The 144,179-nt window shown below is 36.8% G+C and overlaps 5 protein-coding genes and 1 pseudogene across 6 annotated transcripts; 3 read left to right on the top strand and 3 right to left on the bottom strand.

Moving 5' to 3' along the window:
• Positions 1-4,870: 4,870 nt before the first annotated feature.
• On the bottom strand, positions 4,871-12,666 carry LOC105058879 (calcium-dependent protein kinase 26). 2 transcript variants are annotated; one of them, XM_010941938.4, is made up of 7 exons: positions 11,584-12,663; positions 10,514-10,657; positions 10,282-10,434; positions 9,331-9,446; positions 8,485-8,652; positions 6,288-6,512; positions 4,871-5,266 (listed from the first exon to the last, which is right to left on the bottom strand). In XM_010941938.4, the coding sequence occupies exons 1-7, from the start codon at positions 12,293-12,295 to the stop codon at positions 5,129-5,131; spliced, it is 1,656 nt and encodes a 551-aa protein (XP_010940240.3). In that variant the 5' UTR covers positions 12,296-12,663; the 3' UTR covers positions 4,871-5,128. The 2 variants fall into 2 exon arrangements, with proteins under 2 accessions (XP_010940240.3, XP_073105962.1); XM_073249861.1 differs by lacking the exons at positions 4,871-5,266; positions 6,288-6,512 and adding an exon at positions 6,520-8,066 and having other exon boundaries at positions 11,584-12,666.
• A 3,025-nt stretch (positions 12,667-15,691) lies between these two features.
• Positions 15,692-21,385, bottom strand: LOC105058878 (uncharacterized). The gene is made up of 3 exons (XM_010941937.3): positions 21,205-21,385; positions 16,147-16,254; positions 15,692-16,051 (listed from the first exon to the last, which is right to left on the bottom strand). Exons 1-3 carry the CDS (start codon positions 21,265-21,267, stop codon positions 15,830-15,832), a joined length of 393 nt encoding a protein of 130 aa, XP_010940239.1. The 5' UTR covers positions 21,268-21,385; the 3' UTR covers positions 15,692-15,829.
• An 18,363-nt stretch (positions 21,386-39,748) lies between these two features.
• Positions 39,749-45,223, top strand: LOC105059201 (callose synthase 3-like; annotated as a pseudogene).
• Positions 45,224-46,425: 1,202 nt separating this feature from the next.
• On the bottom strand, positions 46,426-52,330 carry LOC105058877 (uncharacterized). The gene is made up of 3 exons (XM_010941936.4): positions 52,119-52,330; positions 47,003-47,110; positions 46,426-46,906 (listed from the first exon to the last, which is right to left on the bottom strand). Exons 1-3 carry the CDS (start codon positions 52,179-52,181, stop codon positions 46,685-46,687), a joined length of 393 nt encoding a protein of 130 aa, XP_010940238.1. The 5' UTR covers positions 52,182-52,330; the 3' UTR covers positions 46,426-46,684.
• A 1,058-nt stretch (positions 52,331-53,388) lies between these two features.
• LOC105058876 (callose synthase 3) lies at positions 53,389-64,243 on the top strand. The gene is made up of 6 exons (XM_010941935.4): positions 53,389-53,574; positions 53,695-53,876; positions 54,666-54,766; positions 63,538-63,662; positions 63,777-63,870; positions 64,011-64,243. Exons 2-6 carry the CDS (start codon positions 53,720-53,722, stop codon positions 64,050-64,052), a joined length of 519 nt encoding a protein of 172 aa, XP_010940237.1. The 5' UTR covers positions 53,389-53,574; positions 53,695-53,719; the 3' UTR covers positions 64,053-64,243.
• Positions 64,244-78,901: 14,658 nt separating this feature from the next.
• On the top strand, positions 78,902-139,615 carry LOC105058875 (callose synthase 3). Its single transcript, XM_010941934.4, has 43 exons — positions 78,902-79,099; positions 79,219-79,430; positions 80,240-80,340; positions 88,970-89,094; positions 89,196-89,289; positions 89,430-89,540; positions 89,622-89,738; positions 89,895-89,987; positions 90,090-90,181; positions 90,373-90,499; positions 107,546-107,683; positions 107,757-107,833; positions 107,924-108,017; positions 113,705-113,827; positions 113,946-114,060; positions 114,191-114,525; positions 114,627-114,679; positions 114,784-114,844; positions 115,525-115,606; positions 115,677-115,726; positions 115,818-115,904; positions 127,930-128,067; positions 128,197-128,294; positions 128,377-128,461; positions 128,540-128,700; positions 128,850-128,973; positions 129,064-129,161; positions 129,996-130,134; positions 130,416-130,567; positions 131,402-131,511; positions 131,630-131,755; positions 131,906-131,974; positions 132,095-132,284; positions 132,441-132,594; positions 133,251-133,370; positions 133,446-133,564; positions 133,670-133,753; positions 136,377-136,489; positions 136,566-136,795; positions 136,889-137,686; positions 137,785-137,835; positions 138,764-138,949; positions 139,061-139,615. The coding sequence occupies exons 2-43, from the start codon at positions 79,244-79,246 to the stop codon at positions 139,307-139,309; spliced, it is 5,856 nt and encodes a 1,951-aa protein (XP_010940236.1). The 5' UTR covers positions 78,902-79,099; positions 79,219-79,243; the 3' UTR covers positions 139,310-139,615.
• Positions 139,616-144,179: the final 4,564 nt, after the last annotated feature.

Below are 144,179 nucleotides of genomic sequence, written 5' to 3'. Positions count from 1 at the left end.
AAGCTCTCCATTCACCACATGGATATCCACATTAATAATATTATAAATAGAATTCTTTATTTTGAGTAATGAGTAAGATTTTTATTTAATATGATTCATAATAATATAATATTATTAATAAAAAAATTATTAGCTTATTAAACTATACTAAGTAAAGCACTTTCCATTATTACCTCTAAATTAATGCAAAAAATTAGTGATGATATTAATTATCATATCTGTATAATGTATGTTGATATTAATAAAATTATTTTTCATTAGTATATATATATATATATATATATGCTAAAAGTCTAAAATAGATGTTTTGCTTATACAGAGCTCTCCATTCACCACATGGATGTCCATATTAATAATATTATAGATAGAATTTTTTATTTTGAATAATGAGTAAAATTTTTATGTACTATGATTACGATAATATAATATTATTAATAAGAAGTTTATTAGCTTATTAAACTATACTAAGTAAAGAACTTTTCATTAGTACCACTAAATTAATGTAAAAAATTAGTGATGTTATTAATCACCATATCTATTTAATGTATTCTGATACTAATAAAATTATTTTTCATTAGTATTGTACCCTACTCATATCTCATGTGGCTCATTAGGTTACACTAATATTTCATTAAATTCTAATATATTTTTATGATCGTGATCTTACTTAAAAATGAAAGTACAATCAACAGATATACATGTACTATTAGAATTTTGAATAATGATAGTATATCAAAATATTAATATCAAAAAAATATTTTATAAAATAATTAGACTCTTTCATTTGTTTTATTTTACCCTATTTCAGTTATCTATTCTATATTAAATTCTAAGAACTTTTAGAAAATGGTTAAAAATTATTTCCTGCACATGGTATGGGTTGTATGCAAGTTACTTATCTAAAAAGCTCTACAAGTTCCACCTCATGCAAACAACTAATCTTTTTAAATCCTTTCTTATACTTCCCAACCTAATTTCTTTGTGTGTTCGCTCCTTTCTAGATCCTTCATACACAAATGAACTCCTCTCCTCCTAGCAAGTTGTGTATTTATAGGTCATTGTGAAAAGATATATAGTTTATATAACTGAATATATTGAACAGAGTTTCTTGAAAACCTTTCTGCAAAATTGCAAATACCTCAAGATAAGCGGTTTTAAGGATTAGCTATTTGAGAAGTAGTCATGTAGAGAATACATGTTTCTTTGTAAATCTCTAGTGCTTATTCTTAATCTTCATCAATAGAAGAACCTTCCGAATTGATAAGCATAAAAAGAAAGCTAAAGAAACATTGAATATGAAAAATTTGATAATAATTACATAACATTATTATCAAATAATCTCATCATATACAAGTGGCCCACAAGAGGGGCCTATCTGTGTCGTATCACTAACCCAAAATCACAGTGAGACAACCATAACCCAAGCACCCACCAGAGACCTAAACCTTTTGTTATTTTTTAATTGTGTCAATCCATAGTTCCATATCCTTTCATGAAGACTACTGTAGGTAAGTCACATTCTGTTTTTTTTTTTTTTTTTCTGAGGAGCTCTATCCAACATTATACTCTGATGACTTTGCAACAAGACAAAACAAGTTTTATTCGGGTCTGTGGAAGGAAACAAGGTTTTCACAACAGCATCGTTTTGTTGTGACGGACCCCATCAAAACTGCTATTGACTGTTAGCCATTAATTGCCCCTAAATGTCCTATTTAAAATCCTTTACTATTTCCTTATCAAAAAAATAATAATAATCCTTTAAAGTAATCAGTGCTCAAAGTTATGAAAGTTGCTACGATAGTAAAAGTATTTGCTTGATTAAGAATACTAACTTTAGACCATACAAATTATTTGATAGATTACGTAAAAGTTGAATATTAAAATACTATTTTATTAAAAGTTATTATTTTAAATATTAGAAGGAAAGAACTTGTTGGAGAGATCCCCTAATCCGAGGTAGTTCTCCCCATAAATTTGAGAAGAAGATGGTGATAGCTTTCATCCGGTCTTCTTGTGGTATGGCAGAGTCGAAGGGGTTCTTGCTGTCTACTTTGCCAATGAGAGGTGAGACATCACAAGAGGTACTTCATGGGCTATTCGTGCCTGGATTTTGAGAGCTTTCCCTGTCATTCCCTCAAGCTTTTGCCATGAGAACTGGCTCATTTCTGATCTCCATAGACATCCTCTCTTTTTTTCTGCCTACGATATAGCTTACTCTTCGTTCCTCCCACTAGTCCGTTCTTTTATAGATAAAAAAATTTTATTTAAAAATCTAAATTTATCTAGATAAATATTTTTCAAATAATATTTAGATAAAAAAATAATTTATTCATATTCTTTTATACATGAAAAAATGACTTCGAAATTTATTATCCATATTCTTTTGTATTACTATTTTCTTAAATAATTACTAAAATTTATCCATATTTTCATAATATTCTTTATACTTTTTAGATTTGAAAAAAATGAACAACCGGGTTATTGGGCATTGAATGATAAAGATTTTGAAAATAAGGGTGGGGCATATTCAGAATAAAATTAAATATTTACTTTATTGACAGATAAAAAAATGATTTAACTATCCTCTAGGTGGATAAGATTATTCTTCATTTCATAAATAAATGCTATCCATAGGAAAATAAATTATCCATCTTGAAAAGAGTAAAAATATGAGTAAGTTGATGAATAGAAAAGTTGTCAAATTTTTTCATAATATTTATCCATGAAAGAACGACGATCTTGCTTATCAGTTCATCCATAGGTGTGAGCAAGTGTAGCTTGAACTTAATTATTCTGAGCCTAGCGCAGCCAGTCCCAGAAACACCTCCGGAACGCTAGCCAGTTTCTGATCCCCAAGAATGAAAACTTTTGAGCTTTTGTATTGCGAGTTTTGGAGTCTCTTTTCTTTGTACTGCTACGTCGAAGCGATTCATGACAGGTATCCTCCATGAACTACGGAGCCCAACCCCTTCACAAGATCCGAGAAAAAAATACTCATTTCACCATCTCTACCTTCTTCTGGCACCGATCCAGCATGTTGAATCTTTGAAGAAGGTTAGTAACACCGAATGAAGATTTCGATTGCCCCTCAGCTTGGTTAAAGATCCCAACACCTCCACACTATATGATCTGAAAATTACATGTTTCCATAATCTTTTCCCAAGTTAAATGATGTCTACTGTGTGACCAGATTCCAGGAAACAGAACAGGAGGAGCTGATGTAGCAAATAGTAATGCTTCTTTTTCTTTTTAAAGTTGCTGCCAAATAAATCAACTTCTTTTTGAGAAGAATGAGGAAGATTAATTCTATCAGGAACTCACCAAAAATAATACAGAAAGCAAGAGTGTATAAAAGATGAGAGAGATGAGAGGTAAGATACAGATCAAAACTTTCACCATTGCATGATCATTTAGTTTTCGTAAATGATGAGTGGGTTTTTTTTCAAGCATCATTATCTAACGAATCTGCACAAATACATATATTCTGTAATTCTTAAACCAACGATTTAGTGCCTTCTCTTATTGGATAAATATTAGAGCACAATCATGAACCAAGAGAAAAGAAGACTGGATGAAATATAGGAATGGTATGATATTGCGACCTTACCTAGGAGAATACTCAGATCTGATTATCAGATATATATCTCGAGAGGCGAATACTATAACAGATAAGATGGCTGTCTATATAGTAGAGCATATGAAGTTTTTTGGACCGAAGTCAGAGCTACTGATGAGCCACTTTGGGATTTTTTGCTTTGTGATTTTTTTGATTAAACCACCTTTTATATATACATAGAGAGAGAGAGAGAGAGGGGAATAGGATAAGTGGAGATTTCTACGTGACACAAAATTAGACAGGTTTTTACGTGCATGGGTAAAGGTAAGCCAACCCTGAGCGCATAAGTATTAACCGCACCGCACCCCATCTTAGAGGCAGAGATAAGCTATTAAAATTGTGACTACTGCAGTAGCTCCCGCAGCACCAGCACTGGCATCAACGATAACTCCGCAATACATTCAGAATCCACAAAAGAGAGATTTCAGATGAGGAGGTTAGCCCGAACTGTGGTTTGAAATGTTTGATCTAAAAGAACCTCCAACTCTTTCACGATGTCATTTAACACCATACTTTTGTTACATCAGAGCTTTCTCATTCTCATAAGCTTTGAGAAATCATCATAAATATCTTTGAAAGCTTTGCTGCCATTTCTCTACATTCAATGCACAAGCCTAGTACAAAAAGATGGTAGAAAAGGGAATAAGAGAAAAGTTTGTGACAGAATCTGTACATGGTTAAATATCAGGAGCTCCAGGTGCATCCCTCGGGGTAAAATTAAAAGTATTCCGCATGGTTCTTCCTCCAATTGGGCCAATTCCCATATTACCCTTTTGCATCATAGCAACAAACTCATCATAGTCAATACAACCATCCTCAGACACGAAAAAGATATTAACCAAACATACAGATCTTTTTCTTTTCTTCTTCTTCTTCTTCTTCTTCTTCTTTTGAGTAGATCATTCTTATGTTTTGAGACAGAGAGATGGATGGATGGATAGATAGGTCCCCTGTCCAATGAAAATCAATGATGGACCTCTCATAAAGAAAATCGATACCATAAATCATGATCTATGGTGCATAAAATGCTTAGAAACAAAAAATCATGTATTTTTTAAGATCTTTTATCCATGCATTAAATAAATGAAAAATGCACAATTTTACTGGTAAGATGTCGAGTTTTCATTTGATCTATGTCTATATGCATTCAAATCAGCTGAAATTCAGCACATGAAGCAACAAAGAGAATGTACTGCGAGTTCCTAAGATTATAAACATAATAAGCATAGATATTCCATATCATAGACAATCCAATAAATCTAATAGAAACATCAACATGAAATAATCAGTGGTAACTCCTCAGTTAGGTTGTACAGGGGAACCAAATAATGTGAAAATATATTTCAGTTAGTGCTAACATCAGAGCTTTCTCATTTTCCAAACTTCGATAAACCATCATAAATATCTTTTAAAGCTTTGCTGCCATTTTGCTACATTCAATTCACAAGCCTAGTACAAAAAATAGTAGAAAAAGGAAATAAGAGAAAAGTTTGTGACAGAATCCGCACATGGTTAAATATCAGGACCTCCAGGGGTATCCCTCATGGTAAAATTAAAAGTATTCCGCATGGTTCTTCTTCCAATTGGGCCAATTCCCATATTGCCCTTTTGCATCATAGCGACAAACTCATCATAGTCAATACAACCATCCTGAGACATGAAAATGAAAAAAGTTTAGTACTAACCAAACATACAGTCCCTTTTTTTTTTTTTTGAGATCATTCTTATGCAGAGAGAGAGAGAGAACACTCAAGTGCATTTGGTCCCTAATGCTTTCCAATGAAAATCAATGATGGACCTCTCATAAAGAAAATCGGTACCATTAATCAATATCTATGGTGCATAAAATGGCTAGAAACAAAAAATTATGTATTTTTAAGATCTTTTATCCATGCCTTAAATAAATGAAAAATGAACAAGTTTTCATTTGATCTGTAGTCTATATGCATTCAAATCAGCTGAAAATTTAATCTGAAATTCAGCAAATGATGTAACAAAGAGAATGTACTGTGAGTTCCTAAGATTATAAATGTAATAAGCATAGATATTCCATATCATAGACAATCCAATAAATCTAATAGAAACAACAACATGAAATAATCAGTAGTAACTCCTCAGTTAGGTTATACAGGTGAACTAAATATTGTGAAAAAAATATTCCAGTTAGTGCTATCAGATTGAGCTATTTTAGAATGGTAAGCTGGTTAACTTTCCGAAGCGGCTATATAAATCATAGTTAACATATTTCTTCATATATTGACAGCATTCTCCAAAAACTTTGAGGGTGTTTACATAGTACATATATGACAACAGTAACCAAGATCCAAAAATGAACAAAGGACAGTCAATATGGTGCAAACAAAGTGAAAAGAAAAAAAATATATATATAGAAAAGTGCTACAGCATCACGTGGCATTAAGGTTAACAGTGCAAATGCAAGTTTATGAAACTTGATTTTGTGTTGTATCCTATATGTTAATGACATGAATTAGATAAAAATTATTTACCTTTTCTATTGGGTAGGCATGTTGACAGAAAGCATATATTCTGCCAACATTAATCACTGATGTGCAAAATTAATTGATTCTTGACCATGATTAGTATGAGTCTTACAATATAACATGGAAGATTTGATTCATGCAAGAGAAACTTGCAGATAATGGTTACTTACATTATCTTGATCAACTTCTTTGATAATGTCTTCAATGAGAACATCTGTCATGTTATGCTCTTTGCAAGCTTGCTGAAGCTCATCAACTGTTATATAACCACTTCCATCCTTGTCAAAATAAGAAAATGCTGCCACCAAATGTTCTTCACGTTCCAGTTTGTTAAGATGTACCGTTGCAGCAATAAATTCCCCGTAGTCAATGGTACCACTGTTGTCCACATCAGCCTGATATGCATGTGAATTGGTCAGTCAAATTAAATGGATTAATCACATTCTTCTGTTATGATTATTATCTCTCAATGTACCAAGAGAATGTTTCAGAAGAATGAAAAAAAAGATATATGTATCATTAAGAAAACGAGAAGGTTGAGGTCTTGGGATTATCCCAAGGCATTAGCAACAATCTGACAGTACCACATAGTTTAAGAAGAGTCAAGAAGTAGGTCTCATCTACTTGCCCAGTTTCTTTGACAGAGTCAGTGCCCGAGAATGCAGAAGAAATATTCAAGCTATCACAAATAAAATGACACCAATAATCTGAGGTGCAGTGCAAAAAAATATAATTTGCTTCTAGAAACATTCATTCTTATGCTTCTTCTGTTTCATAGAGTGAAAAACCACAATGAGCACTACTTCCCATTCTTCCAACTGCGCATCCAATTTAAGCCCCTCTACTTTGATGTGCTATTCTTGCCATTCTACTATAAGAACATGAGATAAAATTCACAATTAGCAGAACTTGGGGAAAGAAGAGAATACTGACATATGATAGTTATTATAGTCATGTTGACCACCAAGCACTCAAGAAACTCCAGGACCAGTTAACATGGAATAGGTAAGTGGGTCAACTTGTCTAGAGCAACAAACGAGGGGTCACTAGGAACAGATAGGAACATTAGATGCTGATGATGTCAGATCACCAATTTTTTTTTCCAGAAGTACAATTTGCACATCGGAACCACACTTATTCCTAGGTAAACCACATTCTTGGAAAAGATACATAAAAACCATGTACATGGGGACTGGAGTTAAAATAATGCCATCAATGGAAAATGATTTACAGAACAATAAAAGAAGTGAATGCATGACCATCAGTTAATGCTAATTAAGCTGCATTTATCGTGACTGGAGTTAAAATAACGCCATTAATGGAGAATGATTTACATAATAATAAATGAATATATTAATGCTGACTAAGTTGAACTTATCCTGACTAGAGTTAAAATAATGCCATCAATGGAGAATGATTTACAGAATAGTAAAAAGCAATGAATGCATGACCATCAGTTAATGCTAATCAAGTCGAATTTATAGTGACTGGAGTTAAAATAATGCCATTAATGGATCGTGATTTACATAACAATAAAAAGAAATGAATGCATGACCATCAGTTAACGCTAATTAAGTTGCATTTATTGTGACCAGAGTTGAAAACGATGACATGGTTGGTGAAGATTTACAGAAAAATTATAAAAAAAAGAACTCCAACCGGATAGCTAAAAGCAATGCATTTCGCAGCAATAAAAATACAGGTGTCTTTTACCAGAAATAAAAAGAACAAAAGTCAGTTAAATGCATGCATGTTTAGACATCCATGATTAAAAAACTACCTAATTCTGATGATCATAATCTTATTTGCTTATTTTTGTCAGGTTATACCCAATTTATCTACCCCCAGTTGTTATGACTATTTTAGACTTACAGTTCTATATCCCTGTAGTAGTGCTGCCTGCTGTCCCATGAGATCAAAATGAGATAAACCAGTCATATAAGGGTATCCTGATACATTTAATAACTGCAATTACTTGTACAATACAGCAAACTGCAAAAATGATACTTATTTTTCACTATTCTTATAAATAAGAGATCTGCACTTTAAAAAGAAGACAAAAGCTAAGAGCATATCCCCTTATTCCCTATGGTTGGCAAGATTCTAAAACCTTTCATTGCATTAGCAGCAGTATATGTCTGTTAGCAAGAGGCACTACAGAAACAGCTATCAGCATAACATGCAACTGTCGCGCTCTCCACTTAATATTACATTTTTAAAATTTTTAGTTATTCTCACATCCAAAATATATATATATATCTCCTTGTCCTTTCTCTCTTTTTTTTTCCATTCGCTTCACCTTTTGTTTAAGAAGTCTTATGATTAACTGTCTTGAAAGAAATTTTGCAGCTTCTTAAGTGTCCTTACCGCATCCATGAGAGCACGAATTTCTGATTCTTTCAAATTAGAACCATATCTTTTCAGGCCTTCTTTAAGCTCATCAAATGTGATTGCACCACTGTTGTCTGTGTCCATTGCTGTAAACATTTCCCTTAGTCCAGCAATCTCCTCCTCTGAAAGGCTTTCAGCTATAACCTGATAGGATGTAGTACAATTATCAGAAAACCATGACATTTTCACAGAAATGAAAAATAATATTTAGAAAGAAAATTTATGACAGAAGCCTAAACCAAAAATAGTATTTGCTACTGTGTGGCTGCCTGAAGCAATATAAGCATGATTTTCTTAAGAATAGAACCGGTTCCTGGTTGGTTATGGTTATGGAACTGCCTCCTATCAATATCCATCAATAAAACACGTTGAAAAGAAAAAAAAAGAATATGCACTGTGACTAATAAGAGTACACCTATAGCTATATCAGCCAAAGAGTTTAGATCGATATATCAGGTAACTGCATCTCTGTCTAATCTAACAGAGCATTTTATCAGGGTAAGTAGGAGACCAGAAATCACATTTAAGATACAAGATCATATGAAAACAGTCATATTGTGAGGTCAGTTGTTTGTTCACATACATAAGATTAAAGAGCTCAGGACCAAGATCGTTTTTGTTAGGCAAGGCAGCATGTACATTATTTACAAGGTACTTCAAAAGAGAGTTGCAATGATTTCATGTTGGAGAATAGATGTTTCTAGTTGGAGAATATTGAACAACTTACCATGAAAAGCTTCAACTGAACAAACTAGAATTGATAATTTTATAATAGCATTAAAAGTTGATCTATTTTTTTTGAAGATAAATAAATCAACTTACTCTTAAAGCCATCTTCTTCAACTTATTCATTGCAGAAAATTGTTTAAGGCGAGAGAGAACTGCTGGATCCAGTGCTCGATCAGGAGCGACTCCATTCTCACATATCCAAGGATGACCTGACCATAGGAAAACACGATTGTACTGTTATGAAAGCATATACCGTTATTTCATAAGCAGGCCAGCTGATGAGGCTTCTAATTAATGATATTGGATAATTTGGCATCCGGTCCTCTTGCCTATATTTAGAACAGGAAAAGTAGTTCATAAAAATTAATAAGGTAGGCTATTCCTGACTTACAACAAGCTCAGAAAGAGATAAAGAGGAGTCAGACCCATACTATAAAGCTTGGCTACAGAACTGTAGTACCTTTATGTAAAGTTCACTGACTCTACTGACTTATACAAGCTTCACAGACCAACAGTATATCGGATAGAAAAGGTGGATAGCTTGTCAGAATGAGATACCCTGCTCCCTGTAATTTTCTTTCTCAGAAGTCCAAATTTATAATCTCTGTCTTGGAGCTAATACTACCATTATTTACTTAGCTTTTGCTTCATATAAGCCTAAGATTAGTTACTTTCTTTTCAACATCTCATCAATGAAAGTCTCTATGGTAGTGGAGATAGCACTCTATAGGAATGATAGGGAAACGGATAAAAATGTTTAAACTCAGATACTTGGGATAAGGACTGCTGTTTATGGTCATGGGCGCATACATGTTTATATGAAAAACAAGATATACAATCTCACGTCATCAGAAAAAACTTACTACTGCAAAGCAGTCAAGTTTGACCACCATGGATTCATGTAAAGATGAAGATACCAGAAAAAGACCTCACTCCAGCATAATTCTTCTATGAGTTCAAGATTTCTGGTGCAACTATCAATAATCCCATTTACTATTGTAACTAAGGGGAAGGCATGAAATTTGAGTGAAGAAACTGACATACATAGTACTTCATGGGCTGTCAAGCGTTCTGAAGGGCGGGAGCAAAGCATCTTTCTGATGAGGTCCTTGGCACTGTCAGAGATCATAGGCCATGGTTCTGACTCAAAATCAATGTGTCCCTTCAAAACGGCATCAAAGATCCCTTGCTGTGTTTCTGGAAGAATAGGCAACAATCAGCCTTAGGAATTTTTACAATTGCTACAGCGCATTAGCAGGACAAATTGAAATCATACCAGCCCAGAAAGGTGGTACGCCACTCAACAATATGTAAAGTATTACACCAGCTGTCCAAACATCAGCTTCTGGCCCATAGTGCTTGCACAGTACCTCAGGAGCAACATAATACGGGCTCCCTACCACATCTGTGAAAATCTGGCCTGAAGTTCCACGAAAAGCAAATAAGTCCATGAGCATGCATATAAATGTCATTCAAAATTTTTGAATTAACCAATGGTAGACAAGGTTCGGAAATTTCTTCATCTATATTGGAGTTGCAGACCTAACAGGCAGGAAGAAAAGATAAGACTTGCCCATATGAAAGAATGTACATGTACAGACCAGCAAGATATTCAGATGTATGCATCCAAAAGCTTACATTAAAATATCAATTGATCAGAAAAATTTACAACTTCTTTACCAATAGTTTTCTACTTTTGATACAATTGCATTTTGTGTGAAGGTTTCCAAAAAGTGGAAAGACAGGCTGAGTAGAAAGATAGTTCCAGCATACATATAATTTCTGCCAGCTCCATTATAGCAAGAGACCTGCTTCATTATCCAGCCATTTATTTACACTACACAATTATTTGGAATTTTAGATATCTACAGCAGTCAATCTAGTCGCTTGATGCGCTTCAAGAAGTTACTCAGAACAAATGATGCTATAGCATGGATTAAGTGCAGTAACATCACCTAGTGTTTCATGGTTCATACTGGGATACTCTTTGTTATGAGAATAATGGTTTGGATTAAGTGCAGTAACATCACCTAGTGTTTCATGGCTCATACTGGGATACTCTTTGTTATGAGAATAATGGTTGCAGCACAACCAATCATTTCACATAAATAGAAGAAGTACATATATCAAACACTGGGAAAAGCATTTCCCAGGGTTTAAAAACAGATTAGCTTCAATACAGCAGACAATTAATAACCAAAAACTGCCATAATAGTATGAATGCAGAACAGTTTAGCTGCAACCATCTTCAATTAATATAGAAGACAATAATGATGAATGATAATATTAAAACACGCCAAAACCATCAAATTTAACTCATAAAAGAGAGAACTTTTACAAGCTTACCAGGTTTGAAGAAGACAGAGAGCCCAAAATCGATCGCCTTCAGGGACGAGTCATCATCCTTATTCACCAGCAGGAAATTCTCCGGCTTGAGATCCCGGTGCATGACACCAAGCGAGTGGCATGCCTCCACGACCCCGACGATGATCCTCGTCAGCTCGGCCGCCTTGCGCTCGCTGTAGTGACCTCTCTGTATAATTCTATCGAAAAGCTCCCCTCCCTCGCACAATTCCATCACTATGTGGACGTAGAGAGGATCCTCGTATGCCCCCTTGATCGCGACGACATTCTTGTGGCCAGAGAGGTGGTGCATGATCTGGATCTCCCGCTTCACGTCCTCGACATCCTCCATCGATATCAGCTTCCTCTTGGAGATGGACTTGCAGGCATAATCTATGCCGGTGCCGATCTCGGTGCAGAGATAGGTGGTTCCAAACTGCCCCTGCCCCAGCTTCCGGCCAAGAGTGTAGAGGTCCCGGAGGTTGGGGGTCTTGTGGCCGAGGACGGAGTTGGACTGGGAGTCGGTGGCCCGCCGCATGGTGGTGGCCTGCTTGGAGGGATCGTCAGGGACCAGGCAGGAGGAGGGGTCGTCGGAGGAGCCGCGCCGGTGGTGCTGGTCGTTGTGGCGGCTCCGTTTAGATACCGACTGGTCCACGGGCTCGTCGAAGCGGTGGAAATACTTGCTCGCGAAATATCCCTGGCATGTGTTGCCCATGAAACGACGACGAAATCCCTTAACACATCGATCGATCGGTCGATCGAGATCACCAATTCAGTTGCTTTTTTTTTTATGGAAAAATCGCTGTTTTGGCAGCTCCGGCGACCTCCAAAGCATCAAATTTTGGATAAAAGATTAGATTTTGGCATCGACATCCTCGATATTTAGGTTTTCAAAGGGAAAGAAGCGATCGAGGAGCGAAAAGAGAGGGGATGTTGGATTTGGGGAAGAAAGCCTTGGGAAGAGGGAGCCCTATAGGAGTTCTGGAAAATTAAAGAAATGAAAAAAGTTTGTTTTTTTTTTTATTTTATTTCTTTTTGCTTTTTCGTGAAGATTAGAAGGTGGGGAGGAAAGGGCGGAGCAGGGATGACTATTCGTTTTATGGATTTGGACACATATAATGACGTCAAACTCGGCTTTTATCAGTTCGTGAACAGGACAAGAAATGATACGTACACCCTTCAGACCATGCGTCTCTCCCTGTGTTGTTGACTCGAAAGACTTTTTCTTGTCTGGAGGGTCAAAGTATGTTAGAGTGAATATAACAGAAATAACTGTTGGGGTTGGATATGGAGAAGATTCTAAATATGGACAGCGAACCTTTATCAACAAAAAATATGGGAAGCGAACGTGCATTGGTCGCCCCAAGTTATGGATAAATTACAACTAATAATGTTGGATAAACTACCCCTAAGAATTTGTTATTATATCCACATTGAACTAGATTGGCATCGTTTAGTTACGTTTTAACCACTGTCAAGAGAAGCTACGTGAAGCTAATAAATAAACAGTAAAGATAAACTAGCATGAATATAGCATAATGGAGTTAATTTCATGAAGCTTGTTCATAATAGTTATCTTGGTTAATTACGTTGAGACAAAATAAGATAATCTATATATTTGGACCATGCTCCTTGTCTTATTTCCAAACCAACAATGGGCATTTATATTAAAAATTCATTGTCAATTATGGATTGCACCATTAAAAATATATAGAAAGAAAAAAATTATATATTTTCCTCATCTCTATCTTGTACATCAAAAAGATGCAAAAATGAACAGTTAAAAGGACATCAGATTGTTTGCTATGATTAAAGTATTAAGAATTTATTGATTTTCGATATATGCATATTAGCATGTATACATTCTTAATTTAAATGATTTATCACATATTATAATATATTACTGTAATGAAAAGCAACTATTTTTGTGTCCACATCATGAATACGTCAAAGACAATAAAATCATACAAGTTTTTGTTTTTAGATGTTTTTGTGTTATAGACCTTGATCCAGCGCATGGATCTTTGATTTGGATATCCATCGTTGATTTTGGAAATAAGAAAAGCAAATATTCACTCCTCTCAAAAAGGATGTAATATATTTCTCTCCCTTTATACATGCATATATACATACATGCATGCATATATATACATACAAATGTCTGAACTAATAATAAGTACTAAATGGTGCCACTGTTTAACACATGAATGGATCGACAATGCATTTCCGCCCATTTAGATCAAGGTAAATGAACTCAACAGGACGCCCCTCGAACCATTTCTTCCTGAATTGGTTCACTACGAGAACTCACTTCAAGCAAACTCAATGCTTGAAATAATCTCCCTCGAGTTAAACTGAGTTTTGGATGCACCGTATTGGAAATCAAAGACGCCTTTAGCTAGAAGCTATACAAAATTACACAAGTTTCACCATCTCATACAGCTTATTGCAATGTTTATATCAGCAGGTTGCCTAATAACCCAATCAGGTCACTTATCGCCTGTGTCCCACTTTTTCTAGCTTAAGGAGCAATTTTTAAGGCGAACGATTAATTTGATGCCCCGTATCAGTCTTTTAGAACTACAACCATATAAGATACAGATTGTTGCGGCCAATCGCCTCATCGTCCGATCGTCGGGGAATGAGCACCTGCAAAAACGAGAAGTCCACACTGACCGGAGGCGGCTCCGGCGGAGACCCTCCGACGGTCAAGTCAGAGAGGTGACTGGGCAACAGTGAAATGAAGACAGAGAGCTCGATCGAGAGAGAGAGAGGGAGAGGGAGGAGCAAGTCTGTGGTTTCAAAGGCGAGAATGGAGATGGAGCGGATCTCTTGCACTGTTGCCTTCCCCGGTTTATATAGTGGAGCACGGTATGGCGCCGTCATTAATGACGCAGACAAGTGAGGAACTGTCAACTCACTGTAGACTGTCAGAGTCGCCGTGAAAGTGTCATGTCGCCGTGTGGCTGTCAAATCACCAGGGTTGACAATGCCCTCGGCGGGACAATGCCCCTAAATAGCCGTGCCGCATGTTGCTGTCAGAACTGACAAGGTCTGGCGGCTGTACAGCGATTGGAGGAGTCGACCGACCCTAAGTCGGTGGCCAGCTGAGTGGCGTCGGGCCCCTCCGATGGTCGGCGACTCTCACGTGAGTCGGCCATCAGATCTCTGGGTTCAGTCGGTCGGGAAAGGTGCGTCCGACACATCCTCAGTCGGTCGTGAGCCGATAATTAGCCGGTGATGGCGTCCGTCAGTCGGTCGCTCCGGCCGTCAGTCGGTCGGTCGGTCCGCTCGATCGTTGGTCGATCGGTCGGTCCTTCCGGCAGTCGGTCGGTCGGTCCCTTCGACCGTAAGTCGGTCAGTCGGTTCCTTCGGCCATCGGTCGGTCGGTCCTTCCGGCAGTCGGTCGGTCCCTTCGACCGTAAGTCGATCGGTCGGTTCCTCCGACCATCGGTCGATCGATCGGTGAGTATTCCCCAACACAGATCAAGGAGCAATGAGAGAGATCCATGGAAGATAACTGACTTTCTTGAGAGAAGTTTCAGTTACTAATCAATTTATATTTCTAAAAAACAGAAGATGCCAGTGATAATATAGTCATATTTGACGAGTATACAACCCTTCACATCACAGTCATCTGTTTGCAGACAACATCATGATCTCATCCAAATAAAAGATGATATTAACCATTAGGTTAAGCTTTAGCTGACAAAAAATTCACCCAAAGGTGGTGCGGGCTGCTTTTTGATGTGGACCAACAGAAGTATTTGGAAAGATGTGATTGCCCAATCTTGGAAGGTGGACTGCATCAACCATGGACTTGTTTTAATGAGAATCTCAAAAACAGAGGAATTATTTGTGAAGCACATGGTTGAGTGCAGAATTTGTTTTATGGCACCCATTCCAACATACCAACCCCCTCCCAAAAGAAACTATTTTTTAAATAAGTAATTTCTTATAGTAGTTTGGTTTCGGATTGTACGAAGTGGACAGCAAAGACAGGTGGACTAGCTGAATTTTTTATATCACATAGCATTGCTTGAAATTATGAATAGCCACTTAAACAGAAGCAACATGGAGAAAACATCAACACGCAGCCAAATACAATTGATTCCATGGCAAATGAACCTCGGAATTAATTAATAATTAATTAAGATTTTAGACACATATGTAAAGATGTATTGCCCAGGCTTCAGTGCAATAAACTATCCAGATAAAAGGAACCACTTAGATGCTGCACATCACATATTCAATGGCCAGGCAAATCCTCTTGCTCTTGACTGCTCTCATCATTTGTCCCAGCAAAACTACGCCTTTCATCGGCATTTGCAGTTATAACTGGCATCCAGACATCTGCTGTGCTGCTCAAGAGAGACTTTACCTGTGGATCAGAAGCCATGGCTGAGGATATCATCTTGTCAACATCATCCAGCTTGGCAGAGAGCTTGTCTAACTCTGCAGCTATTTCCAGCTAGAAAAATTGAAAAGAAGCAGAAACCATATGAGGGAATATAAAAGCTAGAAAGCTAAATGTCAATACAGGTACTACCATGAAATCTTACGCACCTCATCAAGATGCTTGGATGGTTTTTGTGGCACCTTGGTGACTTCTAGACCCAGTGCTTCTATCTTGGCACGCAGTTCTACTTCTTCTTGGTTGCTTAATGATTCCACCTGCAAAAGTTATAATCCAGACTTACAAGTGTGAATAGGAACTGGGACTTATTGACCATCAATCAATGGTTCCAACTATCATGGATAGTGTTATTGCAATCCTAAATATCTGACATAAATTTCCTTGAAGAATAGGTATCTGGCTCAAGAAGACACATCTAACAGTGGGATTTAGCAGGACATTACACAGGATACCCACAAAATAACGGATGACTCTAAAGGTCACAAACCATAATGTCCAAAGAAAAAAAAAAAATCCATTTTGAAATATGAGAATTCATGAAAAGTCATCTACCTTCTACTACATAACTTCATATAAGGACAGATTTTTTCAGCAATATCTTAATTGTACATTTGATAGTAACTGTACAGGTTCAAAGGAAAATTAGGCATTCGGTCCTCAGACTGAGCACTAGAATCTCTTTAAGATACAGTTTCTACTTAAACTGGTCCGTCAGCAGGACAGCAAGCCAATAATCTAATCGATGAATTCATGCCATGTGACCTGGCAAAAGAGGAAAAAGCAAAAATGGCAACACAACTTGTACAAGAGGACAAATGTCAGCCTTGCATGTATGTTCTTCAGATATACAGATAATTTTAGTTAAAAAATAAAAAAAATTCATGATGCATTTGATTTTCCTCATACACGCCAACTACTTGACTTGGAGTTGATCAACAAATTGTTTAAGATTCAAAATCCTAATTAAGCATAGACTGGATCACTATTGTTAGCAGCAGGAAGCTCTCATCAAGGGTGACAGGCCTGCTTCCTGCTTCAAAATTCCCTCTTTATCTGCTTTTTATGTGCTTCCTTCCTAAACCTTTTTGAAAGATTTGCTTCCCTGCACAGCACTCAAATCCACTCCTTCTTCAGGCAACTACAGTCTTTTGAAGATCTAATATGTTGTCCTTTATCCCAAATTCTCATATTTATATGGGGAGAGGACATGATGAAGCACACTATTAAGCTAAAAATATTATCAAGCTAAATATCTGGCTTGCAGTTAGAGACATTAGGATGGACACAGTAAAAGAGAAAAGAAAAGAATGAAGAAATACAAAGAACCATTAGATATTAAATCTCCATGTATAACACCATAGAAACGGGGGGGGGGGTGGGTGTGGGGTTGGGGTGGGGAATTCAAATTTAGAATAAAAACTATATAGAAAAGAAATGGAAATTTGGGGTTCCCTCTCTTTGTCCCAAGGAAAAGATTAAAATGTAGGCTATCACAAATGATCTATTTCATTGACATACAGTCCTCAAGTTTCGAAGTTCATATTACTGTCTTGACATCCAGACCATATCATACTAGTGCTCGGCATGTGCCATGCATGACAGAGGCAAGAGGACCAAGTATATGATGTATGGTAATAATCCCATCAACTAAGGAGATGATTTAACTTAGCAGTTGCATGTGCACAATTGCACAGTCCTAAGCAGTACAAGTACTTCCAGCAAAAAAAAGAAAAGAGAAGAAAAAGGAGGTAGGAGTTCTTGATAGATTCAAAAGCTCCCTATAAATAATGTATAATAATGATCCCATCAACTAAGGAAATGATTTAACTTTGCAGTTGCATGTGCACATTGCACATAGTTCTAAGCAGTACAAGTACTTCCAGCACCAAAAAAAAAAAAAAAAAAAAAAGAGAGAGAGAGAGAAGAAAAAAGAGGTAGGAGTTCTTGATAGATTCAAAATCTCCCTATAAATGATCAAATGCTTGGGGCTATTTTTTTATCATAAGAACAATTTTTTTTTTCACAAGCTGACAAATATGCTCCCACCCGTGGTTGATGAGCTTCTCTTGTTCCCCTTTTGAAAACATAACCAAGTCTCCAGAGATGAGTCTCACTAAAGAAGGGAGTGCACTTAAAGAGGTGTCACAACCTCATGCATAAGCACCCACTGTTCAAGCCACATGGCCTTATGCACAAACATCTAGCCATGTTAGGAAATTTGTGTCAGACAACTCAATACGCAAGATAAATCTTGGGCTGAACTATTAGGCATTAGCTCTAACATGTTGTCTTCTTTATGCATCTACAAACATCCAAGCAACTATTATGATGCCAGTAGCTTGAGATGGTCTAATAATCTCTACTAGCAACATTTATAGGATGACCTTAGAAGCATTTAGATATAGTTCACCACCTTCAGTATGCATCATTTACTGATATGTAAGGCTTCCCCTTCATCATTATATTCCTTCTGAGCCATAGAAGTTGTGCAAATTAAGGACAGGAGAGTCAATTAGGATGATATGGGAATATAGAATGAAGATTTAAGGTAGCTTCAATAAGTACTGTAATCTTTCTTGAAAGAATGTAGAAATGCTTATAATAACATCAGGGGTAGCCTTGGGTAAGAATGCTTTGCAAATGACGATTCATAAGGCCAAACCCAAATAGTTGGGACACAGCTCACCATGGTTTTGTCTACTAATATACTCTTCTTAATTATGGACTATCAGTTTGTTCCTAACAGTCCTCATAATGATAAAATGATAGCAGCATCCTTGGTACCAATTAGAGGTCAAAAGGAATTGATGGTGTTAGCGTTTGCTGTCCTTGTGAGTTGGAAAATAAAAGTTTTCCTCACAATTTTGCTTTAATGGGATAGTAACTGGATGATGTGGAACAGATTGGGACCTACCTATATTATTTTACCTAATGACTGCATTCATGGAGTAGCTTAACATGTGGAATAGTCTCCTTCCATCATCTATAAAATGAGGCACTAGCAATGCTCCACTCATTCATTGTTGATTTATTGGAAAATGTAGAAAGATAATGAAAAACTTCTCAAAGAGAAAATATAAATATTTGGAGGCTCCATGAACATCTTATCATGGACAAATATTTTATGTTACTAGTTACAACTGCCTCGATCATAGGGATCGTTGATCGGTACCTTCTCCAGATAAACTATGCTCTGATGCTTTATTTTCTTTTTAATACTTATGCACCATATCATCATTTTGTACTACACCTAAATCTGACAATGGGTATATTACATTTTCCTCTTTCTTGCGCTTCTACTATATTTTACCATTTCTAGAGAACCAAAAAAGAGGGTGATAACTAATAAGCGTATATCAGGTGCATCCTATGTAATTAAGTGTCTCCTTGCTTTATTCTTTTAACTGTAGTATATCATCTTAGTATTTGTGACATTATGCTCATGGCCATTTTGCTCGTGCTGGATACTGAAACTTGTACCATAACCTTTATTTTGCACTTCTTAAAAACAAAAAAATGGATGATACTATATATCCCATATCTTGATATATAGTATTCACAGTTGATGCATTATTTGTTTGATAAGGCGAGGAAATGGTAATTAATGCATTTTAAAATGGCCCAATTCAGATTGTAGATTAATAAGGATATAATTGAGGATATCACGTAGGATTCCATAATTGCATGGAACAAGATTGTTGCGCAACAAAAAAGTCTTTTGCCACTTAAATATATTTTTAAAGGAGATCAAAAGGTCATGAGGCATTTGTAGATGTGCTTGTGCATATTAAAACCAGGAATAACAAAGTTAAAAATGATCCACTAGAAGTAATTCAAATGGCCTGATCATGTGAAATACAAGAGGAGATTTAAAACAAAATGGTACTTATTCAATGTCTAGACCCTTATAAAAAATGTCTCCTTTTTTTCTTTTTCCTGAATCACCAGCCACAAGAGGTGTTTGCAGAGCTTCTAGCAATTCATTCAGTTCAAACTACAAATCTACAAATCAAATGAAAGTACTCCCCTTCAACCTTTTAGGGAAACAGGAAATGAGAAGCTGCAATCAACAAGCACAACTTTGAGGAAACATACAAATAGCCTCAGTATAATGAACTGCAAAATGGATCAATAATGTCCAACAACAAATTTTCCTATACCATAAGCAAACCAGATCTCCAAATCATACATTTACCAAGTCATAAACAACATTGCTCTTGCAAAACCTCTTTAAACTGAAGATTCTCTAGGCCTAACTCCGATTATATATTCAAACAGATGATACCCAAGCAGAAGAATAAATGGCAAGGAGATACTCCAGAATGGGTGGAGGTATGTTCCACCATTTGGAAAGAAAGCAATCTCAAGTTCTTCAATAATTCTATAATCTAATATTTGTTCCATTCCAATCCTCATGATCTCCTATAGCAAGCAACTAAGAAGATTGCTCCACCATGCTGTGCATCACTAAACTTTACATTTGCACATAACATCCAATGTTTATTTCATAATTTATGTCACCCTTTGTCTAGACGATAAGTACACAAAAATATAACTACCTGGGGCTCTCTGCTAGGCCCTTTATAGGTCCTACTTTCTTCCTACATGCTTTAAGCATCCAAAAGTATAGATAATTTCTGGATTTAACTTGGATACTGTAAGAACATTATTAACATCATTTTTTTTTTAATGATGAAACCCTTTATATCATCTGCAGTGCTAAAAACTGGAGAGGTAATTCGACTGGTTAATCCTCCAAGATTTACAATCCTGGTAGATTATACATATCCAATATTTTATTTTCCAAAGAAACCATTGTCTGGTGAGGAGCACAACCTACCGATCCTAAAGAACATAAGCTTGCCTCCAGAAGGAACAAGAGGACTTCATCAAGCAATTAAATGATCATCCACCATCAACAATTGCAAAGGACATAATCCCCAAATCGTTTAACAACACGTTTTTGAATCGTATAAGAAATAACTAAACATTTTAATCACCCTCAACACAAATTCTGGAACAAAACTTTATTCCACGCCCAACAATGTGGATACCTTGTACATGACAAGACCATCGGGCACAAAATAAAGCTTTGCAAAATTCAATAAAGTCATATAAATCATTAATCCCTAGCCCCATATTTCCATTAGATAAAAAATAACAAAGAAAAAAAGCAGCAAATTCAAAGACGGATATATAGAAGAAACCTGTTGGAGGAGCGTGGATAGGAGCTGGAATAGCTGGGCATCTGGCTTTCCTTCTTCCGCCATTCTTGCTTCCCTTTCTTCTCCCGTGAATACTCCCGGAGAGATTTCTTCGGAGAGGAGAAAAGGTAAATGTCCGGGAGGCCGTCGGATCTGGTTTTCTTGCCTGTGTCCAGCGACCGGGTCTTGCGTCGAGGACAACCACGATTTTATGTTAAACCTAATCTAGACCGTCCGATTCACTGGGCCGTGTGCAAATTCGATTGAGAGCGTCAGATTGAAAGGCCAGCTTACGGTATAACGCGCTGCGCGTAGGGGTACGTTTATGTTGTTTGGGGCCGGGCTATCTGGTCCAACCTATATACGACGTTTTCGATACGGGAGGAATTTTTTGTGCACCGCGAGTGATGTGGTGCAGAAATGTATGTACTCTTCGTGATGATTGATTTATATATAAAAATAAAATATAATATATAAAAAATTTCACTCACAGTGTACAAAAAAATTTCACTTCGGATACATTCATTCGAGCCTATCCAAACCCGATTCATTTGGACACGAACCCAATTTGCTAGATTACAGGTGACCCATCTGGGTGGACATGTATGGATGCATGGATGATGGTGGACCGTGCCAACCCTAATCAACGCATTTCATGATCTGAATGTTATAAGTTTTGTTGGGATATACCGACTGACCCTCATACACCGACTTACTCTCGGACCAGTCTGACCGACGACCGACTCCGACAGACGACTCCGACGGACGACCCCGACGGACGACTCCGACCGACGACCGACGGACGACTTCGACCGATGCCCGATTATACCGACCGCACCGACCGATGACTGCCAACAGTAGCTGCCGATATTATCCGACTGAAGGAGTGTCGGCCGGGCAGACCCATTCTGTTTCCGACCAGCCGAGCGGTGGAGCCCAAATCACCGACTCACTGTCGGGGGCGGCAACCGACGTCCGATCTCAGCGAGGCATTAAACCGGCCGACGGTGTCTCCGAGTCATCACCCGACATCCCGATAGCCGAATACCGACGTATGGTCGGCTAGCCCGCCCAAGGACCGTACGACCGCTATGGGCTGTTGTCTTGTCAAGGACATGCTGTGCAATCGCCCTGGGGCATTATCCTGCCGAGGACATGGGTTCGTTCTGACAATCCACGACGATTTGAGAGCCCACGATGATTTGACAGCCCCCGACGATTTGACAACTCCCCAATTATCTACATCATTAATGGCGGGACCATGCCGCGTTTCACTATAAAAAGGGGTAAGGCAACAGTCTTGGTAAGCTCTCTCTGATGCTCCCTCCAGCTCCCAAGCTTACCCGAGCCCTCTCGGGCTGGGCCTCTGATTTTCCGCTGTTGCTTAGTCTCTCTCTGACTTGACCGTCGGAGGGTCCCCATCGGAGGCATCTCCGGTCTGTGAGGACTCCTCTTGCAGGTGTGCGACCTCGGCGATCGAGCGACGGGGGATTGGTCGCAACAGATTTGGCGCGTCAGGTAGGGGTATGCTCGACAAAGAAAAGATAGCAAGCTTCCTAGAGCTTTAGAGATATCTCGAGATGACGAAAATTAGAGCTCAGTGATCGAGAGCTACCAGATCGGTGAGGCACTCTTTCCGTCGGGAAGAGCCCTCTCCTTCATCCTCCATGGCGGAGCCCAGCTCTCCGCATCTGGCGGTGACCACGGAGGCACAAATCACGGCGATCGTACGGTAAATGACCGTTCTGACGGATGCGGTCAAAAATCTCCAGCAGCAACCGACTCAGTTGCCGCAACCGCCGGCAGAACAACCGATGGCGCATCCCATGCCGTCCAGAAGCAGCCGCCGATGCTTGCGTCCACTTCCATCTCCTCCTCAAGAGCAGCCATCTCACCACTCCCACCGAGAAGGAGGGAGGTGGCCACGGCGTGACACCCGTCGGTCTCGACGTCCCTCCCCTTCCCAGCTGGAGCGAGCGAGGAGGGAGAAGCGGCTGCAGACGCCGTCCGCCTCACTCTCAAACTCATCGGGAGGATCGACTCCTGGAGTTTCTCAACACCGACGGTTAAACGACTATGAGCGCAAGTTTGAAGAAATCGACCGTCGGCTTGTCCAGCTCCAGGCGGATGGATAGAAGTCGTCGAACGACGTTGACTTTCGGACCACCCAACCTTTCTCCCGATTTATCCTCGACGAACCGATCCCTGGTCGGTTCAAGATGCCTCACGTGGAGCCTTACGACGGCTCCACCGACCCAATTGACTATTTGGAGAGCTACAAGGCTCTCATGACAATCCAAGGGGCAACCGATGCCCTCCTTTGCGTCGGCTTCCCTGCCACACGACACAGAGCTGCTAGGGCCTAGTACTCTGGCCTCCGCTCGGGAGGTATCAACTCCTTCGGGCAGCTCGAACATTCTTTCGTGGTCCATTTCAGCACCAGTCGGAAGCCGCCGTGAATCTCAGACAGTCTTTTCTCCCTCAAGCATGGAGAAAATGAGACTCTACGACACTTTGTGGCCCGGTTCAACGCGGCCACACTTGAGGTCCGAGACCTCAACGAAGACATGGCTATCTCAGCCATGAAGAGGGGACTAAGGGGGTCTCGGTTCATCTATTCCTTGGACAAGACCCTCCCCCGGACGTATGCCAAATTGCTGGAGCACGCGTACAAATACATGCGTGCGGATGAAGGAGCTTGCGACCGGTGCCTGACCGAGGGCACGGGTCAGAAGGAGAAGCAGAAGAAAAATTGGGCTCCTGTTGAACCCAGCGGACCCCACCGATAGAAGGGTTTCGCCCCGACAACAGAGTCTGAGACCGACACATCGCAGGTATGACTCCTACACCCTTCTCTCCGCTCCTCGTGCGCAGATCCTGATAGAGATCGAAGGAGTGGAGTATCTACGACGGCCTCGATCTCTGAAGGCAAAAGGGCCTCGACCAATGTAACCCGATTGTCGAATCTACGACGGCCTCGGCCTCTGAAGGCAAAGGGCCTTGATCGAAGCAGCTCACTCATCGATCGTCGAATCAACGGCTCGATCACCGATCGTCGAACCGACGACCTCGACCTCTGAAGGCAAAGGGCCTCGACCAACGTAACCCGATCGCCGAATCTACGGCGGCCTCGACCTCTAAAGGCAAAGGGCCTCGACCAACGTAACCCGATCATCGAATCTACGACGGTCTCGGCCTCTGAAGGCAAAGGGCCTCGACCGAAGCAGCTCGATTGTCGATCGTCGAATCAATGGCTCGATCACCGATCGTCGAACCGACGGCCTCGATCTCTGAAGGCAAAGGGCCTCGACCAACGTAACCCGATCGCCGAATCTACGGTGGCCTCGACCTCTGAAGGCAAAGGGCCTCGACCAACGTAACCCGATCGCCGAATCTACGACGGCCTCGGCCTCTGAAGGCAAAGGGCCTCGATCGAAGCAGCTCGATCGTCGATCGCCGAATCAACGGCTCGATCATCGATCGCCAAACCGACGGCCTCGGCTTCTGAAGGCAAAAGGCTTCGACCAACGTAACCCGATTGCCGAATCTACGACAGTCTCGACCTTTGAAGGCAAAAGGGCCTCGACCAACACGGCTTGATCGCCGATCGTCGAATCAACGGCTCGATCATCGATCACCGAACTGACAATCTCGGCCTCTGAAGGCAAAAGGACCTCGACCAACACGGCTCGATCGCCAATCGCCGAATCCACGGCTCAATCATCGATCATTGAACCGACGGCCTCGGTATCTGAAGGCAAAAGGGCCTCGACCAACGCAGTTCGATAGCCGATCGTCGAACCAACGGCTCGATCGCCGACCAACGTGGCTCGATTGCCGATCGTCGAATTCACGGCTCGATCGTCGATCGTCGAATCAACGGCCTATGCCTCTGAGGGCAAAAGGCCTCGACCAACGCGTGTGTGTATATACATTTGCATATATATATATATATATATATATATATATATATATATATGCATACATATGCATACATATAGATATATATATACATACATATACATACATACATACACACACACACACACACAGATATATATATATATATATGTGTGTGTGTGTGTGTTTATTTATGTATATATATATCTGTGTGTCTGTGTATATATATATATATGTATGTATATGTATGTATGTATATATGTATGTATGTATGTATGTATATATATATGTATGTATGTTTGTTTGTATGTATGTATGTATGTATGTATGTTTGTATGTTTGTATGTATATGTATATGTGTGTGTGTGTGTTTTGTATATATATGTATGTTTATGTATATATGTATGTATATGTATACGTGTATATATGCATGTGTGTATGTATATGTATGTGTGTATGTGTTTATATATGTATATATGTATGTATATGTATATATACATGTATATGTATATGTATATGTATATGTATATATATATAGGGGTAGACTTAGGTAAGGTCGATTGAATTTAGGCTCAGATCCGGTCTAGTCAATATTGGACAATGGGGATTTTACATTGGTGATCCAAATCGCTGAATGTGATCTACTACCTCAAAACTATTTGCACGTCAAAAATCATATGATTTGAAGATCCCTAGTCTATGCATTAAGAGATCAAAAGATACATCTAATTCAATTTTATTTACACTGTCCAATTTTTGACTACTTGATGCCAATTTTTGACTACTTGATGTATAGGCTAAAAATTTTTAAATCATATAATTTTTTACCTGCAAATAATTTTGAGATAGTAAATCATATTCAATGACTTAGATCATTGATATAGAACTCCTATTATAGAATTTTGACCTAATCGGATCTAAGTCCAAATCCAATCGATCTGATTCTAGTCTGTCTCTCTTTCTCTATTTATATACATATTTCCATAAAAATAGTTGGATTTTGACCAGATAAGTAATAGTCTGATATATGGATCCAAATGTTGATTGGATGTTAAACGGTGTTAGCGTTATTTATATACATATTCAGACATATTTTTTTGGATACTTTATAAATGTTAGCGTTATCTTTGAAAGTTTTATATAAAGATTTTTGTATCGTCCTTAATTAACAGAAACATAGATTTGTACACAATAGTTGAAGCAATATTCATCATCATCCACTTAATCCTCCATCTTGCATAGATTTCACATCGATGATAGGCTAGTGGTCCTAGATGTGATGGTGCCAAAAAAAAATTGATGTTGGATTTTTTTGGGTTCTATTAGCAATCATATATCTTCTCTAAAATTTGAATGCTAAATAGCTAGAGCTTTTATTTTTTGTCCTATTATTGGGGCCTCATCTGTTCAGCTTCTTTGCTTTCTCACCCATGAGACACATTACAAGATTATCTGTTAATTAGTATGAAATCTGAAATGATAATAAACAATCATATGGAAAATAAAATATGGTGATTTATGTGGTTCAGTCTTTGGCTTACATTCATGGGCGAAGATGGAGAGAGATTTCACTAATCAGAAAGATAGAGTATAAAGAGTATGCGGCGGCTCAAATAATAAAAGATGGTCCTAAATAACAAAAGGTGTGATTATAATATATGTACATATATAGCCATTAAATCCTAAAACAACGAGAATAGGTCAAATATCTAAATAGGCCAACTAAAGTCTAAAATTGGATTTGTATCACTGGTCACACCAAAATTCAAGCCACATTCAACAAATCTTCATTTTGAATGAATCTCATCAAGCTGCAATACAAAATAATAAACTCCTCTCCATCTCTTCTAATAATATCTCCAAGGGCTTAACTCAACATCCTAGAATACGAACTAAGTCCAAGCAATACTTAAACTTGAGAATGATGAGTGGCATGGTCATCATATCAGCTAGATTATCTATCATAGAAATCTTCTTTAGTATAATAACTCATTGTGATACAGTATCCCAAATGAAGTAGTATCTGATATCAACATGTTTAGTCCTCTCTGGTATATCTAATTTTTAGTTAGATATATGGTACTCTGACTATCACAATAAATAATAGTCACATCCTACAGTAAGTCAAGATTGTCAACCAAACTTTGCAATCAAATGGTCTACTTTACTACTTCTGCTGTTGCCATATACTTTGTCTCTGTAATAGATAAAGCAATAGTAAACTATAAAGTTACTTTCCAACTGATGGTATAACTTAAAAGAGTGAAGACATAATTTATCAAAAACCTCCTCTCCAAGTTACTTGTATAATCAAAGTCTATATAACCAACAACATTGCTGTAAGTCTCTGAACCTTGATCATATACCAAACCAACATTCATGGTACCTTTCAAATAATGTAAGATCCATTTCACAATCTACCATTGGATTCTTCTTTGATATCCCATGTATCTCCTAACGATATTGACAGCTTGTAAGATATCTAGATGTATGCAAAACATAGCATATATGATACTTCCAATTGCGTTAGCACATCGAACACATGATTTATATTTTTTCTCATTTGACTGTGAAGACAAAATAGCTCAAAGTCTGAAGTGTGCTGCAAGTAAAGTACTCACTGACTTGCAATCCTACATACTAAAATACTTAGGTATTTTCATAATATATTTTTTTTGTGATAAAAATAATTTGTCTGTGCGTTGATCCCTGTAAATCTCCATACCCAAAATCTTCTTTGCTGCACTTTAGTCTATGTCAAATTTATTAGTAAGTTGAGTCTTTAACATCTTAATCTTAGATATATTTTTTACTGCAATAAGCATATTATTAACATAAAGCAATAAATAACAAAAGAACCATATGAAAGGCTATTGTGATAAACACAACTATCATAGTCACTCTGAGAGAAATTATGTCCAAGCATAATTGCATCAAACTGCTTATATCACTGCGTAGGAGATTACTTCAAATGATATAATAATTTTTTCAACAAGCAAATAAGATCCTTATCCTAAATAACAAATCCCTTTGGCTACTACATATAAATCTTTTCCTCAAACTCACAATGCAAGAAAATTATCGTGACATCAAGTTGTTCAAGCTCTAAGTCAAATAATGCAACAATTGCAAGCAACATGCGAATAGAACTATGTTTCGTTATAGGAGAGAAAACTTCAGTAAAGTCTATATCTTTCCTTTGAGTGTAGTTTTTTGCAACCAAGCATATTTTGAACCTTGCTACTTTAACCTTTAGAATTCTTTCTCTCTTCTTCAAGTCCCATTTGCACCCAACAATCTTCTAGCCCTATGGTGGCTTTACGAGCTTGTGTCTGATTCTTGCGAAAAGACTTAATCTTCTTACTCATAATAATAGATCATGATATACACTATTAGTGACGGTCTCATGATAACTGATGGGATTCTAAATCTCAATAAACTCTGTTACAGACAATACAAAATAGATCAAATCTGCATATTCATATCTTTGAGAGGGTCTAATCTACCTCCTCAATTTACCAATAGCTATAATGTAGTGCTGCTCCTGTAAAATATTTTTTTCATCAACAATCTCAGGCTCATCATCCTAAATTGTGGAACTAAAGTATTATCCTATGATAGATGAACTAAATGTCTATTCTCAAGCTCCACTTGATTATCAACATCATGATCTTTATCTATACCAATTGCCTTCTTTTTCAAATAAAACAGAGATTTTTCATTAAAGATAATATCTCTATTAATAAATTTTTGAGAATCAGATTCAACATGTTATAATATATAGCATTTCATCCCAGATTGATAAATAAGGAAGATATATTTTTGTGCTATTTTTTTAAATTTATTGTCACCAATATGTGCATAAGTAGGACAACCAAATATCTTAAAAATAGAATAATTAGTAGATATATCAGATCATACCTCACTAGGAGTCTTTAACTCAATAATAGTGGATGAAGACCTATTTATCAAATACCATGCCATAATAACAACTTTAGTCCAAAAATTTTAGGATAAATCTAATTGAGAAAGTATATATCGTGCTCTCTAAAAAAAGTTCTGTTCATGCATTCTGTAACATCATTCTACTATGGTGTCTTCTTAATTGTGTTGTGTCTTACAATGTCTTTCACCTCGTAGAACTCATTAAAATGATCCTCATAAAATTCTATGTCATTATCAGTTCTCAATCTCTTGATTTTTTTATTGGACTATTTCTCAACAAGTACTTTCTACTTCTTAAAAGTGAGAAAATTTTTTATTCTTGTGTTTCAGAAATTATACTTAAACTCTTTTTGTAAAATCATCAATGAAAGTCAATAAACGTCGAGAACTATCTTTATATTGAATAGATACAAGACCTCAAGGATCAGAATAGATATAATCCAACAACCCTTTATCTTATGAATGGTTGTGCTGAACTTGACTCTGCACTACTTCTCATAGACAATGCTTATAAAAGTTAAGCTTCTCAATTTTTTGATCACACAACAGATCTTATTTGTTTAAAAAAGACATACCAGCCTCACTCATATGACTCAAATGCATATGCCACACAAATATTATCCGAATCTAGATCTGATGAGAAAACTAATACAGCACCAATTGTACTATCCTGAAGCAAGTAGAAGTCATGAAATAATGTGCCTTTAAGTACAACAAGAGAAGCTTTTGATATCTTTAAAACTCTACCACCAAAATACTTAAAATTATGTGAATCAAGGATACTCAAAAAAATTAGATTTTTCTTCAAATCTGGTACATACCACAAATTAGATAAGATCTTAACAATACCATAATGCATCTTGATCAAATGATTCTTATACCAATAACTCTACAAGACATGTTATTTCTCATGAGCATAGGACCATCATCAATAGGATGATAAGTAGAAAATCAATCCTAATGAGGATACATATGATATAAACTTGCTGAATCAAGAATCTAAATATCTTCAGATAAATTGAAAGATATTGAGAGAACATCGGTAGTATCAGAACTATCCTCTGCTACACTGACTAAATCAATAGCATTAAAAACTTTATTAGACTTCTCTTTCTTTTCTTTTTGTTTAGGATAATCAGATTTTTAGTGCCCTTCTTTTTTATAGCCATTGCATTTGCCTTTCTTTCCTTTTCCTTTGAATTTTGATCCATCTCAATTATTTACTAAACTTGAATTTGAATTTCTTTCTTTTGATCTACCTCTAACAATGAGACGATTCATCTAATTTTCATCCAAAGTTTTAGATATTCTTTTCTTTAATTCTCTTGAGTTCAATGATGCCCTTACATCTTACATAGAAAGTATCACGACCATATAGCAAAGTATCAACCAAATGTTCAAATGAGGGAGGTAATGAATACAATAGAATAAAGAACTTGATCCTCATCATTAATTTTCATATTAGTATTTTTTAAATCTAGAATAATTAATTAAATTCATCAAGATGGTGTTTGATAGGCATACCTTCCTCCATCCGAAGAGTGTAGAGTCGCTGCTTCAAATAGAGCCGATTTGTTAGAAACTTGATTATATTGATGCTCTCCAACTTGAGCTATAATGTTGCAATAGATGACTTGTTTGCAATCCTTATAGAACTTCATTTGCAAGAGATAATTGAATCACATTGAGTGCGCACTCTATAAGATCATCCTATCCTCCTCTGACAACGTCATTCGCAAGATATTTCTATCCTTTAGGACTTTTAATAATCTCTATTGAACCAATAAGGCTTGCATCTTCACATATTAAAGATTGAAATCATTCTTTCCATTGAACTTTTTGAACTCGAATTTTATAGCCATCATGAAAAAATCATGAAGAATAAAAAAAGAATCAACAGATAATCAAAATTCAAAACAAATTTGACGAACAAAGCTGAACAAATTTGAACCCCAGGCTTTAATACCAATTATTGCAAGATTATTTGTTAATTATTATAAAATTTGAAATCATAATAAGCAAACACGTAGAAAGTAAAATACAACGATTTACATGGATTGGCCTTTGGCCTGCATCCACAGATAAAGATGGGGAGAGATTTCATTATATCAAAAAGATGGAGTATAAAGAGTATTTGGTAGCTCAAATAACAAAAACGACTCCAAATAACAAAAGACATGATTATAATATATATATATATATCTGTTAAGATTTATATTCAACTAACAAGAGTCTCTCAAATTCAAGGGTGAGAATGCCTTCGAAAGTAATATTATTAATACTAGAAATTATGAGAAACAAGAAAAAAATAGCAATTAGTTCTTTTTTTTTCCCTTAAGGATGGTTTATTTATAGTCTTCTACACTTCTAAGATAGCTAAGATTAATAAGAAAATATAAAAAAATTATAACAGCTAGGGCTGTTTATAATTTCAGTTATTCTTGACATGATTGATACTGATTTTTATTACTGATCTGCTAATTTATTGCTGATTTATTACCGATATGTTGTTATTTTCTTATTTATTTATTTTTGATTTGCTCTCAAATAAGACTCTTTAATAGAATAGGAATCTTGATAACTGGCCAATCCTAAATCTAGGTTAAAATAGAAGTTCTTTAGCTGTCTTATTTGTTTTCAACTACGGTTATTACATTCCTTATCATAACAAGATTGAATCAAGCCTCATTTATGACTGATCAAAGCTGCCATTGTAACAACTCCCCACCCTTTTAAGACATCTTGTCCCCAAGGTGTAATATCAAAAAAGTGAAGGGCGACGTCATCATGGTCCTCCCAAGTCATTTCTTCTCTTGTGCCATTGCTCCAACAAACAACAATCTCTGTTTAGAGACGACCATCGATACGATGGTGGTGATGATCCAACACTTCCATTGAAATATGTGGCCGATCTTCAACTAATTCAAGAGGTAAAGTAAAAGTAGTAGGAGATTTACTATGGAGAGACTTTAGTTTGGAAACACGAAAAATATCATGAATACAGGCTCTAGGGGAAAACTTTAATCTATAAGCTGCAGGTCCAATCTTTTCTATCACTTCAAAGGGATCATAGAAAGTAAAGGACAACTTGGAGTAAGAACTAGTAGAAGCTTGTCTGTATCTCAACGATCGAAGAAGAACATGATCACCAATAGGGAACTCCCTCTCCTTATACCGTCGATTATGATACTGCTCCATGTGGTTTTGGATAGCAGTTAAGTATTGCTTTAAAGTCTTCAAGTGCTCATCACTTTTAGTTAACTTGGCATCCACCATCTCATCTCCTGTAGCCCCTCTGATGTAGGAAAGTATGGTAGGCGGTGGCCGGCCATATAATGCTTCAAATGGTATCATATTGATGGAGTGGTAAGAGGTATTGTAGGACCACTCTACCCAAGGTAGGAACTTCACTCTTGATTTTGGCTCATCACCAGCATAACATCTAAGACATGTCTCCAAGCTTCTATTCAAGACTTCTGACTAGCCATTAGTTTGTGGGTGGTATGCCATAGATTTTTTTTTGCCATCAACATCGGCATCACATTGCTCGTCGTCGAGCATCAAGTACAGTTGAGTTTTGCATTTATGCCCCGATCTATAATTTTCATCATAGTGGAAGCAGAGCCCTTTCTTCCTTCTTTCTTCAACTTAAGTAGTAAAGATTTGCACGGCTTTAGAGAGAGTAGAGAGAAAAAACTCGCTGCGATCGCATATTGGTTGGAGCTTTATTGGCTTCACTAGTGGTCGACCCATCGTTGAAGGGTCCTGGAGGTGGTCGGCCAGCAAGTGTGCTTGCTGGTTGGTTGTTGTGGTTGCTTGCTGGTTGAAGTCGAAGTGGTAGATGAGCTCTATAGATGGGACAATCAAAGCCAACTTCTTCTCCACCACTTCTCTATAAGCCTCCAAAATCAATGTAGGCTCACGGGCTAACACCTTCATCTATTAAGACTCCTTCAAACCACTAATAAAGGAGTCAATCAAAGCATCTTCGGAGAGGTTCGGCAACATATCAGAGATTCATTCAAATTCAACTTGATACTTAGCAACGGACCCTCTCTATCGGAGTTGGTGAAGTGCCACCATGTAATTTGTCATATGATCTGACTCAAATTGCATCACAATTGCTTGCTTAAAGTCCTCCCACACTGACTATCCCATTCACATAAAGTACCACTTATACCATTATGCAGCCTCCTCCAAATAAAGCGATACGATTGCCACCTTGTAATGTTCTGGTCTATTTGTGCATCTGAAATAATTTCAATAGCAAAAAATCGAACTTATAAATTTGTCTTATCATCGAACTTTGAAAAATCGATCTTCGAAGATTGAGGTTGCACCACTTGTTAAGGAAAGCGATGCTCGCGTGGGATCTAGTGTTGGCCAAAGGAAGTTCGCTCGAATCCCACATCGTTTCCTATAGCCCCTTGCTGTTCATGGCCACGATCATAAGAATTGCGGCCATCATTATCTTGTCGAGATAGAACTTCATGGTGGGCTGCTGGTATATCTCTATAAGCCATGAAAATACGAAACCAGCCCCTTGCTGCCCCAAAATAGCAGTAGAATGACTGGGCTCGGTGATAAAGGTGCTCGGCCAATAGTCCTTCAAGTATTTATCATTATACTTCTCACCAATATACGGATCTTGCGAGGGCAGTGCGTAGGTGAAAATGGGTTGATTATGCAAATCTTTGAGCTACTGGTTTATCAAAAAAAAAAAATTTAAGATCAGAAACAAGAGGTTTCTTACCGCATTCCAATATCATTCCTTAGCTATAAGGTGCATCGGTTGTGTGGGGTTGCATCGAAGCACCTCCCCTACCCGTAAAGAGGTCGGTGACTTGTGGGGACACCACATCTTCTTCTTCGATAAAAAATGAAGATAGACGAAAAGCATCTATCCGTGCAACCTTACTTGTGCCCAGACCATCTTGCATGTTGGTGAAGGATCCGATTGAAGTATGTTGCATTGAAGCCAAAAGTGTTGTTTGTATGACAGTATCAGGCACCAGAGAGTAGTGTTTGAAGAATCTTTAATTACTTTAACTTTCTCCAGCCGCCACGCCAAGGCATTAATAGAGGATAAGATCTTTTGGAGAGCTTGTTCGGTCGATGGTGCTTGAGTACTTTCAACTTTAACATTGTTCTTCTTTATCATAGATTCTGATGTCAGAGAAGTCTCTATGAAAATTGAAGAAGAAATCAGCAAGAAGAGTGGATCGTTGTAGGGCTCTAATACCAAATTGTTAAGATATTATTCCCTTAACAAGAGTTTGAAATTCGAAGATGAAGAGGCCTCTGAAAGTAATATTATTAATACTGAAAATTAAGAGGAATAAGTGAAAAATAGCAATCAGTTTCTTTCTTCCTCCTCCCCCTGGGTGGCCGGTCAGGCTTATTTATAGCCTTCTATACTTCTAAGATAGCTAGGATTAATAAGGAAATAAAGAAAAATCCTAACAGTGAGGGTTAGTTTGTAATTTCAGCAATTCTCGGTATGACTGCTACTGATTTATTACTAATCTATTGATTTATTATTGATTTATTATTGATATGTTGTGATTTTCTTCTTTATTTATTTTTGTTTTACTCTCAAATAAGGCTCCTTGACAGAATAAGAAACTTGATAACTGGTCAATCCCAAATCTAGGCTAAAATAGAAATCCTTTGGTGTCCTATTTATTTCCAACTATGGTTATTACATTCTTTATCACAATAGGAGTGAATCAAGCCTAATTTATAATCGATCAAATATGCCATTGTAATAATACCAAACTCTTAAACAATAAGAAAAGATCAAAATATCCAAACTGACTAATTAAAACCTAAAATTAGATTCATACCGTGGGTCACACCAAAATTCAAGCCACACTCAACAATAACAATATTTGCTTTCTTGTTTTTCTTATTATTGCTTTTTCACTCCTCTCAAATGTTTTGCTTTACTTTTCAGTCATTTGTGTGGTCCTATTGTTAGCTTGTTGGTTTGTAGCTGATGTATAATGGCATCTCAATCTTTGAAGGTAGACTATGATGTCTTGTGACATTCTTTTTGCCTTGCAGGTTGCAAATGAACTAATGCATTCATAAGCAACCAGAGTAAGTTATTTGATTTTTTAGCCTAGGATTTTGCATGAATAGCCTCTGATTTGCAAAACTAGAAGCTTAGACTCTTGATTTGCTTTTTTGTGGCTAGGGACAAGCTTGTGCGTCCATTTTTGAGCTTTGCTAAAGCTACTTAGTTTTAAATGTATGTAAACAAATAGAAGTAAGATGCTTTGCTAGATTTCAACATAAATATACTAATAAAATTTATGTATCAAACCATGCTAAAGCATATTCCACTAATACTTTGCAACAAAGATCACCAAATCAGCTTGAATTGGGCAGTTCGACAATGTGAGTTGGTTTGGCCTATAACCTCCCCTACATAGGTTCTCTCGATCGTGTCCTAGCTCGCATGAAGTACTCTCTCATTCGACCCAAGCAAGCCATTCAGAGATTCTAACTGTCGCTAGCAACATGGTAAGCCCCCTTCTCTCTCTCTCTCTTCTTCTCCCTCTCCTCCTTTTTTGGCAGTGATTGTCGCCTTCAACTCCTTTCAACTCCTCTCCCTCCATCTCTCTCTCTCTTTCTTCTCCTCCCTCTCCCCTTCCATGCGGGCCCCTCTATCTCCCCTCTTCTCCCTCTCCTTCCTCTCCCCTCTCTCTCTTGCCCCTCCTTTTTTTGGTTCGGTATGCACTGGTCATCAGTCGATATGACCATCAATAACCGCTTGTTATGACCATCAGGATCCTCTTGGTGATCCTTGCTCTGCAATAGAGGTAGAAAAGGCCTATGGGTTTGTAACCCAAAGAAGATAGGCCATAATAAAGTAGGCATAAATTATGATTATGGTCCATAGAAAATCTAATTGTAAAATGTCATAAGACAAGATAACAAGCTATCATTTAAGAAATGAACCTAACTTCTATATGGTCAATGAATGTATCACTTGTTAAAACCATGGACTTGAAGATGAGATCACAAGGGCACTGAAAACCCAATAGATGGGACTATACAAAAGGTTATTTATACTAAAGAGGCCAAGAACCAATTGCATGGTGGCAAACAATTAGAAATGATATCTTAGATTGTCAATTGGTTTGTACAATAATTAGAAATGTCAACTTAATCAAGTTAACCTTAAGAACATTCAATCTACTTTTAGAAGGATGAAGTGTAGATCCATACAAGAGGGGAGAGGTCCTATTATCCTAAAAATACTACAATAGGAGAAATTAAAAGGACTAGTATTACCTAAAAAAGTAAGAAAATTGACCTAAGTGGTTAATATATGTGTGCTTGAGGAGACATTTTTAATGAATGGTGTTATGCCCTTGATTCGAGATCACGACTTAGGGGTCACCACAACCGCTGCATACTTATAGAAACTCACTTTACAAACATGCAAGGTATTTCATCATGATATTATAAAACAAATGGTAGAATAAATAATCAATAAACTAAATTCTAAATTTAGCTAACAAAAATCAAAACTTTAGGCATTCAAAAGATCTTACACCAAACTTCAATAAAATTTTTAATATAAAAATAAAGGATATCAAGGTTCTACTTCTAATCCCTCTTCCAAATATATTCTTATGCTATTTTAATTCCCATAATGTATAATAATATTAAGATATAGTATAATGAGCTAGACAGCTCAGTAAGTAATAAGCACCGTAAGAAGATTAATCAAGCAATAATATTATACTAAAAATAAGCATAAAGAGTATATTAATTCAAAATTAAATCTAAATATGTCATGGTATCAAAATAATTTTTTACAATTTAAATTTTGGACCTAAATCAATATTTCTTCTATTGAAAGGAATAGCTCAAAAAAAATTCAATTCATTAATGAAATTTCATCTTTTTAAGTAGATGAAAAATAAATACATAAGGAAAGAAGTACATACTTAAAAAGGAATAACTCAAAAAGAATTCAATTCATTAATAAAATCTCATCTTTTTAAGTAGATAAAAAATAACTACATAAAGAAAAAAGTACATACTTGAAAAGTAAATATATACCATATTTAGAGATATACTAAGCTTAGAGACATGCTAAATATATCCTTCCTATATAAAAACTTATTAATTAAGATAATTCTAATACTCCTCAAGTTGGAGCATATATATCAAACATGCTCAACTTGTTATACATAGAGTTGAAAATACCAAAAGATAAAAACTTATCAAAATATTAGCTAACTACTCGGATGATAAAGTAAATAATGTTATAATGATCTTGTTCATCCTAGCATCTCATTGAGGATGTCTCAGATTTGTTTAACCGTCTTCAAGAACATAACACCAGCACTAATCTTTTTCTCCTGCTATTCAACAATCATGACATAATACAATAGTCACTAGCCAGTTAGTCATCATAGGAAGGATCTTTAGAATTTGAAGGATCTTCAGTTAGATGTTGTACCTTTCATTGGGCACCAACAAATAGTTTGAATGATTAGATCCACAAAAGATAGTTAATGTCATTGAGCTTTACTATAGTCGTCGTTAGATTCCTTGTCGTAGGTCAGAATCGGAAGTTAGAAATGTTGAGAGTTGTTTGTTGTTATGATTTAAAGATGCCATAGCAGCCAGAGAAGAGGATAGAAACAATCAGATAGTCAGACAGTAAAAGAGAAAAGGAAGGATATGTTTACATAGTAGTCAAAAAAATTATGAACAGTATACCGCTTCCATGATTAGTAGATAGTCAGAAAGATAGTCAAATAACCTTCACACGGCATAAAAGAAGAGAAGATGGAAAGACGATTAAGAAATAAAAAGAAAATCAAGAAATAGAGGGTAAGATCAAAAAGAGAGGCGGTGGGTGGTGAGGGAGGAGGCAGCGGTGGTGGTTTGAGGTGGTGGAGATGGGTAACGGCTAGGATTATGGAATCTGATATTTTGATACCATGTTAAAAGGAAAAACTCAAAAAAAATTTAATTCATTAATGAGATTCTATTTCTATGAGAAATAAGTGCATAAGAAAAAAAGTACATGCTTGAAAAGTAAGTACATATCATATTTAAAGATATACTAAGTTTAGAGACATACTAAATATATCTTTCCTATATAAGGATTTATTAAATAAGCATATTAACATCTTCAAAACATTAAATTCATCTTGATAACCACGAATTATGACCATATTTATATTCTATAGTTGGGCCCTAATATGAGCTCAGTAATAATCAAAGTGCCATTGCATAACTCCCAGTAACAAGATATCAAAGTGCTAATCGTCATTGGCAGAGTATCAAAATGCTAATGTACAACCTTCAGTGGTAGGATATTGAAGGCCCAACATATAACCTCCATTAATAGGAGTCCAAATACTGACGTACAGCACTCATTAATAGGCTATCGAAGTACAAATGCATAACCTCCACCGTAGGATGTTGATATTCTAGTGCATAATCCTAACTGATAGAATATTAATGTATTTGCACACAACTCTTACCGGCAAGATATCAATATATGGTTCGGGTTATGAGTCCAAATTCATCTCAAATCAAAGCTCTTTTTTATTCAAAAATATATTTCATATTTCAAATATGTAAAACCATCTATCATCGAAATCAATCAATCATAATCCATAATAAAATCAATATCATAGAGCATGCATCAAATAATATTTTATAATAAGATATATTCAATAAATAAATATCATGTCATAAATAATATGACTCAAAATTTAGTGACATGAATACTATATAATTTGCCTATAAATATTAAAAAAGGTACATTACTTTGTGAGTAAAACCAAACTACAGATCCAATTAATCTTGAAATTTTTTTTTAGAGCTTGATATCTAAAACAAATTTTTTATCAAATTTTTGTCATGATTAATTTAAGAATAAAAATTTTAAATCCCAACACCATCACAGGACTGGCCAAATGGTAGTGCCTCTCAAGCAGTTCGATTTAGGGTATCCAATTTATCAACTACAAATCAAAAGCCATACTAAAATACTGGGATATAACTGATGATGAAATCTACTGGTCTAGTCTAATCAAGGTGGGGACCAATATGGCCCGACGATCATGGGTTAAGTCTCTTTTTTACTAGGATTAATTAAAATCATAGAGAAGGGCTTGTTTTTAAGATCCAGAAAATCTAGTAGAGAAAAACTATGTAGAGAGAAAATAATTAGAGAGAGAAAGTAAAAAGAGAAATTAGAGGGAGAAAGAGAAAAAAAAAAGAAAATAGAAAAAAAATGAGGGGAGTGAAAATGAACTTGCTCTTTTTGTTTGTTTTTTCTTCCTCTTCTTTCTTTTTTTTTTTTTTTTTTTTTTCTTTTTCTTTATTTTTTTTCTTTTCCTTTTTTCTTCCCTTTTCTTGGTGGAATAGGGGATTCATGCATCCGCTTTTTCTAAAGCAGAGGAGGCTTATGATTAGTGGAGCTAGCCATGGCTACAAAGCTAGAGATCCATAGTTGCTGGTATGCGGCTATGGTCAGCGATGAAAAATCAAAGAAAAAGGTTAAAAAACAAGAGCAAATTAAAGGTTTGAATTTTTCAAAAAATATCAACGATAGCTGGCTGGAATCTGAACTCCATGGGCTAAGAAGGATGGAGAGGAAGATTATCTAAAGGGTCGAGAGATTGTTGGTTATTTCCGATGATGTTTGGCTGCGATTCCAATGGCCATGGTGAAAGATGTCTGGAAGAAGGAAAGGACTTCTCCGGCGATGGTTTGACGACCGACGGTGGTGAAACTCAAAGACAGATGCAGGGCTATAAAATAGACTAATAGGAGGTCCAAAGAATCTATCTCAGTGTCGGACTCCTCCAGCGAGATTGGGAATATGGGAGTCTTATTCCATCGTTATTTTTTCCTTCTGGGCCGTTTTCAAATGTTTGGGTTGGCAAAGTGGACCGGCCCAGTTTTTTTCTGGGTTGGGTTATCACACATGGAGAACCTATATATAGAACATAAACTTCATGTGCAGACTAATCATAATATTGAACTAACATGCGTAAAGTATTCCTTTACTAAACAAATCTATAATTAGGATTAAATAAGATTAAAGAGAAGAAATTACAAAAAGGCAACGCGATAAGCATGCATCTGCTAATATCATGTTCATCACTGGAGGACACTATTCTAATTGCCAGTTATACCAATAAAGGGAATGACATTCTTCTCCAATAGACTAGACTATGTATAACAAGGTTTGCTATGCCAATACCATGTGCCATATGGGTTCCTTACTGATGCGGTATGGTGCAATTCCCATGCTAACACAGGGTCGAGAGACTTTTGCCCACACCAAACCATGGTACTATCCTAAACTACGAGTCAGTACTCGGTACAACACAAACCAACTAATTCTGCTCGGTATAGGTTGTTTCGGCCCCTATGTCACACCAAACCTCGGTATTGTACACATATCTTACTGATGTAGTACACCATGTTTGGTATCGGTCTGTAGCCGAATTTTGATTGTGTAATATGTTGTATAATTTGAATGATGCTTGATGCTATTACTCTATGTATTGCTTTCTGCATTTTCTAATTTTATTGTACATGTCATATGTGAGATTGGATGACTATTTTCTACTTTTCTAGTTGTGGATTCTGTTCTCTAAATTATGTCGTTTTTCCTCTACATGTGGTGTTTTTATTATGATTTAATGAATATTGAAACTAAATGCGATCACTAATTTGTGGTCGTATGTGTTGTCTTTTGATACATCATAAATTCATTTTCACAGGAAAATGATCCAACTTTAAAGGGAAGAGTCAAACAAAGTGATGCTCAAGAAATGCAGGGCTTCTATCAGCATTACTACAAAAGGTATATCCAAGCACTTCAAAATGGGGCCGACAACGCTGAGTAACTTTTTCTCGAAGATGTTTATTGGGCTAATCTGAGGAGTTGGATTATTACTCGAAGATGCCACTGCTTTGACATATGGCCTCTTTTATTCAGTGCTCAACTTATCAAAGAGTACCAAACTGCCGCTGTCTTATTTGAGGTTTTAAAAGCTGGCAATCCGACACAATCTCTTGATGTTGATCAGGAAGTAAATGCAACTTATTCTAATTGTTTGTTCTTGGCTATTCCTCTTAGTTAATCTTCCTTACTAGAACTGGTTTCATGTTATTATTTTTTAAAAATCAGTTTTTCTATACATGTTCTGTAATTATTGGTTTTCTACACAGATCCTGGAGACTTGCAATAAAGTTGAGGGAAGGACTGAGATTTATGTCCCTTACAATATTCTCCCTCTTGATCCTGATGGTGCAAACCAGTCAATGATGCGTGCAGGCCAGGCCATCATGCAGTATCCTGAGGTTTCCATCCTTAACCCTTTTTGCTTGTGAGATATGTGTCTCCTGGCTAAACCATTCTAAAGAGGCTGATTGCATTCTGCAGATTTAAGCTGCCTTTCATGCTCTACGCAATACCCAGGGCCTCACATGGCCTAAGGACCACAAGAAAAAGCCTGATGAAGACCTACTTGATTGGCTTCAGGCTATGTTTGGTTTTCAGGTGAAAATTTTAGCAAAGAGAATTTTTCCAGATATGATGCTGTTCTTTCTGAAGTAGCTTTATGGAATTTGTTTGTAAATTAAACTTGTTGAATTTCTCGCTTCTCCCTTTACATAATGTTATCAAATTTGTGTTGCATTCACTAATTTGTGCAGAAGGATAATGTTTCAAATCAAAGGGAACACTTGATTTTGTTACTTGCACATGTCCACGTCCATCAATTTCCAAGGCCTGGCCAACAACCAAAGGTAGGTCTGCTTCTGCTATGCCTATTACTGTGAATTGAATGCTGGAGCTCTACCATTTTGCTTTTGCTGGTTCATATAAATAATTGCGATGTTTCTTTTTCAGTTGGATGAACGTGCACTAGATGAAGTGATGAAGAAACTATTTAAAAACTATAAGAAATGGTGCAAATACTTGAATCGCAAGAGCAGTCTGTGGTAAGTGTTGCTGTACTTGTGTTTACCTGACATATTTACGTGGCTCTTTATCTAATATTAAGGATACATCATCATCATTTCATTCTTATTTTTCTGCCAAAATTTTAGCTCTAATCTCTTTCATGTTGAAATTTCAGTTGCTATGATTTGAATTTCTCCTTTTGACTGACATTTGTAAATCTATTTAAATTTTAGTCTGCCAACCATCCAACAGGAAGTGCAACAGTGCAAGCTACTTTATATGGGTCTCTACCTTCTTATATGGGGTGAAGCAGCCAACTTGATATTCATGCCAGAATGCCTTTGCTACATCTATCATCATGTATGTTGTCCAGCTATGACTCCATGCTCTTTCTGCATTTCCGAAGGAAAACACTTTCCATATATGGGTGAAGAGTATATGTTTTGTGGTAACAAAAGAATTTTTGAAATACAGTTCATAACCATGTTTGCAATTCTATGCTTTCAAACTTGGATAGTTTTCTGTTGCTTTCTACAGTTTAACTCCTCGCATTTCATTTGCTACCTGTACATCTTTCTTGTTTTCTTTAAGCACAATTACATTGTCTCAGTTTTGGAATCCCGCATAACCTGTAACACAAGTTGGATAATTGAAGTACTTCTTAGAAACCTAACATATTGCCATAAATTATTGTGAAGAGTCTCCAATCTGTAGATCACATGAGAAGCTGAAATGGCGACAGAAGTGGAATGATTAGATTTGATTTGCCTTATCAATGTAGATCCTTGCTCTGTGATGCCATAGAACTGAGATTTGTAAATGCTCTGTTTTGATTACATATCATGTTTGGAGATGGTGTTGCTTGTTTGGTGACTGGCAGCCTTGCTCAAAAAATCAAGACATAAGGGCTTATGTTTTCTTAATGCAACATATCTTAAGGGTCTTTGTTTTTTTTCATGCCCTGAACTTTCTGGCAAGCTTTGATCTTCCTATTCTCATTATGGATAGGTTAACGTTGATAAAACCAAACTAAGCGACACTTGAAAAGAATGCTAGGCTTGTGCTTGCTGTTGAGAAATTAGAATATAACCTAGAGGACATGCCCACTTTGCCTTTCATGGCACTGGCACTTGGGGGTGGGAAGACTAATAAATGAGAGGCAGATTAGCTTACAAGAGTACACCTTTACTAGTACATAAGCTGTGTGGATGACTCTGCAGGATAAAGATGAAGACATTGACTGATATTTCGTGGTAGGTGGACCTTGCCAAAGTCTTGCTAAGGACTTTCAAGATTTTCTCTGTAAAGAGTGCTAATAGGAAGCTCAGTCATCAAGCATGTGCTAGGCTTCATGAAATATTGCAAAATGCTCACATCTAGATCAATTTCTATCCTCTATATTCCAATAAAATAGTATGATTATTTTATTTTAAATTTCCTGAAAGGCAAATAAATGTTGGATCGTTGCTGAGTTGTCTTGGCAGCTGGTGTGCAAAGAACATACAAGGAAGGTTCCAGCTATCGCAGTTCATTTGGAGCATGCAGGCCTCAAGAGACAGTCCAGTGGTATAGGTGGTGAGGAGGGGTTAGAGGCTCAGATGGGCACAAAAACCTATAGCCAGAAAGAACTTGAACTACATTTATGGTGATCTTAGCAGTTAACATCAAATTAAGATGTTTGGACTCCCTTTTTGGGCTGCGGCTAGTGTGGCAATCAAAGTCATGAGAAATGCTTGTATTATATTTGAAATAGTCTACAAGCACCACCAGGGATCGATGTTATCAGGTTATTCCTGATGATTTTGGATAGTTGCAGGTTTTTTTTTTCTTTCTCAGTACTCGGCAAAAGATAGATGTGCAAATGTGTCATAGCTTTGTTGATGGGAATGTGAACCCAAGGTACCTAATCCGATATTCAAAAATAGCCCCAGTTCATGTGAGTGCAGTTTAGCACGGCTTTAGCAAGTAGTCAACCAAAGTTGTGCTTACCACTGAGGTTCTTTTGAGTAACTTCACCATGATTACATTCTGCTTTTGCTGTTATGTGGTGGTATTATTTCCCCTTAATGTTTATTTCTCCATTTTTAGATGGCATTTGAACTATATGGTATGCTAGCTGGAAATGTGAGCCCAATGACCGGTGAGAACATAAAGCCAGCATATGGAGCTGATGAAGGAGCCTTTCTAAGAGGAGTTGTCACTCCAATTTGCCTGGCTATAGAAAAGGTATTATTGCGGCCGTTTCCTGTCAATTTGGTTAATCTTTGATACTGAAGCAAGATGTTACCGTTGCATGCAGGAAGCTGAAACGAGCAAAGAAGAAAAATCAAAGCATTCACACCGGAGAAAATACGATTATTTGAATAAATGTTTTTGGTGGCATCAGAACAAAACTTTGTTAATTGCTAAATGTTCTTAGTTCTGTCTATTAATATCTTTTCTAAGTTCCCTTTCACAAATTTGTAGGTCAGTCGACTGTTTCCGCCTAGGCTGGCCTATGAGAACTGAATTCTTTAGCCAACCACAAAAGCTGCGAAATAACGAGAAAAATGGAGTAGGCTCCTAACTTATTTTCTGCAGCTTCTGTATAAGCCATACGTATATACATCTTATCTTTTTTGTATTTTATTTGCTTTCTTTTCTGCTGCTATACGGTTTTTTATCTTTGCCATATGTAAATAATGTCATACCCTCGTAGGTCATTGTCTTCTTTTTCTTGGGCTTGTGGTGGAGGATGGAGTTCGAGTGGGAGTCGGCGGCCCGTCGCGTGGTGGCCTGCTTGGGGGGATCGTCAGGGGTCAGGCGGGAGGAGTGGTGGCTCGCGGAGCGGGACGGGTTGATGGAGGAGTGGCGCCGCCGTTTAGATACCGACCAGTCCACGGGCTCGTCATAGTGGTGGAAATACTTGCCAAATATCTCCGGCATGTGTTGCCCACGAAACGACCGTGAAGTCCCTTAACACATCGATGGAGGACCGAAAAAGATAGGGGAGGTTGGATTTGGGGAATAAATCCTGGAAGGAGTTCTGATAAATTACAGAAATGAAAAAAGTTTGTTTTTTAACGTACTTTTTCTTTCTTTTTGCTTTTTCGTGAAGATTGTTTTCTGGATTTGGACATGTAATGACGCCAAACTTGGCTTTTTTTAAGTTTGTGAATGGGACTAGAAATGATGAGTACTCTGGTGTTTGCAAGAAAATTGATTAAATTATAAAATCGATCTGAATCGTTAATTCCGATTCAATTTAAATTGTTTTGAAGATTTTGATTCGATTTCGATTTAAAAGTTTGAGGAACTAAAAAATTTGATTCGGTACAAAGCACCAACTTTTGTTTTATGGATCTCATCATTGGAAGTAAGAAACAAATATTCTTTCCTATCAAAAAAAAGGTATAGTACATTTCTCTCTCTTTATACATGCATAAGTGTGCATGTACATATATATGTATACGCGTGTGTGTGTTTGTAAACTAACAATTATTATTAAATGGTGCTATAGTTTAACACATGAATGGATCTGCGATGCATTTTATTCCTGTTTGGATCGAGGCACACTTTCGAACCATTTTTTCCAAAATTGGGCCACTACGAGAACTCACTTAAAGCCAACTCAATGCTTGAAATAAGCCCCCTAGAAACAAACCGAGTTTTGGATGCATGGTATTGGCAATCAAACAAGCATTCAGCTAGGATGAGCTATCCAAAATGACACAAGTTACACTATCTCATATAACTTATTGCGTTATTTATATCAGCAGGTTGCCAAATAAGCCACATCAGGTCACTTATCGCATGGGTCCCTCTTTTTCTAGCTCAAGTTCCATGAAACAGCAATCTTTGATGTGATGGGTCAATTTGATGCCTCTGTGTTAGTCTTTTGGATCGACGACCACATAAGCAACAGCTCAAGGAGCAATGAGAGAGCTCCATGGAAGATAATTGATTTTCTTGAGAGAAGTTTCAGTTACTAATCTATTTATATTTCTAAAGAACAGAAGATGCCAGTTATAATATAATCATATTTGACAAGTATGCAACCCTCTATATCACAGTCATCAGTTTGGGGACAACATTATGATTTCATCCCAATAAAAGATGATATTAACCATTAGATCAAGCCTTGGTTGACATGAAATTAATCCTCAGGTGGTGCGGACTACTTTTTGATGTGGGCCAACAAAAGCATTTGGAAAGATGTGACTGCCTAATAACAAATAAGTGGACTTCATCAGCAAGGACCTTGTTTAATGAGAATCTCAAAAACAGAGGACTTATTTGTCAAGAATATGGTTGAGTGCCAGAATTTGTTTTGTGGCACCATTCCAACATACCAACCCCCTCCCACAGGAAACTATTTTTCAAACGAGTGATATCTTATAGTAGTTGGTTTCGGATTGTACCAAGTGGACAGCAAAGACAGGTGAACTAGCTGAATTTTATATCACATAGGATTTCTTGAAACTATGGAGTAGCAAACTAAAAATAAGCAACATGGAGAAAACATCAACACTCAGCCCAATACAATTGATCCCATGGCAAATGAACCTCAGAATTAATCAATAATTAACTCCATTAAGATTTTAGATGCATATGTAAAGATGTATTGCCCAGGCTTCAGTGCAGTAAACTATCCAGATAAAAGGAAGGAACCCTTAGATGCTGCACAACACAGATTCAATGGCTAGGCAAATCCTGTTGCTCTGGACTGCTTTCATCATTGGTTCCAGCAAAACTGCGCCTTTCATCGGCATTTGCAGTTATAACTGGCATCCAGACATCTGCCGTGCTGCTCAAGAGAGACCTTACCTGTGGGTCAGCAGCCATGGCTGAGGATATCATTTTGTCAACATCATCCAGCTTAGTGGAGAGCTTGTCTAACTCTGCAGCTATTTCCATCTAGAAGAATTGAACAAGAAGCAGAAACCACATGAGGGAATATAAAAGCTAGAAAGCTAAATGTCAATACAACTACTACCATAAAATCTCTGGCACCTCATCAAGATGCTTGGATGGTTTTTGTGGCACCTTGGTGACTTCTAGACCCAGTGCTTCTATCTTGGCACGCAGTTCTGCTTCTTCTTGGTTGCTCAATGATTCCACCTGCAAAAGTTATGATCTAGCTTTACAAGTGTGAATAGGAACTGAATTTTATTGACCATCAATCAGTGGTTCCAACTATCATGGATAATGTTATTGCAATCCTAAAAATCTGACATAAATTAATTCCTTGAAGAATAGGTGTCTGGCTTAAGAAGACACATGTAACGGTGGGATTTAGCAGGACACTGGAGAGGATACCCACAAGAGAACAGACAAGTCTAAAGGTCACAAACCATAACGTGCCAAAAAAAAGAAAGAAAGAAAGAAAGAAAAATCCATTTTTGAAATATGAGAATTCATGAAAAATCATCTACCTTCTACTACATAGCTTCATATAAAGACAGATTATTTCAGCAATATCTTGATTGTACATTTGACAATCACTGTACAGGTTCAAAGGAAAAATAGGCATTCTGTCCTCAGACAGGAGCACTAGAATCTCTTTAAGATACAGTTTCAACTTAAACTGGTTTGTCAGTGGGACAACAAGCCAACAAACTGATTGCTGAATCCATGCCATGTAGCCTCGCAAAGGAAGAAAAAGCAATAATGGCAACACACCTCACACAAGAGGGCAAATGTCAGCCTTGCATTTGATTTTCCTCATAAATACCAACTACTTTGACTTGGAGTTGATCTACGAATTGTCCAAGATTCAAAATCCTAATTAAGCATCCAATGGATCACTAACATTTGTCTCGTTTTTAGTAGCCAGAGGCTCTCATCAAGGGTCGCAGACCTGCTTCCTGCTTCAGAATTCCCTCTTTATCTGCTTTTCATGTGGTTCCTATTCTAAACCTTTTTGAAAGATTTGCTTCCCTCCACTGCACTCAAATCCACTCCTCCTTCAGGTAACTAAAGTCTTTTGAACATGATGAAGTGCACCATTCACCATTGGGCTAAAAATATTATCAAGCTAAACATCTGGCTTACAGGGTAAAGATTAAAATGGACACAGTAAAAAAAAGAAAAGAAAAGAAAAGAATGAAGGAATGCAAAGAACCATTAGATATTAAATCTCCAGGTATAACACCATAGAAACAGGGGAAAAAAATCAAATTCAGAATAAGAACCATATAGAAAAGAAATGGAAATTTGGGGTTCCCTCTATTTTTCCCAAAGAAGAGATTAAAAAAAAAAATTGTAGGCTATCATCATTAACATACAGCACTCAAGTTTTGAAGTTCATATTACAGTCTTGACATCCAGACCATATCATACTAGTGCTCAGCATGTGCCATGCATGACAACTACAAGAGGACTAAGTATATGATGTATGGTAAACAAACATCTAGCCACGTTAGGAAATTTGTGTCAGACAACTCAATATGCAAGATAAATCTTGGACTGAACTATTAGGCATTAGCTCTAACATGTTGTGTTGTTTATGTATCTACAAACATCCAAGCAACTATTATGATGCCAGTAACCTGAGATGGTCTAATAATCTCTACTGGCAACATTTATAGGATGACCTTAGAAGCATTTAGATATAGTTCACCACCTTCAGTATGCGTCATTTAATGATATGTAAGGCTTCCCCCCCTTCATCAATATATTCTTCTTGAGCTCTAGAAGTTGTGCAAATTAAGGACAGGAGAGTCAATTAGGATGATATGGGAATATACAATGAAGATTTAAGGTAGCTTCAATAAGGAGTACTGTAATCTTTGTTGAAGGATGTGTCAAGAGGAGCAGAAGACAAATGGTAACACGTATGGAAATTGCAAAAAAGGATGTAGAGTTGCTTGCAATAACATCAGGGGTAGCCTTGAGTAGGAATGCTTTGCAAATGAGAATTCATAGGGCCAAACCCAAATAGTTGGGACATGGCTCAATATGGTTATGTCTACTAATATACTCCTGTTAATTACAGACTACCAGTATGTTCCTAGCAGTCCTCATAATGATCAAATGATAGAGGGTGGCATCCTTCATACAGATTAGAGGCCAAAAGGAATTGATGGTGTTGATGGTGAGTTGGTAATGAAAATTTTCCTCACAATTTTACTCTAATGCGATAGCAACTGGATAATGCGGAACAGATTGTGACCTACCTATATTATTTTACCCAATGACTGTATTCATGGAGTAGCTTAATATGTGGAATAGTCACCTTTCATCTTCTATGAAATGAGGCATTGGCAATGCTCCACCCATTCTTTATTGATTTATTGGAAAATGTAGAAATAAGGAAAAGCTTGTCAAAGAGAAAATATAAATATTTGGTGCCTCCATGAACATCTTATCATGGACAAGTATTTTATGTTACTAGTTACTGCTGCCTCAATCATAGGGATCATTGATTGGTAGCTTCTTCTGATAAACTATTCTCTGATGCTTTATTTCTTTTTAATACCTATGCTCCATAGCATCATTTTGTACTACACCTATATCTGACATTAGGTATTACTTTTTTCCTATTTCTTGCACTTCTGGTATATTTTACCATTTCTGGAGAACCAAAAAAGAGGGTAATAAGTGTATATCAGGTGCATCCTATCTACATTGAGTGCCTCCTTGCTTTAATATTTTAAGTGCGGTATATCATCTTAGTGTTTGGCGCATTATGCTTGTCTGGATGTTGTTACTTGTACTATAAACCTTCATTTGCACTTCTTAAAAATGAATTGGATGATAGAATATCCCATATCTTGATGTATAGTATTCGCAGTTGGTGTATTATTTGAGGCAAGGGGATGGTAATTAATGCATTGTAAAATGGCCCAATTCAGAGTGTGCAACCAGAATCAGAACTAAGCATATAGAACACGAGGTCACTGGAGTGTCATACAAGCATGAGGCTTTAGATAATATCATGACTATAGATTAATAAGGATATAATTGAGGATATCATATAGGATTTAGGGGTGAAAGCAGATGGGATTTTATTCGTCTGGATCCATTTTCGTATCCAAATCTATCTAGATATATATAGAAATTTGAGCATGCGACTAATATCCATATCTGTATCCATATCCATAAAAAAAAAATGGATATCAATATGGGTATGGATAGACAACTATTCGATCCATATCCGAATATCTGATTCTACTTGTAACCCTATTTAATTTTATATAATATTCATTAATTTTTAAAAAAATATATAACCATATTAACATGTTATTAACTTAGTTTTTCATCCACTTTGTAATATCTTTGATTCAGTGGTCATAAAGTTTAATTATCCGACTTATATCCATATTTGTATCCATACTTCCAGTATCCAATTTGTATTCGTATCCATTTAAAACAAACATAGAACATCCGATTAATATCTATATCCGTATTTGAATTTGTCAAACAAAACAAATATGGATATGGATATACTAATATCCGATTCATATCTGATCCGATTTCAGCCCTTAATAAGATTCATGAATGCATGGAACAAGATTGTTGTGCAACAAAAAAGTTTTTTGCAACTTAAATATATTTTGAAGGAGCTCAAAAGGTCATGAGGCATTTGCAGATGTGTTTGTGCATGTTAAATTCAGGAATGACAAAGTTAAAAATGATCCACTACAAGTAATTCAAAAATGGCCTGATCATGTGAAATACAAGAGAAGATTTTTTAAAAGATGGTTCTTATTCAATGTCTAGACCATTGTACAAAATGTCTTCTTTTTTTCTTTTCGTCGATCATCAGCCACAGGAGGTGTCTGCAGACCTTCTAGTAATTCATTCAGTTCAAACTACATATCTACAAATCAAATGAAAGTACTCCCTTTCAACCTTGTAGGGAAAAAGAAAATGAGAAACTGCATCAGCAAGCGCAACTTTGAGTAATGTCCAACACCAAATTTCCTAGACCATAAGCAAACCAGACCTCCAAATCATACATTTACCGAGTCATAGACAACATTACTCTTGCAAAACCTCTTTAAACTGAAGATTCTCTTGGCCTAACTCTGATTATACATTCAAAAAGATGATATATCCAAGCAACAGAATGAATGGCAATGAGATACTCCAGAATGGGTGGAGGTATGTTCCGCCCATTTGGAGTGAAGGGAATCATAGGTGCTTCAATAATCTATAATCTAATGGTTATCACATTCCAATCCTCATGATCTCCTATAACAAGCAACTGAGAAGGCCGCTCTACCATGCTGTGCATAACTTCCAATTATTTATTTCATAATTTATGTCACCCTTCATCTAGATGATAAGTACATAAAATAGTAATTACCTGGGGCCATGGAATATTATACCATCCTATACCATACCAACCTCGTACCGATATGCCGTCTTGCAGCATACCAACATTACTGTACCATACTGAACCGCGTACCGACGTTAAGCAGAATTTTATCAGTACGGGATCCGGTACCGAGACGGCGAACCTTGCCCGGAGCTCTCTGCTAGCCCCTTTATAGGTCCTACTTTCTTCCTCCATGCGTTAAGCATCCAAAAGTACAGATAATCTCTGGATTTAACTTGCATACAATAAGAACATTACTAACATCATTTTTTTTTTCAATGATGGGACTCTTTATATCATCTGCAGTGCAAAAAACCGGAGAGGTAATTCGACTGGTTGATCCTCCAAGTTTACAATCCTGGTAGATTATACATATCCAATATTTTATTTTCCAGAAGAAACCATTGTCTGGTGAGGAGCACAACCTACCGATCCTAAAGAACATAAACTTGCCTCCAGAAAGAACAAGAAGACTTCATCAAGCAATTAAGTGATCATTCACCATCAACAATTGCAAAGGACATAATCTCCAAATTGTGTAACAAATCATTTTTGAATCGTATAAGAAATAACCAGACCTTTTAATCCCCCTCAACACAAATTCTGGACCAAACTTTATTCCACGCCCAATAATGGGATACCTAGTACATGACTAAGACCATCGGACACATAATAAAGCTTTGCAGAATTCAATAAAATTATATAAATCATCAAAATTATAAAAAAAAAGCCCTATATTTCCATTAGATGAAAAAAATCAAAGAGAAAAAGCAGCTAATTCAAAGACGAATATATAGAAGAAACCTGTTGAAGGAGCGTGGATAGGAGCTGGAATAGCTGGGCATCTGGCTTTCCTTCTTCCGCCATTCTTGCTTCCCTTTCTTCTCCCGTGAATGCTCCTGGAGAGATTTCTCCGGAGAGGAGACAGTAAATATCTGGGACGCCGTCGGATCTGGTTTTCTTTCCCGCTGGCTCCCTTTTGGTGTCGAGCGGCCGGGGCTCCCGTCGACGAGACAACGATTTCACGTTAATCCTAATCTAGACCGTCCGATTCACTGCGGCCCCTACAAGATTCGATTGACCGCGTCGGATTGAAATGCCGTCTTGTGGTATAACGCACTATTATTTTTTTATTTCATCTATTATTTTTTAAAAAAGTGATTTCCAATACGGACACTTATTCAATCCATAGATACGTTTGGTCCGCCGGAAAAATTTTTTCCGTAGAAAAACTCCTCCTCAGAAAGTTACTTTGAGAAGTTATTTTCTAAGGGTAGAATTTTGATACGATTGATTAATCATGAAAAAAAAATGACTGATGCAGAATAATTTATATTTAATTGATTATTTATTTTTTAAAAAAATTATATAAAATATTTATTATATTTTTATTAGATATAATTTTTTTCTCTTAAATTTTATACAAATATTTATATTATATTTATATAAATATAATATTAATATATTATAATATAATATTAAAACATAATAATTATTGTACTAATATAACACTAATATATATTAATATTATATTAACATAATATTAATATTTTAATATAATAATTTATTAATATAAATATAATATTAATATTAATATTATATTTATATAAATATTAATATAATATTATACCATTATTTGGTATCTCACTGTAATCATCTATTAATATTTTATAAAATTTTAATTATAAATTTTAAAAAATATTTTTTAAAAAAAACCATAACTTCCGATCTCACAATCGTATCAAAATTCATTTTTTTTATGAATTTTTATTTTTCATATTTTATAAAAAAAAAAATTTATAAAAAAAAATTTCACTCCCTCCTTTTAAAACTTCAATTACGCAAAAGGTGTACTCTCTACCTTTCGTAAACTACCTCTTCCCTCTCTACTTAGCCGTCAACCAAACGAGTCCTAAGGTATTATTGCGCTCCCCATCCATGTCAAGTCGGTAACGGTAATTTTGTAATATACTAAAAACCGCGTGCGTTTAACTCAATTGACCTCGGTCATCGAAAGCCCACATAATTTACTGATAAGTCAAGTGTGCTGTCCTGTTCTTCCTTCCCCACCCGATCGCCAGTTGTTCTGCCGTAGCTCTCTTGCTGTTGCATCGAGTGGTAGCTCTCTCGCTCCCCCACCTGCGCCAAACCTAGGGTTTCCTCTCCTTCGCTCTTCACTTCTCTTCTCCGAGGTCCGCCTTCAGATTCTTTCTAACCCCTTCTATACCCGGCTTTGCTTCGTAGGCCACTCAAGAACCAGGTAACCTCCCTCTTCTCCTGATTCGGAGCTCGTTCTCCTCCTAGATGCCTCCGATCTGGGTCTCGTTCGTTGTTTTCTTGTCGATTCCTTGGTTTCTTGATGCTTTTTGTTTGGAACCAGGTGTTCTCGAGGAGGTCGGCGAGAAATGTCTTCTTCCACAAGGGGCCTGGAGCAGAATTCGGGGAACCTCGGGGAGTCGATCTTTGATAGTGAGGTAGTGCCGTCGTCCCTCATCGAGATCGCGCCCATCCTCCGTGTGGCCAACGAGGTCGAACCGATCAACCCTCGAGTCGCTTACCTTTGTAAGTTCCTCGTCAGCGGTTCCTTATGCAATTTGCTTTTGGTTCGTTGTCCATTTGTACATGCCACGTTTGATTTTTGCTGGTTTGATCAGTTCGGTTTGCATGTTAGAAAATATTGTAATTTTACTTGCATAGCCTATGATTTTTACAGGCAATGAGGCTAAATGGGTAACTGGGAATAATTGTAACAACCTAAACCTTGAGTTGAGGATCTCGGAACAATTGAGTGGGCAATCTTTGTCTGTCTTGAGTTTTCAAGTTATGCATGATGGATTTGATGCAAAGATTATAGTGTATGAGGATTGAGTTCTTTTTCATCAGTGGTAGCACTGACTATGGTTGGTTATTCAATACATTTTAGGGTCGATGTATCTTCAATACATTTGATGGATGCTTCCATTTATCTGCTATTCTATAATTGGTATACCCAGATAACTCGCAGTTCGATTTGTAACACAATTGACTTTGTTAAAGTGAGCTTCCATACTCTTCTTAGACTCTTAAAATCCTAAATCTGCACTGTCTGGATAAATAATTGCGAACTTATCAAAACATACACACATAATGGGAAAAAAAGAATAAAAATCTCATCAACTTGGGATATTATGTTCTTGTTCACTTTACCCCCAGCTGAATGTTGGTTGTTGTAATTGCTCTGTGTATGTTGTGTTCTATGATTTGTGCTATCTTGGAAGTTTATTGTCTCAACATTTTCCTTCAGCATTCTTGTTGGTGTCCTTGCTATATTCATGCTGAATATGAGCTGTGTTATTTTTGATGATGGGATAGGCCGTTTCTATGCATTTGAAAAAGCTCACCGGTTGGATCCGACTTCGAGTGGGCATGGTGCTCATCAATTTAAAACTGCACTTTTGCAGAGGCTGGAAAGGGTATGTCCTACATCCGTTTGTTGTTATGTTATGTTTTGTTAGTATATGCTCTATGTGGTCAGCATTCTTTTCTTAGTTATGGATAAAAATATTGTGTGCAAATTAATGTTTTTCTTTTTCCTTATCATGACAATAAGTTATATTTCATTAACATGTTCTTTAAAAAAAATCAATTTTTAAGTCTGGTAATCATCATAATCATTTTGGTATGAGACAATTCATCGTTGTTAACAATATTGATTTGTGTCTATTTTTATGAACATTGAAGGTTTTTTTAAGAGATTTATTCTTGTTTAAAGAGTTTTATGTTCATTTGCTTCAGCAATCTTTGTAGGATTCTTCACAAAACAATACAGGCTGAGGCATGATCAATCAAGTTCCCACTAATGTTGTATTTTACTTTACCTTAATTAAAGATGTATGGAATTGCTATATTGTGAGGACCTTTACTAGAATGTCAAATATAGTGTCATGAGCAGGTTGCAATTTGATGAGGAGAAAAACATATTCATTTGATTTAATGATAATGATATTATTGCTTCTTGTTAATCAGAAGTTCTATAGTTTTGTCTTTACTCCATGCAGCAGATACTAGAGCATCTCCACTATGTTGAAGTCTCATCATATATGTTTTCAAGTATCATATTGGCAATTCAACATTTTGGTTCTGTCAATATGGATGATCTTTACCTATCCAGTGCCACGCCTAGCAGCTTAACTGCATAAGCTGAAGCTCAGGTGCTGATTCCAAATAATTGTTCAGCACTATTGAGATGGCTTAGTTAAGTGCTGGAGATCTCCCATAGGGATCAAACAGAAGATTTGAAGTGTATATATATATATTCATACCTGTGATAACTAGTGGTTGGCATTCCCACGAAGAGGTTTTTGTATTTTTTGATGCATCGGATGTAAAGACATGAGTCACTGTAGAAGGATACGTAACTAGCATTCCAAGATACATGGCTAAAATTTCTCCATTTTTCAAGAACTTCTACTTCTGATTTGTTTTTCCAATGATTTTTTTTTTCCAATAAGAAAGTTGGATTTTGACTAGATAAGTAATAGTGTGATATTTAGATCCAAATGTTGATTGGATGTCAGATGGCATGCTAAAACATGCAGATGTATTTTCTTTTTAATACTTTACAAATGTTATCATTATCTTTATAAGTTTTATATAAAGGTTTTGTATAGTCCTTAATTGACAAAAGTACAAATTTTAGACAACAATTGAGACCATATTCATCATCATTATCCACTTAGTCCCCCATCTTGCATAGATCTCACATCGTTGATAGGCTAGTGGTCCTAGCTGTGTGATGGTGCCAAAAAACTCATGTTTAATTTTTTGTGGGTTCTATTAGCAATCACATATCTTCTCCAATTTGGAGGCTAGATAGCTAGAGCTTTTTCTGTCCTATCATTGGGGCCTCATATTTCTGCTTCTCTGCTTTCTTGTCCATGAGACATGGCAATAACAATATCGGCTTTCTTGTTTTTCCTATCATTGCTTTCTCACTCCTCTCAAGTGCTTTGCTTTACTCTGCAATCATTTGCATGGTCCAATTGATGGCTTGTCATTTGAAGCTGTTTGTAAATCTGATGACTGTTAAGAATCTTATGATACTCCATTACTGTCAAAAAGATCTTAACTCGCTCTCGATTGATGTATAATGGCATCTCAAATTTTAGAGGTAGACTATGACATCTTGTGATGCCTTTCTTGCCCTGCAAGTTGCAAGTGAACTAATGCATTCATAAACAACCAAAGCTTAGATTGATAAAATGAGTTCAATTTGTTTGATTGTTTAGGCTAGGCTTTCACATGAATAGCCCCTGATTTGCAAATGTAGAAGCTTGGGCTCATGATTTGCTTGTTTGTGGCCAGGGGCAAGCTTGTGCATCCATTTTTGAGCCTTGCTAAAGCTATTTAGTTTTAAATCTGTGTAAATAGACAGAATGTGATATGCTTAGCTAGGTTGCAACATAAGCGGACTAGTGAAGTTTATGTATTAAACCACACTAAAGCATATTGCACTAAAGCATATTGCATTGATACTTTGCAATCAAATCACCGAATCAGCTTGAATTGGGCAGTTCAACAATGCGAGTTGGTTTGGCCTATAACCTCCCTTGACAGGGTCTATTGGTCGTGTTCTAGCTTGTATAAAGTGCTCTCTCATTCTGCCTGAGCAAGCCATTCAGGGATTTCGGCTATCGTTGGCAACATGGTAAGCCATCTTCTCTCTCTTTCTCCCCCATTCTACTTCTCTCCCCTCTTTGGCAATGATCATCGCCTTCAATCCCTTTCGACTCCTCTCCCTCCCTCTCACTTCCTCCCTTTCCATTTATATGTGGGCCCCTCTCTCTCCCCTCTTCTCCCTCCTCCTCTCTCCTGCACTTTCCCGCTCTTTGGTTCAATACGCATCGGTGGCGATGGTACGTGCTTACATTATACTAAATCGGTTGCCAACCGATACAACCATCGATACCTTATCGGTACAACCATTGGTATCTGTTTGGTGTACCTTGCTCTATAATAGAGGTAGAAGAGGCCTGTGCTTTTATAACCCAAGGAAGACAAAGGGCAAAATCAAGTAGGCATAAATTATGATTGTGGCCCATAGAAAAATTGATAGTAAAATGCCATAAGGCAAGATAACAAGCTATCATTTAAGAAATAAGCCTAACTTCTAAATGGTCAATAAATGCATCACTTGTTAAAACATGGACTTGAAGATGAGATCACAAGGCCACTAAAAACTTAATAGGCAGATCTATACAAAAGCTTATTGATACTAAGGAGGCCAAGAACCAACGGTATGGTGGCAAACAATGAGAAATGATATCTCAGATTGTCAATTGGTTTGTACAATAGTTAGAAATGTAATCTTAATACAATTAACCTTAAGAAGATTCAATTTGCTTTTAGAAGGACGGAGGGGGTGCGGATTCATACTAGAAGGAAGATACACTTTTGTCCAAAAAATTCTACAATTGAAGCAATTAAAAGGATTAATATTACCCAAAAAAGCAAGAAGATTCACCCAAGTGGTTAATTTATGTGTGCTTGAGGAGAATGCGAGCTAAGGGTCATTTCCCTAAGTGGTTAATGCATGGTGTCATGTCTTTGAGCTGAGATCGCAAGTTAGAGATCATCGTACTTGCTGCATTTTTATAGAGGACTCTCCTTACAAGTATGTAAGACATCTCATGATTGTTATTGCAATATTATAAAGCAAACAATAGAATAAATAATCAATAAACTAAGTCCAAAATTTAACTAACTAAAATTAAAAGTTTAATATCTTACGAAATCCAATGGTATTCAAAAGATCTTACATCAAATTTCAATAAAATTTTCCATCTAAAATAAACAATATTAAAGTTCTACATCTAATCGCTCTCTTGAACATATTCTCGCGCTATCTTAGTGTCTTAATTTGTAAAAATATTAAATTATGAAATAATGAGCCAGACAGTCCGATAAGAAATGAACATTTTACCTAGATTAATCAAGCAATAATAAAATAATAAAAACAAGCATACATGCTTCATTAATTATGTCATGCCTCTGATTCAAAATCATGAGTCAAGGATTACAGTAACCACTACATGCTCATGGAGAACTCTCCTCATATACATGCAAGGCATTTCATCACGATATTATAAAGCAACAGCTAAACAAAATTTGAATAATTAACATTCAACTTTATCTGAAACAACTAAATCAAATGTTTTATAGAATAATATTCCATGTTCTTGCATCAACTTCAGGAAATCCTAATCTAAAATAAAGATATCAATTTCTGCTTCTAATTCGCACTTCTAAATCGAATCTCCAAGTCAAGTTAGTCCTTTAAATCATAAAAATAATAAAATATAAAATAACGAGCTAGACAGTCTAGTAAGCAATATACACTTTAGTTAGATAAATTCAGCATAATAATGTACCAAAAATTAATATCTAAGATACATCAATTCAAAATATACACGCTAATCAAATAAGATCCATGCAAATTTATTTTCATTGATAAATCGATTTCTTTCAAAATATCATACTAATCTCGACAGCCATGAACTAAATCAAAGTACCAATGTATAACTCCTGACAAGGTATCAAATTATCGGTGCATAACCTCCACTAATAAGGTATCGAAGTATCAGTTTTTAATCGTCCCACTAGTAGGATATCAAAATACCAGCATTTAATCATCCCACTAGTAGGATATCAAAATACCAGCATTTAACCTCTGCTCGTGGGGTTTGATGCATAATCAAGCTGTGAGTCAAAATTCATCTCAAATCAATATATTTTTTTAAAAACTATATTTCATATTTCAACTGAATAATTCAAAAAGTCATGCAACATCGAAATCAATCAGTATGACTCATATTAAATTCAATATATTCAATCATAAATTACTTAATATTTAAAAAAAGATATATTCAATAATTCAAATACATGCATCATATTCATAAATTATGAATAATTCAATATAAAAAATATTTTATAATTTATCGATAAATCTAAAAAAATGCAGCATTACTTTTCGTACACATTCTCCAATAAATCCACATAATTTCATAAATTTTTTCTCGAAATCTTCAATTCATAGATCATATCATAATATCCCATTATTGGATATTTTTTTGTCGAGACTACTATACTCCTATATAGAATTAAGTCTATTAATTAGAAAGAATATGGATAATTAAGAAAGATAAAAATGATGGATTGTCGTACTCAATGATTTCGATCGATCCAATCGTCTAATTTCATCTGATCAAGATCCAATTAGTGTTTTAGTAGAGATCAAAAATTTTCAAATCAGTAGTGTTCAACAAAAGTTAAGACGAAGGCCAATATAGTGCTCGACAATTAGAGGTTAATTTAATCAAATAACTTTATTTAATCAAGATCAGTTTAGGATATATTTGGTTCCATAAAAATCAAATAGATCAAATCTGATGGTATCCAAAATTGGCTAAGGTGCGTGTTGACACGTTGTCCGATGACCATGGATTAGGATCTTTCACTAAACTCGATCAAAATCATCGAAAAAAATCCTTTACTCGATCAGTCTTAGAGAGAAATTTCATAGATAGAAACAATTTTGGAGAGAGAAAGTAGAATGTTCTAAAGAGAGAAATTAGAGATAAAAAGTGGGGAGAGAAACCATTCTAAGGAGAGAAAGAGAGAAGGAAGAGGTAAGAGAGAAAAACTCTCTCTTCTTTTTTTTTTTTTCCTTTTTTCGTCTCTTCTTCTTCCTTGTGGAATAGGGGACCTTCTTGTTCCCCTTGTTTTGGGAAGAAGGGAGCTTCTCCCTGATGAAGAAGGCGGTGGCTGGGGATGCAGGTTGCGGAGGTGCTGGAGGGCAATCATCGATCTACGGTCGACGACGATGACTATCATCAAAAAATCAACAAAAATGGGCAATAATCAAAGAAAAAAAGAGGAATCAATCCAAGCCACCTTTTTTTGACAAAATCAGGTGATTCATTGGCCAGAATTCATACCTAGGGGTTACGGAACTTGTGGAGAAGGATAACTCAATAGATTTGGGGATTTTTATCTCTTTTTTCGACGATATTTAGGCCTCGATTTTCTACAAATTTAAGAGGGGAAGATGGGTTTCTTTCGGTGAAAAAGGTTGCCCCGATGGGGGGTTTAGAAGGGACTTGATCCCTTTAAATAGAGGTGGAGGGGGAGGAGTCAAACTCCCTTCCGATCTTAAATTCTAACTCCGATCCGGAGTCCAATGGAAAAGAGTCCAATGGAAGAGAAGATGGGAGTTTTCTCTCTGTTTTCCTTTATTTCTTTTTCTTGTGGCTAATCAGGCCTACTTAGGCCAGGTATTACAAATTCAAAATCAAATCTAAATATCTTACACTATCAAAACAATATGCATGTGCATCCAATCTTTTCAAAATTCAAATTCCATACATAAATCATTTTTTATCAAAACATTGAATTCATCTCAGTAGCGACAAACTATGACTACATTAATATCTTGTGACTGGGCCACAATATTAGCCTTATAATAGCCAAAGTGCTATTGCATAATCCGCAATGGTAGGGTATCAAAGTGCTAGTATATAACCTCCACTAGCAGGTATCAACATGCTCACATACAACCTCTACTAGCAGAGTATAGAAGTGCTAGTGTATAACCCCTACTTGTAAGATATCAAAATATTAACTTCCAACTCTCACTAATAAGGTATCGAAGTGCTAATGTATAACCTCCACTGACAAGATGTTGATATTCTAGTGCATAACTCCCACTAGTATGGTATCAATGTATTAATGCACAATTCCTATTGGCAGGATATCAATATATGATCAAGTTGTGAGTTCAAATTTGTCTCGAATTAAAGCTTTTTTTTGTTCAAAAATATATTTCATGTTTCAAATACGCAAAACCATCGGTCATCAAAATCAATCAATCATAATCTATAATAAAATGAATATCATCAATCATGCATCAAATAATATTTTATAATAAGATATATTTAATAGATTAGTATCATGCTTCATGTTTATAAATCACAAATCATAAGACTCAAGATTCAATGACATAAATATTATATAAATTTGCTGATAAATATAGAAAAAGGGTTGCATTACTTTGCGAGTGAAACCAAACTACAGATCCAATTAATACTGAAAATCTCTTTCAAAACATGATATTCAAAAATGATATCTTTATTAGATTTTCGTCACGGTTGATTTAAGAATAAAAAACTTAAATCTCAATACCATCATGGGATTGGCTAAGCGGTAGCACCTCTTGAGCGGTACAATTTAGGGCATTCAATTGATCAACTACAAATCAAGAGTCATGCTATCATGCAATTGATAGTGAAATCTAAATGTACTTGGCTTGGTTGAGGTGGGAACCAGCATGTTATCCGATGATCATGGGTTAGGATTTCTTTTGACCAGGATTAATCAAAATCATTGAGAAGGGCCCTTCTTTGAGATCTAGAAAACTCTAGTAGAGAGAAACTATGTTGAGAGAGGAAAACTCAGTAGAGAAAGTGAAGAGAAAAACTAGAGAGAGAATGTGGTGGAAGAGAAAGAAAAGAGAAAAGATGAGGAGAGAGAAAAATCGACTTGCTCTTTTTCTTTTTTTTTCCTTTTCTTTCTTTTTTTTTTTTCTTTTGTCCCTTGGTTTCTGGTAGAGCAGGGGATTCATGCTTCCCCTTTTTCCCAGGCAGAGGATGCTCATGGTCAATGGTGGCTAAGGCCAATAATGCTAGTTGTGGCAACAAAAGTGGAGATCCCTAGCCATCAGTCGATGGCAGCGGTCAACGGTGAAAAATCGAAGAAAAAAGTTGAAAAACTGAGGAAAATCAGAGGTTTGGATTTTTCTAAAAAAAAAAAATCCGACGATAGCTGGTTGGAATTTGAACCCCATGGGCTAAGAAGGATGGAAAGGAAGATGATCTAAAGCATTGAGGGATCATACCTTATTTCCAAGGACGTTTGGTCGGGATTCCGATAGGCACGGTGAAAGACATTTGGAAGAAGGAAAGGAATTCGCCGTAGATGGCTTGATGACCGATGATAATGAGACTCAAAGGGAGATGCAGGGCTATAAAATGGATTGATGGGAGGTACTTCAAATCTATCTCGGTGTTGGATTCCTCTGGCGACTTCTGGAGGAAAGAGGCTTCCATTGGGAGGCTTCTTCCATCGGCTTTTTTCCTTCATTTTCAGATGTTTGGGCTCGCCAAGTGGACTAGGCCCAGTTTCTTTTTGGCTGGTTTATCACGCATGGAAAACCTATTTATAGAATATAAACTCCATGTGCAGACTAATCATAATATTGTTCTAATATATGCAAGTATCTCTTTACTAAAGAAGTCTATAATTCTAATGAAATATGATTAAAGAGAAGCTAATGCGATAAGCATGCATATGCTAATATAATGTTTGTCACTGGAAGATGCTATTCTAACTGCCAGTTATTCCAATAAAAGAAATAACATTCTTCTCCAAGAAGCTAGTCCATGTGTAATAAGTTTTGCTATGCTGGTACCATGTGCCATAGTGGTTCCTTATTGATATGGTATGGTGCAACTCCCATACTAATACAGGGTTAAGAGCAAGATTCGCCGTCTCAATACCGGACCCTGTATCAGTAAAATTCTGCTTAATGTCGATACGCGGTTCGGTACAGTACGGTAATGTCGGTATGCTTCGAGACGGCTTATGGGTATGAGACCGGTATGGTGCGGTATGGGGTGGTACAGTATTCATTGAGAGATTTTTTCCTACACCAAACCATGTGGTACTACTTTAAAACAGACTGTATGAGTCAGTGCAACACAAACCGAGTGATTCTACTCGGTATAGGTTGGGTTGGCCCTTATGTCACACCAAACGTTGGTATTGTACGCATACCTTACTGGTAGAGTGTGCTATGTTCAGTGCTGGTCTGTAGGCGAATCTTGATTGTGTAATATGTTATATAATTTGAATGGTGCTTGATGCTATCACTCCATGTGATTTATGCCTTTTTCTTTCATGCAGCTTTCTGTATTTTCTAATATTACTGTATTGTATGTGTGACTCATATGTTACATTGGATGACTGTTTTCTACTTTTCTTGTTGTGGATCCTGTTCTATAAATTATGTCGTTTTTCCTTTACATGTGGTGTTTTTATTATGATTCACTGAAAATATTGAAACTAAATGTGATCACTAATTTGTAGTTGTATGTGTTGTCTTTTGATACATCATAAGTTTATTTCACAGGAAAATGATCCAACTTTGAAGGGAAGAGTCAAACAAAGTGATGCTCGAGAAATGCAGAGCTTCTATCAGCATTACTACAAAAAGTATATCCAAGCACTTGAAAATGCTGCTGACAAGGCTGATCGGTGAGTAACTTTTTCTCGACACTTTTTCTGGAAGTTGTTTATTGGGCTAATCTGAGGAGTTGGATTATTACACGGAGATGCCACTGCTCTGACATATGGGCTTCTTTTGTTCAGTGCTCAACTTACCAAAGCGTGTCAAACCGCCGCTGTGTTGTTTGAGGTTTTAAAAGCTGTCAATCTGACACAATCTCTTGATGTTGATCAGGAGGTAAATGCAACTTATTTTAATTGTTTGTTCTTGGCTGTTTCCCTTAGTTGAGCTTCCTTACTGGAACTTGTTTCATTGTTATTATTGTTTAAAAATCAGTTTTTCTGTACATGTTATGTAATTATTGGTTTTCTACACAGATCCTGGAGGCGCACAATAAAGTCGTGGAAAAGATGCTCTAGCATGGGGAACTGGTTGCCGCACACTCTACATTAATTTTGTTTCAAAATACACTGTTGTTCTTCTTCATAGTATTGTTTTGGTTTAGCTATGTATTATCTATTGTATCTTTCAAATATTTATACATTTTGGCTTTTAATATTTAAGCGATAACTCTTTTTTTTTCAAAAAAAAAAAATGAGGAAAAGACACAGATTTTTGTTCCTTCCAATATTCTCCCATGCAAATCAGGCCATCATGCGGTATCCGGAGGTCTCTATCCTTACCCCTTTCACCCGCCAGATATGTGTTTCTTGGCGGAACCATTCAAAAGAAGCTGATTGCATCCTACAGACAGAATATCTAGAAGCAACCGCTTGAAGGAGCGTGCATAGGAGCTGGAATAGCTAGGCATCTGGCTTTCCTTCTTCCGCCATTCTTGCTTCCTGTCTTCCGGCATTCTTGCTTCCTGTTGGATCATATTTGGTCCATCTGGTGACGAGAAAAAGAGACACAACCGCCCTCAAAAACCGCATATTTGGATCATATTCGCTTCCTATTGGATCATATTTGGCAAGAAAAAGAGAGTCCATGAAAAAGATTGCAGATCTCAGAAAAAGATTGCAGATCTCAGAAAAAGGGTGGAAACAACGGCCTTTAAAAACATCAGAGGATGAAGAGTCTCCAGCGACACTTCCACCATTACGCTTTTCTTTCTGTCTCTCATATTCAGATCCTGATGGAGATAGAAGATCAATAATTCATACATCCATCTAGAAAAATGAAGGAGAAATCGGGCTAAAAAAATCAGAAGTATTGCGGTTTTCATCTAAATCATGGTCACGACATTGAAGGGTGTCGCCAGCTGAAGAATGAGATCGAGGATCTTATCCATCGGGGGTTATCTTGAAAAATATGTCCAAAACAAGGAAAAAGCCCCAGCGAAGGGATCATGTCGGTCGAATACCAATATGGATGACAACCTCGACAACAATCTGACTGCTGGTGTTATCAACATGATTTCGAAGATCGCTCGTGGCAGAGGGGCAGAAGAATAAGTAGACGTTGGAAGATCCATCCAAAAGAGATGGTGCATCGGGGAGGCAAATTTATCCTTCAATGATATTATTTCTTTTTCTGATAATGATGTAATCGGAGTTCAAACTCCTCGTAATAATGCTGTTGTCGTTTCAATAACAATATTGTATTATGATGTAAAAAAAATTTTGATTGATAATAAAAATTTTATCAATATTTTGTTTTATGATGCCCTCTAAAGAATGAAATTGTCCAAAGAACATCTCAAGCAGATCCATATGCCGCTAGTCGGATTCTATGGAGATTCGGTTATGGTTGAACACGAAGTGGAATTATTTGTTACTGCAGGAAAATCGTATCATCAAGTAATCGTGCTGCTTAACTTCCTTATAGTCTGAATACCTTTTGCGTATAACGCCATCCTCAGGTGACCTCGATTAAATGCTCTAAGATTTATTGTTTCCATGTAAAACATGCTCATTTGCTTTTCCACCAAGAACAGAATATGGGAAATGAGAGGTGATCGGGTACTTGCAAGGCAATGTTTCATAGCAACAATCCAGAGAAATAAGCCCAAGGAAACTCTATCAATTAAAGGGTTGGACCTAAGGACGGATGAAAATGAAGGCCGAGGTAAACCGGTAGAGCAACTTGTTGATGCAATACTCAGAAGCGATCATGGATGAACTATTAAGATCGAAAGTCAACTGCCTAGATATCTCAATGAGCAGTTGATTGATTTTCTTCCGACAAATGCCGATGTGTTTGCCTGATCGACATCCGACATGCCAAGTATTTCCTCCAATATCATTGCACATAAATTGAATATTGACTCTCATTATCGATCTTTCTGACAAAAGAAGAGAAGCTTCATCCCTGAAAAGCAAAAGGCAATTGATGAAGAAGTCGACAAACTCCTTAAGGCAAAATTCATTCAAGAGACACATTATTCGGAATAGAGCGCCAATGTGGTCATGGTGAAAAAGGCTATGGTAAGTGTAGGATCTGCATTGATTATACTTAGGGGTGAGCATGGTCCGATTTGGATCAATTTCATGCTCAAACCTAAGCCGAACCAGCCCTAAACGGTTTGACATTTTTAGAAATCGAATCGAATCAATAGAAGATTGAAATCAAACCAAACCAACATGATTTAAACGGTCTGATTTGGTTTGATTTATCGATTTATATTATTATTATTATTGTAATTCATAAAGACTTATTTCTTTTTCACATAAAAGTACCATCAAGAGAATCTACTAAGTAAAATGATTTAAATTGATATAAGATATTGTCACTCAATAAAATAAAATTCTTAAACAAACGTCATCATAAAGATTAAGATAAAGATCTCCAACATATTATAAAAAAAATAAATAATCCAGTAAGGGAGTCACTTAGGGTCTAAGACTAAACAACACAAAATCAAATTGATAAACAACATCATAAATCTAAAATTATTTTTTTATATATTAATACTCCAACATAAACAACATCCTAATCAAAATGACATCGTTTTATTAAAAAGCCGATCTGGTTTGGTTTGAGAATGATTTTATTTACTAACAAATCTGAATCAATCCAAATTTGTATTTTATATGTCAAAAACCAACCAAATCAAATTGACTAAAATTTTAAACCAAACCAAACCAAACCAAACCTGCAGTTGGTTTTGATTTCACCAATTTGATTGATTCAGGTTCGATTTTTGCTCATCCCTAATTACACCATTCTCAATAAAGTCTATCCAAAAGATGGCTTTTCTTTGTCAAGAATGGATCAGTTGGTTGACATCATTTCAGGCTACAAGCTCTTAAGTTTCATGGACGCATTCTCTGGTTACAACCAAATTCAGATGGCATATGAAGATGAAAAAAGATAGCCTTCATAACAGAACAAGGACTTTACTGTGATAAAATGATGCCATTCAATTGAAGAATATAAATGTAACCTACCAACATCTAGTTAACAAAATCTTCAAGAAACAGATCGATCGAAATATAGAAGTCTAAGTGGATGATATATTAGTTAAAAGTATTGAAGCTAATCAACACATCGCCAATCTAAATGAAGCATTTAACGAACTTAGGCGTTATCAAATAAAACTAAATCCAAGTAAGTGTGCTTTCGAAATGAACTCTAGAAAATTCCTGGACTTCATAGTGACCCAGTGAGGAATTGAAGCTAAATTGAAAAAGATCCAAATACTTGTAGAAATGAAGCAACCAACCAACAAAAGGAAAGTTCAATGCTTGATCGAAAGGGTGGTTGCACTAAGCTGATTTATATCCAGATCAGTTGAAAAGTGTCTCCTATTCTTTAAAGCAATAAAGCAAGCAAAGAATTTCGAATGGTCAGAAGAGTGTCAATCTACTTTTAAAGAACTCAAGAAGTACTTGGGATTGGCACCACTTCTGTCAAAGCCTGTCAAAGGTGAGAAACTCTATATATATCTGTCAATCACCTCACAGACAATCAGTTCGATTCTCTTTCGAGAAGAAGTTGATATATAAAAACTGATCTACTATGCAAGCAAACTCTTAAGAGATGCAAAAACCAAATACATGAGGATCGAGAAGATAATTTACGCAATCATCATCGCCAACAAGCATCTTCAGTTGTACTTCCAAACTCACACAATTATCATACTCACTGACCAGCCCCTGAGAGCAATACCTCAAAGGCCAAATACATTTGGTCGTTTGGCGAAGTAGGCAATTGAACTTGGAGAGTACAACATTGAGTATCGGCCTCATGTGTCAATAAAAGTGCAAGTATTGGTGGACTTCATTATCGAATGTACAATCTTTGAAGAAAAGCAAAGCTCAATTTTTTTTGAATTAGAGATCGGTGCATAAAATAACTAGGGGATACTATATATGGATGGAGCTTCAAATTCTCAAGAATGCAGTGTAGGTCTAATTGTAGCCAATCTTGATGGAGTCATCGTCGAGTATGCTTTGAGGTTCAACTTCAGTACTTCGAACAATATGGCTGAGTATGAAGCACTCCACGCAGGACTAAGGATCACCAAAGAGCACGATGCCAATGAAGTCAAGGTATTCTCTGATTCTCAACTCGTTATGAGTCAAGTACAAGATGAGTACGAGACCAAATATCCTATGATGTCTAGATATCTTCCAAAGATAAAGGATCTCTCCAAAAATTTCAAAAAGTTGGACGTCCAAAGAATTTTGAGATTGGAGAATGTCCGAGCTAATGCACTCTCCCATCTAGCTACTTCAAATTCTATTGATCTAGGATGGAAGATCTATATTGAACATCTAGATATTCTGAGCATCGAAGAATCTCCAAACGTCAAATAGATCGATGACGAGCCAAGCTAGATAGATCTATTGATCGAGTATCTAAACAATGGCACCATCCCAGTCGATGAGAATGAAGCCAAAAGAATCAAGCATTAATCCTCGTGGTATGTCCTCTTCAACAGCAAACTATACAAGAAGTCATTTTCAATGCCCTCACTTAGATGTCTAAGGCCATCCAAGGCTAATTATATACTTTGAAAAGTCCACAAAAGCATCTATGGTAACCACCTCGGTAGTAGGTTGCTGGCACATAAAGTTCTCCACTAAGGATATTGCTGGCCTTCTATGTAGAAAGATGCGGAGGACTTTGTCCAAAAGTGCAATCAATGTCAAAGGAATGCCAACATTCAACAAAAGTGGACATCTCAACTCACACAGATCTCGTCTCCTTGGCCTTTTGTGATGTGGGGGGTGGACATTCTCGATCCATTCTCGATGGCATTTGATCAAAGAAAGTTTCTTATTGTGGCAATTTATTTTATGAAGTGGATCAAAGCTGAACCTTTGGCACAAATCACCAAGCAAAAGGAAAGAGACTTTGTCTGAAGGTCAATAATATATCGATTTATTCTTCCAAGGATGATCATAACCGACAACGACTGACAGTTTGATAATGTAAAGTTCAGAAACTTCTGCTCTGAACTCCATATCAAATATCGGTTCATGTCTGTCGGACATCCTCGGTTAAATAGAGAAGCCGAAGTCATGAATCAGGCTATTCTCCAAGCATTGAAAAAGAAGCTAGACTAAGCAAAAAGACCGAATTGATAAACTCTACAACATACTTTGGGTGTACCGAATGACACCTCGGACTCCATCTAGTGAAATACCCTTCAAGCTAGCCTTCCGCATAGAAGCTGTCATCCCACAAGAGATCGGTCTTCCATCACACAGGATGGAGAGCTTTAGCGAACAAGAAAACCCTGATCATCTACAAACCGAATTTGACATTCTCGAAGAGGTTAGAGATCGGGTGAAGATCAAGATAGCTTCTTATCAGTAACAAGTATCTCGCTACTACAACTCTCGAATGAAGCCAAAGTCCTATAGATGTAGCTATTTTGTTCTGCGTCGGTCTAAAGTCTCAATCTACCAAGAAGGGCTAACTAATCCTGAACTGGGAAGGATTCTATTGAGTTATCGAAGTCATTTGATCAGGATTTTATGAATTTGAAGATCTGGATGGTACATCTATACCTCGAACATGAAATTTTGAAAATCTAAGAATATACTATCAGTAAGTCTTGTCACTAAGTGAATCAGTAATACAATCTAGTCACTTGTGTTGATTAATGATTCGCTACGACGTCACTTCGACTTATGTTCTACTTTGCACATAGGAGTTCATTTCAACTCAATAAGGTCTGAAATTAAATATAAAAGTGACAAATGAAAAAATTGTGAAGAATTTCATTTCATTAAATTGAATCTTCTTTATAAGTTTCTTTCGAGTACATCTTATGAAAGAAAAAAATAAAGAAAAATAAATAAAAAAATTTTCATCATCTTCTACGACTTCTGGATCTTATCGATGACCTCCCATGACTTCTAAAGCTTGTTGGATAACTAGGTGGTCTTCCTAAGTCCCTTGGAGCTTCGGTTACCTCACCTTCAACTTTATCTTGGCTATCCGAAGCCCTGACTTTATCGATGACAACATCAAGAGAGGTCATGGTGATGGTAACATAAGTATCTTTGGGAGCACCCCTTGCTTCTTGACATAGCTGCTCGGCATCAATATCTGTCAGAGTAAGGAACCTATGTCAATGTTGGGGAAGAACTCCTTCATCTTGAAGATGCAATGATTGAAGCCTATCTCGTATGCCCAGAAGAATAGACCCATGTTCTCGGCAAGCGCATGATACCTGGTTGCAATCGTGGTTGGTCCTTTTACTTTATCTTCATTTTCGAAGTAGACCACATTCCCACGGTACGAGTAAGTCTTCAAAGCTGGCTGTAGTTATAAAATAAACAAAAAGCAACAGAAAAGAAGAGATGAGGAATATTAGAGGAAATCGCTCAGAAGAAAAATCATGTCATTTCTTCGCAACATTTTTTGTTACAAGTTTTCATAAAAGGATGAAAATAAAAACAAAAGGTGAGCTACAAAAATTATTGAACAGACGAGACTTTGACTATGACCTTTCAATCAGACTGATCTTTGGATGAGTCTATCTGAACATCCTCAGCTAGAGCAAGAGGGGCTTTGATTGTAGGAGGAGCCTCAACATGTGTTGGGGAGGTTTCGATAGCAGCTTCAGTGATGACTTCGATAGCGACATCAAAGTGAACCTCTTCTCATGCCTAATCGGGAGCAGCATCCGTGATGACACTTGCAATAGTCACTTCGGCAATGACCATGACATCGGAAAGGCTGATCGCCCATAGAGGAATCATCGCTTCGATCCTCCTTACTTTCATTTTCTTTCAGCTCAACCACCTTGGAAATGATGTGATCGATGTCAACCTCTGGGCAAAGCTCCTTCACCAAGCTATGCATTCCTTAAAGCTAATGTGGTATGAGTAGAAGGCAGCTTTGGTGACATTGGCTCTAAAGTCTGTGGAAGCCTTGTAATCCTCTAGCACTCGAACCCTCGCTCATCAGACTTGGTCCTCCACTGCAAAAAGGGCCTTCTCCATCTTCGCTTTGTAGCGAAAGTGTTTGGCCAAATCCCTATTCCTCTCCCCCTGCTCCTTCTTAATGTCTTCTTCCAAAGACTATTTTTTCACGAAACTCCTTGAGGTCAAATGCCAACCGAATTTTGGCATCTTCGGCTTCCTTGGATGTGATTTCCAGCTTCTCTTTAACAGCCTTCAACTTCTCATTAGTAGTCTTCTGATCCTTCTCAATCTTTTTCAACTTTTCTTCAAGAGAAGCCTTAGCCCACTCATTTTCTGCTAAGATCTCCCTTAAAGAGGTGAGGAAGTGCACCATCTATTCAAGGAGCATAGGTTACAAAAAGAGAGAGGTAGAGAGAAGGAAAAGAAAAAATAAAAGTTGAAAAGAAAGGACTCACCATAATGATTCCAATTGTAGTGAAATCTAGTGCATCCTCCATAGAATATATCTTCCGTATCTTTCGATCTACTAGAAGAATGACAATCTGTTAGCTCTCTGATGAGATGATGGTCAAAAAATGATGCCGCATTCTCATCAATTGTCTTTATCAATGTTATCTTCTTCTTCCATGTGGCAGCATCAGAGGAAGATCGATTGACTTTTGAAAAAGATTTAGGAGCCACTGTTATCAGAATGACGACCTCTACTTCAAGTGGAGAGACATCGATGATCTCAACCCTTGATTTTTCCGCCACCTCCAGATCGGAAGATTTCGACTGACGTCAGGACAGGTCTGAAGTGGTAACCTTCTTCCTCTTAATAAGCTCGACTTTCGGAGGCTGGCCAAACATCTTTTTCCTCCTCGTCGGTGCCGTGGTGATGTCATCAAAAGTTATCTTCATCTCTGCAATGACGAAGACAAAAAAATATTAATAGCCAACAACAAAAAGAAAGACGAAGCAAGTAAGAAAAAAGAAAGCATAAAAAAATAACCTATGTTGGGGTGCGACGTGGCTGATGTCTGTATCAAATTGTCCTTGTTCGATCAAAAGATTTTTGGATTTGAAGATATGGACCTTAATCAATTTTTAGTAGTCTTCCAAGTCCTCATCGAGTGAATCTTTTCTAGAGTTCGGTCTGAACTTAGGTTGGCCCAGATAGCTCTAAAACCCAGAGTCTGGTTCGAGGAGATAAAGAAGTGCCTGTTCTTCCAACTATATACCGAAGATGGAAGACTGACTACGATCTTATACTTTGATCGTGGGGAAAAATACCACCAGTCCTTATCATATGGATATTTCTTCAAGAAAAAAAGATATCTAAAAAGTAAGCATCATGGGGAAACCTTAACGATGTTACAAATTAGAATGAAGGCTATTAAGGATCTAGCTCCATTCGAAGCTATTTGGGTGGGAAGGATCCTATGATTAATAGTCAAAGATATTGCAGATAAAGAGATGCAAGGAGAACTGAAGACCTAAGAGAAGTGCATCTTCATAAAAAATGATGCAATCCTTTGGAGGTTTAGAAACTCTATCCTCCCTACCAGGAGCAACTAACCTAAAAGATGATGGGATGAAGTCCTGAATCCGAAACTTCTTCAAATCAGATTCAGCGATATCGGACTCTTCATGATTGGGTCTCAAAGATGCATGACCCTGACCACGAGAAGCCTTATCGGTAGTGGCTACCTTAGATCTTTTCTCATGTTCAGAACTATTGAAAGCTATGGAGAATGGTTTTTACAAGAATTCTACAAAACCTAAGCTTAAGGGACGAAGGAAAAGGAAAGAGCACTGGTCAAAGAACCTCCTACTAAGAGCTTAGTCAAAGAATACAAGAAAGTATTATCTTGGAAGAAGACTTCGATAGCAAGAACCTCAAAGATGAGAGATGTAGTAATGGTGAAAAGATAACGGCGAGGTTCAAATGACCTTATTAATAGAGACATATCAATGATTAGATCTTTCGACTCTCATCAAACATCCCGAAGATTGCCACACGGTCTCACCCAACAGACTAAGATGAAACGGCTTCTTTTCAAAATCATTACAATGCCTTGAATTCGGCACTAACATTACTGCAGAAAGAATAAGTCAGTATCATTTTCAAATTTAGACGGTGTGCCCCCTTGTATGCCATGACCAGCAATTAATACAGAATGGTAGACAATGGTTCAGCAGTAAAGATCATACTATTGTAGTAGTTAAATCGTAGTCGAACCCAGAAGAGCCCGACGATTGCAAATGTTAACTAAAGGGCAATTTTGGTAACAATCCGATACAAATCATCGATGTCTTAAAATATCACTCGTCAAAGCTAAACTCACATTACGTCGGCTGAAACCCGAGGAGGTGTTCAACCTCTCCAACATGAAAAGCAAAGCTTCATCGAGATGAAGAAGTCTATCGCATCATACAACCTTGAAATCTAGATGATGATCTACTTTTCAGTATGAAATGCTTTGAACTAAGAAGTAGGGAGTAAGTGTTGGACTATATTTGGCCCATCTAATGACGTGTCTGATCTTTGAGGATGTGGCAGACATTTGGATTTGTGACATAGGCAACCGACGACATGTGCTCGATGCGGTGGTGATGTTGTCGATAGATGACCAACCACATGAGGTCAGAACTTAGTCAAAGCCTACGACATCGGTCTTCAGCCAATCTCATCTCCTTTCCGTCCTGTCTCTCCATAAATCATCCTTCAGATCGAATGCTTCTGAAAGCCTTTGGCGCACAAATCTTGTTAAGCCGGCATTCTGTTGCAACGATCTACTACTTTTTTAGATGTGGATGGCTAGTTTTGTAATAACCTGCAGACACCCACTCTATTGTCTTTGACAGCTACTACTCTGACTCTGACAGACACTAACTGCTTAACAAACTTTTTTATAAAAGAAAAGAAAAGGAGAAGAAGGAAGAATTTTTAGATTCTACATTTTCACTATCTTTCTTCACTATTTCTCTCTCTCCAATACCCTCTGACTTAACCATCGGAGGGTCCCCCACCGAAAAACCCCCACCTTCTTCTCCCGTGTATGCGGACGATCGCCTACTCTAGCTTGACACCCAATCCGAGCTATCCCTCCATGTCAACCTTTATCTAAGAGGAGTAGCAGCACTTCTCTTTCTTCTCCCTTAAATACTCATAGAGAGATTTCTTTAGAGAGGAGAAAAAGTAAATATCCGGGACACCATCACATCTAGTTTTCTTTCTCGCTGGCTCTCTTTGGTGTCGAGCGCCCGAGTCATGCATCGACAAGAATAATGATTTTATGTTAATCCTAATCTAGATCGTCCGATTCACTGGGCCTTGTACAAGATTTGATTGACAGTGCCAGATTGAAAGGCCAACTTATGGTATAATGTACTAATGCATAGGTAGCATTTGGTGACCTAAATGAGATCATCACGATGATCTAAGATCACTGATGATCTCAATTATGTGATGATCTAATCACTAATAATCTAAGATCATTGCATTTGGTAAGTCATAATCCAATGATTAAAGATCTTCAGATGTCTATGGATAAATTGTTTGGTATTCTATAGGAATCTAGGATTACTGAATATATAACACCAAAATTATATAAAAATATATTTATTAATCAGATATAATATATTATAAATAAAAAATTACTATATTTATTAATATATTAATAATTAATAGATTCTATAAAAATATATTTACTAGTACTATAAATTATTAATCCTATAAAAATATATTAACTATTATTATAGAATTAATAATTTTATTTACGCTTATAATATATTATTTATTAATATGAATATTTATATTGATTAGAAAAATAAAGTACATATAAGTAATATATTAAATATTTTTTATTATAAAAATATAAAGTACAATAACATATTTTTACTCTAATTTAAAATTATCATTGAAGTATAATATGATAATAGTATGATTAATAATATATTATAATAAAATATATATCATAAATATAATATACAATATCATATTATATCATATATACAATATTAATATAATATATTAATAGTATATTGATGTATCTTTTTTTTGTTGGATTATGAAATATTTTTATTTTTATATTTTAGTCCAAGATCACTACTTGAGAGTGGTATTAGATTTCTGACCTCAAGGGCAAGTATCTCATTACTAGATTGGAAAGTGATTTGAAGAGTGGAGGTGGTTTAAAATCACTACCATGTAGGATCAGTATAGTGTAACCAAAAGTAATGATTTTATTACCTCCATCTACATCATCTTTGATCTTAAGTAGATCAACCCATACCTAACAGGGGTTTGTTTATGCTGTTTGGACTCGGACTATCTAGTCCAACCTATGTATGAAGATCTGATTCATCTTAACACAGGCCCAGTTTGTTGGATTACTGGTGACCCATCAAGGTGGACATGTGTGGGTGCTTGGTTGATGATGGATCAGGCTTCAAAGATGTGAAAGTTGCCGTTTGAAAACTTGATAATACAACTCAAGGACTACACTATCATCTGGATTGTTATAACTTTATTCTAAGTTGATGATCTAATGCAAAACTTGGTGATTGATCTTGGTGACTTGCCAAGCTATTCAGTGGATTCAACATTGGCTTTTTTTTAGAAGAGTGGATTTGGTATAAGCTTCAAATCTTGATCTCTTGACATTTGCTTCCATCCATATATGACTGAGTAAATTTTAAGCTATATTTTGTTTCATTAATCTAGTGGAAACACTAACAACTTTGAAACACAAATATCCAAGCAACACCAGAAGTGGTTGTTAGGTGATGGATTCATGGATGGTGCAAATTATATGATCATTTATTGTCAAAATTTTGAGAGGTATTTTCCAAAAGTATCATGCTAACTTTTGTTAATTTATTCATTAAATATTTTCCATAATATATCCTACCATCATTCATTCCATCATGGGAAGACTCTATACACCACCATATTTTTGGTCCAAACATGTTCAAATAGTTTATTTTCTCCATCCATCATGCTTTTTATGGATGCTCATCTCCTTTTTCTTGTTTTTTTTTTTTTTTAAATCATACAAAGAGACCTATCGGCAATGGGTTGCCAAAAAACTAAATAGTAATGTGCCAAATATCTTTAGGGGGTGTTTGGTTCGTAATTGTAATTGAAATCAGAATCAAAATAAACTAGAATGAGAATTGGAATGGCTATATCATCTGACATATTTGGTTTATAATCGTATTCTGAATTAGAATCGGAATGGAGTTTGAATGCTAGAAAAAAATAGAGATCGAGTCCGGAGAGATTGGAACATTCTCTTTCTCCCTTTGAATGGGAACAAGAATGAAATTTTCTCATAACTAAAAGTCTGTTTAGATGTTTTGGCCTAAAATTTTATGGCATTCATGAATTAGACCAGCATAATTAGAAAAAATCAGTCTAGATTAAGCTTGTATTCATAAATACTCGAGGGCGTTAGTGGATTTTATAGACGGACAATGAGATTTGCACTCTAAATCACCCTGTTTTGATTCTTAGAAGTGGGACAAAGAAAAGCACTTATCAAATAGAAGTGCTTGATTGGTTTTCGCATGACTGAGAAAAGGGCTTTAGGATGGCAAATGATAGTGTGAGAGGGAGAGGGTAGCCAAACATGGGGAATTGATCCTCAAACAAAGGGTTCTATTAATGGCAGTGGATTTTGTCATCACACAAACCATGGGAATCAAAAAAGAAGATGAACCTTAACGGAAGCTGATCTTTTTACTAAATTTTCTCTTTATCTATAGTCTTCAGCTGTGAATTTGAAAAGTTTTCTACGAAGGACCATGCGACGATGAATTAGCTAACTCAAGTGATGGATTAGAGTCTCTTGGCCCACCAGGAAGATTTGACCATGTATTGTCTAAAATTGAGATCATATAAAGATTTTGATGTCTGAGAAGAGTAAAACTAGCATCCAAAGGAATAATTTAGGATTTCTGTCATGGATCCTCATCTACAATGCCCTAAGACAACTGAGACGAATGCAAAGAAAGTTGCATATTGAACCCTTTACTACACAAACAGTAGAAAGTACTTAATTGTAGCTTATTGATTTTTTCAATCTTTTTTTCTAGGGTGAGGACTAATACTAGTTAAAAAAAGGGCTCTCCTCATCGATTAAAAGGGAGGAGATGCAACAACTAACAGATATAATAAAAGTTTTTCATTCAACCATAGTGTTTTAAGATCTTCTATAAGTGAAGCAATATATGCGTATGAAAAAGTCTGAATGTAATATGATGGATCCTTTGAACTTGTCTCAAATCAACGAGGAGAAGTTTTTACAAACAAAAATCCAATCTAGACTAATTTTTCCTAATTATACCCATCCAACTCATAAATTTTATAAAATTTTAAGTCCAAACATCCTAATAAATTTTAAATATCAAAATCGAGCTCCCCATGATTAAACATGCCCCATAAAATTTTAGTGATGTTGGAGTTTTTTTTTTCTCGTTCCGCCCATTTGTTCCATTCTTTAGAAACCATTCATCAAGATAATTCCCCGGTACGGTTGCGTTGGACGAACCCTTTTCATCTCCTTTTAGTGGCGGCGTTGCACGGAGCTATTACTTGTGCGGCCAGCTATAAAATATTCATTTTACGGTGCCATCTAATTTCTAGCAAACTACTGTTCATCCTCTTGATGCGTTAAAAAGGAAGACCACGCACAGTACCATGGATAAGGATAAAGGGGCAAAAATGAAATAATACAGTTATCGGTAGGTCCCATCAGGATTTTTTTTGATTAAAAAAAAAATTAAAGACCTTGCTGGAGAACTCCTTGAACAGGCTCCACGGTCGAGTTGTGCCGACCGCATGATAGTTTTGTACGCTTCCCTAGTGGGCATCAACAACCTATCATTTCCATCAGGCCCTCCCACAAGCCACCATAAACGGCCTCACCGATAAAAACAAAACAAAAGTGAAAAAAAAAAAAAGAAAAAAAAAAAAGCTATTGAACGGACGGTTTGTTTGGGAAGACCGGAGACAGCAGGCGCTGGTGCTCGCGTGGAAAATCATGGCATCATCCTAACGGGTGGGGCCCGCACGAGATGGTAAAGCAGCTTTTTAGACGCCGCCTTAAAAGCCTACAGAATTGTACCGAAAGCAAAAAAAAAAAAAAAAGAAGAAAGAAAAAAGAAGAAAGGCCTAGACCATGTGAAGCTCAAACGACACTTAAGATCATCCAAATATCCGAACTGCCCTAAACGGCGACAGCCATTGGCTCGCCAGTACGGTCTCGGTATAAGTGAATTAATAAATTACCCACCCCTGGCAACATCGGAGGGTGAGACGTAATTTTAGCATCTGTGAAGGCTGAATGGTAGGAAGGTTAAATTTTGTCCGTTTTAGAAACGGCCACTTCGCATGCTGGAGGAGCACGGGAGCAGTAACGTAAGGTCCCCGTTTGAAATTCGAATCCCGGGGTTAAATAGCATGACAAGAATGCCCTCGTATGGCACTAAAATTACAGGATAGAACTCTTGTTCTTTAGGAGATTTTTTTTCCCATCGCTCCCGATTTATTATGAAATATCATAAGCTTATAATTCTAATATCAGATAATTGAAGGAATTTTCCCACCGCTGTTTTTTTTTTGGTAAGAAGTGGCTTTTCAATTTATTATGGATATTCATTGTGCAGGACAGGACCTTTGAACGTCCTTTTTGACTTGTTATCAAAAAAAAAATTTTTTTTTGATGATTATTTATTTATTTTTTCTGAATATTATTTTTTTATTTTGTCTATTAATTTTTTAAAAGATTGTTTCCATCACGGACTGAAACAAACTAAAAGATATTATTGCGTTCCCCATCCATGTCCAGTCAGGAAGGGTAATTTTGTAATATACGAAAAAGTCGCGTGCGTTTAACGCAAATTGACCTCGGTCATCGAAAGCCCACATAATTTACTGATAAGTGTGCTGTCTTCTTCTTTCTTCCCCACTCTATCGCCAGTTGTTCTCCCGTCGCTCTCTTGCTCTTGCTTCAAGTGGTAGCTCTCTCGCTCCTCCACCTGCGCCAGACCTAGGGTTTCCTCTCCTTCGCTCTTCTCTTCTCCGAGCTCCGGCCTTGGGGTTTTTTCTAACCCCTTCTATGCCCGCTTTGCTTCCTAGGCCACTCAAGAACCAGGTAACCTCCCCCTTCTCCCGATTTGGAGCTCGTTCTCCTCATAGATGCCTCCGATCTGGGCCTCATTCGTTGTTTTCTCGTCGATTCCTTCGTTTCTTGATGCTTTTTTTTGGAACCAGGTGTTCTCGAGGAGGTCGACGAGAAATGTCTTCTTCCAGGAGGGGCCCGGAGCAGCCGGGCCCGAGGCGGATTCTCCGGACACAGACTGCGGGGAACCTTGGGGAGTCGATCTTTGATAGTGAGGTCGTGCCGTCGTCCCTCAACGAGATCGCTCCCATCCTTCGTGTCGCCAACGAGGTCGAGTCCATCAACCCTCGGGTCGCTTATCTTTGTAAGTTCCTCGTCAGCGGTTCCTTATGCAATTTGCTTTTGGTTCGTGTGTTTGTTTAAGCTACTCGTTGTCCGTTTTTACATGCCACGGTTTGATTTTTGCTGGTTTGGACAGTTTGGTTTGCATGTTAGAAAATTGCATAGCGTATGATTTTTACAGGAAATGATGCTAAATGGGTGACTGGGAATAATTGTAACCTAAACCTTGAGTTGAGGATCTCGGAACAATTGAGTGGGCAATCTTTGTCTGTCTTGAGTTTTCAAGTTATGCATGATGGATTGGATGCGAAGATTATAGTATATGAGGATTGAGTTTTTTTCTTTTTCATCAGTGGTAGCACTGACTATGGTTGGCTATTCAATACATTTTAGGGTAGATCTATCTTCGATACATTTGATGGATGCTTCCATTTATCTGCTATTCTATAATTGGTACACCCAGATAACTCCCAGTTTGATTTGTAACACAATTGACTTTGTTAAAATGAGCTTCCATACTCTTCTTAGACTCTTAAAATCTTAAATCTGCACTATTTGGATAAGTAATTGCGACTTATCAAAACATACACACATAATGGGGAAAAAAGAAAAAAAAGGAATAAAAATCTCATCAACTTGGGATATTATGTTCTTGTTCTCTTTACCAGCAGCTGAATGTTGGTTGTTGTAATTACTCTGTGTATGTTGTGTTCTATGATTTGTGCTATCTTTGAAGTTGATTGTCTCAACATTTTTCTTCAGCATTCTTGTTGGTGTCCTTGCTGTGTTCATGCTGAATATGAGATCTGTTATTTTTTTATGATGGGATAGGCCGTTTCTATGCATTTGAAAAAGCTCACCGGTTGGATCCGACCTCAAGTGGGCGTGGTGTTCGTCAATTTAAAACTGCACTTTTGCAGAGGCTGGAAAGGGTATGTCCTACATCCATTTGTTGTTATGTTATGCTTTGTTAGTATATGCTCTATGTGGTCAGCATTCTTTTCTTAGTTATGGATTAAAAATATTGCATGCAAATTAATGTTTTTTTTTTTCCTTTTCATGACAATAAGTTATATTTCATTGACATGTTCTTTAAAAAAAATCAATTTTTAAGTCTAGTAATCATCATAATCATTTTGGTATTGTTGTTAACAATATTGATTTGTGTCTATTTTTATGAACATTGAAGGTTTTTAAAGAGATTTATTCTTGTTTAAAGAGTTTTATGTTCATTTGCTTCTATAATAAGATTCTTCACAAAACAAATAGAGGCTGAGGTATAATGAACCAAATTCCCACTGAAGTTGTATTTTACTTTACCTTAATTAAAGACGCATTGAATTGCTATATTGTGAGGACCTTTACTAGAATGTCAAATATAGCGTCTCATGAGCAGGTTGCAATTTGAGGAGGAGAAACACATATTCATCTGATTTAATGATAATGATACTATTGCTTCTTGTTAATCAGAAGTTCTATAGATTTGTCTTTACTCCATGCATCAGATACTAAGCATCTCCACTATGTTGAAGACTCATCATATATGTTTTCAAGTATCATATTGGCAATTCAACGTTTTGGGTCTGGAGATATAGATGACCTTTACCTATCCAGTGCCTTGCCTAGCAGCTTAACTGCATAAGCTGAAGCTCAGGTGCTGATTCCAAATAATTGTTCAGCACTATTGAGATGGCTTAGTTAAGCGCTGGAGATCTCCCATAGGGATCAAACAGAAGATTTGAAGTGTGTGTACATATATATGCATGTTTATACATATGTATATGTATGTATATATGTAATTATGTATATGTATGTATGTATATATGTGTATGTATGCATATGTATGTATATATGTATGTATATACGTGTGTGTGTGTGTGTATTCATGCTTGTGATAACTAGTGGTGGGCATTCCCATGAACAGGTTTTTGTATTTTTTGATGCATCGGATGTAAAGGCATGAGTTGCTGTAGAAGGATACGTAACTAGCATTCCAAGATACATGACTAAAATTTCTTCATTTTACAAAGAAATTCTAGTTCTTTTTTTTTTTTTTTCAATAAGAAAAGTTGGATTTTGACTAGATAAGTAATAGTGTGATATATGGATCCAAATGTTGATTGAATGTTAAATGGCGTGCTAAAACATGCAGATGTATTTTTTTGAATACTTTATAAATGTTATCATTATCTTTAAAAGTTTTATATAAAGGCTTGTTATGGTCTTAATTAACAAAAGCATAGATTCATAGACGGCAATTGAGACCATATTTATCGTCATCATCCACTTAATCCTCCATCTTGCATATATCTCACATTGTTGATAGGCTAGCGGTCCTAGCTGTGTGATGGTGCCAAAAAACTTATTTTGAATTTTTTGTGGGTTCTATTAGATCACATACATATTTTCTCCAATTTGGAGGCGAGATAGCTAGAGCTTTTTCTGTCCTACGTTGGAGCCTCATATTTCAGCTTCTTTTCTTTCTTGTACATAAGACATAGGAATAACAATACCTGCTTTCTTGTTTTTCCTATCATTGCTTTCTCACTCCTCTCAAGTGTTTTGCTTTAGTCTGCAATCCTTTGCATGGTCCCATTGTTGGCTTGTCATGTGAAGCTGTTTGTAAATCAGATGACTGTTATTATACTCCATTACTGTCAAAAAGATCCTAACTCGCTCTCGACTGATGTATAATGGCATCTCAAATTTTGGAGGTAGACTATGACATCTTGTGATGCCCTCCTTGCCCGGCAAGTTGCAAGTGAACTAATGCATTCATAAACAACCAGAGCTTAGATTGATAAAATGAGTTCAAGTTGTTTGATTAGGCTAGGCTTTCACATGAATAGCCCCTGTTTTGCAAATGTGGTAGCTTGGGCTCTTGATTTGCTTGTTCGTGGCCAGGGTCAAGCTTGTGCATCCATTTTTTAGCCTTGCTAAAGCTACTTAGTTTTAAATGTGTGTAAATATAGAGAAGGTGAGATGCTCAGCTAGGTTTCAACATTAGCATTCTAGTGAAATTTATGTATCAAAGCACATTGAAGCATATTGCATTGATACTTTGCAATCGAATCGTGGAATCAGCTTGAATTGGGTAGTTCGGCGATGCGAGTTGATTTGGCCTGTAACCTCCCTTGTGGGGTCTATCGGTCGTGTTCTAGCTCGCATGAAGTGCTCTCTCTCATTCTACGTGAGCAAACCATTTAGGGATTTTGGCTGTTGCTGGCAACATGGTAATCCCTCTTCTCTCTCTGCTCCCCCTCGCCCCCCCTCGGCAGTGATCGTTGTCTTTAACCCCTTTCGACTCCTCTCCTCCCTCTCCCCTTATATGTGGGCCCCTCTCTCTCTCCTCTTCCTCTCCCATACTCTCTCTCTCCCTCTTTTTGGTTCAATATGCATCGGTCGCGATGGTACATGTTTGTACTATACCAAATCGGTCGCCAACCGATACAACCATCGATACCTTATCGATATGACCATCGGTACCTGCTTGGTGAACCTTGCTCTGCAATAGAGGTAGAAGAGGCCTATGCTTTTATAACCCAAGGAAGACAAAGGGCAAAATAAAGTAGGCATAAATTATGATTGTGGCCCATAGAGAATCTAATCGTAAAATGCCATAAGGCAAGATAACGAGCTATCATTTATGAAATGAGCCTAACTTCTAAATGGTCAATGAATGTATTACTTGTTAAAATTATGGACTTGAAGATGAGATCACAAGGGCACTAAAAACTTAATAGACGGATCTATATAAAAGCTTTTTTTATACTAAGGAGGCCAAGAACTAATGGCATGGTGGCAAACAATGAGAAATGATATCTCAGATTGTCAATTGGTTTGTACAATAGTTAGGAATGTTATCTTAATCCAGTGAACCTTAAGAAGATTCAATTTGCTTTTAAAAGCATGGAGGGCGTGCATATTCATACTAGAAGGAAGATGCACTATTATCCAAAAAAATATTACCATAGAAGGCTTTGAAAGGACTAATATTATCCAAAAACGCAAGAAGATTCATCCAAGTGGTTAATTTATGTGTGCTCGAGGAGAACGCGAACCAGGGGTGATGCCCCCAAGTGGTTAATGCATCGTGTCATGCCCCTGACCTGAGATCGCGAGCTAGGGATCATCGTAATCGCCACATTCTCATAAAGAACTCTCCTTATGAGCATGCAAGTCATCTCATGATTGTTATTGCAATATTATAAAGCAAACAACGGAATAAATAATCAATAAACTAAGTCCAAAATTTAACTAACTAAAATCGAAAAGTGAATATCTTACAAAATCTAATGGCATTCAAAAGATCTTACATCAAACTTCAGTAAAATTTGCAATCTAAAATAAAGAATATCGAAGTTCTGCATCTGATCGCTCTCTTAAACATATTCTCGTGCTATCTTAGTTTCATAATTTGGTAAAACATTAAGTTATGGAATAATGAGGTGGACAATTCGGTAAGAAATGAACACTTTATCTAGATTAATCAAGCAATAATAAAATAATAAAAACAATCATATATAGTACATTAATTCTGTCATGCCCCTAATCCAAAATCACTAGCCAGGGGTCATGACAACTGTTGCATACTCATGGAGAATTCTTTCCATAAGCATGCAAACATCTCATCACGATATTATAAAGCAACAATAGAATAAAATTCAAATAGTTAACGTTCAACTTTATTTCAAATAACTAAATTAAATATCTATATTTTGCATCAACTTCAAGAAATTCTAATCTAAAATAAAGATATCAGATTTTGCTTCTAATTCATTTTTTCAAATCGAATCATCAAGTCAAGCTAGTCCTCTGAATCTGTAAAAATCGTAAAATATAGAGTAATGAGCTGGACAGCCTAGTCAGAAATGTATACTTTAGTTAAATAAATTTAGCAATAATAATATACCCAAAATAAATGTGGAAGGTGCATCAATTCAAAATATACAACACTAATCAAATAAGATTCATGTAAATTCATTTTCATTCATAAATCTATCCCTTTCAAAACATCATACTAATCTTGATAGTCATGAATTAAATCAAAGTACCAGCGCATAATCGCTATTGGCAGGGTATCAAATTATTGGCATTTAGTCATTCTAATGGTAGGGTATCAAATTATCAGCGCACACCCTCACTGGTAGGATATTGAAGTACCAATGTTTAATCACCCCACTAGCATGGTATCAAAGTATCAATATTTAACTGCTTCACTGGTAGGATATCAAAGTACCAGCGTTTAACCTCTGCTTGTGGGGTTTGATGCATAATTAGGCTATCAGTCAAAATCTATCTCAAATCAATACACTTTCGTGAAAAACATATTTTATATTCCAACCGAATAATTTGTAAAGCCATGCGACGTTGAAATCAATCAGTATGACTCTTATCAAATTCAACATATTCGATCATAAATCACTTAATATTTCAAAAAAAAAACATATTCGGTAATTCAAATACCAGCATCATTTTCATAAATCATGAATAATCTAATACAAAAAATATTTTATAATATATCGATAAATCTAGAAAAAGTGCAGCATTACTTATCTTACACATATTCCAACAAATCCACAATTTCATATTTTTTTTTTCAGAATCTTCAATTCATAAATCATATTGTAATATCCAATTGTTGGATTTTTTTTTGTCTAGATGACTATGCCCCTATATAGAATTGAGTCTACTAATTAGAAAAAATAAGAATAATTAAGAAAGACAGGATTGACTGATAGTCGTACTCAACGATTTCGATCGATCCAATCATCTAATTTCATCTGATTAAGATTAAGTTAGGATATAGGTGGTTTAGTAAAGATCGAGAATGATCAAATCAGTAGTGTTCGACAAGAGTCAAGATGAAGGCCAATATGGTGCTCGACGATCAGAGATCAGTTTGATCAAATAACTTTATTTAATCAAGATTGATTTAGATACAATTAGCTACATAGAAATCAAATAGATCAAATCTGATGGTTTTCGGATCCGCCAAGGTGGCTGCTGACATGCTGTGCGACGATTGTGGATTTGGATTCTTCATTGAGCTCGATCAAAGCCATTGAAGGAAAGTCCTTTACTCGATCAATCTTAGAAAAATTTCATCGAGAAAAATAATTCTAGAGAGAAAGTTATGCGAGAGAGTGAAATTTTCTAGAGATAAAGTAGAGAGAGAAACTAAAGATGGAAAGTGGAGAGAAACCATTTCATGAAGGAAAAGAAGGAAGAGGGAAGAGAGAAAAACTCTCTTTTCTTTTGTTTTTTTTCCACTTTTCTTCTTCCTTGCGGAATAGGGACCTTCTTGTTCCCTTTGTTTCTTGGAATAGAGGAGTTTCTCCCCGATGAAGGCGGCGATCGGGGATGCTGTCCGTGGTGGCATAGGCGGGGGATCATCGATCAGTGGTCGGCGGCGATGATTGTCATCGAAAAATCAACAAAAACGGACGATAAAAAAAAGCAGAGGAATCAATCTGAGCCACCTTTTTTGACAAAATCCGGCTGTTCACCGATTGGAATCCATGACTAGGGGTTAAGGAACATGTGGAGAAGGATAAATCAACAGATTTGGGGATTTTTTCCTCTTTTTCTGGCGGTATTTGGCCCCGATTTTTGATGAATTCAAGAAGGGAAGATGGGTTTCTTTCGACGAAAAATAGTGGCTGGTGGTGAGGGGTTCATAAGGGACTTGGTCTGTTTAAATAAAAGTGGAGATGGGAGGAGCTAGACTTCTTCCTGGCCTTGAATTCCGACTTCGATCAGGAGTCCAACGGAAGAGAAGATGAGAGTCTTCTCTTTATTTTGTTTTGTTTTTTTTGGTGGTTAATCAGGCTTAATTAGGCCGGGTATTATAAATTTAAAATCAAATCTAAATATATTGCACTATCCAAACAATATGCTTGCATATCCGGTCTTTTCAAAATTCAAATTTCATATATAAATCATTTTTTGTCAAAACATTGAGTTCATCTTGGTAGCGACAAACTATGACTATATTAATATCTTGTGGCTGGGCCACAGCCCAATAATAATTGAAGTGCCATCGCGTAACCTACAATGATAGGGTATTAAAGTGCCAATATATAACATCGAGCAGTAGGTATCAACATGCTAACATACAATCTCCCACTAGTAGGGTATCGAAGTGCCAATGTATAATCTTCACTTGCAGGATATCATTGACTTCTAACCCTCACTGACAGGGTATCGAAGTGCTAATGTATAACCTCCGCTGGCAAGATATCGATATTCTAATGTATAACCCCCGCTAGTAGGGTATCAATGTACCGACGCACAATCTCTATTGGTAGGATATTAATACATAATCAGGCTGTGAGTTCAAATTCGTCTCGAATCAAAGCTCTTTTTTATTTAAAAAAAATTTCATGTTGCAAATACGCAAAACCATCGGTCATCGAAATCAATCGATCATAATCTATAATAAAATCAATATCATCGATCATGCATCAAATAATATTTTATAATAAGATATATTTAATAAATTAATATCATGCTTCATGCTTATAGATCACAAATAATGAGACTCAAAATTCAATGACATAGATACTATATAATTTGCTCATAAATCTAGAAAAAGGGTTGCATTACTTTGCGAGCGAAGCCAAACTATGGCTCTAATTGATACTGAAATCCCTTCCAATGCTTGATATTTAAAAATGATATTTTTATTAAATTTTCATCATGATTAATTTAAGAATAAAAAACCTAAATCTCAATACCATCACGTGACTGGCCAAGCGGTAGCGCCTCTTAAGTGGTGTTATTTAGGGCATCTAGTTGATTAACTACAAATCACGAGTTATGCTAGGATGCAATTGATAGTGAAATCTAGGTGTACCTAGCTTGGTAAGGTGGAAACAGCATGTTGCCTGGTGATCACGGGTTAGGATCCTTCTTGATCGGGATCAATCAAAATCGTTGAGAAGGGCCTCTCTAAGATCCAGAAAACTCTGGTCGAGAGAAACTATGTTGCGAGAGGAAAACTAGATAGAGAAAGTGAAGAGAAACTAGAGAGAGGATGCGGGGGAAGGGAAAGAAAAGAGAAAAGATGAGGAGAGAGAAAAATTGACTTGCTCTTTTTTTCCTTTTCTTTCTCTCTTTTCTTTTCTTTTCTTTTGTCCCTTTGTTTCTAGTGGAGTAGGAGATTCATGCTTCCTCTTTTTCCCAAAGTAGAGGATGCTCATGGCCAACAGTGGAGGCCAACAATGCTGGCCATGGCGGCAAAGGTGGAGATCCCTAGCCGTTGGCGGGTGGTGGCGGTCAACGATGAAAACTCGAAGAAAAAGGTTGAAAAATTGGGGAAAATTAGAGTTTCAAATTTTTCAAAAAAAATCCTCTGGTTGGAATCAGAACTCCATGGGCTAAGAAGGATGGGAAGGAAGATTATCTAAAGCATTAAGGGATCATACCTTATTTCTAATGATGTTTGGCCGCGATTCCGGTGGGCACGGTGAAAGACATTTGGAAGAAGGAAAGGAGTTCTCCAATGATGGCTTGATGACCGATGATGAGGAGACTCAAACAAAGATGCAGGGCTATAAAATGGATTGATGGGAGGTGCGTGGAATCTATCTTGGTGTTGGATTCCTCCGGTGACTTTGGGAGGAAGATGGCTCCCGTTGGGAGTCTTCTTCCATCGGCTTTTTTCCTTTTGGGCTGTTTTCAAATGTTTGGGTTGGCCAAGTGGATTGGGCCCAGTTTCTTCTAGGCTGGGTTATCACACATGGAGAACCTATATATGGAATATAAACTCCATATGCAGACTAATCATAATATTGATCTAATATATGCAAGTATTTCTTTACTAAACAAGTCTATCATTCTGATGAAATATGATTAAAGAGAAGTCAATGCGATAAGCATGCAATATAATGTTTGTCACTGAAAGATGCTATTCTAATTGCCGGTTATTCCAATAAAGGGAATGACATTCTTCTCCAAGAAACTAGTCTATGTGTAATGAGGTTTGCTATGCTAGTACCATGTGCCATACTGGTTCCTTACTGATATGGTATGGTGCAGCTCCCATACTAACACAGGGTTGAGAGACTTTGGCCCACACCAAAGCATGGTACTACTCTAAAACAGACAGTACGAATCAGTACAACACAAGCTAACTGATTTCTGCTCGGTATAGGTTGGTTCGGCCCCTATGTCATGCCGAACGTCGGTATTGTACACATACCTTACTGGCATAGTATGCTATGTTCGATACTGGTCTATAGGTGAATCTTGATTCTGTAATATGTTGTATAATTTGAATGATGCTTGATGCTATCACTGTGTGATTTATGCTTTTGTCTTTCATACTGCTTTCTGCATTTTCTAATATTACTGTATTGTATGTGTCATATATTAGATTGGATGGTTATTTTCTACCTTTCTTGTTGTGGATCCTGTTCTCTAAATTATGATGTTTTTCCTTTACATGTGGTGTTTTTTTTTTTTATTATGATTCATTGAAAATGTTGAAACTAAATGCAATCACTAATTGTGGTTGTATGTGTTGTCTTTTGATACATCATAATTTCATTTTCACAGGAAAATGATCCAACTTTAAAGGGAAGAGTCAAACAAAGTGATGCTCGAGAAATGCAGAGCTTCTATCAGCATTACTACAAAAAGTATATCCAAGCACTTCAAAATGCTGCTGACAAGGCTGATCGGTGAGTGACTTTTTCTCGAAGATGTTTATTGGGCTAATATGAGGAGTAGGATTATTACACGAAGATGCCACTGCTCTGACATATGGGCTTCTTTTATTCAGTGCTCAACTTACCAAAGCATACCAAACTGCCGCTGTCTTATTTGAGGTTTTAAAAGCTGTCAATCTGACACAATCTCTTGATGTTGATCAGGAGGTAAATGCAACTGATTTTGTCTGTTTGTTCTTTGCTGTTTCTCTTAGTTGATCTTCCTTACTAGAACTGGTTTCATTGTTATTATGTTTTAAAAATCAGTTTTTCTGTACATGTTATGTAATTATTGGTTTTCCACACAGATCCTGGAGACACACAATAAAGTTGAGGAAAAGACAAAGATTTATGTTCCTTACAATATTCTCCCTCTCGATCCTGATAGTGCAAACCAGGCCATCATGCAGTATCCTGAGGTTTCCATTCTTACCCTTTTCACTTGTCAGATATGTGTTTCTTGGCTAAACCATTCTAAAGAAGCTGATTGCATCCTGCAGATTCGAGCTGCCGTTTATGCTCTACGCAATACCCGGGGCCTCCCATGGCCTAAGGACTACAAGAAAAAGCCTGATGAAGACCTACTTGATTGGCTTCAGGCTATGTTTGGTTTTCAGGTGAAAAACTTTAGCAAAGAGATTTTTTCCAGATATGATGCTGTTCTTTCTGAAGTAGCTTTATGGAATTTGTTGGCAAATTAAACTTGTTGAATTTCTCATTTTTCCCTTTACATAATGTTATCAAATTTGTGTTGCATTTTCTAATGTGTGCAGAAGGATAATGTTTCAAATCAAAGGGAACACTTGATTTTGTTACTTGCAAATGTCCACATCCGTCAATTTCCAAGGCCTGACCAACAACCAAAGGTAGGTCTGCTTCTGCTATGCCTGCTACTGTAAATTGAATGCTGGAGCTCTACCATTTTGCTTTGCTGGTTCATATAAATAATTGCGATGTTTCTTGTTCAGTTGGATGAATGTGCACTAAATGAAGTGATGAAGAAACTATTTAAGAACTATAAGAAATGGTGCAAATACTTGAATCGCAAGAGTAGTCTGTGGTAAGTGTTGCTGTACATGTGTTTACATGGCATATTGATTTGCTATTTATCTAACATCAAGGATATATTATCTTCATTTCATTCTGATTTTCTGCCAAAATTTTAACTCTAATCTCTTTCATGTTGAGATTTCGGTTGCTATGATTTGAATGTCTTTTTGGCTGACATTTGTAAATCTATTGAAATTTTAGGTTACCAACCATCCAACAGGAAGTGCAACAGCGCAAGCTACTTTATATGGGTCTCTACCTTCTTATATGGGGTGAAGCAGCCAACTTGAGATTCATGCCAGAATGCCTTTGTTACATCTATCATCATGTATGTTGTCCAGCTATGACTCCATTCTCTTTCTGCATTTCAAAAGGAAAACACTTTCCATATATGGGTAAAGAGTATATATTGTGGTAACAAAGAATTTTTGAAATATTGTTCATAACCATTTTTGCAATTCTATGCTTTCAAACTCGGATAGTTTTCTGTTGCATTCTAGAGTGAAACTCCTCATATGCTACATGTACATCTTTCTTGTTTTCTTTAAGCATAATTACAATGTCTCAGTTTACTTGTAACACATGTTGGATAATTGAAGTGTTTCTTAGAAACCTATCCCATTGCCATAAATTATTGTGGAGAGTCTCCAATATGTAGATCATATGAGAAGCTGAAATGGTGACAGAAATGGAAGGATTAGATTTGATTTGCCTTATCAAGGTAGGTCTTGCTCTGTGATGCCATAGAACTGAGATTTGTTGTTGCTCTGTTTTCATTGCATATCATGTTGGGGGATGGTGTTGCTTGTTTGGTGACTAGCAGCCTTGCTCAAAAAATCTAGACATATAAGGGTTTATGTTTTCTTCATGCAACATATCTTAACGGTCTTTGGTTTTTTCATGCCGTGTATTTTCTAGCAAGCTTTGATCTTCCTATACTCTTGATGGATGGGTTAATGTTGATAAAACCAAAGAAAGCCACACTTAAAAACAATGCTAGGCTTGTTCTTGCTGTTGAGATATTAGAATATAACCTAGAGGACATGCAACTTTGCCTTTCGTGGCATTGGCACTTGGGGGTGGATAGGCTAAATGAGAGGCTGGTTAGCTTACAAGAGTATACCTTAACTGATACATAAGCTGTGCTGATGACTTTGCAGGATAAAGATGAAGACATTGATATTTTGTGCTAGGTGGACCATGCCATAGGAAGCTCAGTCATCTAGGCTTCATGAAATATTGCTAACATCTAGATCAATTTTTGTCCTCTATGTTTCAATAAAATAGTATGATTATTTTATTTTATATTTCCTTCAAGGCAAATAAATGTTGGATCATTGCTGCGTTGTCTTGGCAGCCGGTGTCTAAAGAACAAACCAGGAAGGTTCTAGCTATTGTAGTTCAATTGGAACATGCAGGCCTCAAGAGACAGTCAAGTGGTATAGGTGGTGAGGAGGGGGGATAGAGGCTCAAGTAGCTACAGAAACTGATAGCCAGAAAGGAACTACATTTATATTGATTTTAGGAGTTAGCACAACATTAAATTAAGGCGTTTGAACTCCCCTTTTGGGCTGCAGCTAGCGTGGCAATCAAAATCATGTGGAATGCTTGTATTGAAGGATTTCTAGAAAATCTCATCTCCTAGACGTGCATGCAGAAATTTAAACACTAGCAATGAAAAAATTTCAGTTCCAGATTAAAATTCTTTTAATCTATCATTATGCACGCAATAGATCTAATCTATTGATGTCTTAAGATCTATCACATGCAAGATCAAGATGCTGAAAATAAAAATCAGATTTAGATTAGATGAATATTTTTTTCGCAGAGCGAGGTTTCTGCAGAGCTGCACATGCGTTCGGCCTCTACGGTATCTACACGAAGTTTTAGATCCGATCAAAAGCCTTGGTCTTTAGCGAGGTGCTAGCTCCTTTACAGAAGACGCCTTTTTGATGGCTGATTGAAGACCCTTTTCAACTCTCTAAGCCCTTCCAGAGAACAAGGAGAAGAGAAGAACAGGAGCGAGAAGAGGAAGATCCCACAAGCCTCTCCTCTCTCTTTCACGCCCACAAGACCGCACAAGAATCCATGCCCAAAGAGCTTCCAGAAGTCCTTCTTCATGCCCTAGGGCTCTTTTTTATAGGTGGCATCCAAGGGAGAAAAGGGAAAGTTTGATAGGATCAAAATGCGTCCTGTTGGAACTCCAGGACTCAAGCTGATTCAAAACCAACTTTGACCAAATCAAACCTGATCAAATTTGATTTGATTCTAAGCCAAATAGAGGTGGCGTGGATGGGTTTGGGCTGGTCTTATCCCATGCCAAAGATCAGGTTGGCCTGGGCTTAGGTGGCGCAAGAAAAGGGGGCTACAGTGGAGAGAGAATCTCAGTCCAACTAGGATTTCTTGTATGCTGATTTAAATATGATCTAATCCTAACTAATTTAGGATGAGGTTGCACACAATCTAAGTTAATCACTAGTCCAATTAGGAACTCAATTAAATTTGAATTAAATCCTAATCTAATTAGAAAATTGATTTAATTTAGTTCTAATCAAACTAGGAATCGATCTCCTTGTGCAATTGGGTTATCTCATAATCCAATTAGACTTGATTTGATCAAACTCAAACCAAACCAAATTAAATCTAATTTTATTAGATCTAATTTGAACCCTATAGCTCAATCAAATTGAGCCAATTAGCAATTCAATTGCTAATCAATCCTTCTACAACTTACTAATACTTCGTAAGTTTGTCAATTGTAAGAATTGCATTATCATTATATTGATAATTAATTTTTATTACGATTCATAATTATAATTCAACCATCTAATGGGACAAAGATCTCTTTTGTGTGTGATCCCATAGGTTCTATTCTGTCTGATAGTGAGATATATTATGATCCTCATCACAATATCACTGAAATTTTCTTCGATGGGTTGGAACACTTCCAACTTTACCCATTAAGGGTTATCAATCATTAAGATGACGCTTGATAAATCTCACTATTTATCAGTGACACTAGCAGGATGTAGTGGCAATCTAGCAAAATGGAATATTGAATTTCTAGGTGTAGTTACTGTGTAGTTCGATTCCTCTGTCGTGAGTCCCGAGAAGACACAGGTCAAGGATAACTTATCAAATCCATTCGTTCGTCATATGTCGGACTCGAGTTCATGTGAAATTTTATGGAAACTTCTTTCCATCATTTATCTATCATGGTCATGGATTTTAGGACTTAGTCTCATGAACTACATAGGACTTTTTTCTTTCTACTAGAGTCGACAGATCCCATCTTGGTGCACATCTTATTCCTACAATGGATCTACTGTAGCCAACATACACCGCAAGATTTCAAATGGCTAGGTAACCAAATAATTATGCAGTCAAATTACAGTAATCCCATTGTGAACGGTCGAGGCATCGCAGGTCAAAGAATTATCTATACAACTGCAATTTTGAGTAAGTCACTGACGAGTGGATAGCCATCCTAGTGACTTCTCATATTGGTTACGCTCAATACCCTTGATCTCTATCAAGCACCTGCACTCTCACTCCAGTATCTTCACATTGTAGACTTGAGATCTGTTTGCTTAGGAAGGAAAGCAAGCCGTGCATCGATCTATTCGGATCAGTCACCATCCTTGTGACGATCCATTGATCGGGAGCATTCAGGATTTAACAACTAATGATATGTGCTTCAAATTCTCAACTCTTGAGAGTACGTATCATTGTTAATATCAAGAGCATAAAGAATTCTGAAATTGCCTTATTCAATTGAGTTTTCAGGCCATTTATTTATAGAAGAGGTAAAATACAAATATAGAATATATAATTTACATCTAGGCTGATTTACAGGACAGATTTATAGGGATATTTACATCAAGAAATCAAGACTAATAAGGAATATATAATTAGGCTGATTTAGGAATACAATATCAAGGTTGATAAGGAATATATAATCAGGCTGATTTAGGAATACAATATTTATAATTGACTTTCCATAACACTCCTCAAGTTGGAGCATAGATGTTAATCATGCCCAACTTGTTATAAATGTAGTCAACCTGAGTTCCATTTAGAGTTTTTGTGAAGATATCTTCTAACTATTCTCCAATCTTGACGTGCCCTATTGAGATAATCTTTTTTTGAATCTTTTCACGAACAAAGTAATGGTCAATCTCAATATGTTTAGTTCGTTCGTGAAACACAGGATTAGAAGCACTATGAAAAGCAGCTTGATTATCACACCACAACTTAGCAGGTAGTGAAGTCTTAAGACCAACCTCATCTAATAACTGATGTATTCACATTACTTCGCACACGGATTGTGCCATAGCTCGATATTTAGCACTAGAACGAGAAACCACACTCTGCTTCTTACTCATCCATGATACCAAGTTCCCTCCAACAAAAACACTATCCTGTAGTTGATCTCTTGTCAACCACCTTTGAACTCGCCCAGTCAGCATTTGAAAAGCATTCAATATTCGAATGTCTATGATTATTATACAAGAGACCACGTCTCGGTGCTCCCTTCAAGTAACATAAAATTTGTCCCAAAGCTTCCCAATGGACAATAGTAGGAGATGACATAAACTGACTTACTACACTCACAAAGAGTATGCAATATTAGGATGAGTCATTGTAAGATAGTTCAACTTGCTAACCAATCTCCTATACATCTTAGGATCTTCAAATAACTCACCATCCCCTGCTGTAAGTTGGAGATTAGGAGTCATCGGTGCATTGCAAGGCTTAGTACCTAATTTTTCTGTTTTTGCCAATAAGTCAAGGACATACTTTTTCTGAGATAAGAAGATACTTTTCTTACATCTTGTAACTTCAATGCCCAAAAAATATTTTAACACACCCAAGTCTTTTGTTTGAAAGTGAGTTTGGAGGAAGGATTTGAGAGATGAGATGCCTGTAGAGTCACTACCTATGATGACAATATCATCCACATAAACCACTAGCAAGATTAGGCCAATCTCAGAATGCCTATAAAAAATTGAATGATTAGACTTACTTTTTTACATACCAAACTCCTGTACCACCTCTTTGAATCTCCCAAACCAAGCTTGAGGACTCTGTTTTAAGCAATAAAGAGATCTTCGAAGCCTGCAAACTTTACCCAACTCTCCCTGAGCAACAAAATTAGATGGTTGCTCTATATAAACCTCCTCTTGTAGATCGTCATGAAAGACATTTTGGATATCCAGTTGGTATAGAGGCCAATCGTAGGTGCATGCCAGAGAGATGAACAAGCGAATAGAAGTAAGTTTGGCCATAGGAGAGAAGGTGTTGGAGTAATCAACCCCATAAGTCTGAGCATACCCTTTGACTACAAGACGAGCCTTTAAATGAGCCACAGAACCATCTAGATTGACCTTCATTGTAATCACCCATTTACAATCAATGGCTTTCTTCTCTGGGGGCAAAGGCACTAGTTCCCAAGTACCATTATCATCTAAAACTACCATTTCTTCTTCCATAGCAGCATGCTAGTCAGGATGTGACAATACCTCAACAACAGTTTTAGGTATGAAAATAGATTCTAGGAAAGTAATAAAACAACGAGAAGAAGACAAATAATCATAAGAGACAAAAGAGGAGATAGGATAAGTACATTGATGTTTACCTTTGCGAAGAGCAGTGGGAAGGTCTAAGTCAGAATTACGATCATTGGTGGTGACTGGATCTTCCGATGAAGAAGCTGATGGAGGGCATGAGTTGGGAGTCTCCAACCTACGAGAATAAAGATGAACAATAGGAGGTCGAACAGTTGCTGGAACAGATGGATCAGGAGATATCTGAGGATTCTGAGTGCTGGACATGTGTTTAACGGTGTAGACCAAGAAATCATCTTCCTTCCCCTGACTTTCATAAATGGAAGAGGGAGAGAAAAATGGAGTAAACTCAAGGAATGTAATATCTGTAGACACAAAATAATGATTAAGGATTAGAGAGAAACACCTATACCCTTTCTGAACTCGAGAATATCCAAGAAAACATATTTCAGAGACTTTGGATCCAATTTAGTTATCTGGGGATGAACATCTCTCACAAAGCAAGTACTACCAAATATATGAGGTTCAATGGGAAACAAAGATTTAGATGGAAATAAAACAACATAAGGTATGTCACCATTAAGGACAGAGAAGGCATACAATTGATCAAAAAATAGGCTGTAGAAACAGCATCTTCCAAAATTGTTTTGGAACTTTCATTTGGAAAAGAAGTGCTCTAGTTACCTCAAGGAGGTGTCGGTTCTTCCTTTCGGCAACTTTATTTTGGGATGGAGTATCAACACATGAGGATTGATGAAGAATACCATTCTGTGATATATAATTTTGGAAATTTTCTGAAAAGTATTCTTTGGCATTATCACTTTGCAATATACGCACAGAAATATTAAACTGCATTTTAATTTCAGTATAAAAGATGCAAAAAATAGAAAATAATTTTGAACGATTCTTCATTAAATATAACCAAGTAGCATGAGAGTAATCATCAACAAAGGTAATAAAATACTTGAATCCAGACTTGGAAATAATAGGACACGGATCCCAAACATCAGAATGAACTAACTCAAGAGGAGACAATGCCCGTTTGTTGACTCGGGATACTGAAGGTAATCGATGATGTTTGGCAAATTGACACGACTCACATTCTAAAACAGATAAAGATTGAAATTGTAGACATAACTTCTTTAAAGTAGACAAGGAAGGGTGTCCCAACCGACAATGGACTTTGAAAGGAGTTAAAGGTACTGGAGCAAGCAAGAGATTGTGACACCTGTTTATCAAGGATATAGAGACCACCTGACTCACGACCTCTATCAATAATCTACTCCATTGTAAGATCCTGAAATACATAATGATTAGGGAAAAATGAGACAACAATTTAGGGCACGAGTTAGTTTACTAATAGACAGTAAATTGAAAGCGAACTTAGGTAAGCACAAAACAGGCGACAAAGAAATTGATGATGTTGGGTGTGCAATTCCAGAACTCATGACACAAAATGTAGACTTATCAGCCAAGATAACATTAGAAGAGATTGTATGAGACTGAAAGGCAAATAAAAGGCTAGAATTACCTGTCATATGGTCTGTAGTGCTAGAATCAATGACCTATTTTGAAGAGGAAGACACAAGGTATGTAGTGGATTTACCTGACTCAGCGATAGCAGTAATGGGGGAATTGGTAGACTTTAAAGATGCTTGATATTGGGAGAATTGTGCAAACTCTTCTGCAGACACTTGAATAGTTTTCTTGGAGGATGAGGCTACTGGAGACTCGTTAACAGCTACATTTGCCCCTTGAGATTGTTGAGATTTGTTCTGAAGTTTCTAATACGAGCGTTTTGCATGCCCAAGCTCATGACAGTAGTAACAAATAATTCCTCTTGAATCACGATTGGGGGCAATCTCTCTACTTCGCTGATTACTCCAATTGCCATAAGCCCCTCTATTTCCTCTATTATTTTGTCATCCAGTATCATTGCGATTGACAAGAGCACTACTAGCAGGTTGAGAAAGCTGAGAATTTTCTGTACGGAGCACTCGAGTAAAAGTATCATGCAAAGAGAATTCTTAGAACTAAAAAGAATCTGAGATTTGGCAGTTTAAAATTCTGGAGGAAGACCAGTCAGAAAACTCATCCCAGCCATTTGCTCTCGTCGGGCCTGCTGAACTTTTACATCAGGACTAAGGGGCAATAAAACATTAAGTTCCTCGTACACTCTTCTGAAATCCATAAAATAAGACATAAGAGTTTTATTTTGTTTATCTGCATGATAGAAAGCCTTGCACACATCATAGATACGGGAAATATTATCTTTGCCAGAGTACAGAAAATCTAAATAGTTCATCAATTCTTTAACAAACTCGCAGTGATTAATTAAGCTAATTGCCTTACTGTAAATAGAGTTTCGAAGTTGTAAAAACAATCGAGCATCCTCCTTTAGTCAGTTGTCTTGTATCATCACTGGGTGGATCACTCGTGAGGTGATCATCTTTATCAGTACTACGCATGTAAATACGAACCGTCTTGCTCCACTCCAAATAATTGGAGCCATTAAGCTTATGTTTACTGATCTTAGTCATCATCGGAATCACATCAGCAATTTATGTCTTGTTCTTATCCATAGTAGATTTAGTCTCAGCCATAATGTCAGATAGAATCTGATGGAAAGAGGGTTGCAGCAAAGGTCTGCGAAACCGGTATCGGTGGCCAGATCGATCGGTCGGCGGTACGGTTCGGCATGCCTTTGTTCCGTTCCGAACCGAGGCGAACCAATGAAGGAAAACGGAGCCGAATCGGAGAAGAAAAAGAGAAAGAGAGAAAGAGAGAAATAGAGATAGGGAGGAAGAAAGAAAAAAAGGGAGGGGGGTTCCGTCGGAGGGGCCGTCGAAGGGCCTTCGGCGGGCTGTCGTAACCCGCAGGCGGCATTTACGGCCCTTGCGGCTCCGCGGCGTGAAATGCCCCTGTTTTCATGTTTTTTTTTTAAAATATTTTTTAAAATGAAGCCAGCATTGGGTTTACCGGCATCACTTAAGTGAAGCTGGCAAATCCCATGCCGGCTTCATTTAAAAAAATATTTTTTTTAAAAAAATGAAAAACAGAGGCGGATCACCCCCGTTTCACACCGCGAAGCCGTGGGAGGCATTTACGCCGCCTGACGGCCACGACGGCCTGTCGGAGGCCCTCCGGCGGCCCCTCCGGCAGACCTCCCTCCCTCTTTTTCTTCCTCTTTCTCTTCCTCTCTTTTCCTCGTTCTCTTTTTTCTTCTCCGGCTCTGGCATGTTTTTTTTCTTCTCCGGCTGCAACCAAAGAATGCCGTTTTCTATGTCGGAACCGTCTTGGTTCCCCATCGGGATGGTTCGACACGCCCTGTACTGAGCGGTTCGGCCCGGTACGTCATTCTTTGGTTGCAGCAATTACCAATTTCGAAGTACCCATAAGAACGCACCAATACCTAAGGCAGCTCACAAGGTTGCACTAATCGATGCAAGGCGATGTTGGGGAAGGAGCCTGAGAGCAAGCCGATGCTGGACACGTCCTCATCGGCACATGGGAGCATCAAAGGAGTAGCGCGAGAAGTTTACTCGTCGGGAATCCGATGATCGGATTCAGGGGATTCAGGGGACTGGCTGATTGGCAACCAAGCAACTTGCTCTGATACCATGTTAATATCAAGAGCATAAAGAAAATTATGAAATTGCCTTACTCAATTGAGTTTTTAGGTCATTTATTTATAGAAAAGGAAAATACAAATAATAGGATATAGAATTTACAATCAGGCTGATTTACAGTGCAGATTTATAGGGATATTTACATCAAGAAATCAAGGCTGATAAGGAATATATAATCAGGCTGATTTAGGAATACAATATCAAGGCTGATAAGGAATATATAATCAAGTTGATTTAGGAATACAATATTTACAGTTGACTTGTCATAATAATCATCTATTAATTTTTCGGACGATTCATGGACACAATTTAAACACAACATGAATAAAAAATAATTTAAATTTTATTTATTTCAAAAATTCAATTACAAAAATTATGCCCTTAGAATGTGTACATGTATCAGCCAATCTGGCTTCTAGGGCATACATTTAACAAACTTTTACTTGATCTAAAGCCAATTGGCCATGTACCTAAGCTCCATCTTCTTAAGATGAGCTTCAATCTTTTATTGGCTTAGCAGCTTGGTCAGAGGGTCAGCCACATTCTCTGTGGAGTTGACTCTCTGCATCTCGATAAATTTTTTCTCGAGGTATTCGTGAAACAAATGAGATCGCACCATTGTTGCTGCGGAAGAGTGGAATGGCATCACATCCAGCTCTGCAACAAAATTTTTGAAACAGAATCTTTAGCAACCTCTAACGTGGTGACATACTTTGCCTCCATGGTGTAATCTGCAATGATCAGCTGGTTGGAACTCTTCCAACTAACCACACCATTATACAGGAACAAAATTTGATGTAGATTTTCTATCATTAATGTCAGATATGAAGTCTGAGTTTGTGTATCCCTGTACCCGTAAGTCTCCTCCAAAGATCAAAAAGAGATTCTTAGTCTTTCTCAAGTACTTAAGGAGATTCTTCACAGCAATCCAGTGCTCCTCATTTGGATTTGACTGATATCTGCTTGTGACACTCACAGCAAGAACGATATCAGGTTGAGTACATAGCGTAGCATACATGAGGCTCCCTATAGCAGAAACATAAGAGATCTTGTTATACATGAGGCTCCCTATAGCGTAGCATACATGAGGCTCCCTATAGCAGAAACATAAGAGATCTTGTTATACGCTGTATCTCTTCAGATGTGCTAGGGCACATCTTCTTGGAGAGATGAACTCCATGCTTGAAGGGTAATAGATCCCTCTTAGAGTTTTTCATGCTGAACCGCTTTAGCATTTTTTCTATGCACAGTTGCTGTGACAAATCTAGCATTCTCTTAGATCTATCTCTATAGATCTTTATTTCTAGAATATAGGATGCTTTTCCAAGGTCTTTTCTGGAGAACTCTTTAGACAACCAAAGTTTTACAGAAGTCGTCTTGAGAATGTCATTCTTAATTAGGAGGATGTCATCTACGTACAATACGAGAAATATGACAGTCCTCCCACTGACCTTCTTGAATACGCACGGTTCCTCCTCGTTCTTGATGAAATCAAATGCTTTGATTGCATCATTAAAATGAGTATTCCAAATCCGAGACGCTTGTTTTAGTCCATAAATGGATCTTTGCAGCTTGCAGATCTTATAATCTCCATCATTGGATGTGAAACTCAAAGGCTGATCCATATAAATATCTTTCTCAAGATATCTATTTAGGAAGACAGTTTTCACATCCATCTGTCAAATTTCATAGTCATAAGCTGCTACAATAGTAAGTATTGTTCGAATGGACTTTAGCATGGCAATTGATGAAAAGGTCTTTTGATAGTCAATGCTTCGCGCTGATTATAATCTTTAGCCACAGGCCTAGCTTTAAAGATCTCCACCTTTTCATCCGAGTCGATCTCTCTTAAAGATCCATTTACACCCAATAGGAACTATTTTTGTTGGTGTATCTACTAAGATCCAAATCTGGTTGGTATGCATTAAGTCAATCTCTAACCTTGTGGATCATTTTTTGGAGTCAATGGCTGACATCGGCTCGTCATAGATTTTAGGATCATCACCATGGTCCACATCACCCATAAAGAATATTTCCTCTACATCCTCTTTCAGTATACCCATGTATATTTCAGGAAGATGTGAGATCCTAGTGGATTTATGAGATGGAATGAGTTCCTTAGGTTCTATGACTCGCTGCTCTTCAGAGATACTCTTTGAGTTGAATTTTTCTCTCACTGTCTCCATCTTGGATAAATTTTTTTCCAAGAATATGGTATGCCGGCTCACAATCACATTATGATCTTTCGGAAGATAAAAATAGTATCTCAAAGACTCTTTTGGGTAACTTATGAAACGAACTCTCATAGATCTAGTCTCTAACTTGTCCGTCTGTTGTCGTTTGACATGTGTCGGACATCTTCAAATTTTGAGGTGATCAAAATTGGGCTTTTTACTATGTCATATCTCATATGGTGTGGTAGGAATAGACTTAGAGGGAATTCAATTAGTTAAGTAATTGGCTGTTAGTAAGGTATGTCTCCAAAAAAATAGAGGGAGGTCAATGAAGCTCATTATGGATTGAACCATATTCAATAGGATCCGATTTCTTCATTTTGAAATTTCATTGAGCTGAGGCATTTCAAGTGGAGTCCATTGAGAGACTGCCGTTTTCTCTGAAATAATCAAGAAATTCACCACTCAGGTATTTTTCTCTTCGATCTAATCGAAGAATCTTAAGTGATTTTCTAGTTTGCTTCTCAACCTCAGATCTGAATTTCTTGAATCTTTCAAAGACTTCAGATTTATCTCTCATAAGGAATATGTACCTATACTGTGAAAAATCATCGGTAAAGGTGAAGTAAAGGTAATCTTTTCTGGTTGATACATCAAGTGGATCGTACACATCTGTATGTACCAGAGCAAGTACCTCAATGGTTCTTTCCTTATGTTCCATAAAGGGTAGCTTGGTCAATTTTTTTTTTGGAGATAGGACTCACAGACTGGAAACAACTTATCCAAGAATGAGTCTAAAAGATCATCTTTCTTCAGTCTATTTATCCTTTCTTTTCCAATATGACCTAGCCTAAGGTGCCATATGTATTTTAGGTTAACCTCATCTCTAGATCTCTTAGATCCAATGACACTCACTGTTTGCTCGGATAGGTTAACTGATTATAGGTTAACTGATTCATCTGCATCAACATGCAAATGATTGAAACTATTAATTAACCACTTCCAACCACTTTATTTTCAAAATAAATGATACAATGGTCCTTTCTGAAACTAATTTCATAGTCATCCTGTGCTGGGCTTGAAATAGAAATTAAATTTTTGCTAGTAGTAGGTACACAATAACAGTCTCATAATTCTAGATAGAAATCAGATGATAATCGAAGAGGATAGATCCCTACAGTCACAGCAGCAACTTTTGCTCCATTGCCTACTCGTAGGGTCATCTCTCCTAGCCTCAATCTTTTACATTCCTTAAGATCCTGCATTGAAGTGCATAAGTGTACATTAGAATTAGAGTCTATTACCCAATTGGTAGTAGAAGAAACCGCAATGTTAGTCTCAATCACGAGCAGATTCGACATACCTTTTAAAGGTGTGTTTCTTGAACTCTTCAAGGTCCTTATCGGCATTTTCTGATCTAAGACACAACTTAGCTACTCGAAACTTAAAATATCTTTCAGGTCTTTTAATATCCTTACAGATGGAACCTAACAATTGTTTGTACTCAAAGAAGCGGGCAAATTACTTAGGCAGACAATTGTCCTATAGAGAGAAGTTTTTAGTTAGACTTTTGTAATTGATTTTTGTTTGCTTTAGGAATTTTATTTTAAAAAATAAACTATCTCCCACTATTTCTGCGAAGCCCTACACTCCTCAGGCATGAAAAGGAGAACCCCTTCATGAGTTAGGGTTTCTAGTGGTACTGCGGTCCCATCGATTGGCATGCTACCTCACCTGACAGTTATTGGGAACATGTCAACCAATAGGTGGACAATTCTTGTCCAATCTTCTTAAGCAAATTATAATAGATCTGGGCTCTAGGTCCTGAAATCTCACCTAACAATTATTGGTCTCATTCTCTATTTAAGTCAGACCCACCATTGAGCACAAGTGAAGCCGTCATTGGGATCCTCACCTGACAGTTATTGGATCCAATCCTATCTCCATCCCGCAGCATCTCATATCAGTAGAGTGGTTGCTTCTCTCCTGATGCAACTGAACCACTGTGTCCAGTCGAGAACAGCCAACATCGGAGAGGGCATGGTATTTTACAATGGTGGAAGACCCATTGATTTAATATTATTGAGGAGATTTTATTTTAGGTCTTTTTAATCCTAATTAATCATAACTGTTATGACTAACTCTAAGGGCGTGGGCTAGCTCGAATCACAGAGCAACCACATCAAGACTAATCAACCAAATTGACTAGAAAAGTGTAAGATTGGTGGGGGTCCCTCTGTTGCTTTCTTTAGACATCAATAAATTGGTCATCAATAAATTGGTCAGGTCAGCAAATGGAACTAATTAAATAACCATCTCCCTTTAGGTCAAACCAAACTACTTTCTTTAGACACCAATAGGTCAATCAATTTCGAATAGGTTAGCTTGTGTAACTCAGGCTAAGCTACTGAGCCAAATCAGGTCTTTGAGTTAATCGATCCAACATGAGATTGTTAATCGATGCGTCCAATCTACAACTATTGGGTTGATCTTGAGTACTCTTGACCTAATCCTAATCAACTCTCGATTGGGTTGGATCAATCGCTCATCTCGATTGAGCCCTATCATGTACTAATCGATTACTCAAAAGTAATAAAATTACTAGACCTAATTGAACTATTCAAGCCCAAACCCTCATGTTTTATGCTTAAAATTAAGATATTGAATTCTCAATTTCAGATCCTTAATACTTAATTTCAGATCTTTAATTCATAATTTTAGATATTTAATTAAGTACATTATGAACATGAGGTAGTTAAGATGTCGAAATTACTTTCATATGTAAACATTTAATCATGTATCTCATATATAACTTCTTAAATTTCAAATTTATGTTTAGATCCTAAACATTTTTGGATCTACTGTTTTGATTTAAAAAGGGTCTCATCTCACATCATCCTAGGACAACAACCGTTCAGCATAATTTTCATTATGTGAGGGCAGCTTTATGTCAGGATGATTTTGATTAACCCAACCAATTTAGATCTAATCTAAAATAGGTTTAATCAATTATACATCTCATTATATTTAGTCTAATTACATACATCTCATGTATGTTAGATCTAACAAACTACATCTACAGATATCACATATGCATATCACTTATATATCTCATGTATAAACAGGATCTAATCATGTACATCTCATTTAACATAGATCTAAATATGATCATATCATAACATACATCTTATGTATCACTTAAGCATCAAAGTTTAATCTTATGCATGACAAAAATTAGATATGAAAATTTCGATCAACATGTTATCAAATAATGTTCCACAATCATTCTAGGACAACAACTTATCAGAACGATCTTGAACTTTAACCAAAAGTTTTTAGATCTATTAAATCTGATTTTCAGATCTTAATCTAATGCATATGAAACAATCTGGCTCGGATACCACTTGAAGGATTTCTAGGAAATCTCATCTCCTAGATGTGCGTGCAGAAATTTAGAAACTAGCAGCGAAAAAATTTTAAGTCTTAGATTATAATTCTTTTAATCTATCATGCACGCAATATGTCTAATTTATTGATGCCCTAGGATCTATCACATGTAAGATCAAGATGCTGAAAATAAAAATTAGATTTAGATTAGATGAATATTTTTTTTGCAGAGCGAGGTTCCTGCAGAGCTATACACGAGTTCGGCTTCTACGGGTATCCATACGAAGTCTTCAATCTGATTAGAAGCCTTGGTCTTCATCGGGGTGCTAGCTCTCTTGCAGAAGATGCCTTCTTGATGGTTGATTGAAGATTCTCTTCAACTCTTTAAGACCCTCTCAGAGAATAAGGAGAAGAGGAGAAAGAACAGGAGGAAGAAGAGGAAGATCTCACACGCCAAGAATGAACCTGAAAGGAGATGCCTATTCTTTCTCTTTCACACCCATAAGACCTCACAAGAATCCATGCCCAAAGAGCTTTCCAGATGTCCTCCACGCCTTAGGGCTCCTATTTATAGGCGGCATCCAAGGGAGAAAAGGAAAAATTTGACAGGATCAAAATCCATGTCCCACTGGAACTCCAGGACTGAAGTTGATTCAAAACCAACTTTGACCAAATCAAACCTGATCAAATCTAATTTGATTCTAAGCCAAATAGAGGTGGCGTGGTGGGGTTTGGGCTGGTCTTATCCCACGCCAAAGGCTAGATTGGCGTGGGCTTAGGTGGCGCTAGAAAAAGGTGCTGTAGTGGAGAGAGAATCCCCGTCCAACTGGAATTTCTTGAATGCTAATTTAAATCTGATCTAATCCTAACCAATTTAAGATTACGTTGCACACAATCTAAGTTAATTCCTAGTCCAATTAGGAACTCAATTAAATCTGAATTAAATCCTAATCTAATTAGAAAATTTATTCCATCAAGTTCTAATCAAACTAGGAATCGATCTCCTTATGCAATTGGATTATCTCATAATCCAATTAGGTTTGATCTAATCAAACTCAAACCAAATCAAATTAAATCTAATTTAATTAGATCTGATTTGAAGCCCATAGCTCAATCAAATTGAGCCAATTAGCAATCTAATTACTAATCAATCCTCTTACAACTTACTAACATTTAGTTGTCAATTGCAACAATTGCATTATCAATCATATTAATAATTAATTTTTATTATGATTCATAATCGTAATTCAACCATCTAATTGGACAAAGACCTCTTTTGTGTGTGGCTTCATAGGTTTTATTTTGTCTGGTAGTGAGATATATTATGATCTCCATCACAATATCATCGAAACTCCTTTCGATGGATTGAAACACTTTCAACTCTACCTATCAAGGGTCATCGATCATTAAGACGATGCTCGACGAGTCTCACTATCCATCAATGATATTTAGCAGTATGTAGTGGCAAATCAGCAGAATGGAATATTGAACCTCTAGGTGCAGTTATCGTGTAGTTTGGTTTCTCTGTCGTGAGTCCCGACAAGATACAGGTCAAGGATAACTTGTGAAAGCCGTTCGTCTGTCATATGTCTGATTCAATCGACTCAGGTCCATATAAAATTTTATGAAAATTCTTTTTCATCATTTACCTATCATGGCCATGGATTTTAGGATTTAGTCTCATGAACTACATAGCATCTCTCCCTGTCTACCAGAGTCGACAGATCCCATTTTGGTGCACATCCTATTCTTACAATGGACCTATTGTAGCCAACATACATCCCAAGGCTTCGAATGGCTAGATAATCAAGTAATTATGTAGCCAACAGCTGAGGCACTGCAGGTCAAAGAACTATCTACATAACTACAATTTTGAGTAAGTCACTGATGAATGGGTAGCCATCCTAGGGACTTTTCATATTAGTCACGCTCAGTACCCTTGATCTCTATCAAGCATCTGCACTTTCGCTTTAGTGTCTCCACATTGTAGATTCGAGATCCGTCTACTCAAGAAGGGAAGCAATCCATGTACCGATTTATTCGGATCAGTCATTGTCTTCGTGATGATCCATCGATCGGGAGCATTTAGGAATTAACCACTAATGACACATGTTTCAAATTCTCAACTCTTGAGAATATGTGTCATCATCTGTTAATTCCTCGGACGATTCATGGATACAATTTAAACGCAACATGAATGAAAAATAATCCAAATTTTATTTATTTTAAAGATTCAATTATAAAAGTTATGTCTCTAGAATGTGTACATATGTTAGCTAATCTGGTTTCTAGGGCATACATCTATTATGTTTGGACAGTGGCAAGTTTTTCCCTTTCCCAATAGTTGGCAAAAGAGGCATGTGCAAATGTGTCACAGCTTTGTTGATGGTAATGTGAGTCGAAGGGACCTGATCTGATATTCAAAAATAGACCCAGTTCATGTGATTTCCCCCATGATAAACTTATTGAGTACAGTTTAGCATGGCTTTAGCAAGTAGTCAACCAAAGTTGTGCTTACCAGTGAGCTTCTTTTGAGCAACTTTACCATTATTGCGTTCTGCTTTTGCTGTTATGCGGTGGTATTCTTTCCCCTTAATGTTTATTTCTCCATTTTTAGATGGCTTTTGAACTATATGGAATGTTAGCTGGAAATGTGAGCCCAATGACCGGTGAGAATATAAAGCCAGCATATGGAGGTGATGAAGAAGCCTTTCTAAGAAAAGTTGTGACTCCAATTTACCTAGTTATAAAACAGGTATTGTTGCAGGTGATTCCTGTCAATTTGGTTAATTTTTGATACTTAAGCAAGATGTAACTGTTGCATGCAGGAAGCCGAAAGGAGCAAACAAGAAAAATCAAAGCATTCACACTGGAGAAATTATGATGATTTAAATGAATATTTTTGGTAGTATGAGAACAAAACTTTATTAATTGCTAAATGTTCTTAGTTCTGTCTATTAATATCTTTTACAATTTCCATCTCACAATTTTGTAGGTCAGTTGACTGTTTCCGCCTAGGCTGGCCTATGAGAGCTGATGCCGATTTCTTTTGCCAACCGCCAAGGTTGCGAAATAACGAGAAAAATGGAGTAGGCTCCTAACTTATCTTCTGTAGCTGCTGTGCATTGCACATTTCATTGATGTATAAGCTATATGTATATAAATATTTCTTTTTTGTATTTTATTTGCTTTCTTTTCTGCTGCTATAAGGTTTATCTTTGCCATATGTTAATAATGTCGTAGCCTCATAGGTTATTGCTCCCTTTTTCTCGGGCTTCTGAGTGTATTCACATGCTTGCTTTTCTGTATAATGGACTTTCTTATGTGATGCTTTATATGTTTGTTTACATTCTCCTAGTTAACGAGACAAATAGCTATAAAATCTTCATTTCATTTTAGAATACTGGTGGACTACTCTGAGCTGACCACATTATATGGAGGATGTGATATGACAATTAAGATTTTGGCTTCTTAGAACCATGTCCTCAGTAAAGTCTAGTAGGTATGAGGATGGATGATAAAAAATATCACACTTCAACTTTTTCTTTTCCTTTCTATGTTGTTATTTGAGATCATAATGTATGTTCTGCCATTCTGACATTTTCAAACATAGATCTGAAGAGATTGAAGAGGCATGCATGGACATTTCCTTGTTATGTCATTTTATCTGTCCCTTCTGATTATGTCAAAATTTTTCAGAAGTTCAATTTTCTTTCATCACTTGAAGGGAGAGGGTGATAGTTCATTCAGCACACTTTCAATTCTGTGCTTAAAGTGCTGAGCCTAAACTTTGGTACCTCATCCCTGAAGTTGTTAATCACTATAATGAATATGCAGATAATCTGAACAAAATTTGAAAGCAGCATGAGATGAGTTGTGAAGTAGCAGACTGATGAGAGAGAATGTTGTTTGCAAATTGCAAATTATTAATTTCCTAATAACCAGCATAAGATGCTGGCTTCTTTATTAAGCTACTATCATGTTATGCCTCGAACCTAGCACTTGGGTCGACCATGTGACACGGCCACATGAATCGTAGAGTAATCCCCTAGAGATCATGCAAGGCCTAAATAATGAACAAATCCACAAGAATATCGAAAGATTCATATTAATCATAAAATTTCTATTCATATTAATCATAAAAATTCTATTATATTTATCAAACCGAACCAATCCATCATCATTGAATAAGGTTCACAAGATTGAAATGTTTATTTGGTATATGAAAATTAACTAACTAATGATTCCGTCATTCGAACTCCATGTGCAACCCGATCGATGCTATGCATCTTGCAACTCTGAAGAGAAAAGGGTGTGAGCTTTACAGCCTATTAAGAATCACCCACACTCATACCAGCATGCGTATGAAATATCTTTGAGTTAATATTTAATCGGTAGGAAAATAGTAAGATTCTTACATCAGCAATTTGGATAATTCTTGACGGATCAATGAATATACTATAAAACATGCATATATAAGTCATGCCCACATACACATCAAGTTAACCATATAGCTACTCAATTGCATACACTACACTTTAATAGAAGTCTTGAGATACATGTCACATATGTCACCCAAGCAACAATTCAATTCAACAATAATTCATTGAAATTATTTTTCATTTTCTGATTAACAGTTGGATCATTACCACATCACTCCAGTACCAGACTAGATCCACCCATGCTCCAGCCTGTGGTAGGCCAAACACATCACATTTTCGTCCGTCAGCAACCACATCTCAGCCCATGGCTGACAACCTGACATCATAAACACCATGTTTTACATATGCTGGCTAGCTTAGATATTCTTCAATTAGACACGGTTCATCATCTTGATTTGATTTTAATATTGGACTATTTACAACTATGCGCTAGTCCGTGGCAAGCCAAACATTTACCATGTCTCTGTCCATGGTTGGCAATATTGTATCATATCTTAGCTTGTGGCTGATATGTCACATTTCACATACGGCCGACTAGGCCATATACTCCCTTTTTTTTCACTCTTACAATTATGCAAAATTATGTGTCTTTCTAGTATTGGACATTATAACCATGCTCCAGCCTATGGTAGGCCAAGCATAATGCTACATCTCAGCCTAAGGCTGACCCAGCACAGACATCACATTTCTTGCATGTCAGATTTGTCCCAATACTGTCTATGCCCCATCTATATTATTAAAGTGATGATCTGATTTTCGGAATAGATTAGTCATTGTCATGCTCCACCCTGTGGTAGGCCAAATATAATGTTGCACCCTAGCTCAAGACTGACTCTGCATACACGCCATGTTTCTTGCTTGATCAATAATCCATATGCCGTCCACACCCTATCCATTAAGTGATGTTTTCCTTACTCAGGAATCATTAAGCACCAACTAATCATATTCCAAGCAACATTAATTTAACAATGCATAATACATGTATCGATAGATATAAAATATACATCAATCGTACAGATACATCTTTATATGTAAATTTTTCATAAATATGTAGATGATCGTGTTCAAGAACCCTTACCTTAACCAGTGATTGACCTAACACAATAGATAATAGTCCCACACCAGAATCTACGAACTAGGGTGTCAAGAACCCTGCTTAATATTCTTTTGTTCGAAGGATTGTTCCCCTACAGAATCAAATTTAATATTAAAAAAGCAATTCATATAGTGGAAATCTTTTGTCTAGAACCCTCTACAAGGGTGCATCAGCTCTTCCACAAGTTCCCTGATTTAATTAGAGAGATAAAAAAGGACAAAAGGTAGAGAGAGAAGAGAGAGGTGAAAACAACAATCTCTCCCTTCTTCTCAAATGGGGCTGTTCCCCCCATTCTTCCCTCTTCCTCTCAAGTTCTCAAATGGAGGAACCTAGGACCAGCAGTCCATAGCGGTGCCTGTTGATAGCCATGGTGGCCACCTCGACCATGGTCACGGCTACGGCCACGGTCGGTGGTGGTCAGTGAAGTAAAACAAAAGGAAAGACAACCAAAATAGGGGAGGTTCGTTCCATCACAAATACGACACTCAGCCAGTTCCAACTCACTGCATCAGTGGCCTAAGAGTTGAGATAGGATGGATAGAGGGTTTTGAGGTCCTTTACCTCAACTTCTTGCATGGTCTCACGAGGCTTCTGACAGAAAAAATCAAAGGAAATCTGATGAAGATTGGTGGCAGTGGAGAGGTCTTTTAAGGTGGAGAGCTTAGCGAGGTAATAGGGCTGATTTATAGACAAATTCTAGAACTTTTGCCTAAACTTGACATGCCCTAGGTCTCTTTCTCCGACGGGATCGGAGAAGAGGAGGACTCACGAGGAGGAAGGCTTCCAACAGAAAAATCAAAAGAAATCTGATAAAGATTGCAATGGAGAGGTCTTTTATGGTGGAGAGCTTAGGGAGGCAATAGGGCCAATTTATGGACAAAAATTCTAGGACTTTTGCCTAAACTTGGCATGTACTAGGTCGTTTTCTCCGACGGGATCGGAGATGAGGAAGACTCCTTCCCCTTCGTTCACATGCACACCACGTGTCTGCTCTTTTTCTTTTTCTTTTTTTTTTTTGGGATGCTTTAAGATCCATGCGACAATTCTTTGGGCATGTTTTAAATTTTAAGGGCCGGCCCTTACATATCATTAACTAAATTAATTGATATAAGCACATCTGCCTGCAAGCCATGCCTGGTGCTATGGGGTACTGTTGGAGTAACTCTTGGATTTAGGTATTCTTGGATCATCATCATCATCATCGTCATCATTTGTGATTTCAAACGGAGGCTTTGTCTGTTAGAGCCATGGAAAATCAAATATTTCTGGGATCATGAACAAAACTTCAGAATACAAGGGTAAGGATAAGGTTTAGTTGAGTGCTTATTACCCTTACTGTTTCTACACAGGTAGCTTGCTTGGGCATAAGATAACCAAGAAACAAGTCATGGAGAGCCCATTACTAGTATCTACTAGTATGAGCTCTTCACCATGTGAAAGCCTCCATCATTATAGAGATTGTAAATTGTGAGGGCCTTGTTAGTTTGATACGTTTGGCCATGGTGTCGTGGCTAAGCAACTTGTCTGAGATTGTTGTTTTTGGTTTTTTGTAAAATACACAGCAAAAACAATGCAACCAAAACTGAAATATTCAACACAACATGCACAAGATTGTGGTTCATCCAAATTGGGCTGTCCATGAAGATGCAGGAGTTAAAGCATAAAAAATCTTATGATCTTTAATCGCTTGGAGTAAACAAGCCACTCCATTGGAAGATATCTCTTCCCTTTGTAAAGATTAGAAGGGATAAATAAGAGATTTCATGTACAGAGATGAGGAAAAACCACAAAGAAACACTTCACTTTTTGTAGCCAATGCCCTTCTCTTCCCAGTGACCTCACTAATCTCTTGAAGCCTTCTTGCTTTCTCTTGTGTGCTAAATCCTAACACTAGGGCTTCTTTTAGTTGAGGTGGAGTAGCTGATGCAGGACCAAATGCAGATGGCTACAACTCGTGGGACCCAATGAAGAGATTAAACATGTGTTGGGTCAATAAATCAGATTGTTATCCTGTTACCAAAGCAGGATATAGTTTGAGTTTTCCATCATCATATGATATATGGTCAAAACTGTTCTGTTCTAGTTTTTATTGGAGTTCTTAGTCATGCAAAGGGATCATTGATCAATTAGATCATTGGTGACAAGCATTACTTAAAATGTAAGTGAATTTCAGTTGTCTTGAACTTATTTTTCCAGAGTCCTTAACAAAAGGTGCAGATATCATGATTTTTTATATTGGACGAGTGTATGTGGGAAGAATGGCTGGTGTTAGGGAACGAGTACTATTTTGTTGAATTAATAAGATGTGATGTCTATAATTAAATAGGAAAAGTAGTACGTGTGTAATTTGTCATAGTAGTAAGATTATAAACAGCAATGAAAGAAAGGAATTGAAGAAGCAAGTGATAAGAGGGAGAAAGCTTATTGGCTCTTACTGGGGGACCAAAGAACTTTGAAGTAATGCTTCTCACTTGAATAAGGACTCACAATGGAGCTAACCCATGTCTGTAATGCCTTGTCTGCTTATAACTTTGAGCTTTTGGCAACTTAAAGAAGAAAGGAAAAATTAAACTCCTAGAGTTCAGAGTGGGTACGGTAGGAGCTGGACCTCATGAAACTCCTTGCACAGCTAATCATGAAGTTCCATGCATGAGATCCCAAACGAACTATCTACTCTCAGCTACTCTCCTGCACCTTGAGCCATCAGCTACTCATGCACTGCCTGAATGTAACTTATTGTCTTATATATATATATATATATATATTACTTTAGTATTGTTTTAGTTAAAAGAACACATTTTAGAAACTTAGGTCATTGTCTTTTAATAATGTTTGCTTATGTACCAGGTTTATGCAATTATGCTATCAGCTTAAATTGAAATTGGTTTGTTCTATGTGAGTATCATATAAATGTTGAGGATATGCTCCAAATCTTAATTTTTCCTGTTCTATATTACTTTAAAATAAATTTCGTCATGACTAACACACATGAACCAGAAATTTAGGATTCATGTATTCTTCACCCTTTTGTTTGTAAAGTTATGCAGTAAACATTATAATTAGTTTCAAATGTGCCTTATTTTTTGCAATATGATTTTTCCATGAATTTATGATTGTTAATTCTGCAAAAACTCACAAAATCTGGGTTCTTTTACTTTTAAAATTTCTTTATTTCGTTAATTTTGATGAAAGACTGGGGGTGGGTTGTTTAATGTTGAATTTTATCATTGCAATTCAGGAGGACCGACCAGCCAGTAGTGATCGATGGACTGGAAAAATTAATTTCGTTGAGATACGCTCGTTTTGGCATATCTTTCGAAGTTTTGATAGAATGTGGAGCTTCCTTATTTTATGCCTACAGGTGATTCTCTTTTATTGTTTTAGTTCCCATTAGCTCACCGAAATCATCCTCTTCCTGCTGCTCGTCCTCCCTCTATGTGTGCTTATTCTTTGCTTATAAGCGTCTTCCTGTTTCTCAGGCCATGATTATTGTTGCTTGGAATGGCGGGTCACCGAGTGCTATTTTTGATGCCGGAGTATTTAAGGAAGTGTTGAGCATATTTATAACCGCTGCAATAATGAAGCTGGGACAAGGTTAGCTGAGACGGAATTTCAAAATGTGCTTGCGAAATTTGGATTTCTTCTTCTCCAATTCATTTCTAGTTAATTCTACAAAGTTCCTTATTTGCTATATTCACATGGTGTCAAAATATGAATCCCGCAGCCATCCTTGACATTATTTTGAGCTGGAAAGCAAGAAGGAATATGTCTTTTGCGGTTAAGATGAGATATATTTTAAAGGTCATCTCAGCTGCAGCCTGGGTGATAATTTTACCGGTAACATATGCCTATACTTCGGAAAACCCTACGGGCCTAGCAAGGACAATCAAGAGCTGGCTTGGTGGTGGTCAAAATCAACCTTCGCTTTATATTTTAGCGGTGGTCATCTATTTATCGCCAAACATGCTTGGTGCTTTGTTGTTTCTATTCCCTTTCATGAGAAGGTTTCTTGAGAGGTCAAACTATAAGGTCATAATGCTCATTATGTGGTGGTCTCAGGTAAATCTACATCTTCTTATCATCTTTCCCAATTGCATTTGCATTACTTAGTGTAGGACTTTTGTCTGCTTTGACATCTTAATCATTCATTCATTTGGCAGCCTCGTCTCTATGTTGGAAGAGGGATGCATGAGAGTGCATTCTCGCTTTTCAAGTAAGACTACAATCCTTTCTCATAGTTATTGTAATCACTGTAGTCCATGGTTCAGTAGAAGCTTTTCATTCTTATTTGCAACCATACAAATTTCTTAATTTCAGGTATACGATGTTCTGGATCCTTCTTATAGCTATAAAATTGGCATTTAGTTACTACATCGAGGTAACTGTTCGTTCATTAGTTGCTGAAATCTCTGTCATTGTTCTGGATTCTGTCTATAGAAGTTCTTGTAATTTATAATAATAAGAACGTCCAGCTTTTTTTCTAAATACTGCATCATTCTTTTTTTTTTTTTTTTTAAGGTTAGTCTCATTTTTGCTGCAATATGATGGACATATTAACTTTTTTACTCGTAACACAGCATATAAGTTTGTATATTGTACTATTGCAATACTAGAATTGTGATCATTTTGACAAAAATGCGTTACAAACTGACTTGTTAGACTAGCAGGAAATGTAAAGATTTAAATGCAATAAGAATTATGAAACATGAAATTGTATCTTGTGGGGTAATTATGGGCGCAAGTTCCTATTTTACTGAATTCTGGCTCTGTCTTTTAGTCTATGAGAAGAAGAATTATGGGTTGCTAGAAAATGATGGATAGGGTTATGATAAATAAAGCCTCTTTAAGATAGTAAGTACCTAAATTGACTATGTCATGTTCACGTATTCTACCCATCTAAGTTGTGCCAGGCAAAAACTGTAATTTTCATGTTGGAAATCCAGTCATCCTTGTTGGATTTTTTTTGCTGCATTTTTTGATGGTATTTTTAGCCCTTGAATGGTTTTGGCATCTTCTATCCACTTCCATAAATCATTGTGTGCCAAATTTTCATTGCAGATCAAGCCTCTTGTTCAGCCAACAAAAGATATCATGAGAGTGCCGATAAAAACTTTTAAATGGCATGAGTTTTTCCCAAAAGGTATCATCTCAAGGGGTAACTTATGTTCTACAAGTTCATAAATATTTATTGTCTTATTTTCTGCCTGCAGCCAATAACAACATCGGTGTTGTGATTGCATTATGGGCTCCGATTATTCTTGTATGTTTCTTTTTCTGTGCGGACTCATAATACCATAAAATCCATTTTGTTATGCATTTTTTGTTTTAATTTGTGACCATGATGTGTCTAGGTTTATTTCATGGATACACAAATCTGGTATGCAATTTTCTCCACATTAATTGGTGGTATATATGGGGCTTGCCGTCGTCTTGGAGAGGTTGGTGACACATCTTTTCACTCACATGTGTTACTCGTTTTTTTCAAAGAAGTTGTTAATTCCTCTTTTAATTTGCAAAATTAAATGGCTGCAATACCCTTTATTTTGCAAGCTATATATAGCTTATGCTTGTTCATATTACAGAGTATATAAGATATTCATACATCAATAACTGTGTTCGGTTTAAACTTGTTTCATGTCTTCTACTTGGTTTAGCATTCTTGGATCATGTTACATAGTTATTACTTATTAGGAGTCTTGCGCCAAGATGCATGGGTTAAATTAGCAATAGAGTTTCAAAATTGAATGGAATACGAGGAGAAAACCGTATTTTTGCTCAGTGCAATATGGATTCTGATACATGAACTCACATGTATACAGTGTGGCAGCCTTAAAAATCATATATGAGAAGCACATACTTCTAATCCTTGTCCATGATACAAGGTTTATGTGATGCTTCAATGTCGTACTTTTTCAGCATTGACTGATGTGTGCTTTATCATGTTGTCTATCTATATGGATGGGAGGTTCAATAAGTGGATGCATAGAACTTTGCATGTATTGTTGATTTTTATTCAGGGAGAATCATCATGTACTTGAATTTGGGTCACAAGTATTTTTTTTGGATGATTTGCTCGGAATAGATATATTAGTTTGAATTTTGTGTTCCACTTCTATTCTGTTCTTCACTTCTTGTATCTGAAAGATAACCCACAAAGCTCACCATGCACAGGTGCCAGTGTTAAATAATGATATGAATTTTTTTTGGGGCACTTATTTTTATGGAAGGCACTTAAAATATGTTCAAGTAAATATCATTGACATGAATGGGATAGTATGATGGTTATGACTTTCTGAACCAAGTCATTTAAAAGAAAAACATTCATGTAACATGATATGGTTTTCTATTTGAAAATTGAATCTTACAAAGGTAAGGGTGTCAGCAGGCCAGCCACCAGATCATGCTGGTTGGGTCTAGGCCAAAACCAAGCCTGTCCTAGCCTAAATTTGGCCCCAAGTTGTCAGGCCTGTGCATGACTTGACACAGTTTATGCTTTCTCGCTGGACCTTAAGTTCCAGGCCGGAACCCTGCCCGTGGCCCTAAAAACCTAGCCTGAGCCCTATATTTTAGAGGTTCATTCTTGGGGCCGTTCGGGTTGATGCAGCCCATTTGCCCATTGCAATGGAAGTCCAGGCAGGTGGATTTAAAGGATATAATTTCGCTGTTTAGTCTTGCTTACCTTGATCTTGGTGTAAGTGTTTTAATAATGTACTGTTTAAATTTTGAACAATATTAGTGTATCTAAGGGCTTCTAATAGTGGTAGCTATCAAATGCTATTAAATTTTTCAAGCTGGTGCTTGGACATAGTCCTTAACACCTTCTACAAAAATTTATGAAAATGTTATGATAAATACATGTTCTTGATAATCATATAAATTTCGATAGCATTCAAGTCCCATTGATGCTTATCAGGTGGCACACTCTTTATGTTACTTCTGGCATCGGATCTATGAGATTTAACTGTCTTAACAGGTGTTTGGTTTTCTCCATTAAGGGGCATTTTTGACTTGTATCTGGAAGATTATTTGCTGCAATTTGCTGACTTCCATGAAATTTTGACAGTTGCAAGGGTTTTATTCGGGCAAACAATACTTCTTTTCTTTTTAAATTCCTGTAGTGGATAGAAACTAGAGGTGAAAGTGGATTGGATATTATCCAGTATAAATTCATTTTTGTATCCAATCTATATGAATGTGGATAGAAATTTGAGCATCCACCTAATATCTGTATCTGCTTCTACAGCCGTCAAAGAAAAATGGATATGAATATGGATAGACAACTATCTGATTCATATCTAAATATCCGATTATATTTGTAGCGCTATTTAATTTTATATAGCACTCATGAGCCTCTAAGAGAAATATATAACCACATTAATATGTTAACTGATTTACCATTCACTTTGTAATATCTTTAATTTTGTGGTCATGAAGTTTAATTATTTGACTTATATCCATCTTTATATCCATACTTCTTGTATCCGATTTATATTCGTATATTTTTAAAATAAATTTGAATATGAATTTTTGCATTCGACTAATAGCTGTCTTTATCTGTATTCGTCAAACAAAACAAATATTGACATGGATAGAATGATATCTAGTCCATATCCGATCCAGTTTAAGCCTTAACAGGAACTGTTTCAACCCTGTTGTTAACATTTAAGATTGGCTTGAAGCACATTAACTACCTTAATGGTTGGAATTTTTAAGATAACCTTTTGTAAGAAGCTTTGGAATTTGGATGGATTTGGCCTACATGATGCTGCACTATATTCCAAGTATGTCAAGTTTTTTGATGTAAGTTTGATTTCCTTAGTTTTGTGTTTCAGTCAATATGAAATATGTATCATGTTTATCAGGCAATCGACTAAAATGTCTTCAGACTTGAATTCTGGATATTCGAAAGCAAGGAAGGTTGAACCAATACTGGGTAGTGTATTGGTCATCGGTTGGTATGGTATCGGTTTGGTACTGTATCGAGTGTCAGTACGCATGGCATGCCGGTCAAACTGGCACACCTTGTTTTCTTTTTTCGATTTTTAGGATATCTAATCAATTTTTTATTATTTTTTGAATGATTTTAAATCCAAATTGTTGTTTCTTGATCTTATTTGACGTTTGTATCATTTTGATATACCTGTGATTAAGTGTATGATGCGGATTTGAATCTAACACAATATTATGTTAGAGAGGAACAATCTTAAAGGATTAGATATTATTGAATCCTAAAATACTTAAATCAATTGAGAAATATAAAAAATAAATAATCAATTTATACGAAGATTTAGAATCTCATCAAGCAGTCATTCATAATCTGATGGAACATTAGTTCATCTCTCTTAACCATGCAGCACTGTTTTCTTTTACGCTCATCCCATAAGGTATGCGTGTTGGATTGTAACTTGTTTCAGATTTTTTGCTGAAGTTCTGGCTCTGAGAGATATCTTCACATTGATAGTAGGCTGTGGAGGGATCTATCCAAATATATCGGTAGCGAAATCTGATCCGTAAGATTAGTGGACTGCATAGGATAGTAGTCGTTGGAAAATGATGTCTTGGATGCACTATACGCATATCCATATGGATCATAAGCTGTCTGTGGCTATAGATAAGAGGATCCAGAATATGATAAAGAATCTAATACGTTCATGGATCTAACTCCATGTGCGAGGTCATCTGCAACTGTATGATATCCTGAATGATCTTGAGGGGCACGTTGTTTGTATGAAATCGTATCCTTGCGAGCTCTATTAGCTTGTGTTCTGTGGTTCTTATCCTGTGTGGTATACATAAATTGGGACTCAGCAATGAATTGAAGACTATCTTGTGGTTGCATCTCATAAATAGTGGTCTCATGTCCTCCACTCTCTCTATAACTGTTAGATGAATGACCATCAGGAGAATTGTCATTATCACTCTGTCTGATCTCTGAATTTGAGTGAACTGGGTCAACTGACTGCCCTATCCTTTCTATCGGGGTTGCCGCTGTCTTTCCTTTGTCTCGATGTTGAGTTGCCCGTCCTTTCATCATGCCTCGTGAGGAAGTTTGCTGTGGCTGATCAGCTGAAAGTCTGCATGGAATATTACTGATTGCCCATTGCTCAGCATCGATCCCAACCTCCCTAGCTATGAAATGGTTGATCATGGAGGTGGTCTTGGCTCGTCAAGCTCCGGCTCTTGCTGTTAATTTACGATCTATTTGATCACCGGATCCTTATTAACAAAATCATTTACAGTTGGATTCGAGTATTTCAACTCAACTTCCTTTTGAATGCATTTTAGCTGCAATCTTAAATTGTGGTGAACATATACATGGTCGTTGAGGCATTTTGTGTCAGATGATTTTTCTGTTTGCTGTGGATAAAGATAAAGGTCAATCAATTGCACTCACAACCGCTTGAGGAGACTGTTTGGGAGAGAATCCAGATGGCAAGTTGCTTTAGAGTAGGCATCGTCAATCCTAAAAGGATCTGCCATTCAGCAGCAAAAGCATTAAGATTGAACAAAATAAAAAATAAAATTGCATCATAGTAGACTTATTAGTAGCTATATAATGTCAAATAAGAATAGTCATTCATATATAATTTATTTGGATTTAACTTTTTTTTTTCCTCGCGACTGCCAGGCTTGTTGCCAAGCTATCAGTGTCCTTTCTAAATATTTTCGTTTGTAAAAAATATATTTGTTATAATGTGTTGCTGGTTGAAGACATAACTAAATTAGTAAAAAGTCAATCATTCAACCTAATTTGTATGCATAAAGCTGTGATTTCTTGATTGGACTCCATCTTGTCTATCACATTTTGTAGGAACGTCAGAAGTTCGTCATCCGTGCCTATCTCAGGTACCTTGTACTGAAATTTTGGATTCAGACAGTAAACTATAGATAAATTTCAAAATTGATTAAGCATATTTGTATAAATGCTAGAACAATCAAATTTTCAGAGCGTTCTTGATTTGTTGCTTACCTACTAGATGCAAGTTTCTATACATCTGATAGTCCCACTGATGCTCGATGATTTGGATGTACTCATGGGCATGTTTTGAATCTGCCGACTTAATTTGATTTTTTGTCCTCTCCATCATGTGATATAAGAAGCCCATCTTGGGGTATCTTTCGTTGTTCACCGCCTGAAGCACTCCATATAAAGGCTTGAGTCTTAACTATATTCTCAGTCCACTATTAGAATGTCTGTCTCCTCGCTACGTTATCCACCTTGCTCTCCTCAATGTTTGCCCTGGCATATCTACTCTCATACCACTCAGGATTGACAAATATCTGACGTAGTTGTGTTTTCTTGTCAATCAGGCTATAAGTGCTATATAATTCGTGGCGAACCGTGTAACATCTGATCTCAATATGTCTTCCTCAGTATATTGCCGCATCAACGATGGGATTCATGTGTGATTGTAAATGAATCCGATAATTGTTTGCATTTAGTCAACTATCTTCTGTATCTTATTAAGCTTTTCAATATCCATTAACATCGGATCGATACAATATGCAGCACATGACGTTCAGAGTATATATGGTCTTGCTGCATTAGGATCTCTCCTATGATCCTATACTGTGGCCCATTGTTGGTGATAACTTACAAGACATACTGCTCTTCATTCTGATCAATAATCTCCAATTTGAGGATATATGCGACATTGTGCACTTGTTCTGAAGCATCAATGAACTCTGAAAAAATATTTTTTCATTATAATATGTCAGAAAGTTGGCGATGCTTCATTTAAGTGGGACTAGTCCAACCATTACACATCATTGTAAGCCTATACATCGGTCAATTGCTTTTATATGATGCAATCCATTTATGTAGTTCTTTCTTATTATTGTCAAGAATCTCACCATAGATATCCTTGGATCCTGGAGGATCGACATATGGATCGATAGTCTGTATAGATGCAACGAAAGAGCAATCATACGTATTGTGTGTCACATGCATTGGGATGTAGCTGAAGTAAAATCAAGATCCAATAGCTCGCCACATCTTTCTTGTCCTTCTTCAATGTAGTATCAATGCTCTTTTGCTTGGATTCTTACTGGGGAAGGCGTGTGGATCTAAGTCATGGATTGCGGCTCCAGTTGGAAGCTCTCTAAAGGACTTCCTTATGTTGCTAAAAGCTTCCAACATAGAAGCAATATAGCTCGTGCCTCTACTTTCAGACTTTTTAACTAAGGAGGTCCTTTTAAACTCTTGACTTTGATGCAATGCTCGCAGAGCTCGACTCTAATTCATAAACTAACGGTCCAAACTAAGCCCTATGTCTGGCCAATTCAAGCCGTCACTGATCTTCCAAGCTCGTATCAATGGCAGTTTGAATCTGTCTCATCATCTGGAGTAGATGCTTTGATTTTCTAGAGTGATAGGAAGGTGGCTACATGCTCGATGGTTTATCTCCATCTTCTTCGAAGTCCTTTCCTTTGCTGTTTTAAAATCAGCAAAGTGTTTTTTCATTAGTTGACGAACCTCTTATAGGCATTTTCGATACAGCTATATCAGGATAACCGCCGGCCAAGTATTGTTTCAATCTAGTTATCTCTTCTTTCTTGAACTTTGTATTGCATCAGTTGCATCTCCAATGGTGCCAAATTGAGAGCATCTGTCTGTGGTCCCAACTAATGTCACGTTTTGGCTTTCTTCTTTCTTGATGGATCCATTTCTGAAGGTTGAACAATCACAGTAGTTCAATAATTATGTAAGAATAGTAAAATTTTGTTTTAATTTTTTTAATTAATTTATTTTTTAAATATCTTTAAATTAAAAAATATTAAAAAATTAAAAATTATGAAAAATAAATTTGATCTTAGATTCATGTAGAATTCTATCATGAATGCTATATATATTTTTCGAATGAAGTGGGCATGTACAAAATACTAATTTTTTAATTTCATTCAAATTTAGGCCAAGACCACATCAAAACTTTGATAAACGGACATCAAATATATGTTGAAAGTAGCTTATAAGCCCCTAAACAATATTGATTTGATAGATAATTTTTGAATTGTTTAAAATAAATTTTTATTTCAAAAATATATTTTTAATTTAAAAATAATATGTTTAATGAAAATTAATGATTTTGGTGCCATTTTGTGTAGATCTATAATATATAATGAAATCATACCAAAATAAAAAATTTTGGCATGATTTTTTTTAATGTTTTCAATTCTTATGGATTTTAAAGTTGTTTTTTTAAAAAAAGAGGGAGGAAGAGGAGAAATGGAAGATGATATAAGCTTGCATACCTCTAATTGATGAGTTCTTGTTTTGCTTGTCATTTGCATTGTAGATAAGGGAAGAAAATGGATTTTGACGGTGAAAGAGGAGGAAGAGAAGTCTCTGAGTTCTCTTCCTATTCCTTAACATCATTTAACAACCCCACCTCGCCGATGTAGCACCACTAAAAAACGAAAAAAAGGGGGAACGGGGCCAAACTGACTCTCTTCCTGTTCCTTAACTTCATTTAAACCCCCCTCGACACTGTAGCACCACTGAAAACAAAAAAAAGGGGGGATAGGGCCAAACCAATTCAGAGCGGTCTGGGTCCTATTTCGAAAATCAGGGCTGAACCATCCTGATTCTGCATCGGTTCGGCTTAGTATGGGCCGAACTGGATGGTTCGATCCGATTCGGCAAACCATGCTCAAATGTCTCAGTGCCTTCCTCTTTTTGTCTCAGTGTCTTCCTCTTTTTTCTGTATTGTTATTAGCCCTATTACATAAGAATGTCAATTGGCTTTCAAGCCTTAAATCCTTGATGATAGACACTCCAAAAATGTTATTAATAATTTTTTTGATGTAGTGACATGGAAATGTATATTCTTGTTTTTGTTATACAGACATGGATACTCTGTCTGATATTGGTTAAGCCCATTTTGGAAGAATTTTCTTTGTAGCAGTATCGGGAGCGCAAAACTTAGTTATTATTAGTACATATTTTAGTGCCGGTGGTTGAGCTTTTTAGAGTCCTAATAATTTATATAGTGCATACAAGCTAACATTATTCCGTGTTGATTAAATGTAGCCATAGTGGATAGTCTATGTTTGTAGTCTAAGGTAGTTGTTTGACTGCAAATTAAAACCATATATATGAAACACCATTCAAGATAAATTACCTTGCCAAGAAACATTAATAGAGCGAAAAATAGAACAACTTATTCCTTGAGTTGAAGCACATGATCATGTCAAATTCTTTTAAGCAGTAAATGGATAACATAAGTATTTAGTTATTAAGAAAGTACAGCAAAGAACATGCAAAGTTGCTTAAATTATGAATATTGATTAGAAAATAATACTGTAGCTATTTTTTTTTTCCAGATTCAGAGCATTACTTTAGAATGCTATAATAATTCCTTTTCAAATAATATGGAAATCTCTATAGTGTGATTTTTTTGCTATGCCAAATCAGACTTCCCATGCATGCATTCTTTTTTCATATTGTGCCTGTTTTATATTATAAATGATCAAATTTAGCATGTGTGGCATTGTATTCATGAAGTTGCATGCATTTCTGGATCTGGTCCTTGAGTGATCTAAGTGTAAAATTTCTTATCACTAAGAAGTTCTACCAAATGTGTGGAATTATATAGAATTTGCACTCCTAAATCTAGGATTATGATATGCACGTAATTAACTCGTATATTAAATTCAAAGAGATCTAAAATTGGTTCTTAATCATTCTATTTTGATATAGGGATTTCTTTATTTCCTTCCCCCGACTCTACTATCTATAGTTGTCCCCTTGCTTCTCATATCTCCAAAACTTCTAGGCATGTATCCCCTCCATATAGTCTAATTTGTTGTTTAAAACCAAACAAATGTAAACAGCATTTCAGTTCCCTTCCACCACATGTTGCAACACTTTGTGCATCTTCATCTCATCTTCTTTGGTTGACTATTGTCATATCTTGGTCTTTGAACAATTGTGTTAATGACTCGAAGAGTTTATGTTAATCACAATTATGATGGCAGTACGAGACAAAAACCCTCTAAGATTAGGAATAAATTACACTTGCACCCAATAGTTTGAAAAACCTACACTAAACCCCTTGAGATTTATCTTTATCCAACACTTGAATTTATAACAGAACATTAGTCAAACGTTAACCTTCAATGAGACCCAAATGCCACGTCAAAGAAAAAAGGACCAAAATAACCTTAAGTGGCATAGTGGCCAACCAAGGATATCAAAAAACATGTCTCCTCTGCACTCAAGGGAAATTTTGTCTTTTAACATGTGGTAAATGTTTTCACTAACACTGTTAATTTAACTAGTGGTGTGTTCGGTTTGCGACTGGAATTGGAATCAGAATCGGAATTAGACTGGCCATATCCCATGAAGCATTTGTTTCGTGACTGGAATTGGAATGAATGATTCCCCTTGTTGTTATTTGGTTCATTTAAAGATAGGAATCGAAAACAACCCAAACTTTCATTTTTATTGTTGAACTAAAAGTCATTAAAAATTGTTTATTGTCATCTATTTTAAATATATTTATCTTTTTTGATTTTAAAAATATATATCAATGGATTTGAAATTGAACACAATTTATTAATTCGGATCATCTAACTCATAAGCCAATGGGCTAGTTTGGTTGCCATGTCATATTACAGAAGGCTTTTCATGGTCCATATAATGGATATGTTCCAGAGAGCCCTCTATAGAAATCGCATGAGTCTGCTGCAAATGGATAAAAATCATAATCATATGTTTGCCTTTTTAGTTCGTTTCTTTACCTTGGACCTTGCTATTATCCACCATGCAGTAGAAGTTAAGAAGTCATGATCATCTAAGGTGAGTATTTAGCACCTCAATATATATGTATATATATATATATATATATATATATATATATATGTATATATATATATATATATATATATATATATATATATATATATAATTATAAAAGGAGCAATCCCATTTTGTAGGTGATTTTGGTTTTTATTAGTCATTATTTGACTACTATTTTGTCAGGAATAATAACTAACATTTGCGCTATTTTTATATAGTAAATATTTTGATTTTATCACCTCTCTTTTCATCTGCTTCTCTTTCCCATCCGGCAACAAGCTCCATCCCGATCGGGCGATCTACGTCGGCTCGCCACCAGCGTCGACCGATAGAGAGGACCACTCGGGTTCATCCGGTCAAATCACTCATCTCATTGTAGAACACATGGCAACATGCCAACCACTGACCTGGTTGTCGGTGAGCAGACTTGAGCATGGGTCGAGCAGCCCACCTGGCCCGATAGTCCTGGCTCGTGATTTGGGCGGCCTTGGACATGGAGAATTCACATGAGACTCGGCCCGATCCGAGGCTTGAGGGGCCCGCTTACTTTTTTGGTCGGGCATGGGAATCTATGCAGATAATTTGCCCGGCCCGATCTGGCCTGACAAATAAGTGGAGGTTTAGAAACTCTTCATAGACTTGTTCAGATAAACTTATTGTTTTTGATTTATAGAGCTATAATGTGGTGTTAGTGGTGTACTTCATGGTCTTTATCTTTTTGCACACAATTGTCAGTCTTGCTCTTTGAATTTGGATTTTTGTTAATTGCACAAAAATTGCTCATGTTTTCCTTTGTTTACCCGTATGATTTTTCGCATAGGATCTTTACTGTTTGAGAGAAAAAAATAGGTAGGCCTCTTGAGGGGGCTTGGGCAGCCCGTCCATCATCTAACGTTAGGCTTGGACAACAAAGATAAGCTCGATGGTCGAGCCAGGCTAGGCCTACGTTAAGAAAAAAGCCGCTAATATCTTAGCAAGGCCTGGCCAGAGCCCGCCCATGGCTCAAGCCTATCGGTGAGACCGCAGAGGCACACCATGCAGTCCTTCACCACTGATGGCAAGGCCTCGTAGATGGAGTGGGTAGTGGAGGCAATGACGACGAGACTGGCAAGGTTGGATCCGGTGGCGGGGAAGAGGGGGTTGTTGGCGGCGACGGAGGAGTGGAGGTAAAGGAGGTCGAGGAGTGGAGGAGGCAAAGGAGGAGGGAGTGGAGGTAGGCAATCAATTTGGTGGCCGTCACGACGAGGAGGATTGGTGTGGAGGTGCGGTAGCCCAAATTAGCTAATATAAACTTGAAATGGTGGAATGAGTTTTCAATCCTTAGGAGGGAGCCGAGAATGGATTTTGAGGGGATTGGGCCATTCCCATTTTGTCCTAGCATCAGACTCCCGCCAACCAAATGGTTGGAATGGGAGTCACCTATTCCCATTCCAGCCTGACTCCCCCCAACCAAACATCCCCTAGGTGTAAATGTAGGTTTTACAAACTATTAGGTGTAGATATGATAAACATAAGTGTCTAGTTTTTTTTTTTTTTTTAAAATTCTATTTTCTTATGTTGTGCATGTTAAGCTCCATTTCAGTTGGGTGGATTAACAATTTAACATATTAATTTTAGTTTTTTCTTTTTCTTGTGGATGGTCATATTTATTCCCCAAAAACATTATTCTATATGTTTTTCTCTCAATAATGAACAAATTATCTATAATTGTATTAAGTTTTTCATCTTGCACCATTTATGAAACTATGAAAGTATTCCATAATTTTGATATAAGAGTTGATGTTAGTTGAAATAGTTTGTTTGACATGCTTGTTGGTACATGTCACCTAGTATACTAAACTTCAAGAATTTTGGTAAGGTACGGTGTTTAAGGGCACAGTCTAAATATTTGGCAATTCTGGTCATGCTGCTTGTCATAGAACTGATTTGGAGGCATTTATAGGGCAAGTTTTATGTCTAAAAACATGGTGATTCTTCGAGATCTTAGACAATAAACAAGTAGCTTCATTTCAAGTAATGATATTCTTTTATAAAACATCTTCTTCTCTTAGATTAATCAATAATAACAGATGAATCTTTTTGATGCATAGTGATATGCTGTTGGGTTAAAAGATTAACACTGAGATGACCTATTAAAAATAGCATGCAGATTGTAGAAGTTCATAAGTACATTCATAAATCATAAGATGACAGTTGGTGATTGGAAGAGACATTAGCATTAATATTGACCTAAATTATTGTGTGGACACATCTGATCTTTTAAGAAAAATGTGTAAATGTATGTAATGCATACGAAAAGGGAATCAGTCTTAATGCTTGAAATTTTTAATATATGAACAGATCATCTTAAGGTATTTGAAGTATCATTAGAATCCACTGGAAATAACATGAACATGTCGGATAAAAGTTCAGATGAACAGATGGCATAGCTTTAATGTTATATGTTTAAAATTTATGGGCACTTTTGCTATGTTCCAACTGAATTTTGCATATCATATGGTGCCATGTTAATTATCCGCTTTAGATGATTTGGCCAGTAATTCGTTATTTCAACTGATCTAACCTTCAATTCTATGTGCACTAGTTATGCAGCGAAGCAGTTTTTTATGTAGCTATAAGTGTTTCAATGTGTTTTCACTTGTTATTACTCTGAATGAATCCAGATTCGCACTTTAGGAATGTTAAGATCCCGTTTTCAATCACTGCCTGGTGCTTTTAATGCTCGCTTGGTCCCGGTGGAAAAGTCCGAAACAGGCAAAAAGAAGGGTTTTCGGGCAACCCTATCCACTAAATATGCTGAGGTTTGACTGTTTCCTCACCTGGCTGTCATGTGACCATGTCAACTCTGACTTCTATTATTGTTATCCATATCAATTATCCAATAAATTCATAGTTTTTGTTGAGATATCTTTTACTGCTAATTGTTCCAGGCGCCAGCTAGCAATAAAGAGAAGGAGGCAGCAAGATTTGCTCAAATGTGGAACAAAATTATCACCAGTTTCTGGGAAGAAGATCTTATAAGCAAAAAGTATAGTTGACATTGCCGGTCATTTTGTTGTATTTTGTATATTCAAGCATATGGGTAAGTTGCTATTACCACTGAAATACAGGGAGATGGACTTGCTGCTTGTTCCATACTGGGCAGATCGTGATTTGGACCTTATACAGTGGCCTCCGTTCTTACTTGCTAGCAAGGTCCTCATTTTCCCCCTCCCCCTCACCCTTCTTTCTCTTAGCCTTTTGATTTAGTGCTGAAACTTACTTGAAATTTAGATCCCAATAGCACTGGACATGGCCAAAGATAGCAATGGAAAAGATCATGAGCTGCAGAAGAGAATTGAGTCAGATAATTATATGTTCTGTGCTGTTCGAGAGTGCTATGCATCATTTAAAAATATCATCAAATATTTGGTCGACGGTCGTCGTGAAAAAGAGTAAGCTATTAGTTTTGCATATGATTTAATATGTAATTCTTATCACAAGTAGTAAGCATGCCTGGTTATCGTTATTTTGCACTTGTTCCTTGGGCTAAGCTATTTCTTTTCAAAGTCACATGCCTTTATCTCATTACTATGCATATCAGGGTTATAGATCATCTTTTTGCACAAGTTGATCAACATATAGAAAAGGGCACTCTGCTAACTGAGCTAAATTTGAGCGCTCTCCCGAGCCTGTACGACAAATTTATTGACTTGATTAAGAAACTGGTATGCATTTTTATTCTAAAATCTTGATGTTTCAGCTGCTATGTACTATTTATCAGTGGGTTCATTTTTTTACATGATCTATTGTCGCAGATGGAAAACAAAGAAGAAGACGGAGGCGACGTTGTCATTCTTTTCCAAGACATGCTTGAGGTGGTAACAAGGGATATAATGGATGAACTACCTTCTGGGTAAGAAATTTGGATGTATTTTTTTGCTGTAAGATCATGATATCTGTGTCTGATATGATCACTTGGATATGGTAGAATAATGAGACTAAATCAATTTTCTTCTCCTTGATATTGGTCTGGCATCCCAATTTGTTGTGGTACAACAATTTTGCTTAATAAATGTGATGCTCTATTTTCCACTTTTAGATGTAAAAGCTTTAGCTATTTCTTCTACTGTTTCTGATCCATCCTGTTGACTTCTTAGTTTAGTGCCGATTCTCATCGATCAAACTATCCTCTTAAACCATCCTTATTTAGTGTCATTGTAAATTCCATTCCCGAAAAACCAAATGATCTCTGAATCAAATGAATCCAGTCTCACTTTTGGTGCCCATTTTTTCAGCTCTCCCCCCCACTCGCTGCATGATAAGCATTGTGGCTGTAAGCGAGCGAAGCCATGATTAGTACTATAGTGTTCTAGGGCTATCCTCTTGTATACCAGGTTGATGCATCATTATGCCCGCATAGTTGGCTCTATCCGCGAGCCTCTCTCTTGCACACATATAGACATGTATGCATAAAGGAGTGCAAGGACTCGTGGAAAGGCATCAGAAACAGTGCATGCTTGCTGGACTCCAGGCTTTCCTATTTTATGTGCCAGGAATATTTCTTACTTTGATATGTGTACATTGTCTTGCTGTCAAGCTTGCAGACAGATTAGTTATTTGCTGTATAATATATATCTATTGGAAATCTAGGTTGTTACATTTCAATCAATTTTGGCATAGCAGATCTAATATTGCTTATGGAAAATAAACCATCTGGTCCCATTGTAATGATCACTTTTTATGACAGCCTTGTAGATTCTGCCCATGGAGGGTCATATAAAATGCACGAGGGAATAACACCACTGGACGAGCTGGTGGCTCAGTTATTTGCAGAAACTGGAGCTATTAAATTTCCTTTACCAGAATCAGCAGCTTGGACTGAAAAGGTGTATTTTCTGTTTTCTATGGTGAAGTGAATGCATGTATACATCTATTGGTGTAGGTGTGCATGTGTAATTTTTTTGTCTGTGGATGTGTTTGTGCATATAAATGTGTAATTGTGTTTCTGTGCACAGGCATTTTTATTTTTTGTGTGTGTGTGGCGCGCATGCGCTTTTGTTCATGCCTGGGAATGCAGGCTGAAGAGTGCTGGATGTAGGTCGGGTTTTTTTTTTTGTCTTCCTGATTCCTCCAAAATAAATGTTTGTTCATGTTTCAATGGTTCCAGATCAAAAGACTTCATCTGTTGCTCACGGTAAAGGAATCTGCAATGGATGTGCCAACCAACCTGGATGCTAGAAGGCGGATATCTTTCTTTGCTAATTCTCTGTTTATGAATATGCCCAATGCACCCAAAGTCCGTAACATGTTATCATTCTCGTAAGTCTCTCGGACAGTTCTCTAAAATTATGTATCCATTCATCTTTGTTTTGGTTGGCTATTTGGCACTATATGGTGTTCGGATTTTTTTTTATCTTTTTGTGACTAAATTGCACTCTCAGTTTATTTAAACTGTTCGTTCTCCTTAGCCTTCATCCTATCTAATATTGGTGGCCGATTGCTAGTTGGCCCGATTAACTTAAAGTTATGTATATTGGATTCTCCTTAGCAATTATGCTTCTAGTTTTTGCTCCAGTCTATATCCATGGAACTTGGATATTGGTAATCTCGATGACTCTAGAGAGTAATAGTATGCTGTGAAGTTTAACTGCTAATAACTAGCTGATATTAAGTACCACTGTGAACTATGAAGATTGTGACTATATGTCGTTGTCTCATTTCTTGGTAGTTATTTTATTTTTCTTTGATTTCATTGCCATGAGAGTGTCTGGTTGAACATTATAATCTTTTGATCTGTATATGCAGTTTTCAGGAGCTGCAGGTATTGAGCACTGTTGTTTTTTTCATTGAAAATTTACTCAAGTTATTTCTAATTTATTCAGTATTGCATCTTTTATTACTACATTTTTCTGCTAAGATCTTTGACTACCACACTTTGTTGCTTTGCAATAAAAGTTGCATCTGCTTTAGTTAAATTTAGTGGAACCACATGTTTACTGGTTTCATACTCTTTGTAACTGTTGGCTTTATATACAAGTAACTTGAATTTTTAATGCCTTTTCTGGCTTGATTATTGTCATTTTATGTCTTCAAGGTAATTTTATGTGGATTTCTTGCTTGTGGCAAATAACTGGCATGATGCTTATGCTGCAGTATCTTGACTCCCTACTATACAGAGGATGTTCTTTTCTCTGTACAAAATCTTGAGCAGCAAAATGAAGATGGGGTTTCCATTCTATTCTACTTGCAAAAAATCTATCCAGGTTTTTTTGTGCTTTTTGTTGTTTGAGATGTCTTAGTTATATAATTTTATAGGTTGTCTTTTTTTCTGTGGCTTTGCTATAGCAGTTTGAAATTTATCTTGCTAAATGCATTTCTTAGATGAATGGACCAATTTCCTTGAGAGAGTAGGATGCCAGACAGAAGAACAACTTCATCAGAATGAGGAATTGGAAGAGCAACTCCGTCTTTGGGCATCATATAGAGGACAGACTTTGACCAGAACTGGTATTGTATTTGGTGCTTAGAATGGGATTTCATGGTCCTTTTCATCTCCAAATTAAATGCAAGACATTGTTCATGGACCAGTTATATTAATCACATAACTTTTTAGTTACTTCTTTCTAGCACTTATTATTGGATTGTGTCAATTTCCAGTCAGAGGTATGATGTATTATCGAAAAGCTTTGGAACTTCAGGCTTTCCTTGACATGGCCAAAGATGGAGGTACCTTAGTAATTTGGACGCCATTGTCGACATGAATTACTTAATAATAATAATAATATAACTTGCACCTCCTTTTAGTGACTTGTTCTAAAAATCTTGCTTGGTACTACTCCCTTTCAGATCTAATGGAAGGATACAAAGCAGTTGAATTATCATCTGAGGAACACTCAAAAATTGGAAGATCTTTGTGGGCACAATGCCAAGCTGTAGCTGACATGAAATTTACATACGTGGTTTCCTGCCAGCAATATGGTATTCAGAAACGTGCTGGTGATCCTCGTGCACAGGATATACTAAAACTCATGACAACGTATGCCTGATTAACTCTTCAATCCTGCATTTTAAAACTGACTTGGAGTACCATATTGCAAGAACAAAGATCAATTTCTGCCCCTTTCTTTCTGTAGTACATGACGTCTGTTGTGTAGGGGTTTATTTGAGCATGTTGGCATAATTTATTTTGCAGGTATCCATCCCTTCGTGTTGCTTATATTGATGAGGTTGAAGAGACTAGAGAAGATAGATCCAAGAAGATAGAAAAGGTTTATTATTCTGCATTAGTGAAGGCTGCTTTAGCTAAGGCTGATGATTCTACTGAACCAGTACAAAATCTCGACGAGGTGAAGTGTTTTAGAACTTGCAATAGACAATTTGTTGTTCTCTTTGTTTGGCAGAATCATCAAAGGAAAGGAATGATTTATGATTTTGGCATAGGAGCATTCTTAGGATTCATGTCATGGTTTATAGTTCTGGAGAAGGTTTCTTAGTGTGATAAAACAAAAATTCAAATTTTATTAAGGAGAAAAATTACCTATGACCGATAACATGAACACGTTGCTTGCAGAATTTTCAATCCTAACATGTTCCTGCTAAACCTGCTACTGTGCATTGGTTTGGATGTTTGATACGTAGTAGATGCTAGATGTGCAACAGTATATGATGAACTGCTATAGAACATTCTCTTCCATATATACCTTTGTGCAACAGTATATGATGAGCTGCGATGGAACATTCTCTTCCATATATACCTTAATGATTATACTGTGACTTTCATTTTATGTAAAGAGAATTTGATGGACACCTTAGGCAACTCTTTAATTTCTTAGAGGATCCATGGGTAACTAAAATTTTGAATGGCAGGGTATTACATCCCTTTCTATACTTGATTGAACTATTTGCTTTGATATGTAATTTCAGCATTATAACTTTGTCTGTGTTCCAGATTGTGGCATTGAAAAAAAAATGTTTTTTTTGATCTTGGATATTCTTGTCACAGGTAATCTATCGGATAAAGCTCCCTGGTCCTGCCATTTTGGGCGAAGGAAAGCCAGAAAATCAAAATCATGCTATTATTTTTACACGTGGTGAAGGTTTACAGACCATAGACATGAACCAGGTAAGGGGCTCTTGCATCTTTCTGTCACTTAGTTGATTATTATAAGCCCTTTGCTTTAATCATTGATGACTCTAGGAACATTACATGGAGGAGGCCTTAAAAATGAGAAATTTGCTCCAAGAATTTTTGAAAAAGCACGATGGTGTAAGGTATCCATCAATACTCGGAGTTAGGGAGCATATATTTACTGGAAGGTGGGTTTCCTGATTTATAGTTCATTCTTTTTAAAAGGTACTTGCTGAAGCAGTCTAGTTAGTTTAAAATGATATTAACTTAGTGTCATCTGATAACCTGTGCAGTGTTTCTTCTCTTGCATGGTTTATGTCAAATCAGGAGACCAGTTTTGTGACTATTGGACAGCGTATACTTGCTAACCCTTTAAGGTGAGTCTCCAATAAGTGTAACTTGGTTGCAGGTAAAAGATGCTATATTCAAGAAAAATGTCAGTTATCATCTCTACCATGATGTAATATGATGTCAGTGATAATCATTAGTAGTAGAGGTAGCATCAAGCAGCAGTAGCAAATGTTGTAGTATATGTATTGTGCTATGTGGCTTTTACTCTATAAGATATTTTAGTGGGTATTAATTGATATTTTCTTCCCCCATAAGAAAATGCAAGGTACGATTCTTTTATATGAGCTGAACAAATAGCTGTTTGTCTGAAGCTTACAGTTAATCTGGTTTTGTGAAGAACAATGATCCATAAAAATATGACCTATCCTCACACTGATGGCACGTAAAAAGTCTAGTTTTCTTGTCCTAAAAAGTCTAATAGTCATATGCTGATAAGGTATTGTGAAATATAACTTTTCACTTACCTTTTTTCCCCTTCATTTGTGGCATTTCTTCTGCATGACCTCTCTCTCTCTCACATACACTCCACCAACCCCCCCCCAACACACACATGGGACAGCAGTTTGTAGGCATCTCCAGTAAGCATTTCTGCCACCATGCTTGTGCCATCAGCTTGCTTATCAAATTTCTTTGTTGCATATTTATACCATCCCATTCAGTTGCACCACCTTATCTTCAGTTGATGCAATACTATGTCTTGCAATCACTATTTTTGAAAAATATTGTACCTTCTTACATGCTCTTTATATTGTCACAATTGTTTAGTTAATTGAAATGTCTGTAGACTTTTTGATTCACATGGCATGGCTTTGACATGCTGCCATTAGGGCTTAAACGGGTTAGTGGCATCTTCAGACAAAAATGTCATACCATAGTATAACTGACCAAGAAATATGTAATTTATTACTTCTTTTTTTGTAGTCCATGCCATCTCATCTCGATACTTATGCATTTGAATATTCTTCTCCTTCCCCTTGTTATGTGTTAAAATGGTGCTGGATATTTATGAGAGAAGGGTGGGTCTCAACCTTGCTATGGTAGCATGAGTTTTTAACGAATATAATCTATATAAGGAAGTTGACAATTGCCTTGCCAATGTCACTTTGTATTCAAGTTTCCTTTTAACTGTTGTATGTATCTTTGTTTTCTTCTTTTTCTAATTGTGTGGTAAGGGTGAGTGAGACCAATAACTTGAGATTCTTCTGTGCACAAGATGGTACTTTGGCACTAGCGGATCCACCATGCAAGCTTGAACCCAACCTCTTCCAGCCAAGGATTCACGTATAATGCTGTTACTGGTCCATGCCAACCATATAATACCATGTCAGTGAGGGACCTGTATGCGTAAGCCCCTAGGGTTTTTTTACTGTACTGGTATGTGGTAGTCGGTGTCACATTTGCTGTGCCAGCACCAACTACCATACCATGCATTGATACAAGATGGCACATAGCCTTACTGTACCGTAATGGCATCCAACTGGTTTAGGTACCAGTATCGAGAACTTGTACTTTGATCCTACCCTATTATAAGAATGCACAGACCTAGATCTCATTGATAATCACCTGGACCCTATGGATTTTTCGTTTAGGCATTCCTGAATTATCTACCTGTAATTTTGTTTCTTTTCCTTTCTTGCCAAGATGTAGGGTGTGCATGTCTTTTTGCACTATATGTCAATGTACTGTCAAATCTCCATGTTTTTCTTGGAAGAAACAGCAAGAAGATATCTCAAAATACTTCACTTTATGAGCCCAATTATGTCTCCTTACATTAGGAAGTGAACTCAACTATATATGAAGTTGCAATGCATGTTCATAGGCGTCAACTGTGCTATTCAAATTGGACTCTCTAGGTTCTTCTACGTGCTTGGGAAGTGTCTTTATGCAACTACTACCTCTAGTGACACTCTATCTACGTATTTGACTGTTCACTATCTGTGAATCTTGATTCCAACCTTTGACTTCTTGACTCGTTAACCTTGTGATGCAGGATGCCATTTAGGACGTCCTATATAAGAATCAAGTTTAGCATCCAAGAAAAATAAGTGAAGATCAGGTGAAAATATGGAGAATAGCTTAAGAAAATGGAAACCTATGGGTTGCTGTGTTGAAATTGCTGGTTATGGCTAAAACTACCAATCAAAGCCAACTGAAACCAAGTTCTAACAGTCTTTGTTGGCTTGTCTTGTTGCTAAATTCAACCAATGGCTTGCATCATTCATCATTGTCTATGACAACCAAAATGTCTTAAAACAAAATTTTAAATGTTTTAGGTATTTATTGTCCTACTTATCATATGGTTGTTAAACGAATGGTTGATAACATGATATATGATTTCCTATGATCCATGGTTAGGTTATTGGGATCTGTCTGAGCCTCTATGCATTGAAATATGTAAAACACAATAGATGCATGAATGCTGTATACTGCCAGTTTGGATAGTCCATGAGGTTTTTCGATGGAAGGCATTATGTTATTTTCATTTTACGAACACCAAATCCATGGAAAAAAACATACACATGTTTCATTTACCATACATTCACACATGCACACACGCATGACACAAATTTTTACTTATTAAACCCAAGTTTCTATACCTTTTCTTTTAATGTACACCCAAGAAATTTTTCTGAATCTCTTCCTTCCCAGGGTTCGATTTCATTATGGTCATCCAGATGTCTTTGATAGACTTTTCCACTTAACCAGGGGTGGTGTAAGCAAAGCATCCAAGATCATCAATCTGAGCGAGGATATATTTGCAGGCATGTAACTTTTCATAAGTTTCTCTTTTTTGCTAGTTCTTGGAATTTTTTGTCATGTCATTGGGTTGTCCGCCAGGTTTCAATTCGACACTTCGTGAAGGCAATGTCACACATCACGAATATATGCAAGTTGGTAAGGGGAGAGATGTGGGTCTTAACCAGATCTCACTTTTTGAGGCAAAGATAGCAAATGGGAATGGGGAGCAGACATTGAGTCGTGATATCTACAGGCTTGGGCATCGATTTGATTTCTTTAGAATGTTGTCATGTTACTATACCACTGTGGGTTTCTACGTCAGTAATTTGGTATGACAAGCAAGCTTCTCCCCTCAATCTGTGATGGATCTTATTAACCCATGCCATCAATTTGAACTTTGTGTACTGTTTTTTGTTTATCAGGTGACAGTCCTAACAGTATACGTATTTCTCTATGGTCGCTTATATCTTGTTCTTAGTGGGCTTGATGAAGCGCTGGCCACCGGGAAGAAGTTCATACATAACGAACCTCTCCAAGTTGCTCTTGCTTCCCAGTCTTTTGTGCAACTTGGTATCCTGATGGCTCTTCCTATGATGATGGAAATTGGTCTAGAAAGAGGATTCCGCAAGGCACTTAGTGATTTTGTTCTGATGCAGTTACAATTGGCTTCTGTCTTCTTTACATTTTCTCTTGGGACCAAGACACACTACTATGGAAGGACTCTGCTCCATGGAGGTGCAGAATATAGAGGCACTGGTCGTGGTTTTGTGGTCTTCCATGCCAAATTTGCTGACAACTATAGGTTTTATTCTCGCAGTCATTTTGTCAAGGGCATTGAATTGATGATTCTGCTTATTATTTATGAAATCTTTGGTCAATCGTACAGAGGTGCGGTTGCATACATCTTTATAACTGTTTCAATGTGGTTTATGGTGGGCACGTGGCTTTTTGCCCCTTTCCTTTTCAATCCTTCAGGCTTTGAGTGGCAAAAGATTGTTGATGACTGGACTGACTGGAATAAGTGGATTAATAACCGTGGGGGGATTGGTGTGCCAGCAGAGAAAAGCTGGGAATCTTGGTGGGAAAAAGAACAAGAACATCTTAAGTATACAGGGAAGCGTGGGACTATTCTCGAGATAGTACTTGCATTGCGCTTTTTTATATACCAATACGGGCTTGTCTATCACTTGCATATAACCAAACATACCCAAAGCGTGCTGGTATTTCTTTCAATTACTCGAAAATATGCTGATGCAGTTTTTGTTAGACTTGCATTGACCATTGCCTTTAACATGGAAGTATCTTTTTTTGCTTCCAGGTTTATGGTGTTTCATGGCTTGTGATCTTGGTCATATTGCTTGTCATGAAGGTATGTAAACATTCCTCGAGTTCCCAGCACAATTCATTTATAGGGATAAATGTTCTTATAAATCTGCTTATCCTGCAGAAATAAGTATTTATTGTGTTTGATTCAGTTCTAGTTTGATTTTCCAATAACCAGGTGCTTGGGTCTTTTCGAGTATCAATGACTGACTTCTTAACTCTGCCAATTGTCACTGAAATGGGTGTCATAGTCCATGAGATTCCTGCTGCTACAGAATCTAGGGAGGATCAGATGTATGCAGCCTTATCTTCACATGTGGAGAGGCTGTTTCCTTGTTTTAAACCCATGATTCCCAGATCATAGTGGAGCAATCTTACTGTTGCACCAAAGCCCTCCCTCTCTACCAATATTATTTAGAAATAGTTAATGATATTGAACATAACTTTTTGACTCAACTTCTTAGAAGTATAGTCAACAAAAATGGCCTGGCTTGCAATCTATCTAAATTGGTGAACTGAAAAAGGCTTGGGTGAAATAATTTTTGGTGACTGGGCTCCTTCACCATTTCATTTTGTTTGTCTGTCTGGATTGTTGAATTGAACAAGGCCTGACTGGATATTTTGGTGAGAAAGCTCTCTTTCCAACCAAAAAAGCTTTTTGTGACTTGATCTAACTTGATGGCAATTTTGCTGCATTAATTCTGAAGTGATGGATGAGTTTGGGGATTTTCCACTCTTGTTTTCTCTAGTCCTACACCCAACAAATATATTGCATGATCGCCTATGCTCCAATGGGTAGAAATGATCCTGAAAGTTGGACAAAGTTAAACCAATTTTTATGTTTTGTTTTTAAGATACAGTCACTGAGGTTTAATTCACCATAAACAATTATCATTTTTGTTCATATTAGCACTTGATAATTTGGCTCACCATCTCTTGTGCCCCCTTTTTTTGGTTCTTTTATTTTTTCTCAGACGGTATCCATGGGAAGGCGGAGATTCAGTGCAGACTTTCAGCTTGTTTTCCGGCTGATAAAGGGACTTATCTTTGTAACTTTTGTTTCTATTCTGATCATATTAATAGTCATCCCGCACATGACACTGCTAGACATTTTTGTTTGCTTCCTTGCGTTCATGCCAACTGGATGGGGACTGCTTCTGGTTAGTGAATTTATTGAGCTGACACCCATTTCAATATGAATTACGTTTTAGTTGCTGTTTGCTTCTGGCTTAAGCCTTGTTACATTTAAGTTTGTCCATGGCTGTCTTCAGATTGCACAAGCTTGCAGGCCTCTTGTTCAACATATTGGGTTATGGGGATCGGTCAAGGCACTTGCACGAGGTTACGAAATTATCATGGGCCTTCTTTTGTTTACCCCAATTGCAGTCTTAGCTTGGTTCCCTTTTGTATCTGAGTTCCAAACAAGAATGTTATTCAATCAAGCCTTCAGCAGAGGTTTGCAGATTTCTCGTATTCTTGGTGGCCAGAGGAAAGATCGTTCATCTCGCAACAAGGACTAGATCAGCCTTCGCATTGGAACTCAGTGCTGTGGAGACTATCCGCCTTCAACCCTTTCTATTCGTCATTATGATCATCAAGATGTTGCTTTGGTATATTCTGATAATTTGTCAATCTAAATGTCATTTTAGATGTAAGTTGTGTATTGTGTATGGTTATTGAGATGATCCAAAGTCTCTGGATAGAATGGTCTCTGCCTATTTCAATTCTGATATATTCTCCAGATTTTTTTATTTTTTGATTTTGGTCAAGGGTGTATAATATGAATATTTATTCTGTCTGCAATCCTATTTGGTGTAGTTCAGCCACCTGACTGGCACTCATGCAGCAGTAGTTTACCTTCAATTATGAATGCTTTGGTCTACTGCAGCTTCGTGATCCCATAGTTCATTCAATTGGCCGCTTTGTGTACAGTTATAATTTATTTTGCAAATGCTATTATTAAGTTGGTGATAGATGCAGTCGGGATGTCTGTTGTATGTATGTATGTCTTAATTATCTTTGTATGTCTTGCTGAGTATGAGTAGCGAGTTCATCCATAATTAGCATAAAAAAATGCAACAATTTCAGCTGTCGGTGTGCCATATGCGTGTTTTCGATTGTTTCAGTTATTACTTTTGTATGTCTTATCATAAATTTATCAAATTATTATATTTGGTGCCCTATCATGAACTTTTTAAGCTAATGAAAGCTGTATTTATATTTTCTCCTTTTTTTTATGTTTGCATTAATTATTTAAATAAAAAGGTAATGTGTATATCTAAATTGATTATCTGAAATGGTTATTATTTCTGTGATCTAGGTTTATTGTTCTTTTCTGCAATTTCATAGGGTAGTATAAAAGTTTAACTTTTTAATGATTCTACTGACTTTGCACATCATTATTCCTATAGATAGGTATTATTAGTGCTTCCAGTTTTGTTCAATAAATTAATGAACTAATTTAATCCAATATTTGTTTGTTTTTAAAATATTATTTGTTATTTTAATGGTTTTAATTTTTTAAAGTTTGTATTTTTTTGAGACTTTATCTAGATTTAACGTGGATTATTTTAGCATCATAGGGTGGGGTGTGATCTAGAAGCGCAATGGGTCAAATTATGTGTTAAATTTTTGGAAATCATAATTTTATCATACAATGGCTAGTTGGGATGATTTTTTTAAGATTTTATAGCTTTTTTGAGATTTATGATGTAGAGTTGACACTTAAAAGAGGCTAAAGTGAGAAGAATTTCATCATAGGAGATCAGAAATAAGCTAGATAACCAAAAAAGAATTATTTTTATTGGACTTATTTTCTAATTTGAAAAGAATTAAATAGTGTAATAGAAAAACAAAGTTGATGTCAGAGTTAATGTTTATTTCATGTTGGATTTTAATTTTTTTTATATTTATTTGTATTAGTTATGTTTATTTTTGAAAAGTTAGTTCTATTCAAATTAGAAAAGAAATTGGATCTAAAGTGTGAAAGGGTGGATTTTACTATTATAAATAGAGAATATATATATCTTAATATTTGAGCAAGCAATTCATCAATTAAAAAAAAAAATCTAAATTTTATTTGAGCCAATTTTTCTATCTTTTCTGGATTGATGTAAAGGATCTTCTATGGAACAGGTTTTTGAGGTGGAACATAGCTTTGAATTGCAGTCGTGTTGCGTTATGAATTTATGATGCATTGAAACGAAGTTTTAAAGGCATTCTTGTTGCTTTACGATGTATATATCAAGACAAATGCACGTGCCCTTCAGAGTTTAGGCCCATAAATGGGATTTCCTTGGGTGAAATTCTTTGCACATCGTAGATAGTGTAGAAAATTCAATGCGGAGCATATCGTCTTATTCGATTGATTCACGTAGTCATTATTTTTTAACATGTATTTAATGTCTGTAAATCGATTTTTTTTGTTTAGAAATTATGTGATGAAAATATCTTTATTTTTTACAAAAAAATTATGACATTGTCTGGCATAATATGATTCAGGATATTATAATATGGTCTCAGATATCATAATATGAATGAGGTATTTTTGTTCAGTATTTTTGAACATACATTTTATGTTTGTTGGTCGATTTTTTTGGTTGAAAATTTTGAATGACGAAAATATTCATATTCTTTAAAAAAAATTACGACATCTTATGCATATTATGACATTCTGTGGATAAAAATTATGATTTTCTGTCCACAGATTGTTATAATATAGATATAGAATATCATAATTTTTTCAAAAAATAGAGATATTTTTGTCATACAAAATTTTTAAACGAAAAAAATGATCTGCAAGTATTAAATACGCGTTGAAAAATGGTAACTATATGGATCAATCAGACAAAGTGGTGTGCTTTATGTCAGAGTTTTTACACCGTATGTGGTGCGTAAAGTTTTTTTTTTTTTGCTGAGCTATGCACAGTTGAATTTAGGGATGTCAAATGGACTCAGCTGAAACAAAGCATATATAAAAAAATATTGGATAAGCCTCACTAGTTCATCCATATGAAAACTGTGACGATCCATACATGCACGTTTTTGTCCTATATTAGCTGAGTATATCTTCAATATTTATATATTGCTATAAAATTTAAATGACACTTTCTAATTAATCTTTTTATGTGGGGTCTTAGGTAGTTATAAATAGTATTAGAGCATGCATAGTCTATAGCTCATTTCGATCGATTACGTATTGATAATTGAATTTATAGTACTTGTGAATAAATTTAAATGATTTAGAATCCTTTGCTTAGCCAGGATATCAAGGGTAAAATGAGAGAAGCATGGAAAAACTCAAGCTATGTGTTATGGTTATGCATTGGGTATATCTTGGATGTTGTTGTCGCAAAGCTCTGAAAGAAAAAGGACGAGATCGGTGCGAAATCGAACTGGAATGCTGTTAAAGACTAAGTCAATGCAAATTACAAGTAAACCTGTAAAAGAAATTCTAGATCTGGTGGGGTATCATTTGGTTTAGGATCTTTCGATGCTTAAGTCGGTCGGGATCTTGAGAACAAATGATAGAAAAGAAAAAACTGGAAGGCAAGAAGAGGGATTTGAATGAACAGAGTGAGGATTCTTATTCCCTTCAATGGGGGAGCTGAAAGAGATTTAGTAGTCTTAGCTCTATAAGTTCTAACTTACCTCGTGAAGGATATCCTGTCCCTCTCTATATAAAGGGAGTTTGCTTAGGCCGTTAGGAGAGTTTGTGAGATTGTTAGTTTGTTATAATAGAATAGCCAGCTGTATGGAGATCGTGGATTGTTTATCCATGTGGAGATTAGCTATACTATCGCTAGAAGATAACTGTTGTCGAGTTGAATGACAGCTATAAGATAACCATTGGTGTTTTAAGGTCACATTGGTTCTAGACCAATGTCTCTTATATCGAGATCGGTAAACAATCGAGCTGATCATGTTTTATCAGGAACCAACTCTTGTCCATTTAGATCAGCATAGAGTTGAGCTAAAAGTTAAGACAAATCAGACTTAGCTGACTTAACTTGAAAGCATACTTATAATTCAGATAACTCTGATATTGCCAAATGGCTTGGTGATGAGGTTGGTTTATATAGATTACTAATAGGTAGCATTGATCTGATAGTAAAGCCGATTGATCTGAACCATTGGTGAGTTCTATAAATAGATCTATATTTCATTTGAAAGCCATCTTACTGTTTTCTTTGTGTGAAAATTTTGTCAAGATTCTCCCAGAGCTTTCTCAACACCATTGGAGCCAGAGAGGGGATCTTTCGGTGTTGCTGGAGTCAAAGAAGAGACCGCCAAAGTTAAGAAAGAGTTCCTTGAAAGCTTTCTCAGAACCTCTTCCCCATTTATTAGATAGACTTCTTTGTTCTTGACTTCTTTTTCATGCAACTCTAGGATTTTAGATCTTTTTAATTCCACTATTTTTTCTTGGACAGGTTTTTCCTTGGCCTTTTCATTTGCTTTCTTCTTTTCATTTGTTTCTCTTTATCTTTTCTTTCAAAAAAATATCTATTGAGAACCTCTGGTACCATCCCTGTACCTGATCAGGATCACCTCACATGAAACCTAGATGTTACTCCAACAAACAATAAAAAAAAAGAAAGAAGAAAGCTAAGGTTTGGCATTGGAACCAGAGAGGGAGAGAAAGTTAGGGAGAAAAGATCTTGTATTCCACTACTTGCATTATGAAAATCCTAATATAACCTATGTATATATATATACATAACCATTAGGCCCGATCAGAAAAATTCTTATAGCTCAACCCAATACGTGAAAGCAATCACCGAACCATATCTCATCAATGTCTCACATGCTCTCACCCCTTAGACTTAATATCAGTCCAAGCCTTTGAGTTGGCCCCCTTAAGACCTCTCAAACAAGATCTTAAGACACATAGGATCAAATTCAATCCTAGTTTGAAATAGAATCCATGCATGATCCTGTTCGCAACTCGAACCAGCTCAGTCAGACCTCGAGTCAGCTCGACTGTCGTGCCACTTGATGCCAGTGAAAATCAGCTTTCTGTTCTGCATTCGAGTCGGCTCTCTCAGGGTCTCGGGCTGGCTCGTCCTGATTCGAGTTGACTCTATCCAGATCCGAGTCAACTCCTCTACAGACTGGAGCAGATCTTCATACTAGGGCCTCTCCTGTCCTAGTCTTAGGACCCAACCCTGATCCTAGCATCTCAAAGTCATCATTGTGACTCTTCTCATGGCCTCCCAAGACTTGAAAGCACCACACATGCACAACAATCTCCACTTTAGTGTCCCAAGCCTCGGTAAACTCCTTGGCGCTCTCCAGTATCCTGTTGTCCATCAGTACTCCATGCTCATGCATCTGACGTGTCTACATCCACTGCTGCCATAGTGGATCTCCTGCGCACCATGTCCTGTGCAT

This window comes from Elaeis guineensis, chromosome 16 (genome assembly GCF_000442705.2).
Source record: "Elaeis guineensis isolate ETL-2024a chromosome 16, EG11, whole genome shotgun sequence".
Classification (NCBI taxonomy): domain Eukaryota; kingdom Viridiplantae; phylum Streptophyta; class Magnoliopsida; order Arecales; family Arecaceae; genus Elaeis; species Elaeis guineensis.
This window is presented reverse-complemented; position numbering and strand designations above follow the sequence as displayed.

Excerpts from the sequence above, each read along its gene's own strand:
- LOC105058879 (XM_010941938.4), bottom strand. The coding sequence starts at position 12,295 with ATGGGCAACACATGCCAGGGATATTTCGCGAGCAAGTATTTCCACCGC. Across the intron at positions 9,447-10,281 it reads GACAGCCCATGAAGTACTAT|GTCATCCTTGGATATGTGAG; the intron begins GTATGTCAGTTT and ends TCCTATGGTCAG. Across the intron at positions 5,267-6,287 it reads AAGAAGTTGATCAAGATAAT|GATGGTTGTATTGACTATGA; the intron begins GTAAGTAACCAT and ends TTCATGTCTCAG.
- LOC105058878 (XM_010941937.3), bottom strand. The coding sequence starts at position 21,267 with ATGGCGGAAGAAGGAAAGCCAGATGCCCAGCTATTCCAGCTCCTATCC. Across the intron at positions 16,255-21,204 it reads TATCCACGCTCCTCCAACAG|GTGGAATCATTAAGCAACCA; the intron begins GTTTCTTCTATA and ends TAACTTTTGCAG. Across the intron at positions 16,052-16,146 it reads CATCCAAGCATCTTGATGAG|CTGGAAATAGCTGCAGAGTT; the intron begins GTGCGTAAGATT and ends CAATTTTTCTAG.
- LOC105058877 (XM_010941936.4), bottom strand. The coding sequence starts at position 52,181 with ATGGCGGAAGAAGGAAAGCCAGATGCCCAGCTATTCCAGCTCCTATCC. Across the intron at positions 47,111-52,118 it reads TATCCACGCTCCTTCAACAG|GTGGAATCATTGAGCAACCA; the intron begins GTTTCTTCTATA and ends TAACTTTTGCAG. Across the intron at positions 46,907-47,002 it reads CATCCAAGCATCTTGATGAG|ATGGAAATAGCTGCAGAGTT; the intron begins GTGCCAGAGATT and ends CAATTCTTCTAG.
- LOC105058876 (XM_010941935.4), top strand. The coding sequence starts at position 53,720 with ATGTCTTCTTCCACAAGGGGCCTGGAGCAGAATTCGGGGAACCTCGGG. Across the intron at positions 53,877-54,665 it reads CCCTCGAGTCGCTTACCTTT|GCCGTTTCTATGCATTTGAA; the intron begins GTAAGTTCCTCG and ends ATGATGGGATAG. Across the intron at positions 54,767-63,537 it reads TTTTGCAGAGGCTGGAAAGG|GAAAATGATCCAACTTTGAA; the intron begins GTATGTCCTACA and ends TTTATTTCACAG.
- LOC105058875 (XM_010941934.4), top strand. The coding sequence starts at position 79,244 with ATGTCTTCTTCCAGGAGGGGCCCGGAGCAGCCGGGCCCGAGGCGGATT. Across the intron at positions 89,988-90,089 it reads GGCCTGACCAACAACCAAAG|TTGGATGAATGTGCACTAAA; the intron begins GTAGGTCTGCTT and ends TTTCTTGTTCAG. Across the intron at positions 133,754-136,376 it reads ATACTTGCTAACCCTTTAAG|GGTTCGATTTCATTATGGTC; the intron begins GTGAGTCTCCAA and ends CTTCCTTCCCAG.